Source organism: Physella acuta, unplaced genomic scaffold, assembly GCF_028476545.2.
Source record: "Physella acuta isolate Inbredline_101_S28 unplaced genomic scaffold, ASM2847654v3 ptg000533l, whole genome shotgun sequence".
Taxonomy (NCBI): Eukaryota; Metazoa; Mollusca; class Gastropoda; family Physidae; genus Physella; species Physella acuta.
The window spans coordinates 234,763-378,941 of record NW_026732052.1 but is presented as its reverse complement, the minus strand read 5'-3'; the positions used below and the strand labels follow the sequence as shown (position 1 = coordinate 378,941).

Genomic DNA, 144,179 nt, shown 5'->3' with positions numbered 1-144,179 from the left:
CCAACTAGCAATCATGTCACCAGCAGCAAGCCAAATAGCCATCAAGTCATTAGCAGCAAGCCAACTAGCCATCATGTCACCAGCAGCAAGCCAAATAGCCATCATGTCACATTCAGCAAGCCAGCTAGCCATCAAGTCACATTCAGCAAACCAACTAGCCATAAAGTCATCAAAAGCAAACCAACTAGCCATCAAGTCAACATTAGCAAGCCAACTAGCCATCAAGTCATTAAAAGCAAGCCAATTAGCCATCAAGTCATTAAAAGCAAGCCAATTAGCCATCAAGTCATTAAAAGCAAACCAACTAGCCATCAAGTCAACATCAGCAAGCCAACTAGCCATCAAGTCATTAAAAGCAAGCCAACTAGCAATCATGTCACCAGCAGCAAGCCAACTAGCAATCATGTCACCAGCAGCAAGCCAACTAGCCATCATGTCACCAGCAGCAAGCCAAATAGCCATCAAGTCACCAGCAGCAAGCCAACTAGCCATCAAGTCATCAGCAGCAAGCCAACTAGCAATCATGTCACCAGCAGCAAGACAACTTGCCATCAAGTCACATTCAGCAAGCCAACTAGCCATCAAGTCAACATCAGCAAGCCAACTAGCCATCAAGTCACCAGCAGCAAGCCAACTAGCTATCAAGTCACTAAAAGCTAGCTAAATAACCAAGTCATCAGCTAGCCATCTAGCCATCAAGTCATTAAAAGCAAGGAAAATAAAGTCATCATCAGCAAGTCAAATAGCTATCAAGTCATCAGCTGCAAGCTAACTAGCCATCAAGTCATCAGCAAATAGCCATCAAGTCATCAACAGCAAGCCAACTAGCCATCAAGTCACCAGCATGCCAACTAGTCATCAAGTCTTCAGCAAGCCAACTAGCCATTAAGTTATCATAAGCAAGGTATCAAGACATTAAAAGCGGGGAAATAGTCAAGTCATCCTCAGCAAGCCAACTAGCCATCAAGTCATCCTCAGCAAGCCAACTAGCCATCAAGTCATCATCAGCAAGCCAACTAGCCATCAAGTCATCATCAGCAAGCCAACTAGCCATCAAGTCATCATCAGCAAGCCAACTAGCCATCAAGTCATCATCAGCAAGCCAACTAGCCATCAAGTCATCATCAGCAAGCCAACTAGCCATCAAGTCATCATCAGCAAGCCAACTAGCCATCATCAGCAAGCCAACTAGCCATCAATTCATCATCAGCAAGCCAACTAGCCATCAAGTCATCATCAGCAAGCCAACTAGCCATCAAGTCATCATCAGCAAGCCAACTAGCCATCAAGTCACCAGCAACTAGCCAACTAGCCATCAAGTCATCAGCAACTAGCCATCAAGTCATCAACAGCAAGCTATTAAGTCATCAACAGCAAGCCAACTTTATGTCAAATCAACAGCAGTAAGTCAAATATCTATCATGTTATTAGTAGTAAACTAACATACCATCTCTTTATTAGTAGCAAGCCAAATAGCCATCAAGTCACCATCAGCAAGCCAACTAGCCATCAAGTCATTAAAAGCAAGCCAACTAGCCATCAAGTCACCAGCAGCAAGCCAAATAGCCTTCAAGTCATTAAAAGCAAGCCAACTAGCCATCAAGTCACCAGCAGCAAGCCAAATAGCCATCAAGTCATTAAAAGCAAGCCAACTAGCCATCAAGTCACCAGCAGCAAGCTAACTAGCCATCAAGTCATTAAACGCAAGCCAACTAGCCATCAAGTAATCAGCAGCAAGCTAACTAGCCATCAAGTCATCAGGAGCAAGCCAAATAGCCATCAAGTCATCAGCAGCAAGCCAACTAGCCATCAAGTCATTAAAAGCAAGCCAACTAGCAATCATGTCACCAGCAGCAAGCCAACTAGCAATCATGTCACCAGCAGCAAGCCAACTAGCCATCATGTCACCAGCAGCAAGCCAAATAGCCATCAAGTCACCAGCAGCAAGCCAACTAGCCATCAAGTCATCAGCAGCAAGCCAACTAGCAATCATGTCACCAGCAGCAAGACAACTTGCCATCAAGTCACATTCAGCAAGCCAACTAGCCATCAAGTCAACATCAGCAAGCCAACTAGCCATCAAGTCACCAGCAGCAAGCCAACTAGCTATCAAGTCACTAAAAGCTAGCTAAATAACCAAGTCATCAGCTAGCCATCTAGCCATCAAGTCATTAAAAGCAAGGAAAATAAAGTCATCATCAGCAAGTCAAATAGCTATCAAGTCATCAGCTGCAAGCTAACTAGCCATCAAGTCATCAGCAAATAGCCATCAAGTCATCAACAGCAAGCCAACTAGCCATCAAGTCACCAGCATGCCAACTAGTCATCAAGTCTTCAGCAGCAAGCCAACTAGCCATTAAGTTATCATAAGCAAGGTATCAAGACATTAAAAGCGGGGAAATAGTCAAGTCATCCTCAGCAAGCCAACTAGCCATCAAGTCATCCTCAGCAAGCCAACTAGCCATCAAGTCATCATCAGCAAGCCAACTAGCCATCAAGTCATCATCAGCAAGCCAACTAGCCATCAAGTCATCATCAGCAAGCCAACTAGCCATCAAGTCATCATCAGCAAGCCAACTAGCCATCAAGTCATCATCAGCAAGCCAACTAGCCATCAAGTCATCATCAGCAAGCCAACTAGCCATCAAGTCATCATCAGCAAGCCAACTAGCCATCAAGTCATCATCAGCAAGCCAACTAGCCATCAAGTCATCATCAGCAAGCCAACTAGCCATCAAGTCATCATCAGCAAGCCAACTAGCCATCAAGTCATCATCAGCAAGCCAACTAGCCATCAAGTCACCAGCAACTAGCCATCAAGTCATCAGCAACTAGCCATCAAGTCATCAACAGCAAGCTATTAAGTCATCAACAGCAAGCCAACTTTATGTCAAATCAACAGCAGTAAGTCAAATATCTATCATGTTATTAGTAGTAAACTAACATACCATCTCTTTATTAGTAGCAAGCCAAATAGCCATCAAGTCACCATCAGCAAGCCAACTAGCCATCAAGTCATTAAAAGCAAGCCAACTAGCCATCAAGTCACCAGCAGCAAGCCAAATAGCCATCAAGTCATTAAAAGCAAGCCAAATAGCCATCAAGTCATTAAAAGCAAGCCAACTAGCCATCAAGTCACCAGCAGCAAGCCAAATAGCCATCAAGTCATTAAAAGCAAGCCAACTAGCCATCAAGTCACCAGCAGCAAGCTAACTAGCCATCAAGTCATTAAACGCAAGCCAACTAGCCATCAAGTAATCAGCAGCAAGCTAACTAGCCATCAAGTCATCAGGAGCAAGCCAAATAGCCATCAAGTCATCAGCAGCAAGCCAACTAGCCATCAAGTCATTAAAAGCAAGCCAACTAGCAATCATGTCACCAGCAGCAAGCCAACTAGCAATCATGTCACCAGCAGCAAGCCAACTAGCCATCATGTCACCAGCAGCAAGCCAAATAGCCATCAAGTCACCAGCAGCAAGCCAGCTAGCCATCAAGTCATCAGCAGCAAGCCAACTAGCAATCATGTCACCAGCAGCAAGACAACTTGCCATCAAGTCACATTCAGCAAGCCAACTAGCCATCAAGTCAACATCAGCAAGCCAACTAGCCATCAAGTCACCAGCAGCAAGCCAACTAGCTATCAAGTCACTAAAAGCTAGCTAAATAACCATGTCATCAGCTAGCCATCTAGCCATCAAGTCATTAAAAGCAAGGAAAATAAAGTCATCATCAGCAAGTCAAATAGCTATCAAGTCATCAGCTGCAAGCTAACTAGCCATCAAGTCATCAGCAAATAGCCATCAAGTCATCAACAGCAAGCCAACTAGCCATCAAGTCACCAGCATGCCAACTAGTCATCAAGTCTTCAGCAGCAAGCCAACTAGCCATTAAGTTATCATAAGCAAGGTATCAAGACATTAAAAGCGGGGAAATAGTCAAGTCATCCTCAGCAAGCCAACTAGCCATCAAGTCATCCTCAGCAAGCCAACTAGCCATCAAGTCATCCTCAGCAAGCCAACTAGCCATCAAGTCATCATCAGCAAGCCAACTAGCCATCAAGTCATCATCAGCAAGCCAACTAGCCATCAAGTCATCATCAGCAAGCCAACTAGCCATCAAGTCATCATCAGCAAGCCAACTAGCCATCAAGTCATCATCAGCAAGCCAACTAGCCATCAAGTCATCATCAGCAAGCCAACTAGCCATCAAGTCATCATCAGCAAGCCAACTAGCCATCAAGTCATCATCAGCAAGCCAACTAGCCATCAAGTCATTATCAGCAAGCCAACTAGTCATCATCAGCAAGCCAACTAGCCATCAAGTCACCAGCAACTAGCCAACTAGCCATCAAGTCATCAGCAACTAGCCATCAAGTCATCAACAGCAAGCTATTAAGTCATCAACAGCAAGCCAACTTTATGTCAAATCAACAGCAGTAAGTCAAATATCTATCATGTTATTAGTAGTAAACTAACATACCATCTCTTTATTAGTAGCAAGCCAAATAGCCATCAAGTCACCATCAGCAAGCCAACTAGCCATCAAGTCATTAAAAGCAAGCCAACTAGCCATCAAGTCACCAGCAGCAAGCCAAATAGCCATCAAGTCATTAAAAGCAAGCCAACTAGCCATCAAGTCACCAGCAGCAAGCCAAATAGCCATCAAGTCATTAAAAGCAAGCCAACTAGCCATCAAGTCACCAGCAGCAAGCTAACTAGCCATCAAGTCATTAAACGCAAGCCAACTAGCCATCAAGTAATCAGCAGCAAGCTAACTAGCCATCAAGTCATCAGGAGCAAGCCAAATAGCCATCAAGTCATCAGCAGCAAGCCAACTAGCCATAAAGTCATTAAAAGCAAGGAAAATAGCCATCAAATCATCATAAGCAAGCCAACTAGTCAAGTCATCAGCAGCAAGCCAAGTAGCCATCAAGTCATAAGCAACAAGCCAACTAGCGATAAAATCATCAGCAATTAGCCATCATTTTTAAGAGCAAGCTTACTAGTGATTAAATCATTAGCAACAAGCAAACTAGCCATCAAGTCATCAGCAGCAAGCCAACTAGCCATCAAGTCATCTACAGCAAGCCATATAGCCATCAAGTCATCAGCAGTCAAATATCAGTTGGGTTATTAGTAGTAAACCAATAAACCAACTCTTTATTTGCAGCAAGCAACGTAGCCATCGAGTCATTATCAGCAAGCCACCTAGCCATCAAGTCATCAGAAAAGTAGCTGTCAAGCGATTAGCAGCAGTTAGAGTAGCTAAGTCATGAGTAACAAGCCAATTTTCTGTCAAGACTTCAACAATAAGTGAACTAACTTACAAGTCACAAGCAGAAAAAACAATTAGCCCGATTCTTCATCATCATTTCAATAGCCTTTAATTGATCAACAGCAAGCACATTTCCCGTCAATTCAGGAGCTGTCAATCAGCAAGAAATGTAGCCATTCCAACTAGCCAGCTTTTATTTAACCAACTTATAAGTCATTGGCGTCACGCAAATCAGTCGCCAAGTCATAAGCTGTCAAGACATTTTTAGCTCGTCAATTAACAAGGCATTAGTAGCTGGTAAACTAAACGTTATATTTCTAATAATCAGCCAAATTACTGTCAACATGCCTTCAAGTTATCAATAGACCGCCAATTAACCTTGAATTCATCAAAGCCCACCATCAGCCAGTAGCCTTCAAGTAAACAGAGACCAGTCATTAGCCTTCAAGTAAACAGAGGCCTGTCATTAGCCTTCAAGTAAACAGAGGCCTGTCATTAGCCTTCAAGTAAACAGAGGCCTGCCTTTAGCCTTCAAGTAAACAGAGGCCCGTCATTAGCCTTCAAGTAAACAGAGGCCTGTCATTAGCCTTCAAGTAAACAGAGGCCGTCATTAGCCTTCAAGTAAACAGAGGACCATCATTAACCTTCAAGTAAACAGAGGCCTGCCTTTAGCCTTCAAGTAAACAGAGGCCAGTCCTTAGCCTTCAAGTAAACAGAGGCCCGCCATTAGCCTTCAAGTAAACAGAGGCCCGTCCTTAGCCTTCTAGTAAAATGAAGCCAAACAACTAGCCGTCAGGTCATTAAAGACCCAACATCAACTAATCCACTGAAAACCAACTAACAAACCACTACCAACCTATGACAACACCATTTACCGAAAAATTACCAACAAACAACTGACCAACGAATGACAACTAACCCACTAACCAACACAACTAACCAAACGTCGACCACCAACCAATGAACCACAACTAACACCACTAACCGACAACTGACCAAAGAACGACAACTAATCCATTAACCGACAACCAATGACCAATAAACCAATGAACCACAACTAACACCACTAACCGACAACCGACCAACAAACGACAACTAACCGACAACCAACCAACAGAAAACAACTAACCAACAACCAACCAACAACTAACACCATTATCCCTACAAACGACCAACAAACCGACAACTAATCCACTAACCGAAAACCAACCAACTATGCCTCCAAGTAAACAAACCACAACTAACACCACTAACCGACAACCCACCAACGACACAACTAATACCATTAACCCTACAACCGACCAACGAACGACAACTAATCCATTAACTGACAACCAATCAATCAATGACGGATAAACCAACGAATCACAACTAACACCACTAACAGTCAACCGACCAACGACCGACAACTAATCCACTAACCAAAAACCTACGAACAAATACCAACCAACGAACCACAAATAACACCACTAACCGACAACTGACCAACGAACGACAACTAATCCATTAACCGACAACCAATCAATCAATGACGGATAAACCAACGAAAAATAACTAACACCACTAACAGACAACCGACCAACGAACGACAACTAATCCACTAACCAAAAACCTACCAACAAATACCAACCAACGAACCACAAATAACATTACTAACCGACAACTGACCAACGAACGACAATGACTGATAAACCAACGAATCACAACTAACACCACTAACAGACAACCAACCAACGAATACCAACCAGTGAACCACAAATAACATCACTAACTGACAAATGACAAACAAAAGACAACTAATCCACTAACTAACAATCAACCAACCAAAAACCAACGAACCACAACTAATCCACTAACAGACTATCAAGAGACCAACAACCAAAACCCAACGAACCACAACTAACACCATTAACAGACAACTGACCAACGAACGACAACTAATCCACTAACCGACAACCAATCAATCAATGACCAATAAACCACGAACCACAACTAACACCACTAACCGACAACTGACAAACGAATGACAGCTAATCCACTAACCGACAACCAACCGACAACAAACCAACGAATACCAACCTATGAACCACAAATAACACCATTAACCCTACCACCGAACGACAACTAATCCACTAACCAACAACCAACGACTTCAGACAAATGAACCACAACTAACACTACTAACTGAAAACTGACCAACGAACGACAACTAACCCACTAACGGAAAACCAACCAACATATACCAACCAAGGAACCACAACTAACACCACTAACCGACAACTGACCAACAAAAGACAACTAATCCACTAACCGACAATCAACCAACCAACGACCAAAAACCAACAAACCACGACTAACTCATTAATTGACAACCAACCAATGAATACCAACCAACGAACCACAAATAGCACCATTAACCAACAACAACCCAGAAACGACAACTAACCCACCAAACGTAACCAACCAACAAACGAACACCAAAACTAAAACCACACACTGACAACAAACGACCTACGTCTACAAACCAACAAACGACAATTAACACCACTAACTGACAAGCAACAAGTAGCCAGTTGATTAGCTAATTACAAGAATATTTAGAAACCAGCATCCAACAGTTAGTCAGAAACCAAGCAGCCAGCTCGAACCGCGATCCAACCCAGATGCTGACAACCCAACAAGAATCCTGCAACCCAGCAAGAACCCTCCAACCCAACCAGATATCTGCAACCCAACAACAAATCTGCAACCCAACATGAATCATGCAGCCCAACATTATTTCTGGGACCAACAAGAACACTGCGACACAAGAGACAGAAGGATTAAGCGCTTGGAAATTATTGGTGAGTGCTTAATACTTAACCTGTTTTCACAGTTTAGCTTTCAGTGCTAATAAATATTCAATACTGTTTAGGATAGCAATATAAACAAAATTTATGCTCATAATTTTTATAGAAGCAATATATTTTTTTGTTAAATACTAATAAATCAGATTTGGAAGTATTGTATTATAATTATATGATATATAAAGAGACAAAGTAAACTAATACCCACTATCATTTTTCAACCAGCCCACAACCAAGAAGAAGCCAGCATGCCACCAGTCAATGTATTATCAGCCAGCCTTCATGTCAACAAGAAAATGAACGTCAACCTACTGTATGTCAAAATATCAGCCCAAAGCCCTTAACAAAAGAAGACGCTAGCTAACTATCCATCAACGTATTACCAGCAAGTCTCAAGCCCACAACCCACAGTGACATGCCTAGTGTCCGTATTGAGCCTGTTCATAAGCCCAAAGCCAACCAGTAGCCTGGATACTAATCTTCAACATATTACCTGCTAGCTCACGACACAAATGAAGCCAGTTTATCATCAACATATTACCTGCTAGCTCACGACACAAATGAAGCCAGTATATCATCAACATATTACCAGCTAGCTCACGACACAAATGAAGCCAGTTTATCATCAACATATTACCTGCTAGCTCACGACACAAATGAAGCCAGTTTGTTTATCATCAACATATTACCTGCTAGCTCACGACACAAATGAAGCCAGTTTATCATCAACATATTACCAGCTAGCTCACGACACAAATGAAGCCAGTTTATCATCAACATATTACCTGCTAGCTCACGACACAAATGAAGCCAGCTTGTTTATCATCAACGTATTACCTGCTAGCTCACTACACAAATGAAGCCAGTTTGTTTATCATCAACATATTACCAGCTAGCTCACAACACAAATGAAGCCAGCTTGTTCATCAACATATTACCAGCTAGCTCACGACACAAATAAAGCCAGTTTGTTTATCATCAACATATTACCTGCTAGCTCACGATACAAATGAAGCCAGCTTGTTTATCATCAACATATTACCTGCTAGCTCACGACACAAATGAAGCCAGCTTGTTTATCATCAACATATTACCTGCTAGCTCACGACACTAATGAAGCCAGTTTGTTTATCATCAACATATTACCTGCTAGCTCACGACACAAATGAAGCCAGCTTATGCAAACCAACAGAATTTCTGGAACCTAACAAGAAAACTGCAACCCAACACAAAACATGCAACGCAAAAAGAAACTTGCAACCCATCAAGAATCCTACAACCCATCAAGAATTATTCAAAACTACAAGAATCATACCAAAAACAAGAATCCTGCAACCCATCAAGAATCCCGAACGCATCAAGAATCCTGCAACGTAACAAGAATCCTGCAACGTAACAAGAATCCTGCAACGTAACAAGAATCCTGCAACCCAACAAGAATCATGCAACCCATCAATATTTATGCAACCAAACAAAAATCCAGCAATTCTGCAACTCAACAAGATTTTGCTATCCAACAAGAATCATGCAACCAAACAAGAACCCTCAATCCAACAAGAATCTTACAACACTACATGAATTCTTCAACATAACTGACAGAAAGATTTGGTGCTCTGAATTAGCCATCTGCTAATCACTCCCCAATCAGTAATGAATCCGCAATATATCCACAACCCGACAACACTTCAGTAACTTAGTCTCATTGACAATACCTACTAGAAACCAGCACAGCCCAAAGAAAGCCAATCAGCGAACAACAGACAGCTTCCCAGAAATTGTTATCCCAATAAGGACTACAAACCCAATATTCTAGCACCCAGAGCAATAACAGACAAGCCCACCATCTGCTAGCACACTAGCTGTCAAGCAACCTGACCACTATGTAACAAGCAACCAGGCCATTAACTAACAAAGATATGTGCACAACTAATTAAAACAGTGGCCAAAAGCAGAACTGTGTACACTTAATTAACACAGTGGGGGTCGGCCTGGTCGAGTCGGTAAAGCTCATGGTTGCTAAACCGAAAAGTCTCGAGTTCGAACCCTCGGGCAGATGAGGCTCGTTAGCTGGGGACAGCCACTCTTCTAGGAGAGACAACTCCAAAATTAAACAACTGCTGCCTTGTAGATTGTTCTTGATTGGACAAAGGCTATGGAAGCAAATCCAAAAAGAAAAGCAGGCTGAAATCGGAGTCAATGGCCTCAATGGCGCATAACCAGTTGACACGTAACGCTTAATTGTGTTGGAGGCGTGGTCGAGTCTGCAAAAAGCTCATAGTTGATAAAGTCGAACAAAATCTCGATCCCCTTCAACACTAATAATTAAGAACGAAGAAGAATTAACACAGTGGCCAATAAAAGAACTGTTTACGTCTAATAAACATGTTGGCTAAAAACATAACTGTACACATGAAAGTGACACAGTGGCCGAATGCAGATCTCTGTATACCCAACAGAGTGGTCCCAAGAAATACTGCACACATAACTGACTCTGGGGTCCAAAAGATAACTACACATAACTAACACTCAGTGGCCCAATGCATAATTACACATAACTGACACAGTGGCCCCAAAGCATAACTACACATAACTGACACAGTGGCCCCCAAAGCATAACTGTACAAATATTATTGACACACTGACCATGGATAGCATAACTGTACATACATCATTGACACCAGTGGCCCAAAACTGAAATGTACAGTCATGAAACAAGAAATAGTCAGCTTCACATGATCTTGATAACTAAGCTAGACCATATCTAACTTGACACTTAGATGCTACTATATAATACTGTTGCTATTATAGTATACTTCTAGCAACTAAATTTTGAAATTTTCTACACTTGAGTTTTCAAAGGATCTATATCGCAATACATCAGTATGCTTATAAAAAAATAAATAATATTTGTCTTATATTTCGCATTCTAGACTTTAACTAAGAACAATAATACCAATCTACTATTCGGTTGTTTGTCAAATTTAATTAGTTCTAATGTCTAATGTTATAACTATTATAACTAATGTTATAATTATTAATGTAACTTGCTTTTTGATGATGATTAAAGAGCTAGACAGTAATATTTGTACTATTTTTCTTTATTGTTATTTACCCATTGGTCAATGTATATGTATGTATATATATGTATATATGTGTGTATATGTAAATGTATGTAATGTATGTATCTGTGTGTGTATATGGGTGTGTGTACAGGGTGTGTGTGTGGGCTGTCATGTGTAAAATAAACTGGTAGGCCTATAAATTACTATAGTTACTATAAACTATAATAGTATAATAGATTATAGATTTATAAATAGATTCTAGTAATAATAGTAATAATAGGCAACAACCTCTCAAAGCACATTTTGTTAAATACGAAATTCTTCAATAAGCCTGTTTTAATTTGATAATGAATATTCTTTTGAGTAAATTGAGTTTTCAACCACTTTTAAATATATATCTAGAATCTAGATCTAACAACAGCTTGAAAATTATTATATTTAAAGTGAAAGCTGCGAAGAGACCTTCATGATAAAGAGAGGGAGTAGATAGACAATTGAGAAACAATAATCTTCAAACTTTATTGACAGCAATACTTTCATGCCTTACTATTATATTGTTTAAATATATTTATAAATATCAAGTATTTATTAAATGTGTCTACGATAAAGCTCATAAAACAAATGTATATTAGTATGATAAAATCAGGATAATACACGATTATAAGCCCTCCCCTACTAATGCAACGGAAGTTTATAATTCTACGCATGCGCTCTAATGCATTGTTTATAAAAATGTCGGCGTACCTTCTTTATAGTCAAGGAAATGTTAGATAAATTCGTGAAATTATGCGATAAACACAACGTAAATATATTTTTAAATATTTTCAGTGTGTTCTTTTTCACTCTAAATATTCAATAAATGCTAAAATCTTGTTGAAAATATGTTACAGCATTTTATAAAAGTAATTTATGTTGTTTTTTAAAACTCGACTTTGGCCCACATTTATTTTAAATTAGGCTGTTTGATGAGAATTACAGAATGATTTTTTTATTAAAAATGGGTAAAATCTTAGTTTAGCGTCGTAAATTCCAACGTAGCTAGTAATGTGCGATGAAGGTAACTAATGAATATTTCTTTCAATTGGCCATATTTATGTCATATTTTACATAATATAACAGATAATTTAATAACAAATCACAATCCAAGACCAAACCAGTCATAAATATCCTGGAATAAACTTTAAACTACCCCGTTCGAGACAACAATGAGTAAATACAAGCAGCGGCCATGTTTCAAAAACTATAAATTGTCTATTCGCATGTCTTTTGTGTTGATTTGTGGTTTAATATGATTGTTTTGTATTGTTTTAATATATGCCGGGGGGGGGGGGGGGGGGGGGTTGGGGGTTCGTCCATAAATGACGTCACACTCGTAGGGGGGAGGGGGTCCGTAATTTTCTGACGTTGTGTGATGAGGGGGAGGGGTTCAACAATTGTTGGGAGGTCGAACTTTTGAACACTTTATTTGCAGTAAGCAAATCAATATTAGATCGCTCATAAATGACGTCGCTCTTAATGACAGCGTGCATTATTACAGAGCAAACATGAACATATTGTTTCAGATAGAAATTGTGATTTGTGGTGGGGAGAAGTTGAGTAGAACTCAGCGATGTGATTTTGGAGACGGGTCAGGGTTTTATTTCTCGTGAAAACGGGATGGTTGTGGGAGAAAGACCAGATGTAGAAGTATGACGCGTCATTCATTGGTGATCCATTTTCTCAGTGGGGACGAAAGAACTATTAAGAAGGGTCAAGAAATGTAAAAAGCTTGCCGAGTCGCATTTCTTGAACCCTACCTTTTTCATTCCCCCACTTAGCACATCGTCACCGAGTTAACGATCGCACGTGACGTCATGTAGCGGTACCGCCGACCGTTAGGCTAATTTTATAGAAAAAAAAAACAACAAGCACTGCCTTTTTGACGCTTTTGCGACGTTCAATATGATTACATAAGTTGGTGTTCATTAAACAGCCCCTAACACATCTATCACTCGTCCATTTAAACGTACGTAGTTATTTCTGCAAGCTTGCTGTCTTGAGACTTTCGGCCCTTTAAAAATGTATTAAGCCCACACCGTATAGAACTAGACTACCCATATTAAGCTCCAAAAGAAGCTTGGTGAAAACAGGATGGCCGTCCGATTTTGTAGCTGCTCTGCGCTTTATAAAAACCACAATAAACGATAAGATGACACTTATATTAAATTATAGTTCTGAATCTTGATACATTAAAAGTGATATTCGGAAATTAAGAGCCAGACAGTCAACATGATATTTCAATTTAAGTCCAAGAAAATAAATTTCCTCAAACGATGGAACATTACTAAATTTTCGCGCAGTTTAGCGAAATTGAATTTAAGTATTTACGTCATCTTACAAAGCGCGATAGCCTACTGGTGCTCTAACGCGTCAGCAGGCATTTGGTTGCAAGCGTTTTTGACTGGGATATGTGTTGAGGCCATTTTGCCAAATGTCTTAAACTAGCAGGCTTGCAACATGTGTGATGATTCGTTTTAAGCAAGGTATACGTATACTAATGCTTATTTATCGTTATTTTGATTGAACAAAGCATTATAGAGGTTCTCCATCAACCACCTAGGTATTTTTCCCCGTTCACCTCCTTTCATGAGACCGACACGTCATAAATTGCAAAGCCGCCTGAGTTGACGTCACAAATCTTCACTCACTCCCGAAGCAAATCATATGTGACATCATTTATGGACAACCCCATATCACTCACTTGTGTACTTGATATTGACAATTTGACAACAAAGGATAACCAACATGTGTCTGGCAGGTGGAGACTTGCGATTGACCATAATGACAACACGCACTTAAGGGGTGGACTGGCTCATTGTTTTAGATGATGTTTTACGAGGGAAGCTGGTGGATAATACATTTTGTCTCTCTGTATATACAAATGATGACAAACATTTAATGTTGTCAAAATTATGGTTAGAGATCTTAGATAAGGCAGAGTGAAGCGTAATTTTTTACATTATGACTTGTGACATTGACAACAAAAATATGACGGAGTTTGGGGTTTAATTAAGGTAAAGAGAAGCAAAAAAATTTCATAAGTTACGATAGAATCACTAATTGATGAAAAGAAAAACCTGAAATGAAAATAGTGAACATTCAAACAACAAGAAAAAAACTCAAACTATATAGTAATAGTAAGATCAAATTAACATTAGTAAAAAAAAACGTGATTTAATACATGAATACAAGTTGCATCTCACAATGCTTCTAGAATTAATAAAGTTGTTTGTTAGGAAATTCAGTTTTTAAAGAGCAGAATTTAAAAAAAAAAATGCTTTGTAATACGGACTATACAACAAGACAATCATATTTAAATACATTTTCATACGAATAGAAATAAAAGGGAAGCTACTCTAAATAACAATTTCTTAAGATGGCTGCTGTTTTTAATAGCAAATTTACTATCTCGAACAGGGTTGATAAAAATTAATTTCAGGATATTTAAATTGATTTAACCACAAATGGTGATCTATTATTCAATTATTTATAATATTTTATCAAAATATACGAAAATATACTCATATTTAATGACATATTCATTAATTCACTCTCTCCTACATTACTAGTTTTGGCCGAATTTACGACGCTAAACTAAGATTTTACCTAAAAATGTATCAATAATAGCTAGAACACTAGTAAACTAAGCTAATTTAGCATATTTTAACTTTCTGTGCAAAGTCATTATTACTGAAAAAAATTCCAAAGTCAGGTCAGCCTGTGGCACCCTCCACTGAACGTGACAGAAGGAAAAAAAAACTTCACCCGTGACCTTCATTAAAACAGAATTTGCTTTTGTTTTATTTTTATTTTTGGTAAACATGTGCTTAATCTTACCCAATAAGTGATAAAAATTTGAAAATTAATTTTAATTACTGTTGTAAAGTGAGATAAACAGCTTAATAAACACATGCTTTCTTGAGGGGGTGTGGCCCGGGTGTGGCACATCGCAATTATAACTTTATATTTCTGTGTTTTATGACTATATTTGTTCACAATTAGCATGCTATGTTTTTTAAATTGATAAAAGGTAAGTATACCAAGTTACAAAATCCGCAATCTAACTAATAATTCATACTTTCAATTTAAAAAATAATAAAAACGATCATCAACGAAGAAAGCGTAAACATTCTATTTTTAGGTATGACATAAAAAACAGTCATAAATCTAGCCAAATGATTGGATTCTTGCGCGGCACACATTTTCCCGCGCCTCGTTTTCACCAAACAAGAATATAATAAAATGGCATTATTGAGGGGTGATCACTTACACCCTCAAATGTATTGTTTTCACCCTAATTTCATTAAACAATTCAATTTTTATTTGATAGTAAAGATGTTATAAAAATTGTAAAAAATAAAAAAGTTATTGTCGAGCGCACCTGCTTTAGTTAATTCGACTTGAAACGCAAGCTAAATAAGCGTGACTTTCTCTCGACGGCCTCGTTAAATACAAACAAAGAAATTAGGCCAAAAGTAGATCCGACAATTCTTAAACAACAGACTTAAATAGAAACGGATAGTTCCGATGTCTAAAATTAACGATGGCTTCGTAATCATTAGTTTTATCCCTCTACCCATTAGTGAAAGCGAAACTGGTCGCCATTTTTGGTAAGCGCATGAGCCGTGAGATGGCTTCAAAACAACAAACCCGGAAGCTGTGAATTCGAACGGCCTATTTTAAATTTTTTTTTAAAATCTCGTAGATTTAGATCTAGACTAGATCTAGTCTTCAATCGGCCACCCTATTTTTCAAAACAAAGTGTGCAGTTTAACAGTTTTTTAAAAACACAAAATAAATAACAATTGCTCGTTGATTTGAGACCTGGAACTAGCTCTGTACAATTTCCCTCTAATAATATTTTCAATTGATTTTTAATGGAATTTTTGGAATAGGCCCTCCCTACCCAAACTAAACAAAATCATGATGATTTTATATTATTAGGGGCCTAGGCCTAATTAAAATAATTATTAACCATGATATTGATTTGTTTCAAGAAAAGAAATTCAAAGCATGTTAATATGAAATAGGCCTAAGCAGGTAAAGAATTAATAAAGAATACAATTAGCGAGACAAGATTCAGAATGGTCAGTTTACAAAAATTAGAAATTTCATCCTTTTTCAAGTTAATAAAGTACGGTAGGCCTATCTAAATAAACTTTAAACCATATTGAAGCACATGATGTTTTTAATATATAGGCCTAATAAACAAAGAAACATAAAACAATCATTCTGCAAAATAATATAAGGCATCCTTCCTTAACGACGAAAATCGAGAATTTTCATTACCTAACATCGTGCAAAAAGTGTCCTTACTTTTAAGAAAGTAATACAAAGCATTACTTTGTTATAAAAAAATTAAATAACTATACTATGAAGAAATTCCATGCATTCTAAAAACTGACGACATAAGATAACTAATTAAACTGAAATTCTTTTTAAATGATCCTAATTGTTAGTTTTTTGATGTTCATCAAGTTTAGGTCCCTAACCATGACATATTTAGCATAAATTACTTGTAGCCAGTATATTTATTTCTTCTAGTTAGTTATTGATCAATGTTGATCAACTTCTGGAAATGTCTAGGTTAGTAATTTATACAATTATCAGAAATCTTAGCAGGTTCAAAAAGACAGGTCACTATCCTGATTTGGAAAGTTCTCCACAAGGTTTGGTAGCATTGTAATTAATAGTCAATATCTTGGTTGAGTTTGTCTTCTTCAAGGTTTAGAGTAGCATTGTAATAAATGATAGTGAACTGGCAGCACATGTAAAAGTAAAATTATGGAAACTAGGATCCTTCCATTGGTCCAGAGTATAGAAAATGTCTGTGAATAAAAAAAATATACTGACTTATATAGTAGGCCTGTATATCTTTATACCATCTTAGATATCAATCATGTAACATTACATCATTATAAATAAGCTAAGTGCAGAAAATACTAACATCTGACATATGGTTTCCTTCAAAAGTATTCAGGAGTCCTTACACAAATACATATTTTTTTGGCAGACCTTTCAGTTTCCCCTTTCTTTTATGCTAATATCTTGCTCTGTAAATAGAATAATATTAAAAGTAAGGCTGCTTTTTAGACAAAATATAAGCACTATAGATAGATCTAGTTATACGACAAAATATTAACACGAAAGCAATACTGAATCTAACTAGATCTAGAAACGATTTTGGACTAAACTATTATGGGGAGGGGGGGGGGGGCTACATTTTATTATCAAGTCATCAGTTCAATAAACCTTGAGATAAAAACAACGATCATAGTATTCTAAAATTTAATGTAAATACTACACTTATATAGAATAGTTAACTATTAAACTAGGAAAGACAAAATAAACAACGCTACAATAAATTGAAAGTATGCTGTTAACCGCTGCAGTAATATATTAAAAAAGGCGGACAATCGGCTTGAAATACAAGCGGCTTCAAATATCGACAATACATTGATAGTTTAATCCGTCGATGTTAATAATTAATAACATTCACAAATACAAATTAAATTCTATCACACTTTTAAACATCTTTTTAATTTAACTGTGCATTCCTTTTTTATTTTGGTAATCTTTAATTAAATACAAAGAACTTAGAAAATAGGCTTGATAATTTTTTGGTCAATGTTTTTTTAAGCGCGAAGCAAGTATTTAGGAGTCCTGTTGTTGCTTACACAAACAATACATATTTTTTGGTAGGCCTTTCAGTTTCCCCTTCTTTTATGCTAATATATTGCTCTGTAAATAGAATAATATTAAAAATAAGGCTGCTCAATGCTTTTTAGTAATTTTAGTTATAAAATGTAAGCACTATAGATAGTTCTACTACTAGATATAAACATGAAAGCAATAGTGAATCTAACTGATCTAAGTAGATCTAGAAACAATTTTGGACTAACCTTTTATGGAAGGGGGGGGGGGGGGGCTACATTTTATTTTAAAGTCGTCAGTTCAATAAACCTAGAGATTAAAAAAAAACGTTAACTATCGTAGTATTCTAAAATTTTATGTAATTACTGCACATATCTATATATATATAAATATAATTCTCTTGATGGAGACCATAGAAAACACCAAGCTGTAAGTGCGCCTAGCAGCCCCCTCTCTTCCTCTCTTACAAGGATTTGTCTTTTCCAAATTTCAGCAGATTTCCAATTTTTTAAATAAATAAAAAATTGTTCATTATGAATATTTTCAGCTTAAACAGCGGTACTATCAGAATGTTTTTTTTCTAAAATGTTTTGTTGTTTTCAAATATCTCCTAAACACTATTTATTAAAAATTCATAGTTAAAGTAAAAGATTGTTTAGAATCCTCTTTAGACCAATCAGTCCATTGAGCAGATGAAGTCGAGTTCATGTGTTTCTTTACCACGGCTTATGAAACTAGCAAGCAAGTTGTTTTCAGCAGCACTTTGCACAGCCATCTTTAATTTCCCAAAATTGAGTTTGGTACCCATCAGAGATGGGTGGACAGGGATGTTCTACTGAAATATTCAAAGTAGGCCTAAGCTAATTTCAGCTATTTTATTCCATCTCATTGTCCACCACACTCACTAAAAATCAGGATCTTTATTTCTAAAGACTTATATTTTAAAAATATAGATACATTAAGTGCTTTATTGCAATAAATTGAGCTGCATAAACCATTTTGCGTCTAGTTAAAAATTTTTCCAAATTTTGTTCTATGTTTTTTTTTACATCCCTAACAGTAGGCATATGTATGATTATTTTATTGGTCTAAAAAAGGTCTATTCATTTAATAAAGTTATTAAACATACCCACATGTTCTTTGAGCATAGAAGTTTCCTTACTTAACCTAACCTCAGATCTAACTAATATTATATTTGGGATGGATCATGTTATCAATAAAAGGCAACTCATAATAGTGCACTCTCTTTTGTATCTTACTTTTTGTTATGGCTTACAATAGCTTATATTATTTGTCTTCTGTTTTTACTTTCAACTTTGTTTTTGTTCTGATGGTACTTAAGTAATTTTTTTTTTTGCTCTCATTAGCCATACCTCTATCTTGAATTGATCATTAACTGTTGTAAAGCATTATTGATAAAAGAAAGGTGCATTTAAGACAAAATTATGTCTATGTTTAGATTGGTAAATAGTTTTATTAATTAATATTATTGTTTATTTCTTTTTATTATTCAGAATGATGATAAAGATTCAACTAACTGCATACCCATATCTAGGGTATTGATTATAATGGAAGAAGAGAACTGAATAGATTGGTTTGCAGATATTGTGCTTGAAACTAAGAAGATTTTCCATACATAATTTTAATGAAGGTGAGTTAAAGTAAAAAAAATAGTATTAATTATAATGTTTGTGTATGTAGTACTCAATACTAAAAAAATATCAAATCAATAGCAATATAACTTAGTCTGAGTGGATTTGAGATTTTGAAAAGTAAAAAACAGCATTAAACAAATTCACTATTTTATTTTCCCATTGCTTTATCTGGTCACTTCTTCCTCAGACAGCTGTAACTAACATCAATTAAAAACATGATGGAAAAACAAGATGCTAATAGCCATGCCGTGGACAGGGTTGCAGATTTCAGTCAAGGCTCACCGGTTGACCTCACACCCCCAAAGTAAATATATTTAAACACCACTAAAATTATTTGATGATTCTAGACATCCACAGCATATTACTTAATTTCGATGTATTACAGTGTAACTGTAATTTTTTCCTTTGAAATTTTAAAATAACTTTTTTTTTAATTCACAGTATAAAAGATGATAAAGTTTCAGAAATTCTGGTAAGTTATAAGTGTATGACAGTGTAGAAAATTGTAATGTTTTATGTATGTTACTTTATCTGCATAAATACTGTACCACATTTCATTGCCATGTCATGGAGTTTTTAAAAAATCTGACACAAAACTTTCTCTAGCAACAAGTTTCTCAGCTGTCAGAAATGGACCAATATATGTTGTACCTGCAGCTTCCAACTGGTGATAACACTTGTGATGTAGCAAAGGAAAAGTAAGTTGAGATGATATGCTATATAAATAATGGGTGTTGGTTATAAAAATACTTTAAATTTTAAAAATTGAAAGCATGTCCACGTCATTTTCTTTGATGATTTAATGTTAGATTTCCACATACATCGTCTCACATTACCCTTGATCCTATTTAAAGCCCCCTCACATCAATGGCCAAAAGGACAGATGCAGCTGTAAAATGGATCAAACAGAATTATACTGAGAGTCCTGGTGCATCAGTGGCAAAAGAAAAAGTTTATAAACATTACAGGTATTTCTTTCAACATTTAAAACTAACTTAACAACCATGTGCTGGGTTTGTTACATTATGTTTGTTAGTTTACACTGTTAAATCTGTTAAATTATATTTTTTTATTTCACACATTTTTTCCTAAATCTTTTGAATTCATGATTATTTTTATAGGGAGGAATGTGAAGCTGATGACAACAAACCACTCTGTATTGCTGACTTTGGAAAGGTGATGAAGCTGGTCTTTCCCAAGATAGTTCATAGAAGACTTGGCCAAAGGGGCGAATCCAAATATCCTTTCATTTGTGCTTTATTTATTAAAAAATTATTTTGTGATAATTTTAGATGAAAAAGCTTACATATTATTGCAGCTTAAATGCGCATTAATACAGAATGTAACCCAACTTCTTTACATTTGAGTATCACTGTTTAAAAAGATATACGTAGCAATATTTTCCAGTCTAGTGTCTAGAAATTGTTAGCCTTAACTTTTTTTTTACATACTGTTATGAAGGATTAAAAAGGAAGGGAGTTAACTCCTCTTCCATCTGTAAAGTCTGTAACAACCCAACTACAGTTGAGGTAGGTCAAATTAGATACCTTAAAATAAAAATCATTGCATCTTACAATTTATTTTTTTATGCACCTCACTGCAGCTCATATCTTATTTTTAAAAATTTTGTATAAAAAATGTGCCTTAAAATTTTAAGCAACACGATGTTTGTCAATTACTTTCAGTGACCTTTTCATTTCAGAAACCTCCCCCAGATATTAATTTACTTTCCTGCCAGCTTGTTTGTGAATGGGCTTCACAGTTACTAGGTCGTCAGCTGACTGATATAAAAAGTTTGTCAGAGTATCTTGTCACTATTGGCTTCTCATGTGGGAAAACCGCTGCCAAGTTCAGTCTCTTGTCTGGTAGCACAAGTAAGATTTATTGAAGGGTTTTACTAAGGCTAATATAGGGTGAACCTACTTGCAATCTGTTCGTAGTAAAGTTACCCCTTTTGACCTAGTCTCCATGGTGCAGATGAAGGGATTGTGAATCTTTCTTTACTATCTCTTAATTAAAGCAGGTTTAATTACTCATAAGTTAAAACCACCAAGATGTTTTTAACCAATTTATCATTTGTTTTTTTGCTGCTCATTCAGTCATGAAAGCTCTTTAATAAAGGGGTTGACTTTCTATGTATTGATCTGCTTTATATTATGTGTGCTCACTTTAGTCAGTTTTTGTAACTCACTCTAGTTTTTGTGGGTTTTATGATGTATTATAGATCAGAACATATGTAGGACTTCATTTAATTATCTTTTCTATGTTTAGTAAAACGTAATTGTTGTTATTTTACTGTTAATATTTTGCCTTAGTTTTCACATATATATTTTGGTAAAAAATGTATGCTTATAATGTGTTTTTTGTCATGTAGGTCCACCAAAATTGAAAGATAAAAACAGAAAACATAAAGATGGGCAGATTTTGCTTCAGCGTAAACTTCATCAGAAAGAAATAATTCGCAAGCACAAACAAAAGTTGCTGGAGCAGCAAAAACTTGAGCATCAGCCAGCTGAAACCAACTCCCCAATAACAGCCAGCCTTCTTACAAACGATATTCTGCCATTCCCTAAGAAAAAAGTTCGCCCTCGTCCATTGTCAGTTCAGCCATTGATTCCCTGTTGGAATCAGAATGGTAGCTCTACCATGAACACGCTAAGGAATGAAAAGATGGATGTTAAGTCTAGTTTAGATTTAACTTCTGGGACCATAGTTCCCCAGGCCGGGACCAAACTATTAGGTGACCAGAATAACAGACTACTGAATTTAGTTTTACTAAATGCAAGTGGGAGGAATTCTTTAATTCTTCCAAAACGCTGTCAAAGTGCCAGTGTGGTGGAGAAGTATTCTAGCAACAATTTAGAAGGTTGTCATCAGAATTCAGAATTCTGCCCTCCGGACAATATAAGTACGTCTGAAAGTATGCAAAAGTCATCTACAGTACATTCAACAACGGGACCACAGATTATTTCTGCACTATCCAAGGTACTCCAGCGTAACAAAAAAGTCTTAGAACCTGTAACATTAACAAATGAAAACCCTGTTTCCCAGCAGAATAAAAGAAATGGGGAAAACATCGGCCAGTGTGAGAATTCAGCAACTAAAAGAAGGTGCATGACTTCTATTGGAGTTAAAAAACAAAAAAGCCTAGAGAACGATGCTTATAACAAAGCCAGTCACTCGGCTCGTTTGAGACCGTTCTCTTGTCCGGTCTCTGTGAACAAGAAGATTTCTCAACAGCAGCCAGAAATAGTTAGTGATTGTGATAGTAAAAGTGAAAGTAAAGAAACTTCACCCACTGAAGATCCCATCTCTGTCGACTGCCAAAGAGAGGAAAAAGAACAACAACAAAATGAGGGAAATAAATATCATTTTGTCCAGAAGCCTACTGTGATAAATCGTCCAATCATGCCCAATGTTGTTTCATGTCCAGACTTCCAACAGCTCTCATTAGACACATCGCCTGAGCAAATCTCATCGTCAGGAAAATTAAGCTTCAACATTCTGAACACATTACTCTCATCAAACTGTGATAAAACTCCAGACTTCTGGCACAAGTCACAAAGCCTGCCCTCACACACACTGCCAGTGACTTCCCCTTTCGTGTCCACCTCTCTCCACCCCAAGTCATCTCCTGCTGAGCTTGATGCCCTGCAGAACGGCCAGTTGAGGCCGCAGAACAATCTCTCCAACTCTACAGAAAATCCTGCCATTCTGTCCACGCCATCTAGTCGTAGTGCTTTCGTCCCCGTCACCAGCCACAAACAGTTGGCTGTCAGTTCCATTTTGACAGAAACAAGTGACCTGGCTTGTGAACATTCCCCGGCTAAGAATAAACTGACAGTCTCCTGTCCTTCTATCAATCAAATTAACAACACATGTGCTGAGCCACTGCCAGATGAATCTCAGTTGTCACATGATGAAATACCTAGTTCACAGAGCTCCACGAACAATACTCAAATAAACTCAGAGCCCTGTAACAGTGTGGTGACTTCATGTGAATCCACCATGAATCACGAACCAACTCTCCAGATGTCTCAAAATGTAGAACAATCTTCCACTTGTGTGAGTATGTCCGCGCTAAGCACAAGTTCAGATCATACGGAAAATGAGCCTGTGTTTTCAACTTCATCAGCTACCCCCACTGTGCAGACCAAACCTTCAAACAAGTGTAACCCACACACTAACCAAACGGGCAGGACAAGTCCCAGTTCACAGGTCATCAAGACCAGCTTGCCAGTTACACCCCCTAAACGAGCTAACAAGAACAGATTCACTCCCATCCGTCCTAAGCTGGGTTCCACAGTCTCCTCCCCACAAAAGAGTGTCTCCACACTCTTGAAAGAGCAAAGGGTGAGGATCACCCAAGATTTAATTGTCAACCTGGCCAACAGCTACCAAGGGGAGGTAAAGCTCCAACTCCCTGTGGAACTTCTGGGGCTGTCCTCCCCTGGAATGTCAAAATCTGCTGATGTGCTTGTAACTATCGGACCACCAGCGAACACTCTCTCCAACAAAACCTTGCAAGCAGGAAACAATCTGAACCAACCTTTCCCTAATAATTCAACAACAGAAGGAATGTGTATAGAGAACCAACAGTTGTACTACCCCTCCATACAGTGTCGAGCTAGTCAGCCTCTAAGTGTTCAGGTGTTGAGCCACAATCTTGATAATTCAGTCTCCTCCAAGTCTTTCATGTCTCCTGTGTCCCACAACGATTCCTCATTAGTTTTCCCTGCAGACAATGCCCAGCTTCTTCTTGTTTCTCCATCCAAAACATTTGCTAGCCAACCTGTGATTGTACAGGACGGGAGTGGCAACAAGTTTGCACTTGACCAGACTATCTTACCACAGAACCTGACGCAGCTCTACAGTACTGCTCACATGGGCCAGTCAGATGCTAAGCTAACCTCTGCCCACAATGAGGTTAATAAATGTGAGATCAAAGGTCATGTTATTGGACCTGATGCCAAAGGTCAAACTTATTTACTGGTTCCAAATTCTGACAGATCGCCCGCTGACTCTGTGTCATTAAACCCCTTGTCATCTCAGCCAACAAAGCCAGAGCTTCTCACAAAAAGCCTTCCAACCTTACACAACAACAGTAAACCAGGCGGCAGACTAATCCAATCATCAATGACGCTTTCGTCAGAGCTCCTGACAGAACTGAGCCAGATAGCAAGCGCTGACCAGAACCAAATACGACAACACAACTCCACCCTGTCAGCTTTCCACAAGTGTTCCAGCCACTCCCAGCTGGACACAAACACACCCAAACCATGTGATACCAACACTGAGGACAAACAGAACAATTTCCTATTGTTTGACTCACTAGCTAACCACCATAACATACCTCAGGGTGCCTCAAACACCCCAGAGACAAAACCATCAGCACAGACAGACACAAGGACAACAGACACTGGTGTTTACCAGATGCAGAAAGCCCAGCAGAGGCTGGGGAAGAGGAAGGCTTGTAAGAGTGGGAATGAAGAATGCAAGGACAAGAAAAGGTTCAGCAGTCCCAGGGATATGGAAAAAGAAGTGGATGATGAAGTGTTTATTATCAACATAGAAGACAACCAAGAGGCCATGCGGAGTAAACCAGGCCTGCAGCTAGACACACCCTCAAAGCCAGTGACTAGGGTAACTGATTCCCAGGGGTTGAACAGTACAGCCGAGGCAGGGGAAATCAAAAACAAATTAACCGACATGGAAGCCCTCTTGGATTTGATTCCGAACCGCAAGCTGATGACGGTCAAAGAGACTGTGATGGCTCTACAGGCGCTCAGAGCTCAGCTCAACAGCAGGAGGAAAAGTTCAGAGGTCAGTAAAATGGAGTCGGGTCCCGAACATGAAGTCTTAAACACTGTGGTCCCCATGTCCCAGCAAGCACAGACTCACCTGTCTCAGGTGAGCCACTTGCTTACGTCCTCACTCAACACACAGACTCCGCAACAGATGGTCAGCAGTGTTAAACCAAGACAAGAAACCCAGGTCAAACTATCCACCCCTAAAAGGAGATGCAAGACTGAGTGTTCGTTTTATCCAGATGCTTATTCATACTCTGAAGAAGTCAAGTATCAGAAGGTGGATCACACAAACATAAGGAGTATAAGTCTCAATTTGGAGAGCTTAGAGAGTGATGCATTGTTAGACAGTGAGCAAACATTGGACCATAAACTTGTGGCTGATATTAATGATGGACTCTCAGGAAACTCTGATCTCAAAACATCAGTTGGTGTATTAACAAAAGCAACCAAATCTAAAGTTGCAGCAAGTTTGTCTGCCCAGTCCAAGATGAGGTCTAGTGTGGGCAGCATGCATGAAATGGAGCCCATGGGTCTTGGTGTTAAACCTCTACATGTTATTGAGCTTGATGAGCACCCAGTCAAAAAGGAACCGTCCTTAGTTTCAAACAACATTCCTGATGGACCAGCCTTGAAAGTGTCATCCAGTGCTCATCAGCACACCAATGTCTCAAGCTCACTCAACGACATGGCCCACAAGCCATCTCATGCTGAGAAGCAGCAGCCCCACACAGGCAGTAAAGGCAAGGTCTCTGATAATCCTACTATTGTCAAGTTCTTAACCGGGGCTTTCACTGACAGGACAGCCCTGTCAAAACCCTACAATCACAACTCATTACCTGACCAGAGTCCTATGGAAACTCTTTCGACCTCCAAGGATGAATCAGATGGTAATGAGTTGCCCATTGACATAGTAGACTTCATCACTGAGTCCATGTCGTCCAGGAGACAAACGTCCATGTCTACATTTTACAACAGCTCATCCCTGCTGGCTGATCTATTCAGGAATGACTACCAGGTTACCGCTGGGGTTGATATGGATAGCTCTACAGCTTGGAGGAGTCTTTCTGCTCCTAATTCTACAGATGAGCACTTTAGTATGGGACCAGGTTCCTTTCAGAAAAATCCCACAGAAAATCAGCAATTTTATGAATCAGAAAGTTCCTTTAATTTGTACAACGATGGGCAGTACCAGCCAAAGGTTACCATTTCAAAATCTTCTCTGCCATCTAGTCCATCATTGTATGTGGATTCACCTCACAATTCTGAGCTGTCTCACAGCAAAAAAACTGATTCTTCCATGCAGATGTCTGTGAATGATGGTACATTCCTTAGCCCTGTGGGTCCAGCTAGACTCACTAGAAGATTATCTGTTGAACGTTCTGTTTCTGGTGATAGGAGTGTAAACAAAACACCTGTTGAATTTTTGGGGAATAAGAACGACAGGCCGTCATCTAGGTTGAAACAAGAGAAATCCAAATCTAAAACACCAGTGGATAGATATTTGGCTAAGACTCCAGTGGACAGGGCTGTTTCTAGGACGTCTATAGAGAGACCAGGTGATCAATCTAGTGGAGATCCAACACAGGCAACCTCCGTCATCCAGCAGCCAACACAGACATCCATCACCCAGACCACATCAGCCATCCAGCATCCAACTCAGACAACCTCCATCATGCAGCATCCTACACAGACCACCACCATCATGCAGCACCCAACTCAGACGACGTCACAGCACCAGAACATCATTGAGAGGTCTGCAATAAAGCTGGCGCTGATGTCTCCAGACAAAACCTGCAACAGAACTGATCTCTCCTTGTTCTCTGGCTCCTGGTCCAACTTGATGGAGAGCAACAGAGGAGACCGGTCACTAAACCAGACGCCCCTGTCTGATGGCGGCTACAGCAGCGTCAGCCAGACCCCCATCTCAGACATTGGTTACAGCAGTGTCAGCCCAAGCCCTGTCTTCATGACCGCCCCACACCTGTATGTGGACTGTGAGCGCAGAGAGCTCACATCCCCAGCCACCATCTTCCAACCCCTGAGGTCTGATAATAATTTAAACAGTTTCAGCTCCAGGCACCACAGTGTTTCAGAGACAAGTTTATCCAAGTCCAACAGCTTTTATAACAAAGCCTTAGATTCTCCAAACTTGACGTGTTCAGACAATTCTAAAGTTGACACCCAGCAGGGCTCTGTCACCCTGCAAGATGGGGCTGTGTTTGATATGGATCTGTTTGATGAATCCCACTACAACAGTAAAATGGCTTCCCCTATGGTGCAGAGCATGTCCACCCAGCTGCACTGCATCCCAACACCACCCTCCAGCCCATCTTCACCAGTGCAGAACAAGCAAGAGCCTGGAGGTTACTCCTCACAGGGCAACACGCCTGCCTCAAAACAGTCACAGACACAGCAGTGGGCAAACCAGAACGCCAGGACAACATCCGCCTCACACAGCGGCAGCCAGAGGTCTTCCACAAAGTTACAAATCATCCCCACCAGCCCTACAGTCATGTCCAACCTGTCCCCCACTAAACAAGGGCACCAGTACAACCCTCACCCCTCCCCACCATTCACACCAAGCTCCCAGCGCTGCCCCACCCCCTGCTCCCACATCTCCTTGATCTCCCCCCAGTGCACCACCCCCAGTAGCGACTCCAACTCAGCCCCCAACCGCTTTGTACCCATACAGACTTCAGGCATTCTGGCCATCTCATCTGTTGGCTCACAAAGCTACATTCAACCAATCAGACCCATCGTTACAATCGCCAGCGCTGCCAATCAGAATCTCTACAACAACTGTTTACTGTCTTACAACTCACAGTCCAGTGATATTGGCACACTCAGCTCAGGTATTAAGTCCAGCAGTATCCCAATCTCCACTTCCACCAGCACTACAAGCAACTTACACTGGGCTATGAGGAAGATCAACCCAACCCCTCAGCAATCTGCCCCTGCTCTTGTCCTCTCACTGAGCGGGGCTATCGGCTCTGTGTCTGGTAGAGGCATGAAAGACGGCTGGGGTGGTCAGGACAAGACCTCGGCCTACGGTGAAACCAACAGTTCCCAGAACACCCCTGGCCATCAGACAGATGTGACTGACAACAACCTGTCAAACCATTTCCTACCTTCTTACGAAGAGGCTGTGACACTGCTGACAGGAAACAATACTAAGAAAAAATCCCAGAGATCATCAGTGGCGGCTCAGCTTGAGTCCAACGCGCTGGAGAAAAGTCGTAACGCACATGATGAAAAGAGCCAACACTCCATACACGATACATCCCAGGCTTACCAACATTACAATGAAAAAGACTCTGGACACCAGAATACAAACCAGAAACCTAAAGAAGCCAGGAAAGACACATTGACTTCCTTGAAGACCAAACCCAGCAGGAAGCCGCCCACCTCGGATTACTCCACCGTCTTGTGTTCCACCAACCCCCACGTCACCTACAGGAGCTCCATCGACTGGAAACTTTCCCAGCCGGTCGTATCCAGCAGCGAGACGAGGCTTGACCACGCCATTAACTCGGACATACCCACCGCCTATTATTCTGGCACCGCCCCTAATAAAACAGCTTTCAGCTCCGCCGCCATAACTTCTGACCAAATGACCAGCGTCCACCAGAGCCAGCAGTCACAAACCACAGCCTACCTTGAAGCCCAGCTTATAAAACTGAGCGCATGCCTGGACAAGAGGCCAGATGGCCCTAACCAGGATGACCTTGATGAAACGTTGGATGTACTTAAAAACCTGGACAGCAAATATTTCCAGCAGTCTGATGATTATTGATGCTAAGACTTATAATTTAGGGAGACCTGTAATTCTAATGATTTGTAAACTTGGATGATTCTAATGACTTATAACAACTTGGATGATTTATGATTCTAATGACTTATAACAACTTGGATGACTTATGATTGTAATGACTTGTAATTAGTTTGACTGAAGCAACTGTGCATGTTCCAGCCAGTAGCAGATGTGAATGTTGTAGATTGTTGCTGTACACAGCCAGCCACTAGATGTAAATCTCTCCACCAAATGAAAGACATTGGAACAGTGTGTTCTGTTGATTCACCAAGGTGGCGTTTGTTGACTTGTAATGATTGTATTATTTATTTTGTTACTGGGGTTGGGGAAAGGGGTTTATATACTGTAAATAGAAAATAATGTAAAATAAATCAATCTATATACACCATTCATTAAGTTGTTTCTTGATTGTCACCCTTTAACATAATTTATTTTGTTATGATGTTTTGTGATGATGTTATTTCTAAACTAGAATTATTATTTTTTTTTTGTTTTGTTACTGGCCAATATTAATAAGGTTAGCATCCATCAACAAAGGCTATAAAAAACAGTATTACAGAAACCTAAAATTATGAAAAAGGCAAACCATAGTCTAGTTCAAATTATTTTTTTCCTTCTAGACTGATTAAAAACTTCCAATTTTAGATGTATTTCCAAAATAGTATTTGTATGCTTATATTTGAGGACACTTATCCAACCAAGTACCTATTCCTGCCGAGACTGGTCTTAGCTTTGTGTTGTCGCGCCCATACCTTTTTCTAAGACCATAACATAGCACCGACTGGTATCGATGTAATGGGGGGAACATTGTTCTTAAATAAGTAAAGTTAAAGAATTTTTTATCAGGGATAGAAGTGTCATTGCGTTTTAAAATAAAAATGTTTTAAAAAGTTTGAAAAGCGATTAAATTTGAATACACTTGTAAAACAAATATCCATTCCACGCATCAACATCATATATTGGCAGACCTACACATTAGCCGTGCAACCGACACACTAACATTTTACCACAGGCTAACATTTCCCCACCCCCCCCCCCCCCCCGACAGTATGGCCGACTGGTTGGGGCGTGTCAAAAAAATAATTAAGACCCGTGTTACACCCAAAGTTGTTGAGTGCTGACGACAAATCTGGCGAAAGCGAGGACGGTTAGCCAGGTCAAGGGAATTGAATTGCATAAGAGAGGCCAAACATAAAATCCATTTGGTAAAAATATTGCTTACATTTTTTTAAAACGCATACATTTTAATTTTGTGACGTAACAGCCAACACCTTTAGAAAGTTGGTCTCTCTAAAACCAATAGCTATAATATAGATTTAAGGTTTACAAAGAACAACACGACTCTCATTGGTTTACAAATTGTATTATTATTGGTATGGCACTCGTTACATAAATAGTATACTTTACAGTGAAATCAAATTTTATGTTGAAACCTAATTATAAATACAGATTGCAATTTGACTAGAAGAACTTTGTACTTCATTCGCTCTTGGTCAGGTACACGTAAAGAATGAAACCAAATAAATAAAATTGATAGCGTTGAAGAACGACTAGGAAGGATGTCCGTTAGAATGATGGATGCTGTGATATTATTAATGACGAACGCATGCGTGATTCTGTTTCATGAATTATGACAAAAAAAATAATTACAAAAACAAACAAAAATTTATACCAATTTCTAAAGCTTACTTTAAGAATTAGATATAGATTAGTTGTGATTATCTCCTTTCTGCCTATAAAACTTGCTAGTAATAAAATAAATTTGCCGGTAAAGAATGTTTAGTGGTAGAATAAGGTGGACGATTATATTTATAACAATAAATTTATTCAATGTAAAATTATGTTAGGCACTTTAGTAAACTGACACCGGGCTGACGCGAGTACAGATCCTTGTACTCACCAATACACCCGCATGTAGGCCTACATATTTCTTACCATCTTTATCCTAGAGGCGTTACCGTACATAGTTCTGGGTTTAGGGTGTTTGATAAGAAAAGCTATCCTACATCAGGTACACGAACATGTGTATGTACACGATATCTTCTGCAGTAGGCAAACATCGTTATAGGGTCAATGAATAAAACTGCTTTTAGGGAGTGAGGCATGTAGCTGTTTTTTTTTGTAATAAAAAATTACACCTAAATGACACTCCCCTCCCCCCCCACTCCTCGCATCCACATACATACTCTTCCCACTTGGAAAAACATTTTTTTTTTAAATAAGCCACGAAGCACGAATAAGTACGAAGCAAGCTGTGAGAATCATTTCATTCAGAGACTAAAGCCTGAAGCTCAATAGTTGCCTATGTAATTATGTTTACAATAATAGAAATCTTCCAATAAACAGTTGTGTAGGTATATAAATAGGTGCTTGGGTCAAGCTCGCCCTCTCTCTCTCTGTGGCTGATACATTGTATATAGGATGAAACGTGAAGGTCTGTGCACAAACCTACCCTGGCCTGTATACCCACAAAATACTTTGCGATAAGCTTAGAGTAAGCTCAAATGTATAACTAGCTAGGCGTATAAAAGCTAAATTCATTCATTTTAAAGATTATAGTCCTATTGTAAACGAAATTGGCGCCTACACTTTCAACATTAGTTTTCTGATTATTTCAATGATAAAATACACGGCGCATTACATGAGGCGACATTGTGGTGAGTAAAAAGGTCATGCAGTCATCATCTCCGCCTACTGATATCAGGTCCCGACCCAATATACCCACCCCCTCTTTTTATATTACTTTTTTTTTATTTTTCTATTTCGAACGCGGGAGGGGGGTGGGTGGCACAAGAGAGATGCTTGAAAGAGACACTGATTTGGTTCAGGAGGGTTTCTTTCAGGCATCTTTTCAGTGCCCCCAAAGCCCGTCCACCGCCCCACCCCGGAGGAAATAGAAAAAAATTAATGTATAAAATATATACTTTAACAAGTATCCGCCACCCCACCCCCTCGACGGAAATTTAAGTGCACCCCCTTCCAAAAGTTTTAAGGTCCACCCCTCTGGAGAAAAAAAATGTCCGAAAGAAACACTGTGGTTCAGACGGCAGGAATAAACCTGCACGAGATTCCCACACGCTGTATAAGCACGAGTATATTACAGTTTACCTTATTCATATACAACATGCTGCAGTAAGCTGCGTCAGATTAATATAAGCATATGGAAACTTATTTCATTTTGCTATAACATGTATCGATTGTATCTACTAATCTACGTGCTCCTATACACAATTTCTTCATATTATATATATATATATATATATATATATATATATATATATATATATATATATATATATATATGTTTTTTTTATTAATTCATGCATGTGTGTGAGTGTGTTGTATCAAATCAAAACAAAAATAACGTACACACAACCACACTGCAATGTTGTCCTTACTCTAAACACCGCGACATGTGACAATGATCAAAGTTCTAGTCTATAGATGAGGCTAATGCATGTGGGGGGCAAACGAGTGCAGCTGGGAAATGAAGTCTCGGGCCACGGTGAGTGACATGGAGGGGTCCAGGTGGATGTCTAGGAACATCCGGGTCTGCCAGGGCGGCATGGACACGCCCACCCGCAGGACGCGGGCGTTGATGGATCTGGTCATGGGGGGTGTGGCGACCCACTTGCTGGTTGGTAGCTGAGGTGAAAAAGTTGAACCGGTTTAATTGGTGGAATAAACTCGACATTATTTCGATATTCTAGTAAAAAATTAAAACAGCAAATTTATAAAAACAAGAATATAATTAAATTTAAACAATGCTTATTCGTAGTCATATTTTAATTTATTGTTATTATTATTTTACAACGCTCTCTACAAAGTAAAATAAATTAAAATAGTATACTCTAAGTCAGTGGCGTAGCGAGGTCGGGTGTCACCCGGTGCGGCACTTAATGGTGTCACCCCCCCCCCCCCAGAGGCATAGAGACCCTTCCCAGGGACAAACTTTCAAATTTTCGATTTGCACCCCCCCCCCCCCTCAAACTTTCAATTTGCACCCCCCCCTCGAGTTTTTCTCTATATATTTTGCTATTTTTTGCCTTGGTGTCACCCCCCTAAATGGTGTCACCCGGTGCGGTCCGCACCCCCCGCCCCCCCTCGCTACGCCCCTGCTCTAAGTGCTAAAACGTGACATGCAGTTTGAAAGTGACTACACGATTTTAATTGCGCCCATTAATTGATATTATAAAATAATCCATTGCATTATCGATTATCAAGCAGTTACAATTAAAAAGCACGTGACTAATGTTAGGGGGAGTAAAAACGCTGGGCATAGTGCTGACCACACTATCTTTATATTCCGAGGTTACAGAAACAGGTGAACTCTACTTCACTTGCCCAATGGACCGCCAAGTTTGAAAGGGAACTTTACCTACTTACTATAATAAATAACAGTCTTCATCCTCTCAATATTAGACACAACGATGACTGTCAGTCAAATTTATTCTATGAGAATTTAATGTACTCAGCTATTGTATTACAGGGGTAACACTTTTACGACTTGATTTAGTTATTTATCTTATACCTTTTTTTTTCTTTACCTATCGAGCATGTAGTCCTACTCACCCCTAGGCATGCGCAGCAACCAATCTTCTTGGTGATTTTTGTCTGGGCCGCCGTGCCCGTGACCACCTCCATCTCAGCGCTGTGGAAGTTGCTGAGGGGGATGTTCTTGAAGGTGATGGTGCTGCGCTTGGAGACCTCCAGCTTGTAGCCCAGCTTGTCCGTCTTTTTGGTTGGGTCTTCGAACTGCTCAACATTAGCGTCTGTGGCACGCGGGGAGAAGGTGAGATTGGGATTCAGTTTGTAGAGGTAAGGCAAGCAAAAGTAGATTAGTTTAGGAGCAGGTAAAAGTGGATATTTGTAGCAGGTAAAAGTGAATGTAGCAGGTAAAAGTGGATATTTGTATCATGTAAAAGTGGATATTTGTAGCAGGTAAAAGTGGATATTTGTAGCAGGCAAAAGTGGATATTTGTAGCAGGTAAAAGTAAATTATATTTTGCTAGAGATCTTCGATATTAAGTTTTGGGATTAAAGAAACATTCTCCGTTAAACAGATTAAACGCTTGGATTAAAATTAAAGCAGCCTATTCGATGTTTTTATTGGACACATTGAATTGTGGGATTAAAATTAAAGCAACCTATTCAATGTTTTCATAAGTCAACATCTTGAACGTGGAAAAAATTGACTTTACATATAGCTAATAGAATGTGACTGGGCTCAATGGTCAGTAGCCTTAATTTCGTGACTAATACCAGGTACCGATTATTACTGAGTGGACTCTTTAAAAAAAAACAGGTTAATCCTCAAACCAGGATATTGACCTGGATTTGAACTCAGGTAATTCGGATTATCAATTTCACTTGGAATGTTCAAGTAGATGATTTGAGTTGGGGGTTATAAGTGGAATGAGGTGGGGGGGGGGGTTTATAAGTGGATCGAGATGGGGGTTATAAGTGGACTCGGGGTAAGAGGGGTGTCCGTGCAGGTAAGAAAAAATGAGAGACGTACCCTCCAGCGATAATATTTACACGACTCTCACCTGTGTAGGTTTCAGTGGACAAGAATAGGGCCCTCTTGCTCGTGAGCCCCACTCGCCCTCTCCCGTAGGGCTCTCGTAGAGTTCTCGTGCCCTCGACATCTAAGAACTGCACGTGCGTGTAGTACAGCCAACAGCTGCCCAGCAGGAACCGCTCACCGTCCACCAGCATACCTGTTTCCAGACAGGGGGAAAGATCAGTCAACTCTTATTCCTACGAAAATGAAAGTAATTATCTCCCTTGGCCGTGGCGTGCAGGTTAAAATAAACACGGAAGTGATAAAGCGAGGAAAAGATCAATGCAAGTAACGCCGGATAAAGAAAACACACAAAGGCTGCTTATCATATCTGCAGCTCTACATGTATAACTATAAGTATAAACCAACGTGAGATTTATTTGAATTTTTAAGCTAAAATTGGAGAAAACGATTTGAAGAACAAAATTATTGGAAACAAAGAATATATCTCAGAAAAGTAGGCCTATGCTTAACGAAACACCATGTGTTCAGCTTTTTGAATTGGAAGCGAATCGCCTTAACCTTTCAGGCCTTTAAAATCAACGTTTCTTTCAGACATTTTTCTTCGTGGGGGGGGGGGGGGGACGATCTCTCGCGACATCCGGGGGGGGGGGGGGCGAAGGGTGGATACTGGTTAAATTATTTATTTTCTAAATAAATTCTTTATTTTATCGCGTCGGTTCTCCCCCCTTCCCCCACACACCACCACCATCATTTGGAGCAGTGTTTCTACAAGACTATTTTCTCCGGGGGTGCACTTAAAATTTTCGGGGGGGGGGGGGGGGCGGACCCTGTCAAAAGTATATATTTTCTATATAAATTCCATTTCGTTCGGGGGGGGGGGGGCGGCAGACTTTCTTCGGGGAGGGGGGGGGGGCATAGCCCCCCCCCCCCCAAGTGATGCCTGGAAGAAACTCTGATTTGGAGTGATGCATGAAATAAACACTGGTTAAAATATGGATCGAAATAAGTGGTCTTAAAACATTTATGTAGGTAAATGTTTTTTTTTTTCTATTTATATTTTTTGAGGGAAAAACCCTCAATTCAAAACACAAAGATGAACACACAAAAAGCGACGCAAAAGCTAACGACATAATGACATAAATTAGATGGCTGATGTAGCGGATGTGACTCATTGATGCGTCTCTGTATCCATAGTTTAAACTCCATGTTTTGTGCTAGTAGGCGGTCATAACAAATATAGTCGCAGAGCTTAAGAGAAACAGAAAACTGGAGAGTTCATGGAGCCAGCTCATCATTTTATTAACAGGCGAGATTATATTATTGGATTCTTTGTCAATTCCACACAATTTATCGGACATTGAGTTCTTCTAAAGATTGACCAAGGCTCGTTTGAAAGTTAAACTAAAAAGCTCTTTCCTTACTTATAGGATATATGATATACCGCGATATTCAACGGCGTGGTAGAACGCACGAATGACAACCCGAAAGTCTCGAGTTCAAATTCCGGACTCGTCCACACAGCTCTAATGGGCACTAAGGCGGCTAGACATACTACTGATCACACTAACCCTTTATATGTCATTTAAACACCTTAATATGCCCCATCTGCATTGGGCACTGATCGAAAATAATGATGATATCAATATATTGAACTATAACTAATTGCCAGATATACTCAAATGCCTGCTACATAACTACATCATTTTTAAATTCAACAATCTCGGAGATGGATATGTAAGACTGACAACATAATATTTGATAAGCTGAATGGAAACGGTGGGAAGTAAACTAGGGCCATGAAAGTTTGTCAGAAAAAACACTAGCATTTTTCCAGCTCTAGTTTTAAATTAGACTGTTTTGGTCCATCTCAGCCAAATTGGCATACGCCATTAAACCACAAGCATTGATCTGTTTACAGTTTCCCGTTACCTTGTAAGAGCTGCTCGTAGGTCAGCGTCTCGCCAGTTTTCCTGTAGATGTCCAGCACATCTTGCTTGAGCAGGCTGCCCTCGTCCAGCACTTTGGTGTTGAGCTGGTAGAAGTCTGGGTGTTGGGTGTAGACCCGTTCCAGCGCCAGGCGGGCCCCTGGGTTCAAATCCTGACGTTTGAAGTCTTCCTCCTCGTTTTCTACCTGCTTGGTGGTCTTTTTGCGGAGAGTTTCACTCGGTGCGACCTATGGAGTTATGGTAAGAGATAAATTAGAGGAGAGGAAAAATTAGAGGAGAATTTCACTAGGGGAGGCGATCTATGGAGATATTGTAAGAGAAAAAATAAAGTAGAGTTTCACTAGGGGAGGTGACCTATGGGGATATGGTAAGAGAAATATTAGAGGAGAGTTTCACAAGGGGAGAGTTCCACTAGAAAAAGGTGTGTTTGTGTGTGTATGTGTGTGTGTGGGGGGGGGGGGGTCGATCTCTGGAGGTGTAGTCAGACAAAATTGTGCATTTTATTTATGAGACCAAGTGGACGTATATTACAAGTCAGGTTGCCAACTTTGATTCTGTTGTTTGACACTGATAATGCCCGACCCTAATGTTCATCTGAACCAACTCTGACGGGTTTCTGACTCGTGACGGGGAAAGTATGTTCAATTGGGGTTAAGCATACTGACCACATACTCTTTTCATGTCATCTTTTCGTGTCATTTATCATACTTACAAATAGAGTCAAACAACTTCATTACTATGGGCTATCACGCTAGAATGGAGGTTTCAATAGTGCAATAAAAATAATTACATGTTTTTTATTTATTAATATAAAAAATGTATGTAAGATTCCGTAATCGGAAGATGTAGCTAAAAAGGCGGTTGTGTGTAAAATAAAATAACATTTAATTAAAAGAATAAAGTTAAAGAAAACACAACAAAGACACTGCTTGTGTTTAAGTAGCCTCTATCACCCCAGGTACTTGTAAGTTAAGGGGGCCCTGATTCGGCTAATTATTTTAAAGAGAGCTAATTACCAGAACAAAATTAACTGGAACATCGTAATCTAGACCTAAACAGACGGTTAACTAAATCTATACATAGAATAAAACATTAACTTAAGTACTAATCTTAGTTCTGAAATTAACCCTAGCTCTAAACCTAATAATTAAACCATAATCTACTCCGAGTTAAAATTTGTACTCTAACAGCATTGAATCTAACAATTAAAGCTAAACTTAAGCATGGAACTTAGACCTCAGCAAAATATTCTAGCCACTTTAACCTACGACCCCTCCCCCCCCCCACCCCAAAAAAAAAAAAAAAAAAAAAAAAAAAAAAAAAAACTACCGCCTACCCTAAAGTACCTAAGTGGAATGACACATGTAGCAGTTACCAAAAAGCTCGAGGCCAGACACCAGCAGACGTTTCATCTCCAGGTGTGTGGCGGGTCTCTCACCTGTGTGGCCACGTACGTGTTGCCGTCGTTGGGCAGCGTGATCATCGGCCGGCCCGTCTTCTCCGCGGTCGTCTGCTTGGCCGACGCGGACGAGGACTGCGTTGTTGTTGTCGTGGTGGTGGTCGTCGTCGCTGTGGGGAAGGCTGCCAGTGACGTCATCTCAGTGCCGGCGGTTGAGGCGTTGGAGGTAGTCTGCTGGAGGGAGGTGGGGTAAGGGGTGGGGGAGAGAATAAGAAGAAATGAATTGTGAATTTAAAATAGAAATATATACTCGTTATTATAAGCAGCGAAACAAATAATGAAATTAAATTTGGAATAACATTAAACATCTTGTCATAAACTATACTTTCCAACATTGCAAACTTGACTGACTGCTAAGGATTACGAATTATACATCAGTATTACCTAAATTTAAACATATTAAACAAACATAATTTTAAAAGTAGGCCTAAAAACACGCATTATTATTATTTTACACATGTCGAGAAGTTAACTGAGCAAGTAAACTATTGCGTTAAGAATAACTATAAAAACTTCGAGCATTCGAGTAAAAAACAGCAATTATAACCTGACGAAACAAAATGCAACTAAATCTAAAAACACATCACTCAGCACAGATGTCAGTCTATTCTAGACTTGTCATGACACCCACTGCCACTGGCTGTCGAAATCGAAAGGTCAAAATTCATTGGTTGATATTTCCCGTAATTGACAGTAATCAGGGGAGGTAATTCAGGAAACCGGAAACGTCGTAGGCGAAACGGAAAGCGGACGATGTTATGGTGCATGGCTTGTTATCATATCGGAGCATCTGGCATGATGATTATTTAGATGTTCGTATAGAACCTAGATTGAAAACATATGTCTCTCTCTCTCTCTCTCTTATATATATATATATATATATATATATATATATATATATATATATATATATATATATATATATATATATATATATATATATATATATACATTATATACGTAAATATATATATGTGTCGCATGTATATGAAGTATATATATATATATATATATATATATATATATATATATATATATATATATATATATATATATATATAACATATAACATATAACATATATATATAACATATATATATAACATATATATATATATATATATATATATATATATATATATATATATATATATATATATATATATATATATATAACACACCCTGTGTGTGTAAGTCAAGATGAAGCAATATAACCGGGTCAACGGTGAGATAGTTTCTTTCAATAACAGTAACAAGTGAATAAACCGGATCTGAGACGGATATGATTTCTCCTGTGTCCGGAACTTGCCGTTCCGACTCGCGATTTTGAGGTTAGATCATCGGAAACATAAGCTACCAAAAGCCTTTTTGTACGACTGAGTTACACCTTTCTTTCAGTGCACACAGTGCGCATTAGACGCGCTGCTAGCAGTTTTAAATTTACCAGTTTGATATACAGCTTTCGCTTCTATCTGTTGGCAGTATAAATATAAATAAACGGACTTCGCTATAAAAGAATTCTTGTTACTCGACCTGATCCCAAATTGAAAGTATAGATAAGACCAATATCAAATACAAATTGTCCTAATGTAATCTCATAATCATTTTACCATCAACATAAATATCTAATATCATCTGATAATCCCAATACCATAAAAAATAGCTCTAATATCATCTAATGATTCTGTTACCGTCAACAAAAATATCTAATATCACGATAATCCTATTAACATCAACACATAGCTCTAATATCATCTAATAATCCTGTTACAATCAATAAATTGCTCTGATATAATCGGCCAAAAAACCACCTCAACTTAATCGGCGCATAACTACATCTTAATATTTTATTTCCATCAAAGTAAGTGATGATAATTTAACCGAATCCTCCCACTCCCAATTAGCAGTGACCACTATGAGCTCTACTACACATACTGCCTGATTGACCATCAAGTCCAAAAGGGTAACTTTACTTCATTTTTTTTTACTTTCAGTGTCACGCCAATTTTAAAAGGATGTCGCATTAATCTGTGACGTTTGCGAGTCTTACACTGGTCACATGACCTCAGCCACAATTTCTCTTATAAACAACGACAACAAATTACATTTTCTGACACATTTGCGTTTTATCGAAAGCTTCAGAGCTATTTTGTGTTGTTTTTCTTCATAAAAGGATCAGGTTTTAACAAAACAGTAAGTGTTATTAATGTACAAAAACAGCATGCGGTATCGCTACCACCAGGGTAGTTAGCAAACCCTACGTGTATGAGAGAGAGACTGGAAAGAGGGGTAGGAATGGAGGTAGGAGGGGGGGGGGGGAACAACACGTCAGATTTAAAGCAATGACGCAAGCAGCTTACAGCTTTTCTCACGCTTTCGTTTTCTAAAAAATTATTTTCTCCAACCATTCACCTGGGTACACCTACCTCGTTACTGCTGGAAAAATACCACATTCATATCTTAGGAGAGGGGAATCAAAGTGGATTCCATCTATTGAGTTATAGACAGTTTTTTTTTTAAGTTTTGAAAGGTAAAGAAATATAATAATGTGGAGGTAAAGTCCGTTTTATAGTCGAATAAAAGGCGGTGGGGGAGAGAAGAGAAACTATAATCACCTGTTAAAATTTATCTTCATCTAAATTTTCCTCCTGTTTGATTTAAATTACTTTGCCATTCATTACTTTTCTTTAAAAAACGCGAAATATATTTTTCGTTATTTTAAATAGGGTTTAAAAACTTTTCCACGGAGTGATTGACACAACATAGACAGTACACTTTTGTGATGTGAGGAGGTTTGGAAAGGGAGTGAAGAAAGGGAAAGAAGAGAGGGAGAGAACAAACAGTTTCACGTAGAAGATGAGTTGAGACGCAAAGGCAATGTAAACTACGTGAATAAATTGTAAATGTCGAGTGCAAAGAATATTTTGACATAATGAATTGGTAAATAAATAAATAGATAATTCTTCCCTCTGCTGTATAATGAAAATTAATTACTTTCTATTATCTTGACCTGTTTTTTTTTTTCAAAACTCTACTTTGGCATTAAGAACGTGCGTTACCTGGCCAAGTTTTGATTTATATGCCTAGTTAATATTTTTCAGTAGTCTAAACTAAGCTTTTTCAAATCAGTAATTAATTGGCTCCTTTCTCTCCCTTTTTCTGTATGTGTAAATTTTAAAATTAGTACTTATCAAGTTGTATATGAATATTGAATATGCATATTTTCTCCATTAACTCATTTAATAGACTTAGAGTATAGAAATTTGAACTTACAAACTCAGCTCGCAATAATAAATATAAACAAACTGTAACATGAGCATACATTTTTTGTATTACGGTTTGAATCAAATAATAGATTTATTTTTTGCCAAGTTGGCTGCCTGCCCAGAGTTACAAGAGCAAACAACGATGTTCAGCAGACGCGATTGTCTTTCATGGCGAGCTAAAACAACAGTTGCTTTAATGATAAAAGGGAGGCAATTTTACGTGATAGGCTTACAAGAGTTGTCTTCGGGTTTTGTTTACATCAGCTCAACTCACTAGTTGTAAAACAAGTGCTGACAGAGTCTTAAAATTTAAAAGTGTAAATCACAAGATGATACGCTGTAAATATGGACTGGATTTAACAGGCTTAGTATTTAGACACCCTTTGCAATACATGCAGGCAGTTAACTCAAAAACGTATTTACTTTAGAATAGAAATTTTAAGAAAATATTTAAAGTTGCTGCCTGAAATATAGGTAATCTTAAACACCCCACTCACACACAGGGTAAAACTTAAATAGTAGATATATATATATATGTATATATATATATATATATATATATATATATATATATATATATATATATATATATATATATATATATATATATATATATATATATATATATATATATATATATATATATATATATATATATATATATAAAAAATGGAACAACAACATCTGCCCAAGGTTCAGACTTCTTCATGCAAACGTCGCCATTGACATGCGGTTCTTGACAGTGACGGTGGCTTCCTTTTGTCATGCTCTTTTAACCCCACTCACCACTAAAAACCATCACACAAATTACCTATTGTTTCACGATTTTTCAATAAACCTATATGCCCATTGTATTTCTCTTTAATGTATTCTTAACATTTGCATTGGCAACAACAACAATATATATATATATATATATATATATATATATATATATATATATATATATATATATATATATATATATATATATATATATATACCTAATACTACAATATGTTTTAAATCTAAGCATCTTCCCCTCCCCCTCCCCCACCTCACCACAAGTTTTCACAGAGGTCAACTAGTGTTGAAAGACACTACTAAGTAGGAAGTCAGTGGGTGAGTACACTGTAACACAAGCTCACCAACAAAGAATTAAATGGAACCCAATCCTTATTGTTGGAAACCATTGAACTGCTCTAGACGTAAGACATTGAATCTCACCTCCACTATTTACCCAGGAAACCGTTGAACACAACCCTTAACGTAAAGTTAAACATAAGAAGCTATTACTTGTTTCCTACATCTTGTTTATCTACACTCTAGACAGCCTGCCTTTATGATGACAAAGTGTCCTCACTCACCCTCACGATCAGCTTCTGTTTTTACCTATACCCTATGTCTTCTTTTATTTTTTATTTTGTCTGCTTGTCTTCAATTAAACAAGACTTTATTTGCTATTTAAAGTCTGAAGAAACATTCCAGAAACCTGTCTACAGATTGTCTGCTCAGCATGACCTAGTTTCCCAGCTTCCAGGTCTTCACTTCTGCTTGATCTTAACTCACTCTGACCTACTTAATTATATTTCTAAAACCTGACCCAGATTATCCATTGCCACCTAGATAGCTACCTGCTAACCCGGCTTTTAAGTCTCGTGACTATCAGCACCTGACGCCTCGACCTACTGGCTACTGGAACCCATCTAGCATCGAACCTACCTGTTTGCTATCTACCTCACCTGGACACGTGCGTTCCTCACCTACCCGTTTTTTCAATCTCTCTACCCGATCTCATTGCTGGCTAACACATTCAGACATGCCTCACAGTAAACACATACTGGCTGCCTACATACCGGCCCACTAGAAAATTGTATAGAACAGTCGTTATGGTGTACACCAAATGTGTACTGTCTGCTCTGAAACCCCACATCACGAGATGCGTACATACCCACACACCAGATAAATGAATACTATCCGTCTTAGGGCTGTACACAAAAAGTGTACTGCTAGCTCTGACACCTCATAACTCAAGAGGCGTACATACCCACACTCTAAATAAAATAATACTAGTGATAGTGACGTACATAAATGTGTACTGCTAGCCTTGACACCCCACTTCACAAGATGCGTACATACCCACACACTAGATAAAGTAATACTAGTGTTAATGGTGTGCACATTTGTGCACTGCTTGCTCGGACACCCCCCCCCCCAAACAAGAATTTGTGCGTACACACCAACACAGCGTATCTTGTGTTGACTTCTATATTTTTAAATAATGACCCGCGTTCCCATTCCGGCCTTCGGTTATGGCATGCATTAAGGTTTTTTTGTAATTATGTTGGAAGAAAATAAACGAAATAAATTTAATGACACTACGTTAACGTTTTATGCAAAAACTTAAAACAATTAGATTGACGTTGAATTTGTTATATTGTAATTCAAATTAAAGACCTTAATTCCTGAAAAACTTAGATGACTTTATACTTTATACTACTATTCATCATTTTAATTATTTTTAAACACCTGTTTTTTCCCCGTTTAAGAAAATCAATCTCTAACACCGCTTCGATAAGCTTGAAAGGGAAAAAAATGTTGTTTTGATTTTACTTCGTTGGACCAGGAAATGGTTCGAGAAATTGGCCAAATTTGTGCGAGATAGTTTATGTGCTGCTTGTAAAAAACGAATGCCATGGAGTGCACACAGTGATTGCATCCCTTGAAAACTACCGGTGTCGTTGAAATATGCCACATCACGTTGTATCACCCAAGCAATCATTAACCACACGACCAAACGTACACCCAGACGATTAACATTTAAATTTAAACTTAACAAATCTAAATTAAATCAGTCACAAGCTACAGGCTAGGGTACAACGCCACGGTCCAAGGGTTAATAATCAACAAAGGGAAGTAAACACTGTCTAGGGGAAGCAACCACATGGCCAGGTAAGAGCAGTTTATACAGTTTGAACTACCAGACTGTAAGTAGCTAGTTCAGTTAGTAAATTAGTAAATTTCCCTTTGTCCGTGGGGCAAGTGAAGTAGAGTTAAGCTGTTTCTGTGACCTCGGATGGTGTGGTCAGCACTATGTCCAGCCGCCTTTAAATTTCCGAACTTAAGTTCTGTACCCATCAGAGCTGGGTGGGTTCAACCAGTACAGTATTTTTTGCAAAAAGGATAATACCCGGACTAGTTAACCCGTTACAAGTCTATACAAAGTAATGTAAACACATCACCGCTGTGCTACAAGATTACATCTACATCCAGAAATGACGTGTACTTTTTCTGTAGAGTATGTTGCAGTTGGATGCCATAGGCTAGGAAACAAAGTCTTCATGTCGTGTTTTTATTTGTACCGATGGACTGCTTAAGGTTTATCTGTGGTTATTTGTTTCTATGGTATCATACAGGTCAAAGTTCAGTGCTCAATAACGAGAGGTGGCAGGTGATTCATTAATTCACCCTTTTGGTGGATGCAGGTTAGATTTATGACGTGTGATGTGCATGCTGTCATAGTAACCAGCGATTAACATTTGTTTCGTGTATTCTGCATTTAATTGGTTAAACTTTTGCTGTGCTCGCTTCGGTGACCTTTAGAGGTCGACCTCTAGTTAAAAGTTCGTGCCATGAATTGGATTATTAAATCTCGTAAAAAAAAAAAAAGATTAAATGGAAGGTTGGTAAGCTAACGCAAATAGAATGATATCCGTAGCTTACACCCATAACATAAGTATAGGCCCAACCAGTTTTAGTATATAAGTTTAACTAGACCATTTTTATTTGACCATTTTTATTTGACCATTTTTAGTGGACCATTTTTAGTGGACCATTTTTAGTTGACAAGTTTTAGTAGAACAGTTTTAGTAGAACAGTGTAAGTATCCTAATGTGAGTAAACAATCTAAGTAGAAAAATTAACGTCGACTAAATTGAAACGAACGCTTCCCACTCCCCCCCCCCCCCCCCCCCAGCCAAACCTGTCACCTTGAGTGGAAGTGGAGAAACAAATGAACACACGGTAGGAATGGGGAGAAGAGATTCTGCTTGTATGAATACAATCATAGGGCTAATTTACTGCCGCTTTGAAGTGTAATCTTTCAGAGTGATTCCTATAGGTACAAACAGACCCCTGTTTATTATCTTGTGAAACTAGTTAAACTATTTTATGTCATCAGTTTTCTTAACAAGAATAAGGGACTATGTAATAAAATACGATTAAAAATAGATTAAAAAAACAAAAACAAAAAAGTCTATTATATTTTGTAAGACACTCATTTGTATTCATAGTTTAGTTTTATTTACGGAACCCGTAGCCTGAATTAAACGAAAAATGGGTATGTGTTAAAAAGTAATATTCCGGCTGAATGGCATACAGCGATTAATTTTGGTCTGGACTTACAACAAAATCTGGCTATAGATTTCCCACAACGAATAACGTAAATTGATACTATTGATCAAACCGATACCCACGCCAGTTAGTCGGAGTTTGCCGTGTTGAGGCCTGCCTGGCTGATGGGAGACACATGATACGGTAATGTCCGTAAAGAAAGAAAGAAAGAAATATACTATATGCTAGTTAGAGGTCCTTGTTTTGTACTGGTAATTAAAAAATTGGTGAATTATTTAAAACGACCCCTCTAGCGATACATTGTTCCACAACAAAAACATCAACGTGTTTTTATTTAACACACTGGCGAAAGTTTTCTTTTTACAAATAATTTGTAAGTAAAATATCTTTTACACTTTACAAAAAAAAAGTTAATACCTTTCTACAGATGTAATTTTGCAAAATTGATAACAAATCACAGGTTGTCTGTTCTTATCGTTCATGTTTATACTGGAGGCAGGGATGGGGGGGGGGAGTCTTAGGGAAGCTACGGGATTATTTCCCTTGAGATAACTGCCTGTATTATAGCATTACAGAGTTGAAAGGTTAAAGCTTGGCCAGAAATATCACGATGGCATCTAGAGCTCTGGAATTTCATGAACGACTGCTATAGGTCAAAGCGAATATCTGGTTGGTATTAATTTCAACAACAATCTGTCATTCATACCGGCTTATTGCCTTAAACCTATTGTAAGACGAACTTATGAAAAGGATGTGTGTTCGACGCGGTTAATTTTGAACTTTCAAATATAATAGGCCTATTTGTTGAATATAAATAATATGAACATGTTTTTCATTTAGTGCCTAAATCTATCTGCCAGCTAAGAATGATAAGACGTGTAGGATTAAAGATAAAGTAGTGGAAAACTCGGTTTGGTTATCGTACGATGCAACCAGGCAAGTTATCTAGAACAATCTGTCTGCAGACGCGGTTCGACACAAATATTTGTTTATCCTCTGCCTCCGACTCACCCCGTGCTGCACGTTTGCTAGACGTGGGCGGGGCGAGAGGGGAGATAATTCGGTACACACCAGTAGATTTTAAATTGGCCTGATTTTTCAAAGTTTTGCAACTAAAAAAAAATAATGAGAGAGAGATGGAAACTTTTCAGTCAAAAAAAAAAAAAAAAAAAAGGGAGCAAAAAACAAACTAGCAAACTGGCGAACGAACGAGCAACCCCACACACATCACATACGATAAATGCAGTATTTACGCAGCATTCGTTGCACAGGCAGGCGTATAAAAATAGAACGTAACTCAAGCTGGCTTGATAACAACAGAGGGTGTTCACAGCTCAGGACGAATCAGTCACACACACTGTCCAAAACAATTATCTACAAGAACACAGTCAATCTAAGCCAACCACCACCCATACATGCTGGTTTATACCTTTAAAACATCTAGTTTCAAAGAGCAGATATTAGTAGGTACTGTTTTGTTATAATCCAAATGCAACAAACATCAATCAGCCGATTCAGTAAATGCCATTACTCACTTTGGTTGAGTTTGTGTTAGCCTCGCCTACAAGCCCATTACCCTGTGACGCAGTAGGCGCGCTCTGTGACGTCACAGTCATGGTACTAACCTTGCCAGGGCTGGTGTGTTGTTGCTGCGTGTAGGAGCCAGCTGTGTAGGAGCCGGATGTGCTGGAGCCGGATGTGTACGAGCCAGATGTGTAGGAGCCGGGCGTGTAAGAGCCCGATGCTGTCGTCTGCGAGGTGATGCCCAAGTTGTGTATCTTTATGATGCCGTCTCCCCCTTCCGACCCCTCGACCTCTACAAGTGGTGCGAGTTTGGAACCCCCGCCCCCGCGGCCTGTCGTCTGGTGGCCGAAGAGCTTAACAGATGGCCCTGCACTGGTTGAACTCCCAGACGACGCAGGGCCTGGCCAGGTGCCCGTGCCTGGTTTCCGGACGGGGAATTCGACGTTATCGTAAGGGGCGTTAGGGTCGAGCTCCTGGTCGTACATGTCCAGTGTCTGCTACAGATAAGTCGTCTGCTACTGCTGCCGTTAACAGGACACGAGCATCGGCGCTGTGATCACGTGATTACGATCCACAAAAGAAAACAAACTCGATTGTTTACTATTCTGATTGTTCATAGTGTTCGCGTTATTGGTAGTTTCATAAATGTCTGAACTAGAACACACGGTCTACCCTATTTCTGTTTTTAGAATTAAAAGCCAGACTCTAATTACTCTAAGTAATTAAACATCAATTAAATATACGTTATTCAATAGTGACGGTTATACAAAAAAGGACAAATCATCTGTTATGTTTATATAAACAAAAACTTTAGAAGTGGTTGTAACTAGAATACACAATCTTTAAATTTTAAACGGTGTAACTAGAATTGAACATATTCTACTATATTTACATTTGTTACAAAAACACAGTGGTTGTTTAAGTTTTGGGCTCATTAATTAATTAAATATCCAAAGCTACAAAACGAGTAGACGTGTATTAATAGAAACAAACCCTTTATTAAGTATATTATTGATTAATATTAGTTATATTATCATTATTATTAACGTTTGGTTAAAATTGGCATTTTGTTAATGATGTTATCTTTCTAGACGCGTTTTGACATTCTGACTACTAATACGTAAATAGAGCTGGATAATTTTCCACGTGTTTGAAATCAAGCAAGCTAATATGTGAGTTTATGTCGTACAAATATTAGGTCTTCAAAAACAAATATTTTAAAATAATTCTTGTAGATAAATGTAACGGAAACCTATAAAATGATTAATAAAAATACACGTTTATTTATCATCGTTTGTAATAATTTAGAACAGTTGAATTCTCGCGCAGCCGTTCAAAAAGTTCCCATCTATTTTTAATCACAATATTGACACGTCCTTGAACTTGACTTTGTCACAACCTTCTTAAAAAAGTATGTTTTTAAATATCACCATATTAAAGGAAAAAAGTGAAATTTCCACCTAATGCGTTAAAGTTCGTATTAATTTTAGCTTTCTGTAAATTAAAACAAACACACGCTAATCTGACACTAAGAAGACATCCACGGTCTAAGAATCCACGGGTCTCCACAACCACCGTACCCCAAAGCCGGGTTTTACGTCTGCTATCGTGGTGCCTCGTGTTGGCAGAAAGTGCTTGAGCATGACGTACCATCAGCAACACGTAGAATGTACCCCCTCTCGCGTGAGTGATGCAGCGGACGAGAAGGGGAGAGCACTGTAACGCACACCTTCCTGCCAGAGTGCCTAAAAGGCGGGAATTCTGTTTTTTTTTTCTCTTTCTCTCGAAAAGTTCATGCAATGTCAAGCAGGCGTATATATGGTGATGGCAATGAATCATGCAGACGACAAAGACGTTATTTACCATGCGAGGCAGCGGTTCTAGACCAGAGCACAATATTTACCGCCTAGTAGGAAGGATGACGCACAGCGAAGTTTTAGGCCACATTTTAAACGTACTTTGAAAATAGGCGTGTTCGGGTTAAATACTAATGTAGCCACGCATTAACAAAAAACAAAAGAAAAGGTTCTTTGCGTCACTTTTTGAAGTTTAGAAAGCAGCTGTCGATTAACTGTGTTTTTCGGAAGAAAAAAGTTAAATAAAAATAAACACTTTTCAACGTAATTCCAAACACGAATCTATTTTCCATTTAGATCTAGAATTTAGATCAAAAACAGTGGAACATGTTTCCAAAGAGATCGGATTTTTTTTTATTGTGCAAATTATTTCAGAGCGCTAAATAGGCCTTTTACAGCAGTCTTTCCTACTTATATAGATGTGGATATATTTTCTAAATGATAAACGCATTTTATTTAGTTCATATATATAACGTTCGTTTTAAAGTTATGTACATCAACGGCAACACTCTCATAGCCAGGGTTTCTTCCAGACTTTTTTCTCCGGGGGGGGGGGGGGGGCACTTGAAATTTTCGGGGAGGGGGGGGCGGTAGACTTTCTTCGGGGGGGGGGGGGGGGGCGGACACTGTTAAAAGTATATATTTTCTATATAAAGTATATAAATTTCATTTCGTTCGGGGGGATGCCTGGAAGAAACTCTGCTCATAGCTGAGGCGTGGAAAAAATAATTAAAATAAATTGAAAGAACTTAAATCAGAAAAAAAGTAGTCGATTGTTTGGGGCAACGAGAAACGAATGCTCTACTAGCCTATACGTTCAAAGGATCATAATTAATACTCATACATTCAGGATTGTGTGTTACAGTATTACAGGTGAATTTTTCTATTCAAGGCCAATAACAAATAAAATAGTGACCGAAATAGTTGGTTATTGCCCTTAAATTTTCATTGTCAATATTTAGAATAGTTATGCATTTAAAAAATGAAGTGTTATTTAGCCTAGAATGAATTTACATTCATATGTAAACATAATTTCAGGTAAAGGCTTAATATATATTATATGGTCTAGAATTAAATCAGTAAGTTAAGTTTATTTATTGTTAGGATCTTTTCAGTTTCCTTACACCGGTACCTAGCCACGTTAGACCGGAAATGTAATCACGAGTGCCAATATGGCGTTTGACTATTGAAAAGTAAATAGATGTCTACTTAAATAGTCATTCTAATGAAATAGCAAATCCGATGGAGCGAAATAATTATTCGAAATAATTTTAACTTTTTAAATAGATCTAGGCATACAGCATTCACACAAATATCTAGCTATTGCTTCTACTAGCTAGTCTAAGTCTATTTTAATTTAAAATGTTGAAACTGCACAATCAATGATTTGGTGATTAAATCAGATTTGGGTCACTCTGCTGACTGCTGTGTTTCGTAAACTGTGAACTTCATATTCTTTTTCTAGACTAGTCTTATCTAAGAAAGCTATATCTAACCTCTTAAATATCACATAAACGCCAATACTAAATCTTCTCGGATGTGTTTAATTAATAAAATAATTAGTTCAATTGTTTGTTGTCTGTGAAGCAACATACAGTGAGTTCTTTTGGTTGACTAGTAGTACAGTAGTAGTAGTAGCCTGAAGAGTGAAGACTCCCATGACAAGTCAGTGAATGTGATGTGAGTAAACTTAAAAAGTCTACTATGGGGGCGATAGCCGCACTATAATAGCTAACCGCACTATTTGACTATTATAGTCACTATAGCGTAACCTAATAAACTGTAAACTAGATGGGCAATTTTCTGGCACAAATGAAACAACATACCAGATATCTACTATAAACTATTGTACTATTTTACTAGATTACGTACAACCAACACTGTTACAACTTTACACATAGATTGGCCTAGAGCTAGAAGATACCTGGCTATACCGGAATACGACTAGAGTAGTCAGTAGACTCTAAAAGAAAAATTACCCCCTAACAATATTTAAAAAGGTTTTCATTTTTGCTTGCATTGTTTGTCTGTTAGTTAAGTCACAATTTATTCACCTCTTTTTTCTCTGATACTTCACTACAGAACTAAATAATCTAATTAATTATTTCTAAAAATACTGGCTTGACAATACATGAGAGGTGTTAATAAGGGATTTTTCCTGGCTTTTATGCTCTCTAATAATTAACACAATAATTTAGTTTGTGGGTTTTGCTGAAACATCTTCAAAGCTTTTTAGGTATTCTTACCCCTAAAAGATGCGTGAAGTAATATTAGTACTACTTATAGTATTATAGTAGTTGATATTTGAACTCTTTTTTTTTTCTCTATATATTTCATAGAAATGAATCCTCAACAAGATTTGATCAGATAATGACAGAAATACATAACCTTTTCAAAATTAACCAATTGATGGGAGCAGACTTGATTTGAAATGTCTGTGACCCAAACAGGAAATGTTAATCTACCCTGGAAAAAATGTCTTCTTTGTCGTGATGTTGTGGCTTTTAAGTCACCGAGAGATTTCAGCCAGCATTTGCGAGACTTCCATTGCTCAAAAGAAGGTGGCTCGTATGTGTGCAGATACGGCATGAATGGTGTCTGTCCTTCATTACCTCTTGAAGGAGTTAGTGATAGAGATTACGATGATCACGTTATAAAGGACCATATAAGCAGTGATTATGGTTAGTATAGTTACTATTATTATTTCTTGTTTACATGTTGTTAGTTTTATTTGTTGACACTTTTGTGTGTGAAGTAGTGTTATGTTGTTATCAGGTTTAAGAATACTTTTTATAAATAACTATTTCATTTATTGAAATGTCCATAAAATCTAGTCTTATTCATGTATTTGTTATCACACATACACATAACACAACCACACACTGCAATATATATTAAGAAATAACAGTAGAATGTTCCTTAATGCACCCAGCTCTAATGGTCATGTTATGGAAAGTAAAAACAGCTGGGCATAGTGAGTGCTGACCACACTATCCCTTCATATGTCAAGGTTAGAGAAAGGTGAACCCCTACTCCACTTGCCCCCATGGACTGTCAGGTTAAAAAAGGGAACCCTACTCACCATAACCACAATTATTTTACATATCTTTAGACTTCTTGTTACATTGAAAATTATGCTTTAAAATTATATATTCCACAGGAGGAGCTCGCAGTAAAATTCCATCAAACAGACATCAGGAACGTCCACCGAGCGAGTCACACACGCCATCCAACACAGACCCCAACATTGTGCAGGATCAGTACAAGTGGACCATCCACAATGCTACTGTTAACCTGCCTGCCCTTCTTAATGACCCAAGGCTGGTTAAGAGAGAAACAGACTTTTTTACTAAAACATGGGGTCAGTCATTTGAAAAAGTGGAGATTCTTCCGTCTCCGTATGTACCAGAAATTGGACCTGAACACTTTGAGAAATACTTGAGGAAAACATCAGTTGTAAGATAATCTTTTAAATCTCTTAATAGTGTTATCAGTTTTTGGCAACTAAATAAAATTACCATTCCGACTATTCCTGCAAATTTTATAGCACTTTTTAAAAATATAAATATTATCCTTCCATGAATCCATGTGGCTCTACCCCATGGAGCTCTTTGGCCTTGCTTCACCAAGATCTTCCAATCAGACCTGTCTGTTGTCTTCTACTATCCAGTCTGAACTCCCAACTGCCATAGGTCTGTCTCCACATCTGTAATTAGGCCTGCCTTATGGTCATTTTGGGGTTTTACTTATGTACTACTTACACCCCTAAATTGTTTGCCATTCTTTCCATTAATATGATGCTTTAATATAATTTTAAGGTATATTGAGATTTAAATACAATTTGTAGATAACTTTTTATAACAATGTCAGTTACCTATGTCAATTATCTTTGAATTGGAGAGATTGAACTCTGGTAACCAGCAATGTTCCCTCTAAGGGGGAAAAGCTAGTGTGCAGAATGTATTTTACAAAATCACTGTGCGGCAGCTCAAAACTACTGCGCGGCCGCGCAACCGCATAGCTTAGAGGGAACATTGGTAACCAGTACATTTTGTAGTTCCATATGTCTGTATCTCCCAAAACTTGAGAAATATCTTGAGTAATCTGTTTTTATATTCTCTGCCATACGGCATATCTGGCTAATTATTAGTCTAGTAACTCAAGCAGGATAACCATACATTGTCATCATTGCATAATTACTGTTGTATTTGAAATCACTGATTGACTCGTATTGATGATATTTAGAGGTTAAAAAGACATTCCAAAAACAAGGAGAAACTTGTTGAAGGGGCTGAGGGAGGCAAGGAACATTTCCCATCACACCATTTGAAACAAATAGGTGAGAGCTCATTTAGATATAGAGTTACATTTTTTAAACTTGTTTCTTATTGTTTATTATGATACTTAAAAATTGTTTTTAAAATATTAGTCTATGCCTAAAAGTTATATTTAAAAACTCAACCAATAACATGTACACCTAAAAGTTGGTTTCTTAAAGACTTTTGGCCTGGTTTCTTCAATTTTCATTTTTATTGATTATATTTACTCATTGTTCAGAAAATACGTTGAGTGAAGTATGTATTAGCCTTGCATTGGTTATTGATCAGCAGAGATTAAAGAAAAAGACTGTAGCCATTTGGCAATAACAATGATATTGAATGTTTTCAGAGATAATCTTGGGATTAAGAAATGTAGTTTTAAGGATAAGCAGCTTATTTATTCAATAAGTAAAGTACTGGTTGTGTTCAAGCAGCTCTTTTGTTCTTCAAATGTTGTCTTCTTTCTTCTTAGATTTGGTAAATACTGATCCCTCAGTTTCAATACCATATGAAGAAAGTTTATTTTGTATTAAAATTATATAGATCATACTTGTTGAAATGATTCTAATGAATCTTATAATTTTTAATTACAAAAATATTACGTAAAGTGGATAAACAAGCATTGATCTCTACCATTACATGTTAGTTTTCACCTTCAGGTGTGCACTTGTTACTTAGACTTTGAAATAACAATAAAAGTCTAATCGGACATGATGTTTAAACCTGCCTGCTGCAGTCAAGAAATATGCATGAGAAAACTAGGTCACACACACAGCTGGTGCACCCATTATTTATCTCTAACAGCTTGCTACTCTATGTGTGGGATATGTGGTTGTTTGTGCTCCACTGGGGTTTAAGTCTAAACAACTTGCTACTCCATGTGTGAGATATATGGTTGTTTGTGCTCCACTGGGGTTTAAGTCTAAACAACACACCACTCCATGTGTGAGATATGTGGTTGTTTGTGCTCCACTGGGGTTTAAGTCTAAACAACTTGCTACTCCATGTGTGAGATATATGGTTGTTTGTGCTCCACTGGGGTTTAAGTCTAAACAACTTGCTACTCCATGTGTGAGATATATGGTTGTTTGTGCTACACTGGGGTTTAAGTCTAAACAACTTGCCACTCTATGTGAGATATATGGTTGTTTGTGCTCCACTGGGGTTTAAGTCTAAACAACACACCACTCCATGTGTGAGATATGTGGTTGTTTGTGCTCCACTGGGGTTTAAGTCTAAACAACACACCACTCCATGTGTGAGATATATGGTTGTTTGTGCTCCACTGGGGTTTAAGTCTAAACAACACACCACTCCATGTGTGAGATATATGGTTGTTTGTGCTACACTGGGGTTTAAATCTAAACAACTTGCCACTCCATGTGTGAGATATATGGTTGTTTGTGCTCCACTGGGGTTTAAGTCTAAACAACTTACCACTCCATGTGTGAGACCAAAAATATTATATTTTGCATGTAATGTGTATAATGATGCTATACCAAAGATGTTGTGTTTAACTTGTTATAAATATTTTTGTCACCAAATAATATCAGTTTGTTTCCTCAGAAATCATTAATTTATTCATTACATAAAATTGACTTGTTTCTTTTAATTACTTACTTTAATGTTACCATAATACCTGTTTGCAAAGATCTGTGTTTTATATTTTCCTTAGAGCAAAGCAGGGCAGAAATGGATCAAATCAAGGTATGTAACTTAATGTTTATTTCAAGTATTTTTGCAAAGAGTGAAAGAGTAATTTCTATTAATCTTATTTAAATTAAATTTAAATTTATAATTTTAAATCTAGATCTATATATATTTACACATAGATAACCTAATTTTGTTTTATAGTGTATTTTTATGTGGATCTTTTACTATTCTTAACTATTGTATCCTCAGATCTTTATGTCTGCCCACTTTAACCTTGAAAACCCTGACGTCTTTGGTGCTGTGTTTCCTTGGACACTGGTAGAAGATTCCAGAAATTCTACCCAGACTGACCCTAAACAGTCCTCTAAACTTCTGCAAGAAAAGGTCAGTCTTATCAATAATGATAGTTTTATTTCTTTAAGTATGTATGAAGAATTTCCTTCATATTCAACATTAACTGTTGTTCAGGTTTATTAATGTTATTATAATCTGCAACACAAGATTACATTTGTGTATAGTATTATTAACTTTTGTATTCCTCTTGATGTTACAAAGACAGTTCTGTTTTCCAGCTGAGCCACTACCTAGATATAGTTGAAGTCCGAATAGCTCGCCAAATATCACAGAAATCTGAAGCATTTTTCCATGCCATGACATCTCATGATGAGCTGCAGGAGAAGTTAACTCACACAATCAATTGTATTCAACATCTCAGGTGAATATACATGTTCTTTGTGTTACACAAACACATAAAACATTGTAAAGGAATAAATATACATTGTTTTATCACTTCTATAATCCATATTATACTCCTCACAGGGAGAGTATAAATATATTAAATGAGAAAATAGCAAAAGAATCACTGAAGGTCATTAAACTGTCTCACACTAGAGCTAACTACATGGCATTATTTAACAAAGTAAGTGCTCTGTAATTATCTAAGAGAAACAGTTTTTATCTTATTATAGTCTAAAGATGTATTGTTTACATTTTATTTAGTATCCCCTGTGTTAAAGTTTAGCTTAGGTGTTGGTTGTTTCGACACAAAAATATCTTAAAACAAAATCACAAAAGAAAAGCTGATATCCTTGTATCCCACAGTTAAAAATCATGGCTTCCATCCATGAAACCCAACCAACTATACAAAGACTGTTGTCTAACAATGATTTTATTGGTTCCTTGGATCTCATCTCCACCTCTCAAGATATCCTCAACAAGGATCTGGCTGGGATTCACAGCTTTAGGTCAGTTATAATGCTAACAAAAACAATTTGAATTTTTTTAAAAATCTGAAACAAACTGTAAAGCCTCTACCTTCATTTGTTGTATTATGTGTTTTCAGGGGCTAGTTTTGATAGTTGATTGTTTATGCAGGCACCTTGGGTCCCATCAGAGGTGGAGAAATTCTGTATTCTATGTTTTCAATGGCTAGTTTTGGTAGTTGATTGTTTCCGCAGGCACCTTGGGTCCCATCAGAGGTGGAGCAATTCTGTATTCTATGTTTTCAATGGCTAGTTTTGCTAGTTGATTGTTTTGTTTCTACAGGCACCTTGGGTCACAGTTGGCAGAGATGGAGAAACTAATTGACATGATGCTACAGGCAGATTTTAGTAAATGTGTAACCACAGAGCTGAATAGACCGGTGGTGGATCTTGTTCTTGTAGCGGATGAGGTACAATCTCTATCACCTACATTACACTCTGAATACAAAATGCTTTTATTCTTGAATAGTGAAGTTTAATAAAAAAAAAACACACGATAAAGCAATAATTTTGATGTTTATTCTACATATTACATTACTCTCTTAATATGAAATACTTTTTTTTTTTAGTAGTGACGTTAAAAAAAAACACATGATAAAGCAATAATTTCAATGTTTATTGAACATGTTATATTACACTCTTAAGACAAAATATTTTAATTTATAAGTGGTAAAATTAAAAAAAAAATAGGGTAATAATTTTGATGTTTATACATTGAACCATCAGGATCGAGTTGTATCAGTATTATTGGGTATGTTGAGACAGCACAAATTCAATTTTGTTGATGTGTACAGAGAGGAGGCTTTTACAGCGTTGAAGGCAGTTGTCAAACAGGTGGGTGGTGGACAGTAACTTTTATAATGGTTAAACACTCTTAATCTGTAATGTGTTAGTAGATGTGCTATAACACATGCAGTTAATTAAAAATAACATTACGTTTTAGTCCTTGTTTATGTTATGATATGTGTTAGAGAGTGTTGTATTGATCTGTTATAGACTGTAGTGGAAGCTGTGGCAGTGGCTGATGACATTGATACAGAGAACAATGCTGGGAGGTAGATATATGCACATGTTGTTTTCTACTGCTTGTGTTGTTGAATACTTACTAAGTACCAAAACTGTATTTAAATGTGATTTGAATTTTTTATCTCACAAACAGCATATTATTTGATCATAATTCAACTAAGTACAATATCTACAGTTTTAAAAATTTGCTAAGTGTCTTTTTCTTCAGTTCAGTAATTACAAATTTAGCTATGCATGTTATATTAAAAGTTGAGGTACTTACCTAGTAAAATACTTTAACAAAAGTATTACAATTGTAGGAAAATTATGTAGACATTCAGTATTTGTCTACCATTATAACCTGTTTATCTTTTACTTTGCTATTAAGTAGAAGCCCATACCACATCAGTGGTAAGTGCTGAAGCTTACTTTATTAATGAGTAAATTATTTCATTCAAGCTTAGCTGACCAGATGAGACTTCTCAATTACCCACAGTGGATGGAGCTGCTGCATGATATCTTTAAAAATGTCAAGGTTACACTCAACAGAGCACAGGTGGTTTTTCTTTCCTTCATTCTTCTTTTGTTAGCTATTTCTGTTCCCAACTTTATGCAGGTATATAATGATATTTTGTTAACCGAGATATATTTTTTGTAGGCATTCTACGGCATCGTGACAAATGTCCTAGGTATTGCCACAGGAGAGACCAAATCTTCCACAGCTTCAAAACAAAGCAATGAGGAAGTGAATGAAACAAAATACCTGCATGTCTCTGTGTAAGTTGAGTTTGATTCATGAAGTATTACTTGTTCCCATTATGATAAAAAATGTTGGGTTTTTGTTTTCTTGTTGTTCAGGTCAGGGGTTTTTGGGTTATGTTTTGTACTTCTTTTACTTGGAATCAGACTTCTGTTATTATTTCGGTTTCTCTCTATAAATGATCCACCTGTGGACATTTAATTTTTTTATTTTTAATAATGTCAAATCATAATCATTTAGGAATTATTACTGTATACATAGTTATTTAACTCTATAAAAAATCATCCTCTGTGTATGTTTTATTTTATATCTCTGTTTTTCTAGGAGTGAGGATGTTGATGTGATGATCTCAAATGGAGAATATGACAAGGCCCAATCAAATCTAAAGCTAATGTTGCATGCTGTTTGTGACTATGCACATGACAGGTGTGTCAAGGTTATCAATGCTAGAAGCAAGGTGAATACTTTATACCTGTTGTACTGCTAATCTAAACTATGAAGAAGATTTTAAAAAATAAGTATTGCCTTGTGCAGAATGTATGTCTCATGTTACGAAAACCTGTGTTCCAGGATGGGTTCCTGGATCGTTTATCCTCGGCTGAGTTTGTGAGCTTGTCCAGATCTATAGAAAGTTTTGTCACAGACACGGAGCAGGTGTGTGGAAGAAAGAGCATGTCACTGAGAGGTGTGCTGCAGACCCAGGCAAACAAGTTTGTTGCCAGGTTCCATGAGGAGAGGAAAAACAAACTGAGGTAAGGTGGTGAAGCACATGGAAGACCAAAAATAAAGCTCAAAACTTTCATTATGTGTTTTTTTCGTATGTATTTATTTGTATTTTTCACTCTGTAACTGTAAGATTTTATAAGTTTTATTTTCAGTCTGATTTTAGACAACGAGAGATGGAAGCAGGCTGATGTACCAGCAGAATTCCAGAATTTGGTGAACCATGTGGTTGAAAATGGTACAGTTTGTGAGCTTGTCCTTTTATAAATATTTTTTGTTAGGCTGTGTACTGACTTGATACAGCTTAAAAGAGATTTTAAAAATAAATGTTAATTTGATTTTTTTTTTTGCCAAAAATATTACATAGTCTTGTAAAGCTAAATAAATAAACTTAAATCACTTTAATGGTTGCTTTAAAATCTTTTAATGTCATTTAAACTTAATTTTACTTTCAAGTCTCTTAAATTGGTTTTAAACAATTTCAGGTGCCCTAACCCTTCCTGAAAAAAAATCAAGCACAGGTAAAAATAATATTGGACATTGTAGGTTATGCATTTTGCTTATAATGATAGATTATGGGTCTACATTTGCCATCGTTTGATTAATATTGTACAATTGCTGATTTCTTAACATAAATATTCTTATCAAATGTATGATCTTAATATTTTTTTTTAGTTTAGGTTCATTTAAAACAAATAATTTTTTTTTTAAATTTATTAATTTGTCTGTAACAGGCAGTAAAACAACAGAATGTCTGCTTGTTGGGGGTGAACAATATGCTGTAGTGGGGTAAGTTTTCAATTCTTATCTTTTTAATGTGTAGCCATTTTTTTCTTTCTTTTCACTCTACCTTAGTTTGAAAGTTTAGAAATATCAATGACTTTTCTGCTGGCTTCTTGCTGTAGACACATGCAAAGTATTCTTTTTAATTTTTTTTTCTTGGGGGCTATAAAACACTGCACTACTCCTATAACTAACTCTTCAACTATACACATGTGTGGAGGACAGGAACACTCTTATTTTCCGATGACACTAATTAACGATATCAACAACTTCGATCATGAAATAGAATTAACTTTATTATCAAACATTAATACTATATAATATCAAAACACGTCCTTTTCCTACAATGGCTAACCCCCAACTGTCTTTACTCCTGCGTCCTACGTCATCGAAAACATTGTTGCGTCCCCGCTCACATCACACTCACGACACAAATATTTTATTAAACACATGCACAATACTCTCAACCAAATCGTCTACCGTCAAGTTTACACCGCCCTTATTAGTCTCTACTAGTCTAGTCTTATTTTATCTATCTACGCTATGACAATGTACTTATAACAATGTTAAGCATTATAAACATTATTGCTAGACCCATTGCAATAAAGTCAGTAGTTGTAAAAATACTAAAGTGGTTTTTTATTTGTTGATTAGAACTGTTCTGATGCTGGTGAAAATGATGGTAGAATACTGTCAGTGTGTTGTTGACATTCCTACAGCCACTCCAGATTTGCTGACTCGGCTCATTGATTTACTCAAGGTAACTAAAGTTCAAAATCTATCTGGAATAGTTTGAGTGCTAGAGTAGGTGTTGTATCAAACATTAAATTCAAATATGTTGATCTGAGGTTAATTTGATTATGACAATTCAAATCTACTGGACAATGGCTAGTCTGACACCTGAAATAAGGGTTTTATGACCTTAAATGTGAAGTAAATTATGCTGAGATTAATTTAGTCAATTTAAATATACTTGGCTAGGGTTAGCTTGACCTATAATATTACTGGACTAGTTAGTTAGCACACTATCATATTTTGAAAAGATTTCAGAAATAGAGAAATATGTAATAGAAATTTTAAAATTAGTTGTAGTAGTTCCCTAGTAGGTTTTTGAAGTTGTTTTAAACTGTAAACTTGAAACTTGTCCTCAGATGTTCAACTCCAGAACATGTCAGCTGCTGATTGGAGCTGGTGCCAGACAGTTAGTTGGTTTGAGGACAATATCTACAAGGAACTTAGGTCTGTCACAATATTGATCGTAGTATATGCGTTAAAATTGATTGCTGTATTGATATGTAACATTTGTAAGAATTTAAACTGTAAAATTATGTTTTACTTGATACTTTTTTCCTCCTTTAGCTCTAGCCTCTCGCTGTCTTCAGTTGGTTGTGTTTTTCATTCCACAAGTTACAGAACATTTTGAACAAACTCTACCTGCCAAAAATATAAGCATGCTCAAGAATTTTAAGAAAATCAAAAAGGTATTATCTCATAATAATGCACCAAGCTACATACTATTCAGTTCTGAACCTCATTATTATGTCAATATTGTTGTCTAGGATGACACAAAAAATTAAATTTAAATATTTAATTTCTATTTAAGGATTACGATGACCACATAGAAGAAATTAATTTAAAACTTTTGTCAATCTCAGAAAACATGGCAGAAGTTCAGTTGTCAAAGGTAGTTTTCATTTTCTGTCCGCTTGCAATCTTTAGTACATTTTAGAGATAAACCTTATGACATAATTATAAAAAAAAAGTTAAACCAGTTAATTTTTTTTTAATTTATTTATTTTTACTAAATGAATATCATAAGTGCATTGTAAATTTCTAAGCTTAGCACATCTGCAGTAAAGCATTATTAGACAAAGCCATTAATTAAAATCTGTTCTCCAGTATGAGGTTAAAGCCCCCATGCCATCCCAGTGCTTCAGGACAATATGCAAACAGCTAGCTAAGTTACACGAAGCCTTAGTTGGAATTTTACCAACTCCGCAAATCAGGGTAAGCTTTTTGCTAAGGTTTAATTTCATTAATTTATTAATATTAATTCTCTGGCAAATTAGGTTATATATTTTTTTATTCCTGCGCTATTTACTTATCTTTTTATAACTAGCAACTAACTTTATTTTAAACTAAGATTTAAGCATTTTACTTCTTTGACTATTATCTTTAAATACATTCTCAGCAACTGTTTGAGAGGATGAATTCTTCCTTTCTCGGTTTACTTGGTAAACGTTTGGCTGCGCTAAAGGTCACCAATGATGGAGGACCCCAGTGTGGGTATGTATGAGTTTAAGTTTGTTTAACAGTTAAATACTGCTGCACATCAAGTTTTATGATTAACACTGTTAGATGACTTCTTGTGATTAGATTTAAAATTTCAGAGATTAGTTTTTTGCAAAAGAAACAATAAAAGTTAATACAACCATAAAGATCACTTGTATTATACCTGTACGGACTATAATGAAAAAACAAAATAAATCTCAATATTGTAGCTAGTTGCACACCATTTTTTAATTGATTAAAATGACAAAATAACGACAGGATCAATTAAGAGGACTAAATGCTGCAAAATGATACCAAACTTATGTTTGTGAGATAAATGGCTCTCTAGATATGACGGTTTTAGTGTAAAAAATGTGGGGATAACTAAGCCTATGGAAAATGAAAACAAAAATTGGTCACGTTGAGAGTATAGAAAATAGTCAAAAGGGAAATAGCTCTGCGTAGGTACACAATTATAAATTTTCAAATTGGTATTTTTTAATGCATTTATAATTGAATGGAGTTTCTCTACCAAGATATTAATAACTTTTAAAATTTAAAAGTGGTCTATTATATATTATTTTAATAAAAATAGACCACTGGCTAGATTTAATAATTTAACTCAAACATCATAGTAGCAGTAAAAATAACAGGAACTAGCTGAGTAAAAAAAACTGTATCATAGACAGACCAGTACAGTGCAACACATATGAGTGTTTTTGACCTAATTGAAGCATGTCAGTTTGCAGATAATACTTGGATGTCGTTAGATAACAGACATAGCTGGCGCGAAATAAACTGCAACATTATCAAGTATCGAGCATTTTATGCAGCTACGAAGTCACGTGGGTTTGTGTCCGACTTAACCTCCAGTTTTAAATATGACATCTTGCCACCCTTTTTTGTATGTGAGGGACAGTTTTAGCTAACGTGCTAGACCACGCCGTGCAGCTGTAAAATCATTTTACATAAGGTTAGGGGGTTTGGGGTCTGGAGAAGGGGTCTGGAGAAAACGTCTGACAACAATAAGGATATTACAAAGCTATGGATGAGGGGGGGGGGGGGGGGGTCATGTGAAAAAAAGCGTGACTTTATTTGTGGACGATGAAGGGCAGACTCAATTCCTTACCACATTCAGAAAAGTAAGAGGCACCCAGGACTACATTGCATACTTTACATAATTCTATAGTATGATTACTTTAAATGACTAAATAAAAAAAACCGTTAGCTATCTATATAGCCTATATATTTCTCTTCTTGGATATCCTAAAAATCACCAAGCTGTAAGCGCGCCTAGCAGCCCCCTCTCTTCCTCTCGAGGCATATCCCTACCACCCCCACATGGTCTGGTGAGCTGTGGTTCACGCTAAATGTTTACATGTAATCGTAGAGCCGGGTTTAGTGACGGCTATTAGGGGCAGATAATTTAATTTGAAACGATTTTAAACTTAGGGGAGGTAACTAAGAGGAGGCTGCTTTCACGGGGGGGGGGGGGGGGGGTGTAGGGTAGGGGTTCGGGGAAAGGAGGGTGTGGGGTAGGTTATCATCCTTAACGACCTACTGATAGTGTTTTAAAGCAAATATTTTCAGTGGCAGCATTGGTACTGTCGAATTCACAAATTATGAATACTGAAAAGTAGAAAATAAAACAACTAAATAGCGGATAGGCCGCGGGTCGGCTCGTATGTATAAAATAACTTGGAGCTAGAGCCAATATTTTGAGCTAGCCATCCTGGACCTTACAACTTTACATAATTTCAACTTCATTCTTAAATGTAGTATTCGAAAAGATCAAACTCACAAACTCAACAAGAGCAAAACCAGATTAGCACCAAACAGCAATATCCTTGCTCAAATGTCTTATATTCAGAAAGCCTCCCCCCCCCCCCTGATACAATCGTTATCTGAGTGTGACAAGCAAATAAAAATAGGCCTTTGTTTACAAGTGTATGTTTTATTCTTTAGCAAGATAAACTAATAGTAAATGAATTAAATGAAGACTATCAGTGTACGCATTCAGCTTGTTACAACAGAATAAACACACTCATAAAATGTTGGATTTTAAACTAGTACTTCTTAAATTAATAAAATTTGGATCCTGCATAGTATACTTGGTAAATTTAATCAACAACGGTTTAATTAATAATGTCCACCTTTGGTTTATAATGTTTAAGACAGCTTAAATATGTTTTTATTTTACATTTTAAATAGGCCTATAAAACAAATATCACGAAATACAAAAGCGTAGTTAGGTAGTAGACGATATCGCTAATACCTATGCCTATGAGGCATATTTTTTTTTTTTTTTGGTTTTACAGCTTGTGAACGTGTACAGGAGAAAGTAAAAAGATTGGTGAAAATAACATTAAAAATATACCAATAGTCCCACTAAATTCAAATATTACGACAAAACAATAACGATACCGCTTTCCTCGATTTTTAGATTTAATTTTAAAAAGGTTCATTTATTATGTTTGAATCTACTCTTTTAGTAGTTTAATTTTACATTTTCAATTCTAAATAATTAAAATTCTATGACAAAAAAATATGTGTTAAATTTGGTAACCTAATTTCTTTAAAACAAAGAAACCTGAATATGCGGTACTGATACCGCTAATATAGGACCTAGTTTGTGAGACATTTTTCATAGTCTGCTAAACTAATAAATCTAAAATAAATATGCTAATTAGAAAGTTCTACTATTTTAAAATTTTTTTTTGAAACATCATGTTTTAAACTCGTTATGAGATTCACAAAAACAAAAAGTTGAAATGAAAATTATACGGCAGTAACGGTCAATAACCGCTATTTATAAAGAGGGCATATATAACTGGATTCATAATCGAGCTCTATCGTTTTTTAAACGGTTATCATAGCAATGCAAAAGGTTTAGAGCCTGTGACGTCATGTTTTATTTGCTTGTGCAACTAGCTACAATATTGCAAACACTTAAAGTCAGTGGAGCTAAGTATGTCTGTTTATTAACAAGTGTTTTCAATATAATGAAATGTTCCTATTTACAAAAGTAAACTAATACAGAGTAAAATTACACATTCTAACCCTAATATTTCTTAACAATTTACTTTATATGAATTACTGCCATTATAATACTTTATTCTGCAACAACATTGCCTACAATTATCTCCCCTTTTTATGTAAAGAGTTGTCTTGTGTGAGGAACTTTACCTTGACTCGAACTTTCTTTCTCGTTATTACTTAGATAAAACCTGTTTCTGTTAATGTACACCTGCTCTCACTCTTTTAAATATATTCACATATTGATTATAAAATTGGAGAAATTTCAAGACTTTGTAAACTTTTTAACAACTCTAAAAGTTATTTTAAAATGTGATCTTGTATCTCCCCCAGGCTTGTGATATCAGACCTGATCTTCTACTCAGGAAGCTTCAACACCCTGAAAGGTCTGGAGAATTTAGTCAGCAATACAAATGCTGTGTGGGACGTCAGGTGACAGACCTCACAGCACCACATCTTCTCTTTTGTTGGATAGCTGTTGCCATACATAACAATGTGATGACTCGTTTTTTCATTGGATAGAAGCTGCTCCCTGTGTTTACATACTGTACAAACCACAACTATCATTGTTAAAGTGTAAGTGTCCAAAACAAATGGCAGTGTTTAAAGTTTAATTAAAACACAAGTCAGTGTTTATTTAAAGTGTCAGTCTGTGTATACTATTCCCATTGTAATGGGGGATGTGTTAGCTGTGACTGTGTTAACATGTCCTGAACCTGAATGTAGGTGTATTTGACTTAAGGGAAAGTTTGACTAGAAAGTTTGTTACACTGTTCCATTTGGGAAAGATAAATGATTATTCAAGTTTTGTATCTGTGCAATAATATTGATTAGGTGGTATACAAAATTGTGAATAATTTTAAGTTATTAGAAGCAATTTTTTTTACAAAGATGTATCACATAAAATTCAGAGAGTGCATTTGAATGAAATACTTTATTTTTGTTGCTTAGTTTCTGTAACTTCTAAAGTTTGTAATTTCATGTTTTTATATTACTGTGATATGAAAGATAATGTTGACTGAAGAGATCAGAGAAAGGTTGTCAGAATCTGTAATGATAATCTTTGATTTAATAAAAACCCTTCTGTTCTATACAGTATAGGAAGCATTTGAAAATATAGTTTTAAAGTGCTTTTATTTTTACTGCAGTGGAACAATTTAATTTATATACGCTACAGTTTATTTGAAAAATAGATTCTAAGTTTAAACTGACCATATGACATTAACAAAATGAATATTTTACCTTGTAAATTGCTCCAATCTGCTTCTATTAAAATATCTTTAAAACTTGTGTTATTTGCAGGCTGTATACACAATTTTTTTAAATTTTATTATTTGTGATTTTTTTTTCCCAATCATTTTTTTCTCCATCTCATTTGAAGAAAATATAGATTATGATAAGAAGGAGTTAAAGGTTATGTTTATAAAATAGTTTCCATTCAACCCTATGTCTTTGAGCCAGTAAAACATACTTTATTACTTTCCTTCATTCAACTTAAGTAGACAATCCAAGTTACAATATGATTCCAATATGTAACTGAACACTACTGAATACACTCCCCTTCATTTGATAGTGAAATTTAAACAGATGTGTGCTCTAGCAATATTTATTTGACAAATTAAAATCTCGTTAGGACTGTTACTCAGGTTTGGTAGCTGCCAGTATTATGTCCTTTAAAACAAGTGTCCAGCATGAAAGCATTTCTCAGATCATCTTAGATTTATGCCAGGTGCTCATTCATCTTTCAGGTATTACCAACCAACTTCTTAAGACATCAATGAAGCTAGAAATTCTGATGGCCATTTTTACAATCATTATATCTATCAGCAACTCCCAGTTTTCTCCAGGCTTACACTCTAGTGTTGGTTACCTTCTAGTCCTCCTAACCACGAGAACACATTGTACATGAGTTTCTTACTGCTGTAAATACTTATCTTTTAACTTATACACCGCTACAATGTTTTATACTCTACTCTGGGCAGGTTGATATGGTTTAGGTAAATATGCTACAAACCAGCATTTTAAGCACTTGATTAGAAATTGATGAGCAGTTTTACAAAACTTAAGCCTTAAAAAAAAGTGATTACTTTTGAATTCTATTAGAATCTCCATTTTTATCATTTGAAACTAATTCATTAATACTTAGTAAGAACAAAAAGATGAAACTTATTTAGTTTTGGAAAAATTGCTCAAAAATGACAGTGTGTAAAAAGTGTAGGATAGCTATTTTAAGTTAATGAAATGTTGATTGAAGTTTATTTTATGGTATAACTATAAAAAATGATGTAACAATTATTTTTATGTTTTAAAAAACTGCTCTTCAATGATTTAAAAATAAATACAACATTCCTATCTATACAGTGCAATTCTTTAAAAGTATTTATTTAGAAGTTTTATTTTCATCCCAGGTTATATGTATTGATGGATTGTTTGAAGAACATTTGCTTTGATATATTATTTTAATATTTTCCTCACATGCTAGGTTCATTGGACAATGGCATGTTTTGAATAAATGTCAAATTTGAAAGATTTTTATTTTTATTATTGAGAAATGAAATAAAGAAATAAAATGTGGGGACGATTTTCAAAAGATGTATTCTAAGTTTAATGATTGTTATATGTCACTACAGTAGAAAATTGGCCTGATTCTCATTTGACTAGAATCAGTATTTTATTTTCCTTTTTTTTTTAAATTTTGTGGGTCCACATAATTTGCACATGTATTGAAGTTCATCAACCCAAAGATTACACAAAAGATGAGTTTCAATATTTTTATTACTTTAAAATACTAGTATCTGTATATATATGCATCTGTGCGTCATTTACACAACAATGACATATTTACATGTATTAAACACATTTTACTATGTCATTTGCTTTTTTTTTCTCAAAATACAACAAACAGACAAAGCATGCAGTTTCTTTAGACAACCTGACATGTAGTTTTCCAGTTTGTTCAGATCTGCTTGCTTTATCATCTCAAATTTACCTATCACTTGACTTAAAAGTTGATTACATAAACTGAGGGGAAGGGGTGAAGTGATTCAACTCCAATGGAGATTCATGCACAAAAAGATTGTTCTACATAAGGCAGGGGAAAAAATGCTACAAAAAATCCAGACCCAATGCTTTAACTTATTCATTTGTATTTGTCTTCTGAAAGCACATCACTGGTAATTTCTGGGAACAGTATGCTAAGTGGACAACATTCTGCCAGAGTACAATAGAAAATAATAAATGGGGACTAAACCTGAGAACAGCCTCTCATCAGAAAGGATTGTATTTTTTAATGCCCCTTAATTTAAATGACCGCTTTTTAATTAATTTTTCTACCCCGTTTGGCGCCCCTTTGGGTTCGGCGTCCGAGGCGGCCGCCCCACCCACCCTCCCCTAGCTACGCCACTATAAGTCCTGTTATTTCTTCATCAAAATGAATTGGTCTTTTCTGTCACCCCTATTTATGTTAAAGATGGTTTGTCCTGTATACCTGTCATAAAAGAAATTTTTAATATTGGTATGAAACTAATAGACTCTAATATTGGTATGAAACTAATAGACTCTACCTAAAAGAGGAGTGTTATGATGTGTGAACCATTGTATAACAGTAATGGATACTATGATTAGGATTAATGCTATGGTATAACTTTTATTTGAGTTTGATTAATAATATATGTTGGCTTTCAAATACCGATGGTTGATTTAATAAACAACGTTAGTTTACTACTTTCCGTAGACTAACACCCCTTTCCAGAAGATTCAATAATTATTTCCTTATTATACAGTCGTGCCAACAACAACAAAACCACCCCTCCCCCTTCCGTCACGTTTGTGAAAAGTGTTCACACTTTTTTCACCCTGATTGCTAAAATCGGAGTCGTGAATGACGTAACATGGTCGCAGGTGACTTAGTATCAGTTTTGTCATCACAAAGTGTTATGTAACGGGGTAGTTGGTCTCGAATTTGTGATTTGTGTTTCTAATACACTATAAACTAAGTCCTGTCATCCCTTTCTTTCACAATGGTTTGATCTGTTCTGACACTCCTCTTTCTCTCAATAATGTAATAAACAATAATCTGTTTCCTTTTCCGCAGTTGAAACCCCTATTTCCGAAGATTTCATTATTATTGCATTATTGAACATTGATAAAAAAATTAAACTCCCCTTCCCACCTCACCCCACCCTCCCCCGTTCATTGTCGCATAAAAATATAAGTTTGACTTTTTTTTAGCGTGACAACGCGATGTTATAAATGACGTAACAAGGTCACAGGTTATGTAGTATCAGTTACCTCATTCAAAAATGTTATGTAACCAGGCATAAGCTGGTCTCGACTTTATGGGTTGTGTTTCTAAAACACTCTAAACTAAGTCCTGTCATCCCTTTTTTTCACAATGGTTTGATCTGTTCTGACACCCCTATTTATCTCAATAATGTGATAAGCAATAATCTGTTTCCTTTTCCGCAGTTGAAACCCCTATTTCAGAAGATTCCATTATTATTGCATTATTGAACAGTGATATTAAAATTAAACTCCCCTTCCCACCCCCCACTCCCCCCATTCATTCTCGCATCAAAATATAAGGTTGACTTTTTAGCGTGACAATGCAATGTTATAAATGACGTAACAATGTCACAGGTTATGTAACATCAGTTACCTCATTCAAAAATGTTATGTAACCAGGCATAAGCTGGTCTCGACTTTGTGGGTTGTGTTTCTGAAAGACTCAAAATTAAGTCTTGTCATCTTTTTTTTTTTTTAAACGGTTTGATTGGATCGTTTCTGACACCCCTACATCTTTTCTTAATTTTCTGCACGCGCATGTTTGTAAATATAAGTCTGAATATTGAATTGGTATCAAACGAATAGACTCTTCCTATAAGTGGTGTTTTATAATGAAGGAATGATAGTATTATTACCTACAGTAATTTGGGCAAGGATTAGGGTAAGGTCTATGGTATACCTTGGATTTGGGTTAGATTAAAATATATAATGTTTGGCTTTTAATTCAAATGGATGATTAATAAATTAAAGATTTGTTTAGGTCTACTACTTTCCGTAGGCTTACACCCCTTTTCAGAAGATTCCATATTTTTTCAAAAGTTGTGCCAATCACAACAAAATCAATCGCAACTCTCCCCTTCCGTCACATTCACGAAACGTGTTCAGACTTTTTCAGTAATAAGTACACAGGTTACGTAACATCAGTTACGTCATCTAGAAGTATTATACAACGGGGTAGCTGATCTCGATTATGTTATTTTTTTTTCTAAAACACTCAAAATAAATCCTGTCATCCCTACTTAAACAATAGTTTGATCTGTTCTGTCACCCCTACACCTTTTAACAATGGTTTGTCTGTACACACGCCACTAGAGTATGTAAACGAGTATGTTAAGATATAATATCCACCTTTTTACTTGTCCATCATTATCTTTTTACAAACATCTTCAAAAGTAACTAACTGGTTATAATAAATTTGCCTTTCAATCATTAAAGTTGCAAAATAATATAGATTGAAGCCGGTCCTCCACTTGAAAATAATTGACTATTTCCAGTAGCAGTATTCCTCCTCCCCCCCCCCCGCCCATCCCCACCCATAGTTTAAAAGGTCGGTGGCGCTTTTTACCAGTTACTATCCCGTAAATTTTCTAACTCGGTGCCTCAAAATTGATATAGAAAACAGTTAAATCAGTGTGTAAAGCAGTTTATTTTCATAACTTCAATACTTCAGCTTAAAACGAGCTTTTAAATTATTTTATCTTTCCCGTTTGGCGCCCCCTTTTGTTTCGGCGCGCGAGGCGGCCGCCCACCCGCCCTCCCCTAGCTACGCCACTGTAAGTCCTGTTATTTCTTCATCAAAATGGATTGGTCTTTTCTGTCACCCCCATTTATGTTAAACATGGTTTGTCCTGTATACCTGTCATAAAAGACATTTTTAATATTGGTATCAAACTAATAGACTCTACCTAAAAGAGGAGTGTTATGATGTGTGAACCATTGTATTACAGTAATGGATACTATGATTAGGATTAATGCTATGGTATAACTTGGATTTGGGTTTGATTAATAATATATAATTATTGGCTTTCAATTACCGATGGTTGATTTAATAAACAACATTAGTTTACTACTTTTCGTAGACTAACACCCCTTTTCAGAAGATTCAATGGTTTTTTTTCATTTTTTATACAGTCGTGCCAACAACACCAACAAAACCACCCCTCCCCCTTCCGTCACGTTTGTGAAAAGTGTTCACACTTTTTTCACCCTGATTGCTAAAATCGGAGTCGTGAATGACGTAACATGGTCAAAGGTTACTTAATATCAGTTATGTCATTACAAAGTGTGATGTAACGGGGTAGTTGGTCTCGAATTTGTGAGTTGTGTTTCTAAAACACTCTAAACTAAGTCCTGTCATCCTTTTTTTTCACAATCGTTTGATCTGTTCTGACACCCCTATTTCTCTCAATAATGTAATAAGCAATAATCTGTTTACTTTTCCGCAGTTTAACCCCCTATTTCAGAAGATTCCGTTATTATTGCATTATTGAAAAGTGATATTAAAATTAAACTCCCCTTCCCACCCCCCACTCCCCCCATTCATTGTCGCATCAAAATATAAGGTTGACTTTTTTTTAGCGTGACAATGCGATGTTATAAATGACGTAACAAGGCCACAGGTTATGTAACATCAGTAACCTCATTCAAAGATGTTATGTAACCAGGCATAAGCTGGTCTCGACTTTGTGGGTTGTGTTTCTGAAACACTCAAACTTAAGTCTTGTCATCTGTTGTTTTTTTTAAACGGTTTGATCGTTTCTGACACCCCTACATCTTTTCTACATTTTCTGCACGCGCATGTAAATATAAGTCAATAATATTGGTATCAAACTAATAGACTCTTCCTATAAGTGGTGTTTATAATGAAAGAATCATAGTATTATTACCTACAGTAATTTGGGCAAGGATTTGGGTTAGGTCTATGGTATACCTTGGATTTGGTTTTGATTAAAATATATAATGTTTGGCTTTTAATTCAAATGGATGATTAATAAACAAACGATTTGTTAAGGTCTACTACTTTCCGTAGGCTTACACCCCTTTTCAGAAGATTCCATATTTTTTCAAAAGTTGTGCCAATCACAACAAAATCAATCTTAACTCTTCCCTTCCGTCACGTTCATGAAACGTGTTCACACTTTTTCAGTAATAGGTACACAGGTTACGTAACATCAGTTACGTCATTTAGAAGTATTATATAACGGGGTAGCTGATCTCGATTATGTTAGTTTTTTTCTAAAACACTCAAAATAAATCCTGTCATCCCTACTTGAACAATAGTTTGATCTGTTCTGTCACCCCTACACCTTTTAACAATGGTTTGTCTGTACACACGCCACTAGAGAATGTAAAAGAGTATGTTAAGATATGATATCTACATTTAGAAGTATGACATTTTGACTAGTTCATCATTATTTTTTTTGACAAACACCTTCAAAAGTAACTAACTAGTTATAATAAATTTGCATTTCAATAATTAAAGTTACAAAATAATATAAACTGAAGCCGTTCCTCCACTTGAAAATAATTGACTCTTTCCAGCAGCAGTATTCCCCCCCCCCCCCCCCCCCCCACCCATAGTTTAAAAGGTCGGTGGCGCTTTTTACCAGTTACTATCCCGTAAAATGTTCTAACTCGGTGCCTCAAAATTGATATAGAAAACAGGTAAATCAGTGTGTAAAGCCGTTTATTTTCATAACTTCAATACTTCAGCTTAAAACGAGCTTTTAAATTAATTTTTCTATCCCGTTTGGCGCCCCCTTTTGTTTCGGCGCGCGAGGCGGCCGCCCCACCCGCCCTCCCCTAGCTACGCCACTGTAAGTCCTGTTATTTCTTCATCAAAATGGATTGGTCTTTTCTGTTACCCCCATTTATGTTAAAGATGGTTTGTCCTGTATACCTGTCATAAAAGAAATTTTTAATATTGGTATCAAACTAATAGACTCTACCTAAAAGAGGAGTGTTATGATGTGTGAACCATTGTATTACAGTAATGGATACTATGATTAGGATCAGGGGCGGAACTACAGTGCCGCCAGACCCCGCAATGCGGGGGGGCCCACGACGTTTAGGGGCCCAATTCCGACCAAAAAAACAATGAATTTTCTTTTCATTAATAATGTTTTTCGTGCACCTTGATAGTAGTTTTGTAAAAAACAAACAGGTCTACTGTAGCAGTGATTGTTCTAAAGTAACTAACACACATTGTTGCGTAGAAAAATATTAAATCTACAAGAGCTCTACTTTGAAAGATAGGCAAACGTTCACACTACTTCCATGACTTTACTTATCAGATCTATTTTCTTTTAACATAAAATTAAATCGTCGTCTCAATTTACCATTCCCTTATTCAACCTTTTTCCAAAAACATAGCTTCGCCTACTCTGGTTCTAATTTGTGGAACAATCTTCCTAATAAAATAAAGCTATCTAGATCTGAAAATATATTCAAATCTAAATTAAAACTAAAATTATTTAATGACCTAACTGACTCATTGTAACATTTCTCATTCATCTATTATATTCTCTTTTTTATCTCATTATGTATGATAGCTATGTACCATTGTTTCTTTATTCCACATTTTCAGTGCTATGTGTTACTGCTATGTGTTATTGAATTGCTTTATTTGTTTAAACGGCCAATGTGAAAAAAGGCCTTTGTGCCTACAATTGTAACCGTTGTTTGAATAAATTTGAATAAATTTGAAATTTGACTTACTGCCCTTTACCAAAACACGGGTGCTCATAAAGCTCATTTAAATAGTTTTGTACTATGTAAATTAAAGAGCCACTTATTCTCTTAATTATTACTTAAATAAGGCATTTTAAAGAATCCTATAGTTATAAAAATTAATGAATTCAAAACTAATAATATAAATACAAAAAATCATAAAAATAAACATAACGCGAAAAACCATTTCAAAATCAAGCTTACGTGCTTATATAATTTTGACCAGCCAGCAATCTGATCACAATTTTCGGTAAACAAAGACGTAATACAAACATTTGTAAAACACGATTATTGCGGGCCCGAAATGAGTTCGGAGTTATTGTTGTCTGGTTCGTTATCTCAGAGTGGTTATACATTGCAATAAAATAGATTAACATATTTAGGTAATAGACTATTTAATATTTTGAGAAGCGGGCTACTTATATATATATGTATATATATATATATATATATATATATATATATATATATATATATATATATATATATATATATATATATATATATATATATATATATATATATATATATATATATATATATATATAAGGGGGCCCAAAAATTTTTTTTGCGGGGGAGCCTTTTTTTTCTAGTTCCGCCACTGATTAGGATTAATGCTATGGTATAACTTGGATTTGGGTTTGATTAATAATATATAATTGTTGGCTTTCAAATACCGATGGTTGATTTAATAAACAACATTAGTTTACTACTTTCCGTAGACTATTACCCCTTTCCAGAAAATTTAATATTTATTTCATTTTTATATAGGCGTGCCAACAACAACAACAAAACCACCCCTTCCCCTTCCTTCACGTTCATGAAAAGTGTTCACACTTTTTTTCACCCTGATTGCTAAAATCGGAGTCGTGAATGACGTAACATGGTCGCAGATTACTTAATATCAGTAATGTCATTACAAAGTGTGATGTAACGGGGTAGTTTGTCTCGAATTTGTGAGTTGTGTTTCTAAAACACTCTAAACTAAGTCCTGTCATCCCTTTTTTTCACAATGGTTTGATCTGTTCTGACACCCCTACTTCTCTCAATAATGTAATTAACAATAAATTGTTTCCATTTCCGCAGTTGAAACCCCTATTTTAGAAGATTCCATTATTATTGCATTATTGAACAGTGATGAGTGGTGATAAAATTAAACTCCCCTTCTTACTCCACCCCACCCTCCCCCTTCCATTGTCGCATCAAAATGTACTGTTGACTTTTTGAAAAGCGTAATAACGCGATGTCGTAAATGACGTAACAAGGTCACTGGTTATGTAACATCAGTTACTTCATTAAAATGTTATGTAACCAGGCATAGGCTGGTCTCGACTTTGTGGGTTGTGTTTCTGAAACACTCAAACTTAAGTCTTGTCATCTGTGTTTTTTACAATGGTTTGATCGTTTCTGACACACCTACTTCTTTACTTAATTTTCTGCACGCGCATGTAAAAAATGCCTTAATATTGGTATCAAACTAATAGACTCTTCCTATAAGTGGTGTTTTATAATGAAGGAATCATAGTATTATTACCTGCAGTAATTTGGGCAAGGATTAGGGTTAGGTCTATGGTATACCTTGGATTTGATTTAATGGTTGGCTTTCAATTACCGATGGATGTTTAATAAACAACCGATTAGTTTAGGTCTACTACTTTCCGTAGGCTTACACCCCTTTTCAGAAGATTCCATATTTTTTTCAAAAGTTGTGCCAATAACAACAAAATCAATCCCCTTCCCCCTTACGTCATGTTCATGAAACGTGTTTACACTTTTTTTCAGTAATAAGTTCACAGGTTACGTAACATCAGTTAGGTCATTTAGAAGTATTATATAACGGGGTTCATGAAAAGTGTTCACACTTTTCCAACTTACCATCGGATTCGGGGATGAAGTAACAAGGACACAGGTTACATAACATCAGTTATGTCATTTAGAAGTATTATATAACGGGGTTCATGAAAAGTGTTCACACTTTTCCAACTTACCATCGGAGTCGTGGATGAAGTAACAAGGACACAGGTTACGTAACATCAGTTATGTCTTTATAATGTGTTATGTAACGGGGTAGTCGGTTTCGAATTTGTGAGTTGTGTACTTAAGAATGAAGTCTTGTCATCCCTTTTTTCACAATGGTTTGACCGGGTCTGTCACCCCTACTTTTTATTAATCGATTATTAGTTACGCGCACTATAAAAAAAAAAGTGTCATAAAATGTGTATCAAACTAATAGACTCTTCTTATAAGAGGTGTGTTATAGGTTTAGGTTTACTACTTTCCGTAGAGTATATTACGATATATCCGCCTTTAGAAGTATCACATTTTTACTTGTACATCATTAGCTTTTTACAAACACCTTCAAAAGTAGCTAACTGGTTATATTAAATTTGCCTTTCAATCATTAAAGTTGCAAAATAATATAGACTGAAGTGTATTCTAAGTTTATTGATTAATAGGTCAGTAGAAAATTGTCCTGACTCACATTTAACTAGAATTAATACGGGAGATGAAATTGTTTTCTAGAAGTCAGGTGTTTTTTTCTCATTTCCTTTTTTAAAAAAAATTTTGTGGGTCCACCTAATTTGCACATGTAGTGAAGTTCATCAACCCAAAGATTACACAAAAGATGAGTTTCGATATTTTTATTACTTTAAAATACTAGTATCTGTATATATATGCATCTGTGTGTCATTTACACAACAATGACATATTTACATGTATTAAACACATTTTACTATGTCATTTGCTTTTTTTTCTCAAAATACAACAAACAGACAAAGCATGCAGTTTCTTTAGACAACCTGACATGTAGTTTTCCAGTTTGTTCAGATCTGCTTGCTTTATCATCTCAAATTTACCTATCACTTGACTTAAAAGTTGATTACATAAACTGAGGGGAAGGGGTGAAGTGATTCAACTCTAATGGAGATTCATGCACAAAAAGATTGTTCTACATAAAGCAGGAAAAAAAAGCTAAAAAAATCCAGACCCAAAGCTTTAATGTATTCATTTGTATTTGTCTTCTGGGAACAGTATGCTAAGTGGACAAAATTCTGCCAGAGTACAATAGAAAATAATACATGGGAACCTGAGAACAGCCTCTCATATGCATTGCATGCCTGAAAGTTCTCAAGTGCCAGTTGCACAGAGAGGACTCAACAATATATTATAAAGTCTGTTTTTATGCTTGTTAATTTAAATGACATGGCAAAACATTTTTTAAAAGAGCTATCCTGAAAAAAAAGGACAAGTAAATTATAAAAATATTATAGATGGATATACAGCAAACCAAATAAGAACTCAAACAAGTAGAAAGAAATGAAAGTCAAGAAAGCAAACTGCAGAAACCTGATCGACTTATTTTAATTGTTTTACACCACAAGCAATTATACCAGAAAAAATAAAAATGCAAAAAAAAAAAAAAAAAAAAAAAAATAATTAAATCCAGTATTTTGTGATACCCCATATTTTTAAATTAGGAAAACCACCCCACTGTTAACTAAAAAAATCTCACTAGTAATATCACAGAAAAAATGTAAATAGATAAATGGTTAACTAGTCTTCAGTCAAACTGAATTCAAAACCATGGTTAACTTAAATCTTATTTAGCGAGTCCATAACTAAAAAGAATATTTCAAATGGGATTGAAAAGCAAGAAAAATAAATTTGACCAAAACTTTGGTTCATACAGTATGAATAAATATTTCATTTGGTTAATTTCTTTTAATCCAGAGGTAACAACAATCCCTCTTTTGTTATAATTGTTATTTGATAACATGTAAATATATCTGGGTACTAAAATAAATGGAACCTGTGAGTTCTGTAAGAAAACAGATTCAATAAGTAGAATTATACAAACATAATTTACTGAACCTACTGCCCACACAACAAAATATCAATCACTAAATTAGAAAGCATTTCTGAAACATCAGTTCAATTAATTTATCCTATTAGCTAATTTTACACATAATAAACAAGATTTATTTTGATGCATTTTTATACAATGGCTTAAACAAAAATACATATGATTTAAGAATGTGATATTTAAACAATTTTTCAGTGATAACATTTGAATGAATCGATTTAATTAAAAGTAAACACGTACCTAGATAATAATTAAGACATACTAATGTCAATTAACAATAAATTATGTAATATTTTACAAGCTGATGTTTACTTGATGTTTGTGCTTGTTTCAAGATGATCCAGTTTGTGTACAACATTCTACAATGTTTACTTACATTAATTGATGGGAAAAAAAACACAGCACTCAGCCTATAATACTGTTGTCGTCATAATTTAATCTAACTAAACAACCCACAGCAGCCAGCTCCACTGCTCTAAGTGGACTCACAAATTAGCAGGGAATCTAACTCTGGTGAGGCTTCATCTAGGGCATGACACGGCTCGTGCTGATTTTACTGCCCTGGTAAGGGTTAATGAAATCTAACTCTGGTGATGATAGTGTTGGGCAATGCATGACATAAATGTTGCTGACTTCTCCGTAGAGGGTTAATGGTCCAGGATCCTGAGGTTGCCAGATACAATCTTGTTCTCAAGTATAGACCCCATGGGAATGTCAATTTTTTCACCGTGGTTAGCTATGATGATCACAGTGCCCTGAAACAAAACAAAAAAAAATTGAATTTTTTTCAGTGATGAGCTATGAACCGAAAATACATGGACGTCAATTTTTTACGGTTAAAATTAAAATGAACAAAAACTGATAACTCATTAACTTTTTGGAGAATTTAAAGTATAAGATATCCAAGCACAATTTCATTAGGGTGCAGTAAGTGCTCAAATCTGTGAATGGGATCAGTGGCTAATTAAATACATGAACTTTGGTTAAACTAACCTATAGGCTACCATTTGATATTCATTTCTGGTACGATAACAGGATGGATGGGACTGCATACTAATTTATCATAGATTCTAATAAATGTTATTGCCGCAATGTAAATTCCTGTCAGATAATCTTTAAACTATTAGTAAAATACACCAGCAAACTTTAGAGTGGAGGTGCTACTTTTAAAAAATGATAAGTGTACAAGGACAAGAAACTTGACCTAAACATCTATAAATAGTTTGTACCCACCCATGAACGTCTAAAAATAGTTCCTAGTCCCTGTGGTACTCACCCTGAGACTGACATTTTTCCCAAAGTTGACATCACCTGCCACTGTCAGGTGATCTAGTTCAAGCAAGTCAGGAATGCTGGCAAAACGGTTTAAGAAGTCTTTCACCTGAAAAGTTTGTTTACATTTAGATTAAAAAAAGGGCTGTTAAGAAACTTTTGTTATTTTTTTTTTTTACATAGAAGCAGATCATTGTATTGAATTTTTAGGCTTAGTTTTTAAAGATGCATTTCTTAAAAATACAGGATTGGTGTATTATATAAGAACCTTTTTATACATCACTAATCTCAGTCTTAAAAAAATGCTTAGTTTTATCTAGATTATAAAAATAAAAATGTTTGATCAAAGGGATGTAACTGCCAGAATTTTTTTTGTTGGCCACACAAACCTTTGAGAACTGGTGGCCAAGCTTGACTAAAGGCACACTGGGAAATGACCTTTTGGGTGACATTTCCAGGGCCCCTGTCCTCATGGCATACAAGTTGCTCATCACTATCAAAAGATCAGAGGTTGTCTTGACAGGCAAGAAACGACTACGTGGCACATTGATACCTGGAACACAAGGGAGAATTTATTTTAAAAGCGTTCTATGTCACATGCATGATGTTAAAAGAATGATATTGCTAAGCTCTACAAAAAGGAGTATATTATTTTGCTTCTGTCAAAGAGAAAATATCTCAAATATTTAACTTAATATTTAACACAAAAACTAAATCCATTTGGTTGCCTGCACAATATTTTGATGAAGTGATGTGATTTAGTAATTACTTTATTATATCATAGATTTTTTTAAAAAATTGGGAATTTCTAATTAGTGCTGTTTCACTTGCCATATAATTAAAGTTCATTTAAAAAATGTACTAAGTGAGGTGTAAATCAACTGATAAAGAAATCCTTATCAATACATACCCACAGCCCTCTCAAAGCTTTTAATGGCAGCACCAACAGCAGTTTCCAGCTGGATAACATTCATACCATTGTCTAATGTCTGCAACAGGACAAACACATCAGCCAGATGTAACAATGGTAATAATCATAGCGGCTGATGTATACATATCATAAAGACTAGCTTATACATAACAGCAAGATGTAACAATGGAACAATCATAGCGGCTAACATATATAAGCCTTAAAAACTCCTCATGTATGGATTCGTTAGGATAGTCTCACCTTTGGGTTGACGATGATTTCCATGTGCAATGTTCCCTCTTCAACATTTCTCTTGATAGCAGGTAAACTTATCCACAGATTATTGGTATTAAAGATCCTGAATAAGAAAATATTGAATAAATCAATACACTTTTAGTTACTAGTTTGGTTTTTTTCAAAAAAAAAAAAAACCCTAATCCTACTTGGGTTTGCTGAGGTAAAATTATTTAATTAATGCTTTTAGCTAATTCCGGCAGAATTTAGAAAACTTATGTTTAAAAAAAAAAAAGAACTTACTTGAATTTACTGACACTTTTGAATTCATCAACCTTAAAAAAAAAGAGATAAAAAATGTATTACCTTAAAAAACTTAATAAAATAAAAAATAACATAACAGACAGGACATTGACAGCTTACGTGGTCAGATGGAACTTGGGCGTATTCTAAAAGTCTGAGCTTTCCTTCATATTCAATCAACGTACCACCCTGAAATGTATGACATACAATTTTATAAAAACTGAAAAAAAAATCTTCAATGGTTTGTCACAACTAAACTAAACACTGAAGCCATACCACTGTGATATTTTAGATTTGACTTTGTGAACAAACAAAAGAAACATTTAAGCATTACCCATACTATTGTAAGATATGACTATATATATATGATTTAGATACTGACTTACACTTTATTTAGGCTGGACAAATATTTTACTTTCTAATGCTGGCCAACTATTGATTATTAATATTACACAAATCAATGTTATAAAATGATCTAGCAAAGTACTTTTGAGGACATGATGATTTAAGATATACCTTGACATCAGCTCTTGTTTTGTCTGTAACTTCCATCACAAATTCTGGTGCCTCAAGTTCTGGAGTATTGAGGAGAAAACCCAAGATGTCTGGCTAGGTTAAGGTTTTTTTTTGTAGAGTAAATATATTGACCTCAACTTGATAAACTATTGTTTATCAGACATTTAGTCCAAATTTAAGTGATACACATTTTTTATTTTCTCCTTTTAATTCAATATAGCACTGAGATTTATAAATAGTGCTAAATGCTAAAAAAATATAGAGAGAATTAGTAAACAACAATATGAAAACTTTGAAAACTAAGTAGATGGAACTTATATATTCAAGTATCATAAAGTCCTCTCTTTAAATTTTCAAATGTTTTAACCTATTCATTCTTTAACAAATCCTTTTTATCAACTTACCCCCAGAACTCTTTTGTTAATAATGAATAATTCATTTTATTTTATTTTTAAATTTAAAATTTTCCTCAATTATTTCTTAACATTTCAAAATGGGATAACATTTTAAAAAAATGTTTAGTGCAGTTTCCCTACAGCAGTCAAACAAGTGACACAACGTGTACAAGGATACTAAGGTCCACTGTGGCTCCCATGTTATCAATGTTGGATATAAAGATGTACTTTTTGCCCTCGTTGATAAACTTGTCTAGGAGACCAGAGTTGTACAAGGAGTTGTAGACGTCACCGTGTCCAGGTGGATACCACCTGTAGGAGAGGATCCCAGGTGCTCAGGTTTATGATGTGAATAAAAGGTAACTAACAACAAGGTGTAACTACCATCTGTGGATCTCAGGTGTTCAAGTTTATGACATGAATAAAAGTTAACTAACAACAAAATGTAACTACCACTTATGGAAGGGGATCTCAGGTGTTCAAGTTTATGACATGAATAAAAGGTAACTAACAACAAGGTGTAACTACCACCTATGGAAGAGGATCTCAGATGTTCAAGTTTATGACGTGAATAAAAGGTAACTAACAACAAAATGTAACTACCACCTATTGAAGGGGATCTCAGATGTTCAAGTTCATGACGTGAATAAAAGGTAACTAACAACAAAATTTAACTACAACCTATGGATGAGGATCTCAGGTGTTCAAGTTTATGACATGAATAAAAGGTAACTAACAACAAAATTTAACTACAACCTATGGAAGAGGATCTCAGGTGTTCAAGTTTATGACATGAATAAAAGTTAACTAACAACAAGGTGTAACTACCACCTATGGAAGAGGATCTTAGATGTTCAAGTTTATGACATGAATAAAAGTTAACTATGATATAATTTTTATTTAATTTGGATGTTTGTTAAATGCAGCCCTTTATAAGTGCTGAAAGACTATTAAAAATAATGTCTGTATAGTTTATAGTTTGGCAAAGCTGTAAGGTCCGGCTAGCTCAAAATATTGGCTCTAGCACAGAGTTTTTTTTATATAAATAGCTAACGTTTTTTTTGAGTTAGTCATTTAAAGTAATCGTACAATGGAATGTTGTTTTTAATGTATAGGCCTATGTAATAAACATATCAGAAGTTTAAATAAACAAATATGCTGACTTTTCAGGGTGGATAACAAATAGATCTAATATTTTATTTACACATTTATTAAAAAAAAAAATCTGAACTACTAACCCTTCAATAGATTCCTCCCCAAAACTTCTCGGAACTGGCATAAGAGTATCTCTGTTGATTCTCGGATATCTGAAATTAGAGTTGCATTTTCATTGAAGATGTATTCAAGCCAATTAAGACTAAATGTGAATGAATATTTTAATCAACAGTTTTCAGATGAAAATAATACAGATTTAATTTAGTTTAAGTCCTTTTTATGTCTATAAAAATAGAAAACAGAACATGATGTAAACATATTCTAAGCCACAATTACATTCAATCAATAATCATGTTTCAAATAGGTGCTATTTTCTTAAGAAAAAGATAAAATTAAAAAAATTGGAGAGAATAAATCGTCACCTGACATGTACTAACCTGCTCTGGTTAAAAGTGACAATACTGACTTTGATTTGACTGTATTTCCTTAGGATTTTTTGAGTGTCCTCATCAGTATTGAATGAGTTCATTAGGACAAGAGGCACATCTACATCATAAGTTTTGTTAAGGTGCTGGAAAAGACAGACACATACATCGTAAGTTTTGTTAAGGTGCTAGAAAAATCGGTATTAATATCATAAGTTTTGTTAAAGGGTTAGAAAAGACAGACACATACATCATAAGTTTTGTTAAGGTGCTAGAAAAATAGGTATTTATATCATAAGTTTTGTTAAGGTGCTAAAAAAGACAGGTATACATTGTACATTTTGTTAAGGTGCTAGACAAGACAGACGCATACATCATACGTTTTATTAAGGTGATAGAAAAGGCAGACACGAACATACACACAGGCATTTTACAAATTTTGTTCAAGTGCTAGAAAAGACTAATATTTACATCAGAAGTTTTGTTAAGGTGTTAAAAAAGACAGGAATTACATAACATCATAAATTTTGTTAAGGTGCTAGAATAGACAAGAAAAATTGTTTTTTTCCAAATCATTACACAAGTAGGACATAATTTAACACACAAGCGCATCTGTTAAAGAATTCACTCAAACATAAAATTGTATGGCTTGTATTTATTGATCCAAAAATTACTGTAAGACTGGTACAACAGAGGCAACAAGGATTTGCATTTTTGGGTAACATTTTAGTTTAGTTAGTTTTAACCACAATTTTACTTTGTTAGTGCTCTGAGTTTGGGGAGAAGAGATTTATTTTGTGTTGTGTTTATTTAATTATTCTTCTTATTTTAAAAAAAAAAAAACCTGCTTTACATTTGAAAGAAAAGGCAAGATTTACTCTTTTTCTATTACTATGTTGAATGAAAAATTAAAATAAACTCATGTAAACTCAATTAATATTTAAAAAAAAAATTTTCTTCAGCATTATTTGAAAATTATAGCATTACATTTTTTAATAAAATAAATAAAAACTCAGTTTAAAAATATACTGAATTTTATAAAAATCTTATTATGTTTCAAAACAAATATTTTAAATACATTTAGTATAGTATTTTATAGTAATGTAGTAAACAAAAAAAAAATTTTGAGAAGAAAATGTCGTATCAATTTTACCTCAATTTGTTGAACATTCAAATCAAGGAAGGTCAGCTCATTGCGTACTTGTATTGCACTCTTTGGACCGGTGCAGCCCATGCTGGTACCCAGACCTCCATTCAACTTTATCACAACCAGCTTCCCCAGAAGTTCCTTCACACTGTTCTTGTCTGGGGTGTCTAGTGAGCTGTACTTGCGGATCTGGTTTGGTTAAACTAGCATTAGTTATTGGAACTAGGATTAACTATATCATCAGGGTTTCATGTTGGTGCCCCAGATGAAGTAGAGTTCATGTTTTAACAACCGTGTCATATATGGGAACAATGTAGTCAACACTCTGCAAAGTCACCTTAGTGTCTCTAATGTAAGTCAGGTACCCCTAAGAGCTGAGTGGACTCAGGGAGGTCAAACAGACTCAAGCCCAGGATCCAAAGTTGAGACTTTTAGGTTAGCAGTCAGTCATGAGCTTTAACATCCCAACACACCCTCCCATAACTAACTCTATAGTGTTTATTAAAAGCTGTCTTTGTTTCACTAAATGGATATGCACTTGACATAGTCATAGACTGTAGACTGAAAATATTGATACCAGTTAGAAGTAAATCACTTTAAAGATGGAACATCCATTAACTAAGCTAAAGTCAAGCTGATATTTGTAACAAAAAATTGCACCCAAATTGAGGGCAAATGTTAGCTTACAGCTTCTGGGGGCAATAGTTTTAGTTTGTCCCATTCCACAGATGGTCCTGATTCTCGGAGAAATCTTCCAAATAGTATTTCAAAGCCATCAAACTCCTTGCGAGTTTTCTGGAAAAATCAATGTTAATATTATAAATATTTTTCACCCTTATATTTCAAAAAGCTGTTTGAAAAAAAAAAATTATTCATAGATGACATTTCTTTAAAAGTGAGGTAAGTTTCTAAATTTTAATAAAGTATGCAACATTTGTTAAATTAATAAATTTCAATAGATTAGTGACATATCTATTTTTATGTATATTTTTTTTTACATTTATCTATTTTAGTCTTAATATACAAATAAAGAAAAAGATCAGTAATTCTTACCAAAAAATAATGAAAACAGTTAATGTTGGGTAAATCATTAGGTAATCTTGTGCAAGATTTCTAGCATGAATACTAAGTTTATACACTCTACAACTCCTTTACTATATAAAAATGTAACATTCCAAATGCAAAGAAATTCTCCCTTACCAATTATAGTATTTAACTAGAGTGTACAAATACACAAATATTTATTTAATTTCAAATGGAATTTATCAAGAAATTTTTAAACAACCTCACCTCCTGTAAACCTGGTGGTGCAGTCGTAAGAAGTTTGTTGAGCTCTTTGTTCATAGCAAACTGAGCATCTTTCCGCATGGCATCCCTAAACTCGATGTCACTCGGAGTACGCCTATGTCCTTTAGCATAGCTGGTCTGCAAAGACAAGAGAAAATGTTTTAAAAGTCAGGCATAAATCAAGTTGAGTTAATAAAAAAAATCCAAGCAATATTTAAGGCCCAATATATAACACATAAGTTAATTTTTAAAAATGAAACAATATTTAAAAACTATAGAAATGTCCATAATTATACTGTTTAATATTTAAAAATGAAATACATGTTTTTTTCTAATCCCCCCCCCTTCCTCCATCATCCCAAAATAATAAAAATGTTCTGTATTTTTTATTAAATTTTAAAAAATGCAGAATAACTTGCTTTCATTCAGTTTAATAATACAGTAATTTTTTAAAGGAAAAAAAATGTGATGTCACCCCCGTTCCCCCTCCATCTCTTGTTGCACATCAACACAAAAGTCTGATACCCCCCCCCCCGATTAGATTTGAAATACTAAAACTTAATTCAAAGTGTTATTATTTGTACATGTAAAAGTTGTAAATGTCCAAAGTTGCAACTGCACAAAAGAAAAAAAAACATGGTTCATAATAATTGTGAACTACTGTAAACATTAACATATGGTGTTTTATGATATAAAATAACATAAACAATACAAATAGTTAAATATTTCAACTGCAACAGAAATTCAAACAAACATTTATCCTATATATAGTAACAGTTGCTATTTGTACTAAGTACTTACAACACAAATAAAAAGTGTCTTATTAAGCTGGACTAAGTACTTACATCACAAATAAAAAGTGTCTTATAAAGCTGGACTAAGTACTTACATCACAAATAAAAAGTGTCTTATAAAGTTGGACTAAGTACTTACATCACAAATAAAAAATGTCTTATAAAGCTTGACTAAGTAATTACATCGCAAATAAAAAGTGTCTTATAAAACTGGGCTATAAAAAAGTGTCTTATAAAGCTGGACTAAGTACTTACATCACAAATAAAAAGTGTCTTATAAAGCTGAACAATCTCCCCCATTGTTAACTAACAAGACAGGAGGGCACTATGTAATTAACTTAAGAACGGCTCATGATGTTATAAAGGTAGTAGTTATTGATTCAATTTACTTTCTAAACGTATTCTGAAATTAAATTAACGAGGAAACTAGTAATAAATTGTACAGGTACAGAATGGTACACAGCACAGAAAGTTCATTAAGTGTTAAAACAAAAAGTGGCATCAAGAGATGGATCAATACTGGTTACCATATTCTATCAATACTTTTTGTTATTTAAATGGGTGGCAGAACATCAGACAGGTAGAGAACTACAGAAATGACAACTACATTTGACAACTACATAATGTGGGTGAATATTCTTTTGACAGCAATTTTGTAAGTATTTATACAGCATAAATTATACAACATCTAAAATATTAGAACACACAGCATTTATCATTACAACATACAGCATCCATCAATAAAACATAATGCATCCATCAGAAAAATATATACAGCACCCATTATTAAAATATACAGCGTCCATCATTAAACATCTGTCATTAAAACATACAGCATCCATCATTAAAACACACAGCATCTATCATTAAACACACAGCATCCATCATTAAAACACACAGCATCAATCCTAAAAATATATAAAGCATCTGTCATTAAAACATACAGCATCCATGATTAGAATAAAAAGTATCCATCACAAAACATAACTAACACAGCATCCACCACAAAACATAACTTACACAGTATCCACCACAAAACATAACTAACACAGCATCCACCACAAAACATAACTTACACAGTATCCACCACAAAACATAACTTACACAGCATCCAACACACAACATAACTAACACAGCATCCAACACAAAACATAACTTACACAGTATCCACCACAAAACATAACTTACATAGCATCCATCACACAACATAACTTACACAGCATCCACCACACAACATAACTTACACAGCATCCACCACAAAACATAACTTACACAGTATCCACCACAAAACATAACTTACACAGTATCCACCACAAAACATAACTTACATAGCATCCACCACAAAACATAACTTACACAGTATCCACCACAAAACATAACTTAGCATCCACCACAAAACATAACTTACACAGTATCCACCACAAAACATAACTTACAAGTATCCACCACAAAACATAACTTACATAGCATCCACCACAAAACATAACTTACACAGTATCCACCACAAAACATAACTTAGCATCCACCACAAAACATAACTTACACAGTATCCACCACAAAACATAACTTAGCATCCACCACAAAACATAACTTACACAGTATCCACCACACAACATAACTTACACAGCATCCAACACAAAACATAACTTACACAGTATCCACCACAAAACATAACTTACATAGCATCCACCACAAAACATAACTTACACAGTATCCACCACAAAACATAACTTAGCATCCACCACAAAACATAACTTACACAGTATCCACCACAAAACATAACTTACAAGTATCCACCACAAAACATAACTTAGCATCCACCACAAAACATAACTTACACAGTATCCACCACAAAACATAACTTAGTATCCACCACAAAACATAACTTACACAGTATCCACCACAAAACATAACTTACACAGTATCCACCACAAAACATAACTTAGCATCCACCACAAAACATAACTTACACAGTATCCACCACAAAACATAACTTACACAGTATCCACCACAAAACATAACTTACACAGTATCCACCACAAAACATAACTTACACAGTATCCACCACAAAACATAACTTAGCATCCACCACAAAACATAACTTACACAGTATCCACCACAAAACATAACTTAGCATCCACCACAAAACATAACTTACACAGTATCCACCACAAAACATAACTTAGCATCCACCACAAAACATAACTTAGCATCCACCACAAAACATAACTTACACAGTATCCACCACAAAACATAACTTACAAGTATCCACCACAAAACATAACTTACATAGCATCCACCACAAAACATAACTTACACAGTATCCACCACAAAACATAACTTAGCATCCACCACAAAACATAACTTACACAGTATCCACCACAAAACATAACTTAGCATCCACCACAAAACATAACTTACACAGTATCCACCACACAACATAACTTACACAGCATCCAACACAAAACATAACTTACACAGTATCCACCACAAAACATAACTTACATAGCATCCACCACAAAACATAACTTACACAGTATCCACCACAAAACATAACTTAGCATCCACCACAAAACATAACTTACACAGTATCCACCACAAAACATAACTTACAAGTATCCACCACAAAACATAACTTAGCATCCACCACAAAACATAACTTACACAGTATCCACCACAAAACATAACTTAGTATCCACCACAAAACATAACTTACACAGTATCCACCACAAAACATAACTTACACAGTATCCACCACAAAACATAACTTAGCATCCACCACAAAACATAACTTACACAGTATCCACCACAAAACATAACTTACACAGTATCCACCACAAAACATAACTTACACAGTATCCACCACAAAACATAACTTACACAGTATCCACCACAAAACATAACTTAGCATCCACCACAAAACATAACTTACACAGTATCCACCACAAAACATAACTTAGCATCCACCACAAAACATAACTTACACAGTATCCACCACAAAACATAACTTACACAGTATCCACCACAAAACATAACTTAGCATCCACCACAAAACATAACTTAGCATCCACCACAAAACATAACTTACACAGTATCCACCACAAAACATAACTTAGCATCCACCACAAAACATAACTTAGCATCCACCACAAAACATAACTTACACAGCATCCACCACAAAACATAACTTACACAGTATCCACCACAAAACATAACTTACACAGTATCCACCACAAAACATAACTTACACAGTATCCACCACAAAACATAACTTAGCATCCACCACAAAACATAACTTACACAGTATCCACCACAAAACATAACTTACACAGTATCCACCACAAAACATAACTTAGCATCCACCACAAAACATAACTTACACAGTATCCACCACAAAACATAACTTAGTATCCACCACAAAACATAACTTACACAGTATCCACCACAAAACATAACTTAGCATCCACCACAAAACATAACTTACACAGTATCCACCACAAAACATAACTTAGCATCCACCACAAAACATAACTTAGCATCCACCACAAAACATAACTTACACAGCATCCACCACAAAACATAACTTACACAGCATCAAACACACAACATAACTTACACAGCATCCATCACAAAATACAGCTAATACAACATCAAACATAGGCAGACATAAAATTTTAAAGCATTTTAAACAGGCAAGTGTATATTGATTAGTTGTTAAAATGGCCACATAAGAGTAGCAGGTTTGTTCAGCTAACACAAAGTTGGTCTGCACAAAACTAAATAAAGGGCAAGAAGTTTACTGACTAAACAAGTAGAATGGGTAACATATAGTGGGGTAGTTTGGTCAAGTAGACCACCCAACTAACAAGTAGACAGGTAGAATTAGTATTAAATAGTGGGGTTGTGTTAAGTACAAAACCCACACTAACAAGTAGAATTAGTATAAACAGTGGTGTTCTGTGTCAAGTAGATAGCCATGACTAACAAGCAGCATTAGAATCAGATAGTGATGATGTATAGTAGACCACCCAACTAACAAGCAGCATTAGAATCAGATAGTGATGATGTATAGTAGACCACCCAACTAACAAGCAGCATTAGAATCAGATAGTGATGATGTATAGTAGACCACCCAACTAACAAGCAGCATTAGAATCAGATAGTGATGATGTATAGTAGACCACCCAACTAACAAGCAGCATTAGAATCAGATAGTGATGATGTATAGTAGACCACCCAACTAACAAGCAGCATTAGAATCAGATAGTGATGATGTATAGTAGACCACCCAACTAACAAGCAGCATTAGAATCAGATAGTGATGATGTATAGTAGACCACCCAACTAACAAGCAGCATTAGAATCAGATAGTGATGATGTATAGTAGACCACCCAACTAACAAGCAGCATTAGAATCAGATAGTGGGGTTGTGTGTCAAGTAGACAAACAAGTAGACAGACAGCAGAACTAATAAGAGATAGTGTTGAGTGTGTAGCCAGCTGAGACAGCACACAGCTTACAAGTTATGTCAAGTTGGTTGAGTTATTGGTTAGATAACACCAGGTTGTAAAATAACAACTTCAGTCTGACTGGAATGTGTTTACATAGGTAGCTCCTATTGGCTAGACTGCTAGCCAGGAAGTTTCAAGGTCATCTGGGTACAAGCCAGTGTAACTCCCCTGAGTCCACTCAGCTCTAATAAGATCCTAACTCACATTAGGGAAAGAATAGGCGGCTGGGCATTATGCTAACCACATTATCCCTTCATGTGATGAGGTTTTGAAACATAAGAGCTCTACTTCATCTGCCCAATGGATTGCTAGGTCTAAGGTGGAGTCTTTACTTTTATCTTTCTTTTTATAGTTAGACATATTCTAACAAAGTTTAAAAAAAAAAACATTTTCTTTAGTTTTGACCGATTCAGCAAACAAAATTCAAACAAGATCGTTAGCACTATGTTTTTTAAAAGCTGTACTATAATTAACTAGAATGTCAAAAAAAACTTTTCTGGTAAGATTTTCACCATCTTAAGATAGAGATCCCACTTACATTACTGAGATAAGATAAAACAAATTTATTTCACAATAAGCTAGCCTTGACATCAGTCAATACACAAGGTTAGAAACTAGGCAGGCCTGAGGGGGTTGCACACAGTTCAAATTGGCTTGATTTCCTTACATGAGCTGGATGTTTAAATCAGAAAACTAGATACATAAGACTGAATGGTTAACTTTTAGTAACATGAACATACTAATCTAGCCTATGTATGGATGAATAAAACTATGTGCATTTGTATGGATGGATAAAAACAATCATCCTATGTACAGGTGGATAAAAACTATGTGCCTATGTAAGGATGGATAAAAACTATGTGCCTATGTAAGGATGGATAAAAACAGCCTATGTACAGATGGATAAAAACAATGATCCTATGTATCAATGGATAAAAACTATGTGCCTATGTACGAATGGATAAAAACTACGTGCCTATGTAAGGATGGATAAAAACAAACAGCCTATGTACAGACGGATAAAAACAATGATACTATGTATCAATGGATAAAAACTATGTGCCTATGTACGAATGGATAAAAACTACGTGCCTATGTAAGGATGGATAAAAACAAACAGCCTATGTACAGATGGATAAAATAAAAGAAAGGCATAATATAAACAAGTTAGTTCACAAATATCTTCTGTTCCATACAATACTGTTTTGTATTATGATCATCCCACAAAACTATATGGGGGAGGGGGGTGTAAATCTAATAAAAGATCAGTGTAACCCCCACAATAACTATGTCATCACAGGTAGAAACACACGAGAGTGAGCACTCAGCCCTCACAGGAAATAACTCAGTTCTTACCTGGGTAATACTTCGCAGATTAAGTAAATCCATTGTGGCCAATACTTCTGGCTTATAGTGGCCAACTCAGTGGTGACAGAGTGGCCCGCAGCATATAGCGACCAGCGGTGGCCAGCAGAAATGTAACAACACCTAACACCTGATCATTGAGAGACATGCAGGTACTAAAGCAAAGATAACCTTCCAGGCGCCTGTCAATCACCACACCACGACATGGCATGAAAAGAATATCTCTCCTATCTGCCGTCTGCTAAACTTAGGTCCCGTAACTCGGGGACTTCCTACTTGCTGTGACAGTCCCAGTGCAGAGGTAATATTTTTTTTTTCTTCGCTTGCATCCATCTGGGTGGTCACGTGATTTTATACTACTGTAAAAACCCTATTTACCACAACATCGATTTTTAAAAAAAAAACTGATCTCCAACATTGTTTAACCCGGATTAGCTCTGAGCTGGATAAGCTTGGGTGAACACATTGTAGGGTCAACGCGGATACGCTTTTCTGGGCAAACATTCGATAACATCACAGGCACATTGGGAGGGGCGAGGGGGAAGTTCGGTGTGTTGGGTATGACGTATTGAGGAAGGGGGGCGGCATCATTAAAATGTATCCAGCCGTGATGCACGTCACCATCGTTTGAAAAGACGGGTGTTTGTAGTTTATGTGTCTGAGTCACGTTGTGTAGCCTAGGTTTTCTTTTAACCCCATCCCTTTCAACACACCCTATCTCCCGTACGTATCTGTAATTTCACGACCCAGTGCTAACGGGCCCAACACAAGTTTCTAAACGAATCGATCCACTGCACAGTTTACGTCATATTAAGAACAAACAGGTTGACATATCCGCTGTGCTCAAGGTTTACGTCTTTACATCAACCAGAAAGTTTATAGGAAACGTCATAAGTAAGTTGATGTAAACGACATCGACATTTAACTCGATCAGATTTACACCAGTGGTTATATGACTTTACACACAACAGGCCAGCCCTCCTCTACACTAGAGGCTATATATGACTTAACATAAACCTGATTGCTTCATATTTACATTTCGTGATATATGACTTTTTATAGGCCTACACACGAATGTCCCCGTTGTTGGGCCCACAAGGTACCTGCCATCACCAGTGGTGTACATCGACCAAGGTAAGACAAGATAAAAAGAAACGCCGACCCTTGCTTCCTACAGATATTTTCTATAAGCAAACACACACACAATACCAAGAACGACAACCTCTTATTTCTCGCGATGAATACACCAGATGCCCAATATTCAAGCGTTCACTGAATAAAACATTTGCCCCCCCCCCCTTCCTTAAAGTAAAAATCAGACAGGTCATTGTTAGTTACTTCAAGGATAAACGTACACCATCAGAACCCCTACACACGAACCAGTCATATAGACGTCGTTACTTATACGCTCTAGCAGCTATTCTAAACTATTTACCCCCCAGTGACACCGGGGTCACTTTGTGTGACCTCTCGCTGATAACGTAATGGCCGCGGAGTGAAGTCATTCCACGTCACGTCCCGGCCACGTATTTGATTAGGCCCCACCGAAACAGCAAGTAAACTCAAGAAATCCGATGCAATGACGACCGGATAGACAAAAGGCTAGGCTTCAGTGGATGCCGAAACCTGGCATACGACACGTAGATCACTGAAGCGTCACGGAAGGTCAGAGGTTAAAGAAACCAGGTTGGAAGCGGGTTTTAAATGGGTAGCATGTTCCGTGAGATTGTGAGATTATATTCATAGTTCCATTAATAGACAGGGGCGTCAAAAGGGGTGTAACAGTCCAGTGACTCTTGTGAATAAACGCGGTTGTCTTCAATAGGTGTATACGAGTTTAATATTATAGTGTGAGAACATGCACATACGAGGCATGTTTGAATGTAGTTTATACGAATGTAGCAAAACTACAACAAAGCCTCCCGGGAAGCACGATATATCCTCCAAACCTAAAATAATTGAGTTTTCACGACTAGAAGTTGTCGAACTTGACTGATTTTTAATACATATTTTTAAGCAAGCAACTACACAGCGAGAATATAGTAGGCTCGGTAGAACGGCATATACAGATGACACCATGTAAACGTAAACCAGACTGTGACCGGGGGGGGGGTGTACTTACAATCGCCACATCACGTGACGTTGTTCATGTAACGAGTCAAGTGTTCAAATCTGTCCAAGCGCTAGATTAAATCAGTGTAAGCACCGGAGCTAAAACCTCGACTGGAAACAACAACCAGTTTCACTTTTTTTCATTAACTTGAAAATAATGAACCTAGTGTATGGTGATACGTGAGTGATTCGCCCACTCACCGGCGTAGTGACACTTTCAATTAGGCGCCCGGTGAGGTCGATATTATTACCGCCCTACCTTAATATGCGTGGGCGCATCGAATAAATCAAAGCTTAGGCCAAGCCCCCAGAAAGGACACAAATACAACTTAAGATGTTCTCATATAAACTATTATAAACAGTCATGAAAACATTTATTTCATTCCACTGTTTGCATGAAAAAAAAAGATACGAGGCTAGAATCACAGTGAGTACAATAACGGAGTAATTTTTTTAAATTTTTGTTGAGGATTTTTGAATGGTTGGGGTCTTCTTCTTCTGCGTTTTTTATTTAGATTATGGTGGAGGATTTAAACAACAAGCTAAACTTCGTGTATGAACTGGACTGTGGTTGAGGTGAAACATATGAAATTTACAAAACATATAGTCGTAAATTTAAACTACAGGACGGTGTTTTTTATTTAGCCGATAAGAAATTGCCCAACACCGCCGCGATATTAAAAAAAAATTATAATTGGTTGTTTACTCTAGGCTACTTTTACCAACTGTTGCCATTTCGATTTTTCTTTCTATGAGAAAAAAAGAAACTTAAAGCGATTAAACTGTTTACAACATGTGCACGGCAATCAAACATGTTGGTAAGTGGGGAGAGGGGGGGGGTAACAAACATTGATCCATGGGTCAATGTGGCACGTCAGAACCTACTTGGTCACCTAGGGATTACATTACTGGCCAACAACAGGCGGGTCAGCTGATTGTACATGTCCAGTATGGCAGGTAAGCCAATTATACTTGGCCGAACTGACAAGTCGGCTAACAAAATGTCCAAACTTGCCAGTCAACAAGTGACCAAACAGGCTAGTCAGCAAGCGACAGTAGGTACCCAAATTGGCAAGTCGGCCAGCAAAACTGGCAAGTTAGCCGACTCTGGGCAAACCAGCCATTCAGCCAAACTATGCATGGACAAACCAGCTATTCAGTCCGTTGCAACAGTATCGACTTTCACAAAATTATCATCTTCAGCCTAACCTGTCAGGGTTAAATCACCCTAACATTTACTGGACCTGTAGATGTGAATTATGGATAATGTGAACAGCGTGTGGCGAGGGTTAAGCTACACAGCGGTCGACTGTATCATGCCCGCACATAAAAGGTTCTGTCAAGCTAATCAACCTAACTATATACACCATATGTGGTCTAGATAGAATACAATTACACGTTTAGCTAACACCGCCATCCCCTGTACACACCATATGGTTTGGGCACAACAGCGTTATTCGCGATGACGGTTTACTAAACTGACTTGTCGCGTTGTTTCTTCAAGCTCGACCAGAAATCTAGTTCTAACAGCTAAATTAGGAGCTGATGGATAGACCACAGGAGAATTTCCGGAGCTGAAGGATGGGCCAGAGGTGCAAATGGAGTTTTCCGGAGCTGAAGGATGGGCCAGAGGAGCAAATGGAGTTTTCCGGAGCTGAAGGATGGGCCAGAGGTGCAAATGGAGTTTTCCGGAGCTAGATGATATTCCCCCATAGAAAGTGTGTTTTGCAGAATTGGAAGAGATGGGCGCTTAGAGAAAAGTGGGATTTTCGGAACTGGAAGATGGTAAAAATGAGGTTTTCTGAGCTGCAGAATAAAACAGAATCGGATCCCCCCCCCCCTCCCCCAGTTGTTTTACAACACTGTCAGAGGCGCCCCCCCCCCCCACCCCCAATATAAAGCTACGACATCAGCTGTAACCAGACCGACAACACAATCACAAGACCACGTCATTCGTCAAGCGTCTGTTGCCTTACTATTGGTAAAACATGCATACTCGGCTGTAAATGTAACGCGTAGCTGACACGGAGTATCGAAGCTACTTTCAGCTGGTGTCCATACCCTAACCATAATAAGGTTAAATTTAGCATATATATAAAATATACATACATTTCTTACACTTCCATGAGTAACACAACTTTAAACCCAAATATAACCCTAAGTCGTATCTCGCAATATGTGGCTGATCAATAAGAACAAGAACAACACCTGGGCCTATATTATACGGACAACAAACACAGTTTAAGTTATCTGCGCTGGTGGCAGCCGTAAAACATTGAAACTTGCCCAACTAGTTATGCTATTTTTACTTGTGATTTAGCATTAAGAAGTAAAAAACAGAGAGAGAGAGGGAATGACATTGAAAGGAAAGGGGAGACCACTTATTAAACAACGTCAACTGATATGTAAAATACACCTTGCGTGAATAAACGGTTGAATCAATCTAAGTCACGTGACCAGTAGGATTCAACTGTGACAAGTCTTACCCGTCGACAGCAAGGATGCTACTAGTCTACAATTCAAGGTAGGTCCTTAGTTCTTTTTTTTTGTCTAACTTTAAAAAAAGATCACATTAAGAAAGTATAGAACAACCAGACACCCCAACACTAACTTGTTCAGATAAGCCCCACCAAACAGTTAACACTAACCCCAACCCTAGAGTCGGGTAGGGATTTGTTTTAATGGCGTTCGTTTAATATTCAAATGTCTAGACATCAGAAAAAAAGTCACAAGTGGCGGAGCTTGTCTAGACCCGTGTAGTCAGTGCAATACATACATCACACTATTCCTCACCACCAATCTTCACACGTGGTCACAAAATTTTTAAAAAGCTACCCCTAGGCAAAAAAACGTTACCATGTGCTGAACCCTCCCCAGCCCCTTCAAATAAACAAATCACTAAAAGAAAACTGATTTTGATTTTTTAAAAATATAAAAAAAAAAAAACTGTGCGAAGTAAAATTTCTTAGCCGTACCCCCCCCCCCCTCTTATCGCTAGTCAGAGCCCTCCCCTTGCCCTTACATGCTTGACATCATGTATGGAAGAGTCTACGTGTAATTTTTAAATATTTGGTTAATGACTGTGGTGGGTCACTGGGTTGTTTTATTTTCCTTATCAAAAGTCAGGTCAGGCTTGGAAACACATTAAACGGCACCATGTACAGACGCAATGTGTGTAAAACATGGGCTAACGGTAAAAATCTGTTCAACCGTCTGTGGAAAATACATGTCCTACACAACACAGAAAGTAGAGGGGGGGGGATAGATAGAAACCATAATCACATGTATCTTCGTTCACGTTTTTAACCCTTGGAGCTCTAGCGACCCCTGGCTAAAAAATCACACATCGCTCTTTCTTTGTGGACTAATAAGACATTTCCTGTTACATTTAATGTAAATTTTTTTTTTAAATCACACATCGCCTTTCCTTTGGAGGGGTTGTAAAACATTACTTGCTATTTTTAAAAGTAAGAACTATAAACAAAAAAATAATTTCAAACTTAACTGTTTAAATGTGAACAGTTTATAAATGAAAAATAAAAATAAAATGAAAAACAAAACCAAGAGAATATTAAATTGAATATTTTCATTGCCTTGCCTTACACACCATGGACATTTCGTTTTCTTTTAGAGGACACTTTGCGCAAGGCAATCAAGTTGAATCAATGCATCTTTTTATTTTCTTCCAAGCGTGCATGTGTGGCTAGACTTAGCGAAAAGCTAGAAAAATGGAAGAACCCATCTATAGACACACAGGTACCCGTGACAATAAAGGAAGTACATTTCAAAATCGTGGCTATTAAGATCAAGTTGAACTCCGCTACCCATGCGGTTTAGTAGGTATTTATAAATTCATTTTTAAATAGATGAAACAGCCTAAAAGCAAAAAACTTCAGGTGTTTATTCGGAAACTGTAGTAAAATTATTTATAGTGCTATGCTGATAAAAACGGATAAAAAGAAAAAACGGGAAAGGGGAATAATTCAACGACAAAGCTAACAGTAAATATTATGGATTGCCTCCCTTTATTACTCTTTTTTTTTTTTTAATTCGGAATTTTTTTTGCTGTTAAACTGTAGGCCCACTGAGGAGCCGAATTAGAAGGAATTAAAAAAAATCGTTCACAGCCTAAATCACACAGATGTGAGAAATAAATCCCAAATTTACTTTAAGTAATACATAAAATACATCAACATTATGTCAAGCTAACTCCCAAAATGTGTTTTCACAACTGTGTTTCAAATTAGGAGATAGCCAAACTAGCAGACACAGCACATTAAGTAGAGCATCTGTTTTCACTAAACCCACCCAGAACAATGTGAATGAATTCGCTGAAACTGAAAATAACTAGGACAGATAAGCAAGTATTCCAGCAAGTATTTTTCAGAAAAAGCTTTCCTTTTTTCTATTCAGTAAGTTGCTGAGTCAGCAAACTATCTCTGTATTCTGAGGCTCTTACTTTACTTCTAGAATGTATACTAAATGTCATTTCAAGTTTACATGTAAAAACTACAATAAACCTACACAAATATGAAACTAAGGTAAACAGGTTTGCAACAAAAGTAACATAGCAATTGAGAGTTATTGTGTTTATAAGTTTCATCTCCCTTTTCACTCAATTTTATAACATGGTTTTAATTTATGGTTATACACATGAGATAACATGAACCATAAAAAAGTATAAGTCAATATTAAAAATGATCACAAGAACAATGAACTACAGATCATACTACTTATCTTAGTGACTCACAGTAATTCATACTGGTTAGGAATCCCCATGTTTTTATAAAACTTACGTTGGTAATAATTACGTTAAGAGTTTAAAATAATTAAAATTGAATTACGGTTAACGTTACCATAGAAACAACTAACACAATTATATTTCTATAGTTAAATGAGTATTACACACTAACTGAGTTAAGTTTTATGAGGTCTGTAAATCACAGTAAAGCAAAGTTCTAGTCTAATAGCTTAATAAACTTAATTATACTTAATAATAAGTAGTTAGAGTTTAGAGAGTTAAAAAAAATAAAATTACTTCAGCAAACAGGTGAGGTAGACTAGAAAGTAATCACACTTGTAATAACTAATTGGTAATTTTTAAGAATTGCATTAGACAAGTCACAATAATATATATTTAGTTATAAGTGGCCCACCAGTTGGTTGTGGCTTGGTCAATTACTTTATGTGTATATGTGGGTGGGGAAAAGAATGTAGGTGAACTCATATATTACATGTAATTACAGAGCTTTATTCGTCAAGTGTCAAATTACTGAAATTGTAATAATATATTATATTATATACTATAGGCCTAAGTATAGCCTATAGATCTAGTAGTAATAGTAGTAGGCTTATTAAATTTATTTTTAACTTCAAACTTAGACCCTTAGCCACCAAATGTAACGTTTTTGTTTTCTTTTATCAAATGTAATGTTCTTCTGTTTCTCGCTCTCAGTCACAGACAATCAAAAATGATGAAGAATAAGTCGTCTTCTGCAAATCTTTATTTGACTATCTTTCTTGAGCGGGCATTGTCTGTGTGTAGCGCGGAAGTCTCCTCTAAGGCTAACCCGCCGGTTTATATACCCCACCCGCGAGCGTCTCAGATGACACCTTGCTCTCGGCACGAATTATACTTATAGCGCTTACCTGTTTTAAGTGAATGTTGTACTAGCTAAAGTCTAGATTTTGTTACACTGATTACACTTGATTACAGCAGTACTAACTCCAGCTAGATCTAGATTATTCTTGATCTAATACTAATTACTAATAGAATAGAATAATTTTTATAATAGTAAAAGTTAATAGTATTATAACTATTAGTATTAGTATTACTGTAATAAAGTGTAACACTATTACTACTGTATTACTATAGTATAGGCCTACTATTACTAACTCATAGCTAGATCTGTAGCTCTAGCTAGCTACATTAGGCCTGGTAATTAATTGAATTGTCAATTGTCATTATTAAATTAATCATTAAACTTCATTTATATTTAATCATTTTATTAATTTATTTTAGTAGGCCCCTTACAACATGAATCTAATTCTAAAAATTATTAAATTAAGCACAGCTGTACTACACTACTTCTAACAACTAGTAGACCTCTAGACTAAAATAGTAGGTAATCTATCGTTTTGGGTACGTAAAATCGCCCGCGGCTTTTAATGTACGAAAACGTTACCTCATTGTCAAGGCTTTAATAGAAGTATATTGTGATATGTTTGTGTCAAATATTATAGATAAATGAATAATAAACCTAAATCATTGGCTAAATATAACAATATAGGCCAGAAATTAACTTTAAACAGCAGTGTCTGCAAGCAAGATATGCTATATAATAGTTTTTCTTACTATTTGTGAAATCTACTTAATTCTCAATTTAAACATGACAACTGAATAAAAACGTCCATACTTTATCCTCTAGGCACTAAATTTGGGGGTTGTAGCGAGTTTAGACTAAATTATTGAATTTTAAATTTATTTGTCACTCACAGCTATGATATGACGGATCATCCATGACAACCTGGTTAAAAGTTGAAAGGTTTAACTTTTTAAGTGACCGTGAAATAGATCTAATTTTTTTTCACAAGAGAGTTCCTAAAAGTAGAATTGGCCCGTCTATCGTCGGGTAATATTTTTAGAGGAAAAAAATTTAAGAGAATGTCATCAGAAAAGAATTTAAAAAAAGACAAGACAGAAGTGATTTTTGAATTCTTTTATTTCTTTAATTTTATGACATTTTTTATTGTACAAAAGAGCAAAATAAAAAACCATGCCAGGTAAACGTATCCATTCAAATAGCGGTCACGTGGTCAAAAAAAATAAAAAAAATGTGGTTGTCATTTCTCGGTCGATCTTATAAAAAAACGGTTGAAGATATTTGATTTATTTTTTCATAGAATGATAAAACTAATAATGCTTTACTATGGAAATCAATTTTGTGAGAGGGAGATCTATATTTAAAAAGTTAAATTATTTTGAATGACACCGACTTTAAATTTAGCCTACATTCCCCAAAGCAATTTCTGAAAATGCTTTTCTGGCATATTTAACCTTGCCACCTATAGCATGTTTTTATAACGTGAAAACCCGCCATTTTACTCGTGATAAACATTTTTAAAAGTAATTCTAAGAAGGTCTCTGGAGCTAAGTCGAAAAACTCGCCGGAAGTCATGGTCCGATCCTTACGCCATGTTCTGGTTAGCAACCAAGGACGCTTTTAAGTTAGTGAGCCTCCCTACTATATAAACAGCAGCCATTTGTAAAATAAAGTGACTTCCGCCTGAATCTCGAGCTATAACTACTATAAGTCTATAAAAAAAAAAACAAGATGGCTGCTATAGTAAATGAGCATGGTTGCATCTGTTGGAAACATCGCTGGTGTTCATTTATTACTAAAAAGTTGCAATTCAATTGTTTAAAAACAGGTACATAAATGAAACAAGGAAACATTTTTGTATTTTTTAAAACATAAATCTTCCTCAAAATGTGAAATAATTATTAAAATGTAAGGAGTCACCTGTTTTTCACATTACTAGTCGCGGGCGATTTTACGTACCCAAAACGATAGATTACCAAGAAATAGACTAATAGTAGTCTAGTAGTAAACTTGTTAGATCTAGAATTCTAGAGCTAGATCTAGTCTAGCCGAGACTAGACTACGGACGGACAGATCTAAAGTAGAACTAAAGACTAAATCTATTCAATTGGCAACTTACTTTAGTTAGACCCGAATCCATGACAGCAACACTGTAGTAATGAAAATAACAGATTTCTCTAGATTTCTAGACTCCACGTCTAGTCTAGACAGCAGCAGTTTTGTACTTTTCTTTTTGCGTTTAGACAAGGTGGATTCACAGAGTCATAACCTTTTCCTTGGGTCAAGGCTACACACACAATATAGATGAAAATAAAATGTTATGCACAAACTGACACTTAACAGATTTAGGATCTAGAAATCTAGTATGGATGGAGAGTGCCTTGATCCCGACCAAATTAAAAAAATAAACCGTCAAGGACCTGTAATTTAAAACGTTAAATGTTATCGATTTTCTCTATTGTTTTTAAAGTGCTGGCATAGGTTTATAGATCTAGCTACTTTTTACAGTCACTTTTTACAAAAACTATAAAACTTAGATTTTAGATTTAGACCGAAAAATAGCGGAACAAATTAAGCCGCGAGCTGACCTACACTCTTGTCCTGGTCGTTTTTAAATCTACTCGGTATTAGATCTAGTAGGCTATAGTTACATAGACATAGTAGATCTAGTATAGTGGGCCTACTATTTAATATTTATTTAGGTATCTAGATTAGAAGTCCGTAGATTCTAGATCTAGTAGATAGAATCTAGATCTAGAAGTAACCTTTTTGTTATATTTCAGATTTATTTCCCTCCAGACTAGACCGATAGAGGAGCGTCAGAGGCCTACCTCTTGAAAAAAATCCAGTCAAGATGATTCTAAAACGAGTTCCATTTCTCTTTCATTGTGGTCACAAAAACATAACCATAAAACATTCATTTTCACAAATGCGTAGGAAAAAACTAGATCTAGATCTACTTAATGTGCAAAGTTACAGCAAGAATGCACCATCTGAAAACATTTTGAGCATCCTAAAAACAAGAATAAAAATGTATGGACCATTAACAGTAGCTGCATATATGAAAGAAATCCTAACAAATACACAGTCTGTAAGTGTTATGTAGTTTTACTTTGTGTAATCAAATGCAGAGTTGGCGTGTAGGCCTACAGTAAGGAAATACATATCATTGTTTGTATGTACTATGTAGGCCTAATATGTTTTTTATGGTTTTTTTAACACTGCTTAATGTACTGAAGTTGTTTTTCTTTTTAAATATAATGGCAATTTACGGAACATGTTGCTTGTTTTTAAGCCATTCTACTTTGCTTATTATTGTATAACCACATTTTTTAAATTTCTGTTGAAACATCAACTTTATGAGACACATTTATTTTTGTAAAAATAATAGGCCTACTAATTTTGTTCATATATATAGGGCTACTATATGTACAGAGATGTTTTTGGAACTGATGGAGATTTCATTACCTCACCAGAAATTAGTCAGATGTTTGGGGAGGTAAAAAAGTTATAGTTACATTAAAGTTGATCTTGTGTTTTCAAATATGCATGTATCTATCAACAGAAGATAACAAAAAAGTATACATATATTAATATGGAAGTTTTCATTTAATAAAAGTACCCTTTGATCCCAGTGTTTAGTAATTAAAATAACTATATAAGATACTATTTAAATAATTATAAAAGATAGGTCCACTATTTACTTATTCATTATATATTTAATTTTTCTATTTTTATCAGATGATCGGAGTATGGATTGTTAATGAATGGATGAATCGCTACAATGATAGGATACAGATAGTGGAGCTGGGTCCAGGAAGAGGAACGTTGGCTGATGATATGCTCAGAGTAGGATTTATTATAATGACCAGGTACTTACTTTTTAAGCCAGAGAAAGAGAAATGACCCATAGTGTTAAGTTATTGTTTTGTAATGTTTCTTTGCACTGATGATTAATAATATCATACTTTTTTTTAGTCTTTTCTCTACTCCAGGTTTAAAAGGAAAGTATTTGTTACTATTGTAATGTGCTTTTTTTATTCAGAGAGTTGTATTTAAAATATAATTTCTAAGTTTATATTCTTTTTTTTTGCATTATATTTATTAAGTTGTTTTATTGTTTTTCAAGGTTTTTTCACAATTCCCAAACATCGCAGATAAGGTCAGCCTTCATTTGGTTGAAATCAGCCCTACAATGAGCTCCTTGCAGGCTGCTAAGTTGTGTGAAAAAAATGAACCTGACAATTTTAAGACCTGCAAATCAAATCCAGGTGATTCCACCACTGTTACCTGTCAGTACCAAAGTACATCAAAATATGGGACTCAAGTTTTCTGGTATAAAGAACTAGCTGATGTTCCTAAGGGACTGTCTTGTTTCATTGCCCATGAATTTCTGGATGCCCTTCCTATTCACAAATTTCATGTAAGATAGTTTGAATAGCAGTGACTTAAGCATCAAACTACCTATTTTTCATATGTTAATATAAAAAAATATAAAAAAAGTGAAAAATCTAAAACAAAATATCAAATTTTACAGTTACTTCAATGTTGTTTAGGGTATACATGTATAAATAATATACAGGTTGTATTTAGGCCAAACAACGTTAAGGAATTAATATTCCTACATTCTCTCATTATTAAATCAGAAAACAGACAAAGGGTGGAGAGAAGTAATGGTGGATGAAGATCCAGAAAGTGGTTTGTTAAGATTTGTTTTAGCCCCAGCACCTACACCAGCAAGTATTGCTTACCTCAAGGTAATGCTATAATTTTTATTCCTAAACCTATTAGTGTCATCAATTAACACTTAGAAATTCTCTATCATAAAGCATTAGCATTACATTAACTTGAAAATCCTATATGGTTCATATCTGATATGTTGTAATGAAGGTGTAAATATTTGTGTAGTTTTTTTTTTTTAATATTTAAATCATTGTTATAAAATATGAACTGAATATATAAAAATAAATATAATAAGAAAAATTTTTAACAATCTAAGAAAATGTGTAACCTAGCTAACCAGCAATGGGTTACCCCTCTTGTTTTCTAGGATCTGCCTAATGATGAAAGAATCAATGTGGAAGTTTGTCCTCAAGCTGGCATTGTGGTGCAGGAAATTAGTCACAGGATAGCACATGATGGTGGGTTCTCATTACTTGCTGACTATGGTCACACAGGCGAAAAAGGAGGAACTTTTAGAGTAAGTCGTTTTGACTTTAAATTATTTTGTTTAAACATTTATTGCAAAAAGGCATTAATTGCTCTAGCTTTTGTCAAGTTGGCCTACATAGAAATCTATAAAAAATATTCTCTGTTCCATATATTTATATATGAAATTAGTGCTATAATAAAAAATGAATTAAAAAATATAAAACATCACAACACAAGAACAGCAAACGCTAAGATCTTTGCTTGCTTTTTTTTTAGTACTGTAATTTTAAAATGACACAAATTTGATTCTAAATCCTTTTGACCATCTTTCTATTATAATTATTAAACTGCAATGATTTTATTAGGTGAAAAGGTAAAGTTCTTTGCTTCACCATTGTTAATTCAATTGAACTTGAGCAATATGAATTGATAGTTTTTCTGTATTTGTGTATCAGGCTTTCAAAAACCACAAGTTACACGATCCTTTAGATCAACCTGGTACTGCTGACCTCACAGCTGATGTAGATTTTTCTTACCTGAAGAGATGTATAAATGCTAAAGGTATTTAATACCATCTAATTAATTAAATAGTTCTGATATTTTATCTTGTCCTCAGTATCTTTTTAGTTTTATAAATATTTTTTTTTCAGTGAATGTTTATGGACCTATAACTCAGGAGAGATTTTTGAACAACATGGGAATAGGATATAGATTGCAGGTAGTGTAAGAAAATATATTTTGTATTTGATATTAGAAAGTGTTTGGTAAAATTGTTACATATATTTTTCCAAATATGTTTTAGTCATTGCTGCAGCACACAAGTCAAGAGCATTGGTCAAGTCTTATTTCCGGCTACAAGATGTTAACATCGCCAGAGCAGATGGGAGAGCGCTTTAAGTTTATGTCAATTATGCCCAGAATGGAAAAAAGCTACACACCTGCTGGGTTTGCAAGTTTGAATTTGGAGGCAGATAAACACAATTAGTAGCAACACTTATTGTATAATTAATTAGTTTATTTTTTAAAATATTTTTTTGAATAAAGAAATTAAACAAAAATAATTTGATTGTTTTTTATTTGGGATGTGAACTGATATTGAAATATAGACAAAATGTGAAATAATATGAATTCAGCAACCGAAAATTTAATATTTATTTCTAATGAATGTAGAATCAAAATTATTTTATAACTGTCTACAGTGATTAGTGTATTATGACATGCTACAACAATTTAAAACAATGCATTAACATTAAATTTACATAATATTTACAAGTTATTTCAAAATGTGGTACACATTAAGGCATAACAATAAATTTTTAAGTAAAAAATATAAATACACTTCTGGAGGGAAATGATACACTTTTTATCCTTAATACAACTGCCGGGTTTTCACATTTTAACACTCAATGCCAAATTTGTCAAAGTTCCTTAATATAATCCCTATCCGCAAATGGATCTTTCCCATAGCAATGGTTTGGAGCCTGTAACGATCTGCACCACTGTAAATAAGATCAGGATTTTTAAGATGAGGGCCACCACCTAAAAAAAACTGTGATACGCTCTCCATCAATGTACCAGTTGGTCGCCATGTTGGGCAGTCTATTTCATGTGTTCCAGGTGAGGTAGGAAGATGGACAAATCCATACCCATAGAGTTCATTTCTACCAAAAGCATCTTGATGCCACACTTGAAAATGAAGTCTTGGCCAACCTAGAGAGAGAATTTTTTTTATTAATTAACAATTTCAGCTATGGATGTAAAAATTATCAATAATTAAGGTAAAAAGGAATTTTTGGTAAAGAATACTAACTTATAGGCCTACTAACAATTTTAGTTAAAGAGTATTACATTTTATTTTTAACTTACCTTGGATTCCTTTGGTAGCAAAGTGAATATCAATAGGGTGAGCAAAATAAGCTGCTTCATGACTTTGTGGGTTATCCACTTGAGTTTGACCCTCTCTTAGCCCACTAAGAATTTTCCACCCACCACCTTAAAAAATAATAAAAAAGAGTAAAGAATATGTGCATTTGCAAAATGGCGACAGCAATATAAATTTACTTATGCTAACTTAACTTACCTGAATGAATACCCCATTTGCAAAATAAGCTATGATCTGGGAATCCTGATGCTCCAATTATCTGTCCTATCACATGAACTTCTGCCATCTTATAAATATAAAAAAAAAATGTAAGAGTGAGCTACCAAATATTGCAGTTAGCTGTGTATTTTTTTATACCAGTGTCTGATAATAGAATCTTCTAAAAAAGCGGTGTTGTGTGACTGATAGTTACTAACTACACATATGGCTTGCTAATCTCAATGCTAACCCTATCCCTAAACCCAACCCCAGACCTACCCCAAAGGTATAAGCCTAGTTGAGCTTACAATACTACTAAGAACCCAACACCTATTTTCAGAAGAGTCTGTATCAGACTCCAGTATCCTCAATCATCTGTATATTATAGTTTTGTCACTTTAACAACACAACAAAAATGACCTCTGACCCCAAACAAATAGTTAGTCTGCAATGGTTTTGGTTTCATTTTTGTAAGGGGTCCTTTTCACAATATACTTTTGCCATTAAATGAATGAATTACATAGAGATTTTAGTAAGTGAATTAATATAGGCCTGAAATCAGTTTAAGCATCACATCAATGTTATGTTGGTCTTTTATTAAATATGGACAAGCCTATAATAATACTTTGCAATGATGTCAAGTTAAAATAGTTAAATTAGGCCTAAATAACATAATTAAGATAAAATTGAATTTCAAATTTTTAACTAAGCAAGAAAGGTTACCAGCACTAGATTCTACTGCTACTAGTATTCTACTTAATCTTAATGACTTAGTTAGTCTTTATTCATTATTCGGTTTAGTAGTTGAGGTAGGTTAAGGACGAAAATCAGCAAAAAAGCATGTCACAGCTTGAAAGGAAAAAGTCAGAAAGCAAAGAGTGAATGAGCCATATAGTAACCAGCGAAAACTGAAAACTTTAAAACAAATAATATGATTTGTATTGAAATTAAACTTGAACAAACTTGAAATCTTTGACTAAAAACTCTATTCAAAAGGTAGGAATTGAAGTGACTTCAACAAAATTACGATTTCCGTCAACAACCCGCCATGTTGTATTCACTATGCCAATGACGGGCATACTAAAAACCTGTAGACAACAAAAAGCAACATTGTATTTTATTATAACCCGGTGCAGCTTATTATAAAAACGTGCAAATGCTTGCATAAACAATGTTTAAATAAATAATACAATTTATGATATCGTGTAGAAATTATCATTTTACAAAGATATAATGTGTGCACGTGCTCCACCTTAGGACAGGCCTACACTCCTTTTTTAGCGCACTCATTTTTCTTTTATTCCAACAGTTTTCAATTTCTCTGTCCATTAAGATTGTTACCTTTTTCGGACAAAAAGGAAAATCTAGCACTTTCGCGCTTCTTTTCTATTTTTCAAAATAAAAATATTGTCATTTAAATAAAAAAAAACATATTTTAATTTTCGATGATTTATTGAAAGTATCACAATATAAACTTCAGAAAAGCATCGCCTCTTTCATTTTGCATAAAGTGTCTGTGTGTGTGTGTGTGGACTAGTTATATGATATGTCTAAAATTTAGACATATAATATAACTATTTAGACTAAATAGTAAATAGGGGGAAGGGGAATAGGAATATGATCTGTAAAGACTATTCACTTTCAAAAGAATGGATTGTATAAATTGAGAGAATTTAGGTTTTTAAAATTTAGTTTAGGGATCGTCCATAAATGACATCACACCCGTAGGGGAGGGTGATCCGTAATTTGGTGACAGTGTGTATGATGAGGGGAGGGGGGGGGGGGGGGTCAGATGGTGCAAACTTTTGCATTATAAAAAAAGCAATGTTAGAAAACGAATTTTAGACATTATTTCGCGTTTTAGAAAACTGTTTTAATAAATTGTACTAGGAATTGATTAAAATACTCTATTTTGACAGTTCAGACAAGATTTTGGAAAACATATCGATGTTTAAAAAATTTTCAACTGCAATTTTGATTCTAAATTCTAGGCTGAGGTGTGACGTCATTTTAAGCGGGGTCTGGCTTTTTGTGACGATGTGTGACGGAGGGGAGGGGGGGGGATAAAATCGTCAAAAAAGCGTGACCCCTTAAAGTGCCTTAAACAGATCTTTTGTAAACCTTGATTTTGCTACAGTCAAATGATGTCTTTTTTAATTGTTGGTAAACATTTCTAGTACCCTATATTTTGTTTATTTCAATCTAGTTTTTTAATTATTTCAACAAATCGTTATACATTTTTTTGCAAATCATATTTGATATATATTCTACAAAGTTATGTAGATCTTTATCTATCTGGCGTCTTTGTTTGATGCGGAAATTTAGTTTTCCCTAAGTCTAGATCTAGATCACATAAAAAAAAAAAATAAAAAAAAAAACGAAACAAAACACGGCTAACAATTCATCTAGATCTCGGTCCAGTCTAAATGCCAAAATCTATGCTAGCCCAATACTAGATTTAGATTTATGTTGGAGGACGATTCATAATTATACCTGTATCTTTCTACTTTTATGTAATGTCTACTGATGAAGAACTAGCGCGGAAATTGCAAGATGAAGTAATGTAATCTAAATAATCTAATAATATAAAAAAACAATGATTAGGCCCATGTATATAAATAATAGGCCTAATAAATATCGTATCATTTGTGCCATGGCATATAAGATAATATTATTAATTAATAATATTAATATTATGGATGATATTTAGAATCGACCCTTTGAATCCCGGACAGATCGTCCCCCCGGTGTGGCCTCAACCAACCGGCGGGCTCGTTGCATTGAGTTAAATATAAACTCAAAACAATAATATAAACAATCTCCTTTCGGTCGGTCGGTCAGGCCACATACCACGCACGCATAGTGTTGTGTGTCGTGCCTTAACCAAAATAAACTATCTCCCTTCATTATCATTAGATATATTTAATAAGTTAATTAATTAATTAGCTAATTTATAAAATTATGTATGATGCTATAGCAGTAGGTAAGTTACGGTAAGTATAATTTTTTTAACTATGTATTTGTACTATAAAGAAACACCTTCGTTGTTTGAATACCACCCTCTCCCCTTCTTGAACTCAAAGTTAAACTTCCCGTTCGTAGAGACATGCGGTATGCTGTAAGGCGGCGGGTGGGTAGGGTATATACTCATTGAAGAAAAAATCCACCGTGGTGCGTGTTATTGGCCTTGGGCCTTCGGTGACGTTGTTGGCGTTTGCTGTGAGGGGGAGAGGGGTGTGTGTTATATCCGTTAAAAAAATCGCAACATGGTATTGGCCTATGATGACGTCGGCGCAAGCGGGGAGGGGGGGGGGGCACTTTTTTTTTTAAAACCAAGAACTAGGCGTTTAAAGGCTGTAATGAAAATCAAGGACTGGAATAGCAAAGGTCGAATTTAACGAGTGATGCTTGCTGGGTCTATCATACGATTGCTTGGCGATGGGAATCTCGTCAAGCTCAGTTTATATTTACAGTGAACTATTGGGATGCTGTCATGCACAAAGTTACAGCTACCGAATGTAGCACTTAAAACATCGAGTGCATACCGCTCATTATAAATTTGAAATACTAGTTATGGATTGTCCAAAAACTTGAAGGACTGTCAGAATATATGCATTGTATTATAACATTAATCATTGCGATATAACTAAAATGTGTATCCAAATATTTTTAGGCTAACGGGATCTGCATTTAAATAAACAAGACCTATTACGCTACTTTTGCATGGTAGCACAACTACATTTTTAGATTTCATGAGTAGCCTAGTCTTGCATTAAAGGGCTGTACTCAATAACAATGGAAAAAAATGAAATGCCGGCTTCAAACTTCAAGCTATGATTTCCCCGTATTCTTCTACTAGAAATATAGCTCCGTTGTTTAAATGACCTCACCCTCCTCCTCTCACCTAGTTCAATTTAAAGTTACACTTTCAACCCCGTTAGGATGCGTGAACTACTGAACTATTGAAAAAAACTATTCTGGTGTTAAATTGCCCTCCCCTACTCGCAGCACTTAACTTTGGGGCCATACACATCAGGAAGGTCTAGGTCGGTGTTGTATCTCGTGCAAATTTACTCACAACACGACTACACACTACGGCTGTATCCAGGACTAAAGCTGCGACAACTCGCATAGAGTTGGATTTATTCGTTAGATCATTGTGCTTCAAATTCTGTTTCAATATTGGGATTAGATGGATATAATGTTGGAATTCAGTTAGTTTGTTGTATTTTATTGATCTGAATGTCGTGTACGGTCAGAAACTAAACTGGTTGACAAGACACATGTGTAGGCTAAAGAATGACCTCTAGATCGAGCCAAAGATGGCTGGTTAAGGTTGACAAACTGTGGTTTTCAAAATTCATGGTGATACTTTTCTAAAGGATTTAATTTTGTGCTTTCTTTGGGATTATTTTGTGTGATGTGAATATTCAGAAGTAATTTGTAAGTAGTATGCTTTTCACATTCAACCATTTTAACAGTTTGCGATTGATATGTGGCCGGGCTGATTAATTTACATTTAGCGAAACTACACACTACACGGCGCCCTCAGGCCGTTGTTTCAGCATGCCCTACTAGATCTAGACTCTAGTCAATTATTTATACTTTATTATAGACAACTTTAGAATCAACACAATTAGCCAATACACCGATTTTTATTTAATAATATTCAAAAGCCATTCCTCTAGGGTCGTTATTTTCACGAAATTGTCGTTTTCCATTTTGTTGTCAAGAAACTGGTATTTAGTTCACGAGAACGTATGAAAACCACTCATGCGTGACCGAAATCGTCGATTGGGTGCCTTCACGTGGTTTGACACGTGTTGACCTAGGCCGTTGTTTACATCAAAAAATCACCCTAAACGGCCTTTTTTCGAAAAATTTGTTTGAAAAAATGGCTAAGTCCAGTTTCAAAAAGTGTCATTTTCGGGCCCATTTTAAAAAACGTAAAAAAATCCGAACTACACGTAGAAAAAAATGGCTTTTTCGGCCCTTTTTAGCTCCAAAAACGCGTCGCGTGACGTCACCGTGACGTCAGCCGCCAACCAAAACGCGGAGAAAGCGCGCGTTTGATTGGTTGGCGGCTGACACTATGAAATCCTCTAAGGACGATTCGAATGGTATACCGCGAAAGTAAACATATTGTTAAACATAATGATAGTATTGACATTTGACAGAAAAAACTAATAGAAATTCTATACTAAATAAATAATAGTTATACTGTTAAATATTAAATCTAGATCTATTAGGCATATATTTTATATACTGAAGGCCTATCTACTCTAGGCCTAGGCTATAAATAAAATACTAACTACTAGATCTAGTACTATATTTTTTTTTTTTTCAGATAGTAGGCCTAGCCGCCCTAGCAGTAGCAGGTAATCTATCGTTTTGGGTACGTAAAATCGCCCGCGGCTTCTAATGTACGAAAAAGTTACCTCATTGTCAAGGCTTTAATAGAAGTATATTATGATAGATCTATATTTATGTCAAATATTGCAGATGAATGAATAATAAACCTAAATCAATGACTAAATATATTTTAATATATATATCAATATGAGTCAGAAATTAACTTTAAACATCAGTGTTTGCGAGTAAGATTTGCTACATACATAAACAGCAGCCGTTTGTAAAATAGAGTGGCTTCCCCCTGAATCTCGCGCTATAAGTTTACACTTTACAGACAAAACTTAGACAAGATGGCTGCTATAGTACATGAGCATGGTTGCATCTGTTGGAAACATCGCTAGTCTTCATCTATTACTGAACATTTTTAATTCAATTGTTTAAAAACATGTAGGCCTACATAAATGAAATAAGGAAACATTTTTGTATTTTTCTAAACATAAATCCTCCTCAAAATGAGAAATAATTATTAAAATTTAAGGAGTCACCTGTTTTTCACATTACTAGTCGTGGGCGATTTTACGTACCCAAAACGATAGTTTACCGGCCTAGCCTAATTATAATAATTAATTAATAACTAATTATTAGGCCTATTAATTTATATTAATACTATAATAATTTTTAAAAATACTAATATTATTATTATTATTATTATTATTATAAAACTAGCTTATACCCGTGCTTCGCCACGATGTGGTTATAGATATTACCTCTGAGTTTACCTCACTGAGCGCGGGTGCGGATGCCCGCATTGGGATGAATATTCTGGGTAGCTTATACCTGTGCTTCACAACGGTTTGGATATGGATATTACCTCAGGGCAATGCGCTGCGCATGGATCGGGTCTCCGCATTGGGGCAAATATTCCTCCAGCGCGGTACCGCGCTGCACGCTGCAGCACTTTGATGTGAATTTGGATATTTAAGAAAATTAAATTACAGTAAAAAATAGAGTCTCACGAACTTCCGCCCATACGTCTCTCCTACACGAACTCGCATTGTCATCTAAACCACCGCCGAACAACATGTCTATCTGACCGTCCGCGCACAGGGAGAGACTTCCACGTTTCCAAAATCTACAGCGATGACTGACTGACATACTACCACCAGAGTTATAAGTTATATTTTAGATAAGCCTGTAATTGTTCTGGTAACCCTCCAGTTCTCTGAATCATTGAGTTAAATAAGTAAATAGTTAAAGTTAAATAAATATTTTATTTTTATTATAAATTATAGGCCCTAAACTTATAAATTATAAATATATATAAATATATTATTTTGGATGATATTTAGAATCGACCCTTTGAATCCCGGACAGATCGTCCCCTAATGCTTAAGTAGGCTTATAGGCTAATATTAATAAAAATATCAGTTATAAGTTCTTAAGGAAGTTGTTCAGAAAAATTATCATTCAATATTTTAATATGCGTCTATCATTTGCTACATATTTATTTTTCAGTTTGACAGAGAAGCGGCTGAATACCTGAGCATGGCCCACAATAAGCACACACTATCAGATTCTGATGAATCTGATTCTGTAACTGATGACAGTTTTAAACTGAATAGTTCAAGGGATTTGTTTCAGAGCAGCAGTGATACTTTTTCAAGCAACATTTTAGACACAAGCCATTCACCACAAAAATCTTTGCATAGTAAGTATGAACATATTTTGATGGATGGAAATTGTTGGGTCTGATTGAAGGCAGATACTGAAAAGACTTAAAATAAATGAAAGACCATAATGGTTATACTTGAAGATGACAAAGGGGGTCTTGTTAAATGATATCATGCTTTTTAAAGTGGTTTTCACTCTCTCCTTCCAGTCATTATTTTATTACTCATCATTACAAAAATGACATCACTTTTCAGTCTCCCCCCCCCCCCCCCCATTTGTATTTTGAAAGATTTTAGAAAAACATAGCTAAAGCCCTTAGCTGTTTCCAGGTGAAGAATATTGCATAGTTTTCATTACAATGTACATTAAAATATTTAAAAAATGATAAATAAAAAACGGTTTTAAAAATGTAAAAGTGTGATGTCACACTTTCTGAACCTCCCTCCCCTTAAGCACACATCAACACAAAAGTCCAAACCTCCACTCCACCCCTCCCCCCTCCAAAAATTGTGATAACATTTATGGGCATCCTTTGATGACATAATTAATTTTCTTGCAATTATATGTTAACATTTTTAAAAATAACAATTTATTTGTCATTTTTCTTTAAAAAGGTACTAACCCATATGATGCTGATACAGATTTAGAAGAAGATGATTCTGAGAAAGAAAAAACTTCAAAACCTGTGTGTAAATATGGAGTAAGGTGCTACAGAAAAAACCCTTCACACTATGAAGAATTTTATCATCCTAAAAGTTTGGGTACAGTTTTCTTTACCCTAGTTTAAAAAGTTGTATATATTTACAACACTGTAAAATGGCTTTAAAAAGTACAATTAGTTTTTATAGGCAATTTTAGTTTTGAGGTATACACAATATATCATAATAAAGACAGCTGTTTCAATTACTATTATTATAGGTAAGAGAAAACTAGAGGACAAAGAAAAAGAAACCACAATGCCAGAGAAAACATCCAAGCAAAATAAATCTCCACTTGATGTTTACCAGGAGTTTCAACCTTTCAGTTTTTTTCTTACTAAAGTTAAAGACATTCCAGTCAAGTACAATTCAACTGGTGCATTTAATTTGAGAGGTAAAAATGTATATTTTAAAAATCATATAGTAGAAACACACTAAAAAAAATCAACTACCTGTATTCTTTCTATATTTAGCAATATTCACAGGAGTTTTATCTTTCGTATCACTTCTGCATCTGTTTGTAGAGTATTTTTGACAAAATTATTTATTATGAACACTTTTTATTGTGTAATTCATTATGTCCATGTCGTTTAATGATGCAGGACATATATACTATTTATAATATATGTTCATTTAGTGTTAGCTGATAACCATGTGATAACAATTTAAGAAAAACAATTAATTATAAATTAATTGTTTTGTCTTTCTGTTTTAGATATTTTGTCTGAATCTATGGGGCAACTTGCTGCCTCATGTCATTTCAATTTCATGTTTGATATTCCATGGCTGATTCATCAGTATCCTGAACCATTCAGGTTTGTTCTTTTTTATATTAATCCTTAATATTCAAATTCACTTGCAAATGTATTTTACACTTACATGATCTTCATGCATTTTATAATAAATTTGCCTCAAAAATTTCTTCAGATGGCTTTGGATGCTGTTTTAATTTAAGCTTGTGTAATATTACTTTTTTGGTAAAATGAGTAATAACAGAATAACAAAACTATGTTCATTTTAATTGATTAAAAAAAAATTGATAAATTTCTGGCCTTGATTTCAGGAAAAAGCCAGTTCTTCTTGTTCATGGAGATCAAGGTAGAGATGAGATCAACCTGAAAGAAGCGGCTTCTCCATATTCAAATGTTGCTCTGTGCAGGGTAAGTTTTAGTCACTTCAACTGCTTCAATAACAAATACTACTAAATCTCTTGTTTAGTGTATATGTTGTTGTGCACATCTATAGTAAACAAATCTTGATTAAAGTTTCTTTTCTATTGATTCAATCATATTCAGAACCTTGTATTTTTCTTTCAGGCTACATTAGATATTCCATATGGCACACATCACACGTAAGAATTATTTTGCCATTTCATCTGTTGTTATCTTTTTTAAATAAATTTAATTTAAGCCAAAATAAACGTAAATAATGTGTCATTTTTTTAACCATACACTTCAGAAAAATGATGTTATTACTTTATAACTCTGGGTTGAGAGTGGTGATACACACAGCTAACATGGTTTCCAATGACTGGCACCAAAAAACACAAGGGTATGTCCTATGATATTTTTTCATTATATAAATAATAAAATTATTAATAAATGATTCACACTTTATATATGAACACAAGATCATTTATTAAAGCATTCTAACTGCCAAGACAATTAAAATTTGGCCTTATCTTGTATGAATTCTGGCAATTTAAATAAAATAATCAAATTCACAGATTGTCAATAATTTCTCAGAAAATTAAACATATTTTAGGCTTTTATTAAAATCCTTTTCTGTGAATAGAAATAAAAATGTTCTTGTGACAATGTCTTCAGAATCTGGGTCAGCCCGTTGTATCCTCCACTCCAACCTGGCACAGATAGAGGGGAATCCCCTACAAATTTTAAAGCTGATCTCTTGCAGTATATGGCAGCATACAGATCACCCAAACTTGCACCCTGGGAACAACATATAAAAGCTCATGACATGAGTTCAACAAAGTAAGTTTTACGCTTTTGCTTTGTCATTCATTATTTCAAAATAGTTATTTTTTAGATTTATTATCTATACTAATAGTTTTGCTGTCTGTGTATGTATCTGTCTGTGTATCTATCTATCTGACAAGAACGCTATAGAGAAAACACAAGCAAAATAAAAACTTTCACAGTAAAACGGAAACGAAACATGACGTCACATTGGAGCATATAGTAGAAAATAATCTCAAGCCGGAGAGTGCACACAGTAATATGACGTCATTGATTCTCGAGTAAACATTGAATTAAAAAGCCAATTTTGTCTTATCTTAAAAGTGGTTTGTGTGAAGAGTTTCTTTCATACAATTCTTCGGGTAGGGGCGAAGCCTATCCCCCGCGTAAAAATGTCTAAACCGACCCCCCCCCAACTCAAAAGAAATGTCGTCATCGATACTCTATAATAAAATTACAGCCTAATTCATGTGTCTAATCTAAAAAGTGGTTTGCGTGCAGAGTTTCTTTCATGCAATTCTTTGGGTAGTGGCTAAGCGCGACACCAGTGTTTCTTTCAGACTTTTTCCTCCCCGGAGGGAGGAACTTTTTCTAATCTAAAAAAAGTGTTTAGCGTGCACAGTTTTTTTCATGCATCTCTTCCGGTAGGGGCAAAGCCCCGCCCAGGTTCTTCCTTTAGTTTGTATGATCTACAAATGTGACCAGTGTTTCTTTCAGACTTTTTCCTCCCCGGAGAGGGGTTGGGGTACTTGAAATTTTCGGGGGCGGGGGTAGAATTTTCGGGGAGGGGACTGACACTGGAAAAAGTATATAATTATATTTCGTTGAATGGGACAGTAGACATGTTTTGGGGTGTGTGTAGGGGGGGGGGGGGTTGGTTTTAGTTTAGAGAAAAGAGACAGCACTATCAACCTAGCGCCCGTTGTATCCTTCCTCAACGGGCCATTTTTCTCGTTTTTTAGATTTTGAAAGGATAACAAAGAACAGGAATTTAAATGGTCACTCATGCTTGTTATTTTGAAGGTTTATAAATTCCCTTTCCTGTACAGTATATATTTTAGAGCATGTTTAAACATGATGGTTACATTTTTTAAAATTGTTCTCTTTTATTTCTTTTTTTAAGAGTTCATCTCATAGGCTCCGTCCCAGGCAGGCATACTTTGAACAATAAACATCTATGGGGTCACCTCAAGTTAAAAAAGGTAGTGTAGATTAAATAAGTGACAAATTTTCATTTAATATTTAACTCATTATATTTGTGAAAAAAACCGCAATGCTAATTTCTATTTTTATCCACTAAATTATTCATATAGGTATTGTCAGAAAGAGGCCCTGAAGCTGGATTAGTTCAAAACTGGCCTTTAATTGGACAGTTTTCTAGTATTGGGTCCTTGGGTGCTAATAAAGAAGCGTGGCTGCTGAATGAATGGGGACAGTCTATCTCCACTTGTAGAAAACAAGAATCTTTATCTTTGCCTGCATCAAAACTTAATTTGGTTGGTCAATTTTTTCTTCTTTGATAAACAGATTTTTATAAGTAGATGCCGAGTGAATTTTTAATGCTGTTTTATGCATCAGTGAATACTGCTCTGAGTGATTAGGTTCAAAACTTGTAATGAATTGCATGTATTTTCAACACGTTTAGATATTTCCATCAAAAGACAACATTCGACTGAGTCTAGAGGGTTATAATGGTGGAGGGTGTGTCCCATACAGTATCAAAACTGCTTCTAAACAACCATGGCTGACTCAACTCTTCTGGTACTGTTTTATTCTATTCACTAGCTTAGACAATAATGGATATATTCAGTTATCATAAATATCATTTATTAAACAGGAATTTTTATAATCGTTAATTATAAAATAAAAATTGATGATTTGGCATTGGGAAAATCCTACAAAACACATTTATGAATTTATACAACACTTCTTACCCAAGGGATCCATGTTTTTATTTTAGCCAGTGGGTGTCTGAAGGCCGAGGCAGATCTAAGGCAGTACCTCACATCAAGACATACACACGTCACTCTCCTGATGGATCACAGGCGGCCTGGTTCCTTGTCAGCAGGTACACTGACTTAAGACAGTCTTAATTAATTTATTACAATCTTTCATTAGCAGGTACACTGACTTAAGACAATCTTAATTACAATCTGTCATTAGCAGGTACACTGACTTAAGACAATCTTAATTACAATCTGTCATTAGCAGGCACACTGACTTAAGACAATCTTAATTATTACAATCTATCATTAGCAAGTGTACTGAGCTAAGATTGTCCTCTTAATTATTCCATTAAAAAAAAATTGATTTGTGAAGTCTAGGTTCTTTAAAAATATAATTGTGAATATCACATTTGTATTTCCAGCTAAATATTTTTGCTAGTAATCATAACTTGCAAGTATTGATTTATTTCCTGTTACTTTTCTGATGGGCCCACATTTTTAATTAGACAGGAACATAATTTGACAATGTTGTAGTAAAATCCTGTTCTTTACAACCATATTATTGAAAAAAATTGAATCAATGCTATGGTGACAGTGAACATTTAATGAGGTTAAAAACATATTGAATTATTCTGCAGTGCAAACTTATCAAAAGCAGCCTGGGGTGTTTTGGAGAAGGACAAGAGCCAGCTGATGATCAGGTCTTATGAGCTGGGTGTTTTATTCCTGCCTCAGTATTTTGTGAGTTGTTACATGCTCTTGAATAATGAGGTTTTATTTATTTTTTTAAACTAGATTCTTATCTACGCCTTAGGTTTTGTCTAAATGCAGTATAAATGTGCGCATTTTAAAATATTAAAATATACAAACACAAAACTCTGCATACAAAAGTACAAAAATTTAATTAAATTACACGCTTGTAAATATCTCACACAGATATGTTTGACTACACTTATTGGAGGGGTAATCCTTAACTTTATGTCAGAAGTCATTTTCTACATTAAGTATTATGTTATTATAATATATTTGCATCCTTTAAAATTAACGTATCAACAATTTTTATTTTACTGTTAAACATAATATTGCTTTAAGTAATTTTTTATTCATGCTATAACTGTGTACAACAATATTTTCCTCATGACATCAGGGTTGCAAGAATTCCTTCCCTTTGAGCAGCTTGGCAGATGATGTCTCTCAGTCTGATAAGCCAATATTTCCCCTGCCTTATGACCTGCCACCTAAAACATATGTTAAAGGAGGTTAGTTGCTAGTTGTATGTGTTCTCATATGAGAATAGTCTAGGACAGGGGTCTCCAAACTACGGCCCGCGAAGTCCTCTCATCCGGCCCGCGGAGATCTTTTTGTCCAAGGAAAAATCGTCTGTTTCTGATGGCTGAGGAACTTTGCCCAGAAAAATCAAAGACAGGCCTGGAAGAAATTGGCCCCCGAACTCAAATTTGATGGGTAATGCGGCCCTCGGATTGAAAAGTTTGGAGACCCCTGGTCTAGGATTTAACTAGACTGCAATAATCTTGCAATCTCTGGGTATAATATAATCACTGTGGCCCAAGCTGGAAAATGAAGACTTCCAGTTGATGATAGAATTATTTACTATATCAGAGCTCATATTTTTGTGTCCATTTAGAGCTTAACAGTGTTAATGTACACATTAAAAAAAAGCATTTTTAACAATTTTGTTTAAATACCAATTTTCATTAGCTTTAAAGAAAGAAGTGAAAGAGAAATTACGGTTCTAGTTCAATATGTTTTTATTTCAGATCGTCCTTGGTTTATAGATGTGCCTTGTATGGACATACCTGACACCTTCGGTACTATGTGGTGTCCACCACTTTAACACCCATATGTCAGATACCCTTGACATTATGATGTATACTACATGTCAAACTAAATATTCTGAATGATGACACTGTAATGCCATATGCCAGGCATCTTTGTGCTGTCCATCCATTTTGACATCAATGGCAGATACCATTAAAAGTATTTAGTGTCCACCTTCACTTTCCATGTGCTGTGACTGTACTACATCACATATGAGTTGTAGTAACTAACAGATCTGAAGCTGTTTATACATTTTTATTTTTGTTTAAGAATTGTCTTCCAAATTTTTAAAATTCATTTACAAATTATTTAAAAAGTTAATAACTTTGTTAAAACTAACACATCTCTTTTGGCCTAACTATGTAATCTATAATAAACATGAAAATGTGCAATAAAATGTTAAACAACATACTCATACAATATTTGTTTGCTCTGATTGTAATTGTCTAATTCTAATGTTAAAAATTAAAGTTAAAAAGTGTATTGACTAAAATAAGGCAATCATTACCATAAGATTATAGCTACAACAGGTATTAAATGAGCACATCTACATTAAATGATGCAGAAGAAAATGTGGTAAAGTGTATAGGATGACAAAATTAGAATCTCACCTTGTAGGCATTACTAGGCGTTGGTAGATTAAATAAAAGCATTATTTAGTTCACATCTCTGTTTGTTATGAATTTTGTTAGAGACATGAGGCCAATTTTGTAACTCAATTTTGAACCACTTCTAATCCACCGATTTCATACCAACTTTCCAGATACGTTGGTCTCCAATGATGATGATTTTTAATGTAAATGGAGTAGTCATTGTAAACTTAATTTAAATACTACTAAATTTAGGGAGGAGATAGTAAGATTAAATACTAGTGATCGCTTCATCAGTTTGTCTTTGAGTTATTTTGGGCCTGAGCGTCGACTACATAAGAAGGGGCGGTAATTGACTTTTAGAAATAGCAAGGTACTGATTGGGGTTAAACGCAAATGTTTTTAGTCGTAGTCTATGCTGTGTGAACTTCACTGAGAACAAATTATCAAAAAGTGAACAATAAACAGATATAACCTTTAGAATAATAAGCTTTTAAATGCATTGAAAATAAGAATATACTTGCCAAAAGCATTGACAGCTAAAATATGTAAGAGATCTCTTGATCGAACAATGCTTTTTACAAGCTTTCGATTTGCACCCCCCCCCGTCAAGATTTCGATTTGCAACCCCCCTCGAGATTTCCATTTGCACCCCCCCCCCCCTCAAACTTTTGATTTGCACCCCCCTCAACCTTTCAATTTATTTTTCCAACCCATTTTGGCGCCCCCTAAGGTCGGCGCCCGGGGACATATGTCCCCCCCAGCCCCCCCCCCCCCCTCGCTACGCTACTGGCCAAGCAAGACTGTCATGCTAGAAGAGTGCTGTGGTCATGCATGCTATCCTGTGTTGGATCTGTGTCAATGTTGCCATGGTCAGTGTCTGGTCAGATACGTCTCTAACACTTCACGTCACCGGCTTCAGCATTGTCTTTGACGCGGGCAACATTGTCAGGTGAGTACTTCACTCATTTATAGATGGGCTCACTTTTCTTGAAATCATTGTATTTACCTCTCAAGTGTAGCTGACCATATCAGACTCACTTAGCAAATGTGACGGTCAAGTATACTGACCAGTCTCTGTGCTATGGCTCCAATAGTTCTCTATAAATTAAACCCATCTCTTTATTCCCGCATGATACTACCTACTGTCATTACCCACATGGTAACTACATACCTAATATATATATATATATATATATATATATATATATATATATATATATATATATATATATATATATATATATTTATCTATAATCTATAATCTATAATATAACGCTGCTGGTAGTGTGTCAGTCCGTCCGTCAGTCAGTCAGTCAGTCATCGCTATAGATTTTGGAATCATAAAAGTAATAATCGCATACAGTGGCGTAGCGATGTCGGGTGTAACCCGGTGCAGCACATAATGGTGTCACCCCCCCCCTAGAGGCGTAGCGACCCTTCCCGGGGACAAACGTTCAATTTTCGATTTGCATCCCCCACCCCCTCAAACTTTTTGCACCTCTTAAAAAACTATTTAACACTAGAATTAATCACTTAATTAAGTGGAATTATCATTTTTCTCTATTATTTTGCTATTTTTTGCCTTGGTGTCACCCGGTGCGGTCCGCACCCCCCCTCTCCCCCCCCCGCTACGCCTCTGATCGCATAATTATTTTTTTCTTCTTTTTTTTCGCCTCAGACATGTAATTTACAGCGTCAGTTTGCCTTGCATGTTCGCTTTAGAATTACATTTTTCATTATCGACTTATTGACATTTATTTAGATTGTGTATTATTACATAAAGCAAAGCAAACACTTGCAAAAATATTAAAACCATCAATCAAACAGCCACAACAAACAAAGCAATCACACTTAACTAACACTACTAGACAAAGCTAACACTACTAGACAAAGAACAGAATACTAAAACAGACTAGTAACCACGGCTAGTTATAGATCGACTATAAGAGAAATAATTCTAAGTTTCTTTTTTTTTTTTTTTTTTTTTTTTGTTTTTTTTTTTTTTTGTTTATCGGAAATGAGTGTGTGTGTGTTTATCAATCGTTATAGCAGCAGTTGAGATTTTTTGATATTCGAGATTTACTACGAAGTGATGCGCCCTGAAATGAACATTGATAAATAAAGTGTCAACATGTTAAATCTCAAAAGAAGTTCCATGTTTTAATGGTGTACACAAGCTGTAGTTGTTTTGTTTGAATGTTTACGATTAAGTACAATGTACTTTTTTTTACCCGAAACTGGGAAGATACACAAATATGCCACATAAACAAAATAAAATTGGTTTAAATATTTTCGAAATCTTTGGTTGATCTAAGAAAAAAAAACGGCTAAATTATCTCCCTTGGTAATCGTAATTACGATGTCACTATCAATCATTATCAAGTTTATTGCCTTCACACTCACGCAATTACCCCCCCCCCCCCCCACACACACACTCGATCATTTTAATTTTATTGTACTACTTTTGTATCAGGAAATATTTTTGAAAATTTCAAAAAATAATAAGCATGTGTTGTTAAAAATAACAACGTCTTTAATTAAGATAAGTGGTGATTCGGGCACAGATAATTACGAATGGAAATCTGGGTAATTGGCGACCGCTATCTTTCGTCAAAACGTGCCACGTACATTTGATTTACCGATTTAACCAAATCTAGCCACTTTAATCCCTTGACGGCAGTGAAACCCATTCTTTAAGCCACTTTGTTTTGTGGATTCAGCAAATGCCAAGGCATAATTGGCGATAAGCTTTGGTCGGAGATTGTGAGAGACTTAAACAATGGATTAGGCTGTAATTGTGTTTGTGGGATTTGTATTAGGTGGTTGGATTGTAGTAATATATCACATTTGGTTTTCTACTTAAGACAGGTTCACACGAAGTAAAAAAAAAAATCAGTACTTTTTTTACAAGCTTTTATTTAACTCACTTCCTCTGTCGACAGTCTGTCGACAGTCTGTCTAGATGGAAACGCAGGAGTGAAAATTCGGAAACTTCTACTTGACCGATACGATTCACACTTGGCACGTGGGTCAAGACATGAAGACAATGCAATCTGAAACTTAATTTGACTTAATTGGATGCCTAATTGGTTTTTTATGAATTAATTAAAATTTGGACCGAATTAGTAGGCATGTCTAGCCAACCACACCACACGCGTCATCAATAGCTGCGCCATCACGACCACGTAATGGCTGCGTTCAAAAACCATTGCGCGCCTACTGAACGTGATGTTCAGTAGGCGCGCAATGGTTTTTAGTCATGTAACTCTATTGTAAATAAAACATGTAAAGTACTGAAAAAAAATTCATAAAAAACGTTTTAATAACAAGCTTTTATGTAATGATGCACTAAAAAGTAGAAAATAAATTATAGACTACTATTTAAATAACTATAAAGAAAAGCGTGGGTGTCTTCCTTAACATTAGTAAAGGTATCCAATAGATACTAAAGTGACCCACGCTTTTCTTTATAGTTATTTAAATAGTAGTCTATAATTTATTTTCTACTTTTTAGTGCATCATTACATAAAAGCTTGTTATTAAAACGTTTTTTATGAATTTTTTTTAGAGATACGTCTGTAGGAGAGGAGAAGTAGAGCTAACCTGATTTAATGGTAACTCTGTTGAGGGGATGTAACTCCAGAACAAGGCCCAGATAATAAAAGAAAAAAAAACAATTTTAAAAAACCCGGTAAAATAAATAAAACATGTGATATGAGAAAAGAGTTAAGTGGTCTGGTTGCCGAGATATGGGCCAAAAACTGCATTTTTTCGAGGTTTTTTGGCTTTTCCGGGAAATCCAGGAAGGAATTCCGGGATTTTTTTTTTGGCCCACAATCATCATCGGAACTTGCTTAACGTATTTGCTTTTGGAACTAGTCCTCGATATTGCTTCGTTGAGGAGGAGATACGACTTAAAGCTGCGGACACACATCCTTGACGAGTTAATAATCGCAATTGTCCGTATGGAAATTGCGCTAAAAAGTTCCATAAAAATATCAAAAGGATTTGCGAAGTCGAGCACTGAGTTTTTGCTGTAGGTGGAGTTGTACATTTTGATAGGGATAGAAAAGCATACCTAAATCCCAGTGTACAGTATCGAATGTCATATTATCCATCAGCTGAAGCAAAGGTTGTAATACTTGAGTTAATGTAGTTCTATAAAAGGACACGATTCAACATTCGAGAGAATGCTGGTCTGCTTATAACTTCCTAAAAATAATTAGTAATCAGAAAAATCACTCAAGTAATCACTCAAGATGATCTCTCAATATACTGAAGCATAATGTAGATGATCACTCAACATACTGAAGCATCATCAAGATGATCACTTAATAAACTGAAGCATACCTCAGATGATTAAGGGACGGAGTGGCCTAGCGTTAGAGCGCTAAACTGCTAACCCGTAAGTCTCGAGTTCCAATCCAGGTTAAAGTCAGTAGACTGTCCCTGAGTCCATCCAGCTGTGTCTGGTACCTGATTCACGTTAGGGTAGGTAAAGGCGGCTGATCATTGTGCTGACCACACTATCCCTCCATAAGTCGAGGTCACAGAAACAGGTGAACTCTACTTTCACTTGCCCTATTATACCGTCAGGTTTGGAAGAGGAACTTTATTTTATTTTTTCTTTTGATGATTATTTACTATCCTGGAATAACTTGTAAATGGACACTAAAGCCACAGAGCCGAATATCTTTCAGGAAAAAAGTTTTTACTTGAGCTATGAAATAGAAGGCCGAACTTCAAAAATTAAATAGGCCCACGTGTAATTTTGTCCAATCTTGACATAAAAAGTAAAGTTTCCCTTTCAAAACTTATTTCTGTGACCTCGACATATGAAGAGATAGTGTGGTCAGCACTATGCCCAGTCTACTGACTTGAACCCGGATTCGAACTCGAGACTTACGGCTTAGCAGTCCAGCTCTCTAGCGCTAGACCACTCCGTCCCAACCAATTTTGACATAACATACATCTATTGCCATTTTTTTTTTCTAAAGGTTCACATTTTTTGTTTGTTTCTTTGTTGAGACTGAGTAAAAAAAAAATCGATATCAATATTGACAGGAACGTACGTTCAATCGGTTCAATTCCCTACCCCTTATCTTGTAGCGACAGGCGGGACAACTCGGTGACGATTAAGTTCCTAGTTGAACATTTGTGGTAAAATAAAAACTCGCTCCGCAGATAACGAAACAAACACGCAGTTTGACGTTTAAAAAATTCTTTCTCGAAAGGGTGTATGGCGTTTTAGTGGGGTAATATTTTAAACAATGGATTGCACATAGAGGCAGGTTAGTACATGTGGTTCTAATCACTTTGTTCAATTATTTGCTTGTAAAATCGTCTTTTTATTGTATTGTCTATATTGATAATTATTATATGGAGGGTGTTGTGGTCGGTACATTAAAGAGCCGTTTATATTTCCTTATACTGGAGCTAAGTACCCATTAGAGTTGGGTGGGGTTCAGGAAGAAGAAGTATCTTACGGGTTCAACCACCCGACTAAGATGATATATTTATTTGATAAATTGTTTTTTCACACACGAGGGGTTTCGTTTAGTGACGTGACGACATGTGATGTTAACCATCGATCCATCATCATCATTGTTAGCCCTGCCATCGTCACTCATAAACCAAACGATACCGCCAGAAACCTCATGACCAACCCCATCGTCACACATAGTCACAAGCAGTGTTTCTTCCAGACTTTTTTCTCCGAGAGAGGGGGGGGGGGCACTTGATGTTTTCGGGGGTGGGGGCGGTCTACATTTTCCGGGGGGGGGGGGGGGAAGGGGGCGGACACTAGTAAAAGTATATGTTTACTATATAAATTCCATCTTGGGGAAGAGATGCCTGAAAGAAACTCTGGTCACAAGAAGACCACTACTTTAAAATTTAAAACCTCATCACTAACTGCTTTGTCAACCTCCCTCCCCTTCTCGTCACACATCGTCACAACGAGATCACTATTTTAAACTTCATCATATATATATATATATATATATATATATATATATATATATATATATATATATATATATATATATATATATATATATATATATATATATATATATATATATATATATATATATATATATATATATATATGCACTGCCGATAACTTTCTTAACCTTACACACCCATTTATGGACAATTATCGCACCAACGCTTAAAGCGGTTTAACCTTATTTTGAAAAATCAATCGGACCCAACTGAAATAGAGATTCTAAGTCTATCTATCGTTGTAAAAACACTGTCGTACGACAACCTCTGAACAGCCCGTACTCTATCGAAACAACGAACTCTGAATAGCCCGTACAACCGTCGAACAACATACTATGAATAGCCAGTGCTACTCAGCTGACATACCACGAACGAACCAGAAGGCCTTTGACACGAACAGCTCAGCTAACGACACTTTGTCAACTTGAAACCGAACAGGGAAACCATTTAAAAAAAACGGTTTCGCTTGATCAAACGACGATTGAATATGTTCTTTTGGAATATGAGCGTTGTATATTTGCTGACATAAATGAAATAATGAAGTTTCGCTTAGCTGGTGGGTAACAGAGCGAATTTTTGCAATTTTTGCAATTATTTGAATATTTTATAAAATATAATAACTAAAGAAAACCATAGTGTTAATATTTGCCATACATAAGCCGGTAAAATCAACAGGAAAATTTTTAAACTGCTAATTTAGTAATGAACATGTTTTTGCAGTAAGTACAACTTCAAATCCCATTAATTAAAACTGTGTTATTTGTGAACTTAACCACACGCTATGGTATCAGCAGAGGGGTCAGAAAAGCAGTTATATCAGCACAGGGGTCAGTCAAGCAAGTGTACCAGCATAGGGGTCCCTCAAGCAATACTATCAGTATAGGGGTCGAACAAGCTTTTGTAGCAGGAAAGGGGTCAATAACCTGTGGCCCAGATACCTAATGCGTCTCTTTGTAATAACTAGTGGCTCCTTTTATTTGGTCTAGCATTTCTTTTATAAGAAAACCTTGATAAAATCTATCATCTAATATTTTCTGTAAAGAAGTCTATACATTCAAGGACAACAGGCCTAAATTATTACTTTCTAAGCGACTCCTTCAGTATTTACTAGCATCATTAGTCTTACAAACCTCACTAGGCTCAAAAAAGGTCGTCGACCCCCGTACAAACACTTACACTTTAACTTCCCCATATTCCTAAAGCACCCTGAAAATCTACCCGAGGTCACCAGTTAACCACCGCTGACCATACTACCATGAAACTAAATCTAATCCTTCAGTTGGCCAGCTTAACCTAGATACATAGTATGGCCCGAACTCTAACAATACTGTCGTTTAGGGCTTGAAGTAGGAATATAATGCAATGAAAGATTGTGGAATGTGAAATATTTTTGGGTATCCTACGTGACACTAGCCAACCGAGCAAATGGGTGAGGTTAAATGAGCAATTATTCACACGTTGATCTTGTTTAATTTAAATGTTACTAATCAGGTGATCTCATGAATTTTTAAAAAGGTAAGCGAAATATTAGCGATTGATTTGCTGGGCGTTGAAATGTAACCATCCGATATAACATTGGGGGCGTTTGGTTAAACTGTAATGCACGATTTCAGAGAGTCGGCTTCACATCTTATGATAACATTAGCCGAACCAAGGTATTTGTACACGTTTTTTATTTTTAAGTTGTAATTTTGTTATGTTCATTTTTATGCGTATACCATATGTTTTTTACATTATATCAGATTGCATATAATATGGAGTTAAAGTTTATCTAGCAGATCGTATTACATATTTACCGGGTGTTTATTGATCATGAGATTTCTTGAAATCTCTCCAAAAACATTTTCACAATAAAGCTGTTTCCCCTAACTCGCCCCGTGCCCCAAGGCCATAAAACTCCTGCCTTATCTGTACTTCTGGAACATTCTTTTCATGAGTTGTCACTACAAAAGGCAGTACAAACATGCCGAGGGACTACCGTCTTCTCATAAATCAAAATCAAGACATCGGTATTCTTTTGTATCGCGGTGAGTTTTATTTTCTCTTCTTAGATCCGGGTAAGTGGACTAACCGTATTGAGTAATCAATGTATACAGTAGCCTAGATAGACGTATAATTCCATGCTGCCACCTGGCAAGTGTCTCAGTGTTGACGATTGTGGTTGTCTCTAGACAGTCACTATAAGCCTATAACACACCTTATCTTTGTGCTTAGATACTTCGGCTGTTGAATGGGGTAAAAAGTTGAGAGTTGAATACGATTCTTAAGTGTTATTTGCGTAAACGGTTGTGTAAAATTTAGAAAATTACTTGCCTAATTCATTGCGATTTTTATAGTTTGGCATGAAAGTGTAAAAACATGGAGCAGTTTTGAAACGAATGTTTATGTTCGTTGGCGCTTGTATAACTGACCTCTCAACCGAGGTCTCCGTCAGTCAAGGTAGGTGCTTAGTGCAGCTAAACACCGTTTTTAGTTGTTAATTTATTTTCAACATATACATTTGTCTCGAATTTCGTTGGTTGTCTCGGATTTCGTTGGCTCATTGTACGCCGTAGTGGAAGTGTCATACGACAATTCTAACCATCTTGTCATTAGCTCTATTGTACGTCGTAGTTAGAGTATGACACCACAATTCTAACTATCTCTGCCCATAGCTTTATTGTACGGCGAGATGCAAACAAATAATCTATACTTGCTTCTGCATGCGAACACTGGCATTGCAAACACGATCGACAAGTTCTACAGTAAATCTATTAATGTGCTATTGTATTTCTTACTCCTTTAGAATAATGTTGTAAACGGAACGACACTCACATTATGATTATTATAGAGTCTTGATAAACACCTCATTCGGACAATTAACATGGCAGATGAAGACAAGTCCATGTTTCTTGACCACGTCAGATGAAGTGATGATGTGGTCAGCAACACGTCCAGCCACCTTAACTCTCCCTAACGTCGGTCAGGTATCCATGGAGCTGGGTGGACTCAGGGACATCCTACAGCCCAGTCTCTAGTCCAAGATTCAAATTTTAGACTTTCGTGTGATTCTTTACTAAACATAAACGTCAAATTAACGTGAATATGTTTTAGTGACAATTAATTAGTTGTTTTTGCTTCACTACACATCGACGTCAAACCCGTATTCTCTTTACCAAACCACCCACCCCTCCCCACCCCTCACCCTTGTTGTACAAATGTATTTTTAGAATGCCCCGCATCAGTGAACATATGGGAGTAGCCGCGTCCCTAAATAACAGGGACTTACACGACAATACACACAGCCATTAAGTCTTCTTAAAAAATACGATCGTATATTCAAATGCGACGAACCAGTAGGACAAAAAAATCAATATTAAGTGAATGAAGTCATTGATACACCGCAATTAAATGAAGTAGATTAAATGTATTAATCAGATGTTTATGTTGTGATTGGAAATTGTGAATTGTTTAGGCTTATGTTAAGAGTGGAATGTGTTGGGGTGTTGTGACGACAAAATTTACGTAGGTGGAGTAGAGTAAAGGAATAAAATGTAAGGGGAGGGCATGTTGCCAGGAGCTGCCAGAGTTATCTCAAGCATCGTTTGTGCGGCCAAACAAGGAATCAGTTGCCAGGTATAATTTGTTGTCAGAAGTTTCAATTAGCCAAAACGACATGTTGTCCACGGGCTTGATAGATGGCTGACACGATAAGAAAATCACCAGGGGTGGGGGGTGGGGGGGTGGGGCTGGTGGGAGGGAGGGAACCCACAGAATGCGTGTGTGTGTATTGACGTAATCGCCGTTAGCAACCTGGCCATTGGGTAATTGTGAGACTGTCGGTCATATGAGACAACACAACATCAAGCAAATATGCAGGATGTTGAAATACAATACAACCATCATACTTGAGAGCAGTTTTACTTTAAAGGTTAGCCCCGTCACACACACACAGACACAGACACAAATATACAGGATATTGAAATACAATACAACCATCATACTTGAGAGCAGTTTTACTTTATAGGTTAGCGCCGTCACACACACACACATACAGACACAGACACAAATATACACCGACACACAGACACAGACACACACAGACACTCACAGACACACACAGACAGACACATGCACGCACACGCACAGACACACACTCCAACATACACACGCACTCACACACGCACCCACCCACACACACAAGTCACGTCTAGTAGGACAGTAGTGTCACAAGGCTGTAGCGGGGGTGTGCGGCCCACACCAGGTGACACCAATCGGGGGGGGGGGGAGTGGGGGTGACACCAAATCTAAATTTATTTTATAAAATTCACATTCCAAACGATGTTTTATCCTTTTACAATAAAAGATTAGAGTGAGTGGGGGTGGCACCAAACAAAAAACGCATAATTGTTGGAGTGATTGGGGTGACACCTTGAGTAACCACACCGAGTGACACCCCACCTGGTGACGCCACTAGAGTGAGAGACACTAATATCACAATACCTAAGGTCATTATGTTCACCTGATCTACCGTCATACACCAATGAGCAGTAAAAGAACGCGACCAGAACTTGTTTACAACCTATCTCTACAACAATGATAAACATGTTGTGTCCAACATATCTCAACGACACAATGTCGTGTTGCTAGAATACTCAATCCGCGCATGTAATCAGATCATATATATCAGTACCGCTCAAATACCACTCTCAAGTCAAGAAAGGTGTAATTCTTCTAATTAAATGTATTGTTCTCTCACAGTTCCTCTTAAAATCCTGGCCCTTCTTTCCCCAAATGTATTCAGTTCTCTTCCATGCCAAAGTTCCACAAACTAAGTTTATTCACCACAGCTTATTGAACCACGCTAAACCCAAATCGTTCATAGCTGTCGTCACACATCTTTGCAGCATGGACACCGTTTTAAAGTTACTTAGACATTCTTCTTCACTATTTTTTTCTTGTCTCTTAAACCAATTTATTTTTAAGGTTTAAAACACGGAGCAGTTTTGATTCGCCAATCTCCCCCTCCCCCCCCCCCCCACCGCTACCCCACACCCAATTTTCTCTTTTCAAGTACCGATATCAGCGCTTGGAGTGTTGCTAATAAAATCAATAAATTGTTTGTATTTTCCCCTCATTGATTACTTTGTACTGACGGGGTTAAATTAGTTGACAGACACTCAGTTGTGAAGTTTATGTGCCGTTGGTGGAGGAAATTCCCCTTATAATAGATGTTAAACACTTTGCTGTGTAGATCTAGTGGCTTTAAACGATAAATGTGTATTTTAGTCAGTGTAAACTATTTCTTTTGTATTTGTTGATGGGAGAGTTTATTTCGTGGTGTTTCGTCATGTTCTACCCGGCTCACTTGTATCATACGGTGTGTTTCGGTGAGTAGACGATTCGTTTTGGCTATTTTAGATAACATCTTATTGGGTTGTGTTGCTTATCCAGTAGTGTGTGTGTGTGTGGTGGGGGGGGGGGGGGGAGTGGTTGTACGGGGAAGGGGAGGGGTAGAATAGGCTGTTATCCAACTTTGTTTCTCGACCACTATTTCTTTTATTCAAAAACGTAGGTCTCCCCATTACATTTTAGTAAGGGTTTTCAGTTGCTAACACATATTAAATTAATTAATGCTATCGACTTTTAGTAGTAGTATAAGTTATGGTGTATTTATGGACTATATAACTCCGTACCTGGCGTATATTAATACACAATCGTTTGTAGGCCTGTTTATATTTACAGATGTGCCTACCAGTTTCAAAACTTATAACATCAACCTACACTTCTCTTTAGAGTTATATAAGTTGCAGTGTCGTAAAATATTTAGTCATATATAAAAGCTTGTTATTATAAACGTTTTTACAAGATCATTGTTTTCATTAATCATAAACTCATTTTTTTTATTTAGAAAAATATTTAGTGCCAGACTATCTTAGTTAGACACTAAGAGCTATAAAGTGGTACGGCTAATCCAATTTTACCAAGATGTGATTCACGTATTGACTATCTTTATCCCCCCCCCCCCCGATTGTACAGGAACTGTATGTCAAGTGTTACCTGTCCAACATGCGATGAATGTCTCCAGCATACAGTGACAGAGGATCCTGGGACAATGGACGTCTCAGCTGTCAACGTCTTGAAACGGATCTCTAAACGACAGCCCTTTAATTTTATTGCCGTCAATTTGCTGGCCTGATCTTACAGTGCAAGTAGTCTTTCAAGATATACACAGAGGGAGGTTTTCTGGTTCGGAAATAAACGTTGTTATAGAACTAGTGAAATTATTACAGACTCGTGACATGATATTTAATCCCTAAAAAGAACTGTTTTGTGTTAGTATATGTGAAAAGTTTTTAATCGGAATTTAATATCTTAGAAGGGATTGATTTTTGTGTGTGAGGAGCTTGGTCAGTCGTTTTATGGCCATCTAGCTTGAATATGGATCATATTATAATGAACTGATTTGGAATGAGAAACGCTTCCAAATTTTGTAAGGATATCATGAATGTGATTCATCTTACATTTCTTTCAAGGAATTAATGTTTGTGTGAAAACACTGCCAACTGTTGAAGGGCCATCATGGATATGGGCCATCTGTACCACGACGCCTACTTCAGCAGCATGGCCATCGAGCTGGCCGTCAAGGAGAGGCTGAAGACGAGGGAGGTCAACGCTAGGGAGGAGAGGCACTTCGAGCACGTGAGTCAGAGCTTCGACAAGGCCAAGGCCATATGTGAGAGGAACCGGACGTTTGAGCGATGGAGAGTTGGTCAATCTCTGAGGGTAGGTGTGAGAATTTGACCTGTTTCTCTGACTCGTAGGCGACTCTTCTTTTTGTAGGCGTCTCTTTTTTTATTAGGCGTCTCTTTTTTTGTAGGCGTCTCTTTTTTTTGTAGGCGTCTCTTTTTTTTTGTAGGCGTCTCTTCTTTTTGTAGGCGTCTCTTCTTTCTGTAGGCGTCTCTTTTTTTTTGTAGGCGTCTCTTTTTTTTGTAGGCGTCTCTTCTTTTTGTAGGCGTCTCTTCTTTTTGTAGGCGTCTCTTTTTTTTGTAGGCGTCTCTTTTTTTTGTAGGCGTCTCTTCTTTTTGTAGGCGTCTCTTTTTTTTGTAGGCGTCTCTTCTTTTTGTAGGCGTCTCTTCTTTTTGTAGGCGTCTCTTTTTTTGTAGGCGTCTCTTCTTTTTGTAGGCGTCTCTTTTTTTTGTAGGCGTCTCTTCTTTTTGTAGGCGTCTCTTTTTTTTGTAGGCGTCTCTTCTTTTTGTAGACGCCTCTTCTTTTTGTAGGCGTCTCTTTTTTTTGTAGGCGTCTCTTTTTTTTGTAGGCGTCTCTTCTTTTTGTAGACGTCTCTTCTTTTTGTAGACGCCTCTTCTTTTTGTAGGCGTCTCTTTTTTTTCGTCTTTGTTCTTATTGGTAATGGTAGAATACAACAGTCCAACACAGTTAAGTAGTACGTGTCAACTTGTTATACTCCATATAAGCCTTTGACTCTGATTTCACAACCTGTCTCCGCATGGTCGATGTCTGTATATGTATTAGCCATAAGTCTGTGTATGTTGTATATACTTTTCTTCAGCTATTGTTCAATTAGAAGGAATGTTTTTGTTTTGACCTAATAGCAGGAACAAACACCTAAGCAGACACGACAAAAATTCTTTGTTTGATATTGTATGTTAGAATACACATGTATATGTGAGTCAACACATTATAGGTGACATTAACTTAAAATTTAAGCATCAGTCACAGTATAATAATACAAACGTGTCATGAGACTTTCTTAGTTGCTGTCGTTTATAAATAAACATCCCTTTTGCCGAGAGAGGCTTTACCCTAACCACTTGTAAGTCGAAAGAGAGCGGATCTCAGACCTGCCTATATTTATACCTATGTCCTATCCCCTCACTATTCCCACCAGAGGCGTAGCGACCCTTTCCGGCGCCCGGGGACAAACTTTTCGATTTGCACCCTCCCCCTCGAGATTTCGATTTGCACCCCCCTCAACCTTTCAATTTATTTTTCCAACCCATTTTGGCGCCCCCTAAGGTCGGCGCCCGGGGACATATGTCCCCCCCGCCCCCCCCCCCCGCCTCGCTACGCTACTGATTTCCCACTCGATAATGAGACCATAACAATTACCCACCCCCTGTGGCGCTAACAACTCTGGCCACTGGTTAGCATAAAAGCTACTCTTGTCTTGTCTAAGGTGTCTGTCTGTTCATCTATTTGTCCGCCCCCTACTGTGTACCCTGTAATTATACCTAATAAATGGCCACTGATGTTTCCCCACTAAACACTTTTGTCCCCACTAAACACTTTTGTCCCCACTAAACACTTTTGTCCCCTACTAAACACTTGTGTCACACCCTAAACACTTATGTCACCCCTAAACACTTGTGTCACCCCCTAAACACTTGTGACCCCACTAAACACTTCTGTCCCCCACTAAACACTTTTGCCCCCCACTAAACACTTTTGTCCCCCACTAAACACTTGTTCCCAACTAAACACTTCTGTCCCCCACTAAATACTTTTATCCCCCACTAAACACTTCAGTCCCCCACTAAACACTTCAGTCCCCCACTAAACACTTCAGTCCCCCACTAAACACTTCAGTCCCCCACTAAACACTTCAGTCCCCCACTAAACACTTCAGTCCCCCACTAAACACTTCTGTCCCCCACTAAACACTTCAGTCCCCCACTAAACACTTCAGTCCCCCACTAAAAACTTCAGTCCCCCACTAAACACTTATGTCCCCCCCACTAAACACTTGTGTCCCCCACTAAACACTTATGTCCCCCCCACTAAACACTTCTGTCTATCCCAAACTTCTATGGTCCACAGACGATCAGCGAGAGGACACCAGACCTGGACAGAAGTCTGGCCATCGAACGGGCCAGGGTGGAGAGAGCCATCATGGAGGGGCGTGGTCAAAGACCTGTGGAGGACTTACACTCTATACACAGGTAGGTAGGCTATATACTAGACAACGATTTAAAAAAAATATTGCTTCATCAATATTACCCGTCGTTACTTAAGTATGGACCACAACTATAGCTCTGCCTTAGGCCATTCGAACACGAATGCATATTAACAAGAATGCATCACAGCAAGCACTGTTTACCCCAAGTGTTTGATTATTTAATTCCTTCTTAGTGTCAGAAAATAAAAGCTTTGGCTTATATTTCATTTTGCAATCGGATAATATTTCTAAAAAGAAAAAAAAAAAGGCGCAGAAAAAAACAAACCCTCAGCTTATGCCGAGTCAGAGAGTGTACTCTTTAGTACAGCACATCATTAATTAATAATCCCCCAACCCAGTCTCTGAAACATCTGCCCACACAGGTCAAAAGGCCAAAGAAAGAAACGAGCCAGGCAGTTGGAGAAACTGGAGGAAGACGTCAAGCCACTCAACACAGACCTACAGAGGAATCTCCACAAGGCAACAGACTTCACCAAACGCAGTGAACACGCGGTTAAAGCCCTGGCCAGGTATGTTTGTTCTCTTAGTACTGAAACTCTAAGTGTGCTATATGGGCTGGCGTGGTCGAGCAGTACACAGCACGACTGATAACGCGAAAGTGCCATGTTTGAATCTCGAGCTTGAATTCATGAGTTCAACCAGCTGAGATGGGTACCTGACTCAATCAGGGAAAGTAAAATAAAAATGACCACACTATGCCTCAGTGGCGTCGCTTGGTCGGGTGTCACCCGGTGTGGCACTTCGTAGTGTCACCCCCCCCCCTCAAGAAAAAGGTATGTGTGTGTGTATGTGTGTGTGTGTGGACTTACATAGGCCTATAATGTAAATATATGCCACATACGTAAACATGTATGTTTATAAGCTTTAATAACTGCAGACGTAATTGCAACGATGTTTATCTATACGTTGTAAATATTATACTTGGATGTAGGATTGTTTTCTCTATAGTTAGCACGTTCACGTCATGGTGTCACTCCACCCCCTTGCAAAGGCGTAGCGAGGGGGGGGGGGCGGCGGGGGGGGGGGCGGACCGCACCGGGTGACACCATTTAGGGGGGTGACACCAAGGAAAAAAATAGCAAAATATATAGAGAAAAAATTGAGGAGGGGGAGTGCAAATCTAAAGTTTGAGGGGGGGGGGGGGGTGCAAATCTATAGTTTGAGGGATGGGGGTGCAAATCGATAATTTGAAAATTTGTCCCCGGGAAGGGTCGCTACGCCTCTGGGGGGTGACACCATTAAGTGCCGCACCGGGTGACACCCGACCTCGCTACGCCACTGCCCCCTTATAATAATTGTTGATTTGTACTTAACGGACTATTTAACTCATTAATCGAACTGGCAAAAAAGCATTTTACTCTTGTAAATTTTGCTTTATTTTGCCTTGGTTTCACCCCCTAAATGGTGTCATCCGGTGCGGCTCACACACCAAGCCCCACCTTCGCTACGCCTCTGCTATGCCTAATTATTTCTAGATCTCGGAAATAGCTAACTACTTCTTGACCTGTTCTATTGATGGTTTAAAAAAAAATTACGATCGGCCAGTCACAACATCTAAAAACATAGTTGCTTCGTGATATTTTCTAACCTTTTTATGTACTTTTTAAAAACACTCCTTAGCTTAGCTGTGTTGTCAATCGTTTAACTCAGCTATGTTGTCAGACGTTTAGTTCAGCTATGTTGTCAGACGTGCTAAAATTGAGTGTGGATGTTTATGGCTTGCCATTGCTTAACACCTTTTATCTAGAGTCACGTCAACCTTCAAATGTCTTGGATATATCATTAGGTTTTGTATTTGATGTCTGCAATAAAGCCATTAATGCCTGTATTTAATGTAATTTTTAAAGACACTACATTTCGTAATTTCTATATTTAATGTAACTATTAAAGACACACACTATTGTCTGTATTTAATACAACTAGTAGAATCATTAATATCTGTATTTCATGTAACTAGTAAAGACACTATTGGCTGAATAATAAACAGGTAAAAGCTACTAATGTATGTATTTAATGTAACAAGTAAAGGAACTAATTAGTCAAGCCACTGATGACTGTATTTAAGGTATTTAGTTATCCAACTAGTGTTTATATTTAATGCATTTATTAGAACCACCAATCAGTAAAGCCGTTAATGTCTGTATTTAATGTAACCATTAAAGCCACCCAGTGGCGTAGCGAGGTCGGGTGTCACCCGGTGCGGCACTTAATGGTGTCACCCCCCAGAGGCGTAGCGACCCTTCCCGTGGACAAACTTTTAAGTTTTCGATTTGCACCCCCCCCTCAAACTTTCGATTTGCACCCCTCAAGTTTTTCTCTATATATTTTGCTATTTTTTTTGCCTTGGTGTCACCCCCCCCCCCCCCTAAATGGTGTCACCCGGTGCGGTCCGCACACCCCCCGCCCCCCCCCCCTCGCTACGCCCCTGAAGCCACCAATCAGTAAAGCCGTTAATGTCTATATTTAATCCACCAATCAGTATAGCCGTTAATGTCTGTATTTAATGTAACCATTAAAGCCACCAATAAGTAAAGCCGTTAATGTCTATATTTACTGTAACCATTAAAGCCACCAATCAGTAAAGCCGTTAATGTCTATATTTACTGTAACCATTAAAGCCACCAATCAGTAAAGCCGTTAATGTCTATATTTACTGTAACCATTAAAGCCACCAATCAGTAAAGTCGTTAATGTCTATATTTAATATAACCATTAAAGCCACCAATCAGTAAAGCCGTTAATGTCTATATTTAATATAACCATTAAAGCCACCAATCAGTAAAGCCGTTAATGTCTATATTTAATATAACCATTAAAGCCACCAATCAGTAAAGCCGTTAATGTCTGTATTCCAGGCTAAGTTTCCGACAAGAGATGAGACGTCTGGAACACGAGAGGTTCAAGCAGGATCTCCTCGCCTTCAGCAAGCCCCTGATCGAGAGGGCGCGGGTCGTCCTCAAAGGTCGCGATGACCTGGACGTGGACCAGTTCCTGGAAGAGTTCCAGAATTACGTCCACGGCGACCCCCACGGCAGTGTTGCGGTCAGTCGCACAGCGCCAGGGAGTGATGTGTCTCTGGACTCTGTCACCGCCGTGTCAGCTGTCATGACACCAGCAGAAACGGTTCTAGCAACTAGTGAAGATACACCGTCTGACGCTTCTTTAGTACAACCTCAAGTTTTAAACAAAGACACGCCAGACCAAGACAGCAACTTAGAATTTAAAATAACGTCGGATATGAATGAATCATGTGATTTTAGTACCGAAACAAATTTTAATCATTCCAAACGTAACGAAATTATAAACAGAAGCCGTATGGCGGTGAATGAAAAAGTTGTACAGTTACCTGTGATAGAAAGTTCGAACACCCAGGTCAAGCAGAATGGGGTGGTAGGACTAACCAATGGGCAGGCTGATACGACGAGTTTAAAAACCACAACCCACAGAAAGAACAGTCGTGTGAATAGCGTACCATACTCTCCGCCGGCTAGTCTGTCGAAAGTCATTCTAGAAGAAGACGATTCGCCTCTGCCGAGAGAGACGAGCTACGCGGAGAAGACTGACTGTGGCGAACATCCCAACCCTGATGACCAGAGGATGACAGCTGCAGTTGGCTTGCCGCAGCTGTGGAAGCAGGCCAACAGGCGTAAGTCTACGGCTTACAGGATGCTGAGACTCAGGCGGAAACGAAGAAATTAATTAGAGCTTAAGTTTAAGACGGCGAGCTATCTAATTTAATCATCACAAAAAGTTGTCAACGGATTTTCTTCTTCGCCATAGAAGCAATATCTTTTAATATTCTGGTGATGGTAACTAAAGAATAGGACTTAGTTTGTAGCTTTATGTCTAGGGTTACCTCCCCTGCAATATTAATCATACGAAAGTTCAACGATTAAGTCCCTTGCATCTAGAACCATTTTGAAATTTCACGGTTATGTCCCATGCATCGTTAAATTATGAAAATTCTTCCATCCTCTTCAAACTACGCAAAAAGAAGGAAATAAAATTTCCACTTAATTGTGAAAAATGTACTGTTATGAAACTTATATGGGCCTAAATATATATACAATGTATCTCCCGTGATGCCTGGCAACTCTATAAATAAAATACTTAAAAAAAACCTTAAAAAAAAACCACGTTTTTCTTGTGGACTAAAAAGTAGAAAATAACTATTTACATACATTTGATGACAAAAAACGTGGGTACGTTCACCATCAAATTTCCCGACCCATCTGCCCGACCCACGTTTTTTGTCATCAAATGTATGTAAATAGATATTTTCTACTTTTTAGTCCACAAGAAAAACGTGGTTTTTTTTTAAAAGTTTTTTTTAAGTATTTTATTTTCTCCTTTTTAGTCCGTTGCTACACATGAGAAACGTGGTTTTTAAAAAAAGTTTTTTATATAGTTTATTTTCTACTTTATCCAATGACTTGATTAAGTATGACTTGACTAAGTGTTTATAAATACACGGACTAAAAATCTTGAGCGACCAGGATTCGAACCTGGGTTGTCGCGGCCACAACGCGAAGTACTATACGATCACGGCCAGCGCGCTCACATCGATTGGGGCCGAAGTAACTGTGTCAATAGGTCTTCAGTCTTGTCGGTATCTTTAGAAATCATGTCCTCAATTTTATGGTCCTTAGGGCGTAATTAAATTAAGCTAATTACGGTCTCTAATTGCTAGTTTTTATGATTGCATCTGAAATTGTTAGGCGAAAGTAACCTGCATGCCAAATTTCAGATCTATAGAGCAATCAGAAGTGGGCTAATTTTCGATGTCAATTTTAACAACAAACACATCCACAAACGCGAAGCTGAGTTAAGAAAAACGTGTTAATAATAAAATATTATTCATCTCACAAATTTTTATCAAGCATAATCTTATTGTTGCTACAGTACGATAAGAGATTACTGCTTACCTATACAACATAGAAAATAGATTCAAAAACACAACAGCACCTCGAGAAATCAACATGTGTTAAATAACATCAATATTATTGATTTAGTTGTATAACGATATTGATTTTTCAGAATTGGACTCGCAAAAATGTATCAATGTAATGTAAAAATCGAAGCCTTTTTTAATTTCTATATAAAATCAAAATAAATGTGTTATGGATGAGCTGACATGTAAATACAAGGTGGATCGTGTTACTGTTAGCATCTGTGGTCTCTACCACTCAACCACACTGTCTCCACCGTGTCATGTATTCAATAATACATTTTGTTTTTGTATAACAACCGAATGTGTTGTTTATTGCCTTGTTAAGATGGACATAGAAGGAAGATTAATACATTTTAGTATACAAGATTGTTACGGGTCAGTTGTAGGTTACATTAGAATAGGCTAGAATAGTCCATAACGTAGGGGAGAGGTGTGCGAGTTAACCACGGGGTGTTTAGGTATTGTTATTCCAAGGTAGAGTCCGGGTATAAAAGCTGGAGTGACTGTGAGCGACTGTAAAGGGGGCAGTTAGTTGGTAGCGGCTAGGAGTGAGCGGCTGTAAAGGGGGCAGTTAGTTGGTAGCGGCTAGGAGTGAGCGACTGTAAGGGGGGCAGTTAGTTGGTAGCGGCTAGGAGTGAGCGGCTGTAAAGGGGGCAGTTAGTTGGTAGCGGCTAGGAGTGAGCGGCTGTAAAGGGGGCAGTTAGTTGGTAGCGGCTAGGAGTGAGCGACTGTAAGGGGGGCAGTTAGTTGGTAGCGGCTAGGAGTGAGCGGCTGTAAAGGGGGCAGTTAGTTGGTAGCGGCTAGGAGTGAGCGGCTGTAAAGGGGGCAGTTAGTTGGTAGCGGCTAGGAGTGAGCGACTGTAAGGGGGGGGGGCAGTTAGTTGGTAGCGGCTAGAAGTGAGCGGCTGTAAGGGGGGGGGGGGCAGTTAGTTGGTAGCGGCTAGGAGTGAGCGGCTGTAAGGGGGGGGGGCAGTTAGTTGGTAGCGGCTAGGAGTGAGCGGCTGTAAAGGGGGCAGTTAGTTGGTAGCGGCTAGGAGTGAGCGACTGTAAGGGGGGGGGGGCAGTTAGTTGGTAGCGGCTAGAAGTGAGCGGCTGTAAGGGGGGGGGGGGGCAGTTAGTTGGTAGCGGCTAGGAGTGAGCGGCTGTAAGGGGGGGGGGGGCAGTTAGTTGGTAGCGGCTAGGAGTGAGCGGCTGTAAGGGGGGGGCAGTTAGTTGGTAGCGGCTAGGAGTGAGCGACTGTAAGGGGGGGGGGGGGCAGTTAGTTGGTAGCGGCTAGGAGTGAGCGACTGTAAGGGGGGCAGTTAGTTGGTAGCGGCTAGGAGTGAGCGGCTGTAAAGGGGGCAGTTAGTTGGTAGCGGCTAGGAGTGAGCGACTGTAAGGGGGGCAGTTAGTTGGTAGCGGCTAGGAGTGAGCGGCTGTAAAGGGGGCAGTTAGTTGGTAGCGGCTAGGAGTGAGCGGCTGTAAAGGGGGCAGTTAGTTGGTAGCGGCTAGGAGTGAGCGACTGTAAGGGGGGGGGGGGGCAGTTAGTTGGTAGCGGCTAGAAGTGAGCGGCTGTAAGGGGGGGGGGCAGTTAGTTGGTAGCGGCTAGGAGTGAGCGGCTGTAAGGGGGGGGGCAGTTAGTTAGTAGCGGCTAGGAGTGAGCGGCTGTAAAGGGGGCAGTTAGTTGGTAGCGGCTAGGAGTGAGCGACTGTAAGGGGGGGGGGGCAGTTAGTTGGTAGCGGCTAGAAGTGAGCGGCTGTAAGGGGGGGGGGGCAGTTAGTTGGTAGCGGCTAGGAGTGAGCGGCTGTAAGGGGGGGGCAGTTAGTTGGTAGCGGCTAGGAGTGAGCGGCTGTAAGGGGGGGGGGCAGTTAGTTGGTAGCGGCTAGGAGTGAGCGACTGTAAGGGGGGGGGCAGTTAGTTGGTAGCGGCTAGGAGTGAGCGACTGTAAGGGGGGCAGTTAGTTGGTAGCGGCTAGGAGTGAGCGGCTGTAAAGGGGGCAGTTAGTTGGTAGCGGCTAGGAGTGAGCGACTGTAAGGGGGGCAGTTAGTTGGTAGCGGCTAGGAGTGAGCGGCTGTAAGGGGGGCAGTTAGTTGGTAGCGGCTAGGAGTGAGCGGCTGTAAAGGGGGCAGTTAGTTGGTAGCGGCTAGGGGTGAGCGACTGTAAGGGGGGGGGGGGGCAGTTAGTTGGTAGCGGCTAGGAGTGAGCGGCTGTAAGGGGGGGGAGGGCAGTTAGTTGGTAGCGGCTAGGAGTGAGCGGCTGTAAGGGGGGGGGGGCAGTTAGTTGGTAGCGGCCAGGAGTGAGCGGCTGTAAGGGGGGGGGGGGGCAGTTAGTTGGTAGCGGCTAGGAGTGAGCGACTGTAAGGGGGGGGGCAGTTAGTTGGTAGCGGCTAGGAGTGAGCGACTGTAAGGGGGGCAGTTAGTTGGTAGCGGCTAGGAGTGAGCGGCTGTAAAGGGGGCAGTTAGTTGGTAGCGGCTAGGAGTGAGCGGCTGTAAAGGGGGCAGTTAGTTGGTAGCGGCTAGGAGTGAGCGACTGTAAGGGGGGGGGCAGTTAGTTGGTAGCGGCTAGGAGTGAGCGACTGTAAAGGGCGCAGTTAGTTGGTAGCGGCTAGGAGTGAGCGACTCTAAAGGGGGCAGTTAGTTGGTAGCGGCTAGGAGTGAGCGGCTGTAAAGGGGGCAGTTAGTTGGTAGCGGCTAGGAGTGAGCGACTGTAAGGGGGGGGGGCAGTTAGTTGGTAGCGGCTAGGAGTGAGCGGCTGTAAAGGGGGCAGTTAGTTGGTAGCGGCTAGGAGTGAGCGGCTGTAAAGGGGGCAGTTAGTTGGTAGCGGCTAGGAGTGAGCGACTGTAAGGGGGGCAGTTAGTTGGTAGCGGCTAGGAGTGAGCGGCTGTAAGGGGGGCAGTTAGTTGGTAGCGGCTAGGAGTGAGCGACTGTAAAGGGGGCAGTTAGTTGGTAGCGGCTAGGAGTGAGCGACTGTAAAGGGGGCAGTTAGTTGGTAGCGGCTAGGAGTGAGCGACTGTAAGGGGGGCAGTTAGTTGGTAGCGGCTAGGAGTGAGCGACTGTAAGGGGGGCAGTTAGTTGGTAGCGGCTAGGAGTGAGCGACTGTAAGGGGGGGGGGCAGTTAGTTGGTAGCGGCTAGGAGTGAGCGGCTGTAAGGGGGGGGGGGCAGTTAGTTGGTAGCGGCTAGGAGTGAGCGGCTGTAAGGGGGGGGGGCAGTTAGTTGGTAGCGGCTAGGAGTGAGCGACTGTAAGGGGGGGGGGGCAGTTAGTTGGTAGCGGCTAGGAGTGAGCGGCTGTAAGGGGGGGGGGGCAGTTAGTTGGTAGCGGCTAGGAGTGAGCGGCTGTAAGGGGGGGGGGGGGCAGTTAGTTGGTAGCGGCTAGGAGTGAGCGACTGTAAAGGGGGCAGTTAGTTGGTAGCGGCTAGGAGTGA

The 144,179-nt window shown here is 36.8% G+C and overlaps 8 protein-coding genes across 34 annotated transcripts; 5 read left to right on the top strand and 3 right to left on the bottom strand.

The window, feature by feature from the left end:
- The first annotated feature begins 11,904 nt into the window (after window positions 1–11,904).
- Window positions 11,905–29,532, top strand: LOC131945255 (mucin-3A). The gene is made up of 10 exons (XM_059306317.1): window positions 11,905–11,984; window positions 19,390–19,526; window positions 19,718–19,834; window positions 19,972–20,002; window positions 20,137–20,228; window positions 20,385–20,498; window positions 20,652–20,771; window positions 20,981–21,059; window positions 21,233–21,404; window positions 21,905–29,532. The coding sequence occupies exons 3-10, from the start codon at window positions 19,746–19,748 to the stop codon at window positions 29,131–29,133; spliced, it is 7,926 nt and encodes a 2,641-aa protein (XP_059162300.1). The 5' UTR covers window positions 11,905–11,984; window positions 19,390–19,526; window positions 19,718–19,745; the 3' UTR covers window positions 29,134–29,532.
- A 2,950-nt stretch (window positions 29,533–32,482) lies between these two features.
- Window positions 32,483–48,825, bottom strand: LOC131945251 (uncharacterized). 9 transcript variants are annotated; one of them, XM_059306309.1, is made up of 7 exons: window positions 48,785–48,825; window positions 47,216–47,883; window positions 38,063–38,257; window positions 36,608–36,851; window positions 34,701–34,871; window positions 33,724–33,923; window positions 32,483–32,796 (listed from the first exon to the last, which is right to left on the bottom strand). In XM_059306309.1, the coding sequence occupies exons 2-7, from the start codon at window positions 47,687–47,689 to the stop codon at window positions 32,602–32,604; spliced, it is 1,479 nt and encodes a 492-aa protein (XP_059162292.1). In that variant the 5' UTR covers window positions 47,690–47,883; window positions 48,785–48,825; the 3' UTR covers window positions 32,483–32,601. The 9 variants fall into 9 exon arrangements, with proteins under 9 accessions (XP_059162292.1, XP_059162288.1, XP_059162287.1 ...); XM_059306305.1 differs by having other exon boundaries at window positions 47,216–47,918; window positions 48,665–48,820; XM_059306304.1 differs by having other exon boundaries at window positions 48,665–48,820.
- Window positions 48,826–50,216: 1,391 nt separating this feature from the next.
- LOC131945256 (vacuolar protein sorting-associated protein 54) lies at window positions 50,217–67,731 on the top strand. 3 transcript variants are annotated; one of them, XM_059306320.1, is made up of 26 exons: window positions 50,217–50,253; window positions 51,400–51,741; window positions 52,221–52,516; window positions 53,306–53,399; window positions 55,055–55,086; window positions 55,282–55,416; window positions 55,605–55,747; window positions 55,852–55,951; window positions 56,134–56,276; window positions 56,578–56,704; window positions 57,021–57,128; window positions 57,291–57,349; window positions 57,759–57,855; window positions 57,958–58,076; window positions 58,384–58,516; window positions 58,630–58,811; window positions 58,938–59,020; window positions 59,268–59,303; window positions 59,517–59,571; window positions 60,220–60,325; window positions 60,717–60,804; window positions 60,925–61,046; window positions 61,169–61,249; window positions 61,465–61,572; window positions 61,757–61,851; window positions 65,206–67,731. In XM_059306320.1, exons 2-26 carry the CDS (start codon window positions 51,492–51,494, stop codon window positions 65,306–65,308), a joined length of 2,895 nt encoding a protein of 964 aa, XP_059162303.1. In that variant the 5' UTR covers window positions 50,217–50,253; window positions 51,400–51,491; the 3' UTR covers window positions 65,309–67,731. The 3 variants fall into 3 exon arrangements, 2 of the variants coding, with proteins under 2 accessions (XP_059162303.1, XP_059162302.1); XM_059306319.1 differs by having other exon boundaries at window positions 50,228–50,740; XR_009387125.1 differs by lacking the exon at window positions 65,206–67,731 and having other exon boundaries at window positions 50,228–50,740; window positions 61,221–61,249; window positions 61,757–61,847.
- An 8,561-nt stretch (window positions 67,732–76,292) lies between these two features.
- On the bottom strand, window positions 76,293–101,833 carry LOC131945260 (UTP--glucose-1-phosphate uridylyltransferase). 4 transcript variants are annotated; one of them, XM_059306335.1, is made up of 15 exons: window positions 101,680–101,833; window positions 85,178–85,312; window positions 84,575–84,682; window positions 83,894–84,076; window positions 82,753–82,886; window positions 82,399–82,467; window positions 81,339–81,472; window positions 80,766–80,854; window positions 80,370–80,438; window positions 80,250–80,281; window positions 79,974–80,070; window positions 79,713–79,791; window positions 79,192–79,355; window positions 78,807–78,911; window positions 76,293–78,285 (listed from the first exon to the last, which is right to left on the bottom strand). In XM_059306335.1, exons 1-15 carry the CDS (start codon window positions 101,698–101,700, stop codon window positions 78,178–78,180), a joined length of 1,527 nt encoding a protein of 508 aa, XP_059162318.1. In that variant the 5' UTR covers window positions 101,701–101,833; the 3' UTR covers window positions 76,293–78,177. The 4 variants fall into 4 exon arrangements, with proteins under 4 accessions (XP_059162318.1, XP_059162319.1, XP_059162317.1 ...); XM_059306336.1 differs by lacking the exon at window positions 101,680–101,833 and adding an exon at window positions 97,565–97,677; XM_059306334.1 differs by lacking the exon at window positions 101,680–101,833 and adding an exon at window positions 91,837–92,263.
- On the top strand, window positions 92,935–105,738 carry LOC131945261 (protein arginine methyltransferase NDUFAF7, mitochondrial). Of its 7 annotated transcripts, XM_059306339.1 has the most exons (12): window positions 92,935–92,979; window positions 96,278–96,481; window positions 97,648–97,797; window positions 102,344–102,651; window positions 102,979–103,059; window positions 103,302–103,409; window positions 103,690–103,983; window positions 104,207–104,317; window positions 104,611–104,760; window positions 105,167–105,272; window positions 105,362–105,429; window positions 105,514–105,738. In XM_059306339.1, exons 4-12 carry the CDS (start codon window positions 102,415–102,417, stop codon window positions 105,694–105,696), a joined length of 1,338 nt encoding a protein of 445 aa, XP_059162322.1. In that variant the 5' UTR covers window positions 92,935–92,979; window positions 96,278–96,481; window positions 97,648–97,797; window positions 102,344–102,414; the 3' UTR covers window positions 105,697–105,738. The 7 variants fall into 7 exon arrangements, with proteins under 7 accessions (XP_059162322.1, XP_059162324.1, XP_059162321.1 ...); XM_059306341.1 differs by lacking the exon at window positions 92,935–92,979 and having other exon boundaries at window positions 96,204–96,481; window positions 97,648–97,713; XM_059306338.1 differs by lacking the exon at window positions 92,935–92,979 and having other exon boundaries at window positions 96,204–96,481; window positions 97,648–97,793.
- A 19-nt stretch (window positions 105,739–105,757) lies between these two features.
- On the bottom strand, window positions 105,758–107,898 carry LOC131945262 (B9 domain-containing protein 2-like). The gene is made up of 4 exons (XM_059306345.1): window positions 107,755–107,898; window positions 106,792–106,879; window positions 106,578–106,703; window positions 105,758–106,421 (listed from the first exon to the last, which is right to left on the bottom strand). Exons 2-4 carry the CDS (start codon window positions 106,877–106,879, stop codon window positions 106,108–106,110), a joined length of 528 nt encoding a protein of 175 aa, XP_059162328.1. The 5' UTR covers window positions 107,755–107,898; the 3' UTR covers window positions 105,758–106,107.
- Window positions 107,899–109,168: 1,270 nt separating this feature from the next.
- LOC131945259 (tyrosyl-DNA phosphodiesterase 1) lies at window positions 109,169–120,658 on the top strand. 7 transcript variants are annotated; one of them, XM_059306328.1, is made up of 16 exons: window positions 109,169–109,349; window positions 113,659–113,851; window positions 114,456–114,575; window positions 114,733–114,906; window positions 115,228–115,327; window positions 115,576–115,672; window positions 115,829–115,863; window positions 115,971–116,063; window positions 116,339–116,503; window positions 117,612–117,690; window positions 117,802–117,984; window positions 118,134–118,249; window positions 118,449–118,556; window positions 119,073–119,175; window positions 119,582–119,693; window positions 120,213–120,658. In XM_059306328.1, exons 1-16 carry the CDS (start codon window positions 109,308–109,310, stop codon window positions 120,287–120,289), a joined length of 1,797 nt encoding a protein of 598 aa, XP_059162311.1. In that variant the 5' UTR covers window positions 109,169–109,307; the 3' UTR covers window positions 120,290–120,658. The 7 variants fall into 7 exon arrangements, with proteins under 7 accessions (XP_059162311.1, XP_059162310.1, XP_059162308.1 ...); XM_059306327.1 differs by having other exon boundaries at window positions 114,429–114,580; window positions 114,738–114,906; window positions 120,213–120,657; XM_059306325.1 differs by having other exon boundaries at window positions 109,170–109,349; window positions 114,429–114,575; window positions 120,213–120,648.
- Window positions 120,659–126,054: 5,396 nt separating this feature from the next.
- Window positions 126,055–139,923, top strand: LOC131945250 (uncharacterized). Of its 2 annotated transcripts, none has more exons than XM_059306302.1 (5): window positions 126,055–126,157; window positions 132,891–133,637; window positions 135,690–135,811; window positions 136,191–136,337; window positions 138,684–139,923. In XM_059306302.1, exons 2-5 carry the CDS (start codon window positions 133,434–133,436, stop codon window positions 139,525–139,527), a joined length of 1,317 nt encoding a protein of 438 aa, XP_059162285.1. In that variant the 5' UTR covers window positions 126,055–126,157; window positions 132,891–133,433; the 3' UTR covers window positions 139,528–139,923. The 2 variants fall into 2 exon arrangements, with proteins under 2 accessions (XP_059162285.1, XP_059162284.1); XM_059306301.1 differs by lacking the exon at window positions 126,055–126,157 and adding an exon at window positions 132,080–132,241.
- The last annotated feature ends 4,256 nt before the right edge of the window (window positions 139,924–144,179 follow it).

Excerpts from the sequence above, each read along its gene's own strand:
- LOC131945261 (XM_059306339.1), top strand. The coding sequence starts at position 102,415 with ATGATTCTAAAACGAGTTCCATTTCTCTTTCATTGTGGTCACAAAAAC. Across the intron at positions 104,761-105,166 it reads AAAAAGGAGGAACTTTTAGA|GCTTTCAAAAACCACAAGTT; the intron begins GTAAGTCGTTTT and ends TTTGTGTATCAG. Across the intron at positions 105,273-105,361 it reads GAGATGTATAAATGCTAAAG|TGAATGTTTATGGACCTATA; the intron begins GTATTTAATACC and ends TTTTTTTTTCAG.
- LOC131945260 (XM_059306333.1), bottom strand. The coding sequence starts at position 86,268 with ATGGGGGAGATTGTTCAGCTTTATAAGACACTTTTTATTTGTGAT. Across the intron at positions 84,077-84,574 it reads AACTATTGCCCCCAGAAGCT|ATCCGCAAGTACAGCTCACT; the intron begins GTAAGCTAACAT and ends TAACCAAACCAG. Across the intron at positions 78,912-79,191 it reads TTGGCCACCAGTTCTCAAAG|GTGAAAGACTTCTTAAACCG; the intron begins GTTTGTGTGGCC and ends CAAACTTTTCAG.
- LOC131945259 (XM_059306327.1), top strand. The coding sequence starts at position 109,308 with ATGTCTACTGATGAAGAACTAGCGCGGAAATTGCAAGATGAA. Across the intron at positions 117,985-118,133 it reads CTGCATCAAAACTTAATTTG|ATATTTCCATCAAAAGACAA; the intron begins GTTGGTCAATTT and ends CAACACGTTTAG. Across the intron at positions 119,694-120,212 it reads TAAAACATATGTTAAAGGAG|ATCGTCCTTGGTTTATAGAT; the intron begins GTTAGTTGCTAG and ends TTTTTATTTCAG.
- LOC131945255 (XM_059306317.1), top strand. The coding sequence starts at position 19,746 with ATGATGGAAAAACAAGATGCTAATAGCCATGCCGTGGACAGGGTTGCA. Across the intron at positions 20,229-20,384 it reads TGTGATGTAGCAAAGGAAAA|CCCCCTCACATCAATGGCCA; the intron begins GTAAGTTGAGAT and ends TCCTATTTAAAG. Across the intron at positions 21,060-21,232 it reads ACAACCCAACTACAGTTGAG|AAACCTCCCCCAGATATTAA; the intron begins GTAGGTCAAATT and ends TTTTCATTTCAG.
- LOC131945256 (XM_059306320.1), top strand. The coding sequence starts at position 51,492 with ATGTCTGTGACCCAAACAGGAAATGTTAATCTACCCTGGAAAAAATGT. Across the intron at positions 53,400-55,054 it reads ACACCATTTGAAACAAATAG|AGCAAAGCAGGGCAGAAATG; the intron begins GTGAGAGCTCAT and ends TATTTTCCTTAG. Across the intron at positions 55,417-55,604 it reads CTAAACTTCTGCAAGAAAAG|CTGAGCCACTACCTAGATAT; the intron begins GTCAGTCTTATC and ends TCTGTTTTCCAG.
- LOC131945250 (XM_059306302.1), top strand. The coding sequence starts at position 133,434 with ATGGATATGGGCCATCTGTACCACGACGCCTACTTCAGCAGCATGGCC. Across the intron at positions 133,638-135,689 it reads GAGTTGGTCAATCTCTGAGG|ACGATCAGCGAGAGGACACC; the intron begins GTAGGTGTGAGA and ends TATGGTCCACAG. Across the intron at positions 135,812-136,190 it reads GACTTACACTCTATACACAG|GTCAAAAGGCCAAAGAAAGA; the intron begins GTAGGTAGGCTA and ends CTGCCCACACAG.
- LOC131945262 (XM_059306345.1), bottom strand. The coding sequence starts at position 106,879 with ATGGCAGAAGTTCATGTGATAGGACAGATAATTGGAGCATCAGGATTC. Across the intron at positions 106,704-106,791 it reads CAAATGGGGTATTCATTCAG|GTGGTGGGTGGAAAATTCTT; the intron begins GTAAGTTAAGTT and ends TTATTTTTTAAG. Across the intron at positions 106,422-106,577 it reads TGCTACCAAAGGAATCCAAG|GTTGGCCAAGACTTCATTTT; the intron begins GTAAGTTAAAAA and ends TTCTCTCTCTAG.
- LOC131945251 (XM_059306309.1), bottom strand. The coding sequence starts at position 47,689 with ATGTACGACCAGGAGCTCGACCCTAACGCCCCTTACGATAACGTCGAA. Across the intron at positions 34,872-36,607 it reads CTACGAGCAGCTCTTACAAG|GTATGCTGGTGGACGGTGAG; the intron begins GTAACGGGAAAC and ends GTCTGGAAACAG. Across the intron at positions 32,797-33,723 it reads GTTGCTGCGCATGCCTAGGG|CTACCAACCAGCAAGTGGGT; the intron begins GTGAGTAGGACT and ends TTTTCACCTCAG.